The 144,179-nt window shown below is 36.0% G+C and overlaps 1 pseudogene; it reads left to right on the top strand.

Moving 5' to 3' along the window:
• Positions 1-33,957: 33,957 nt before the first annotated feature.
• LOC100454268 (protein ARK2N-like) lies at positions 33,958-119,164 on the top strand (annotated as a pseudogene).
• The last annotated feature ends 25,015 nt before the right edge of the window (positions 119,165-144,179 follow it).

Genomic DNA, 144,179 nt, shown 5'->3' on the forward strand with positions numbered 1-144,179 from the left:
ACATTAATATACCTTTGCAGCAAGAGTAGGGGTTTATACTAATTCTCTTTTTTAAATTACATACAATTTTACTAAAACTACAGAACAAAAATTAAAATTCATTTCTGCATAATAGGACCTGGATGGAGCATTTGTTAGTATTTTGTTGGCATTGACTCTAACTCTTTCCCAAAGGTTCCAGGTTTCTACTGGAGAAGGGAAACTGAATCTTCTCAGCTCCATTTTTGGAGCAAGTTACTTGGGTTAATCCAATCAAGACTTCTTTTTCCTGTTTCCTTCTACCCTGAGTATAACTAGACAAAATTGTAGCCCTAGAAGCATTGGTCTCCACCTAAAATGAAGCCAGTATCTTTTAAGGTAAATCACAGAGCTAGAAATGAGGCTTTTAGTGACATCATTGAGCCACTAGATCAGGCTTTGCATGATCTGCTTCTGTTACAAGAGCCAGTAAATTAGGCAAGTTCAAGCTGGCTTTTTAGTTATTGCCAATTGTAAACATTCTAATTGTTGATGAATTTATCAGTTCTAAGCTGAAAGTACTTCCAGTCTCCTCAGTGTTTAAAAGAAATCACTGTCAGAGATATGACTCAAATCCTCCATACTGCTGTCAGTGAACTTACTTTGCTCACTGAACTTTTTTTGTGTACAGATCCCTGTTCAAGGCCTGATTTCTTGTTGAATCCTCAGTGAAGTCAACGACTGGCTATCATCTCTGTTGAAGGAATCTTTGCTTACTTTTTAATTCATACTATAGTATCAGTTCTTCCAACTCAATAATCTCAATCTTTTGGCTTTTCTCATAGGACTTATTTTTAAGACTTTTAACTTACCTCTATGGGTGACTTTGATTTCTCCTTAATGAATCCACATCATTATTAAGTGACCCCTAGAAACTGACAAAATACAAATCTTGAAATCTATGAAATATTTTGCATAACATAAATCGGAAAAATCTATACATTTTTAAGAATATACCCTTCTTGTTTTAAAACTTGTTTTTCTGATATTACATTATCTGAAAGAAAGTTTCTCTGCATTTATTTTATAGAACAATTCTCACTAGTAGCTTTTGTTTAAAATAATAATGATTGGCTCTTAAATTGCAAGAAATAATGTCTTTGAGCATTGTTTCTTATTTATTCATTTTTTTAAATCTTCCTTCCACATTTTTCATAATGTATTTATTAATAGATACTCAATAAATACTTTTTAAATGAATCACCAAATTTTCTTAATGGTGATCACTTTCATCATTACAGAGTAAGCAAAACAATATTTTTTGTAAATAATACAGGACTGGTAAACATTTTTAATATTAATTCATGATGTGTCAATGAGTACCTATCCTTTAGTGGAGCTATTAATAGCAATAATAAATATTAATGATAGCCACCACTTATTGGAAACTTATGATGAGCCAGGCACTATTCTAAATTATTTACCTGATTAATTATTCACTTGACACCTATAATTACTCTATGAGGGGCACATTATCATTTTACCATTTCACAGAGAAGGAAACAAAGTACCTTAAGTTTCTATATAAAACTATTTAAGACTCTTGAATAGGGGTTATACAACTAATAATTTGCCATGCCAAGATTCAAATCCTGGCAGTCTAGCAAAATGAGATATCCCATAGAATCTGGGAGCATACACAATTGGCATCCTATAGGAAGTACAGAAGACTGCAGAAAAAATAAAAAGAATGTAAAATACAGGCAAATAAGTACCTGCAAAATCTATGCTGTACTGTTCTGCCTCCTTTTCATATCTCCAACAATTTCCTGACTCTAACAACATGTAGTTTTTTGCTACCACTCTCTGAGAAGTTGTCGATATCATCTGTGGTTTTACATGTTCCTGGCTTATAAACTATCTTTTCTATCCCCTCACATGTGGATTTTTTTCCTCTTTATGGCTCAACTTATATGGTAATCTGGCAGACTTGAACGTCCTGGTAGCCTGACATTCCCATCTTCCTGATTCATGACTGGCTGCTTGAGAGGGAGTTTTATAAAAGTAACACCATCAGTTATCTTAGTGGCCTCCACAGTCCAAACTACAGGACTTTGGGTTAGCTCCAGTTTTCAGGATTCTTGATGTATGGCATTTGAAATTTACCATGTAGTTATTAACTGTCCAGAAAAGTCGCCAAGAGTGGTAATTTAAGATGGCTCTTCCTTCTCTTTCCAGAGCTAAATTGAAGTAAAGAAATAAGTCCTCAGAATAAGGAAAAGTGGAAATGAATATAGAACCAATAGTTATCAAGTGATTATTAATCGATAGAAACTAGGTATTTTTCTCATTGAAGGGCAGAATATTCTGACCATCTTTGGGTAACCTGGTTATCAGAAGTAAGTATGGATCAGAGTTCATCGCTTTGCCCAGTTTTTCACAGGACTTCCCAGAGTTACTCCAATACTTTTAAATGAGGCTTGGAGAGGAGGGAGTTTACAACCAGGGCAAAACTCAAGTCCAGGCTTAACTGGCAAACAGGTCCTAACTATAAACCAGAACTTCGAGTTGCCTCTCCTATTTGTTATCACATCAGTTTGAAAGAGAATAGAAAACTTTAAGTTTATATTCTACCTATCCTAAAATTCAGTATAATTATGCTTTGTTACAACTTACCACAAATAGATTTTCACCTAATTATCTTAAGAACGTTATTACTGACTATAATTGCGTGGCTCTGTTGCAATGTTATTCAGATACTTGGCTCCAAATTCTGGAATGAATGAACAGGAAAACAAATGACCTAACCGAGAACATAATTTAGTTTATTTGGCTGTTGATAAGGGGCTTATATTTTTATAGCCGTTGGAATTTCATTGTCAGTACATTTATCCAATAGCTGTGCTTTTAATATCTAGGTGGTATATGATCACAAGTGTGTCTTCAAAAGAACACTCTATTAAGAATACCACTAATGCAACTATCAACTTTTTAAATGATTGATGCTTAGCCGACCTTTCAATGCTTTATCTCAGAACTTCTAAGAATATAAAATGACTAGATTCTTAATACAAGGCTACAATCACACAGTTATTGCCATGTGGAATAACAGTCAGAGTCAATCAAATAGTGATCTATGATTGTGCTAACAATAACATGGATACTAAGATATACCCATGTAGCCAACTGGCAGGCTAGAAAGCAAAAGGAAAAAAAATTAAACAAAACAAAGTTTGGGGTTAAAAACGTCAGAGAAAAAAATTCTGTTTGCTCAAATGTTTCCCTTGCATATAAATTGCCATTATTAACACAATTTTCTCTTTAAAGTCAAGAAATTTTTTCTTCCTACGTAATTTTACCCACAGCTCTTTGATTATATGCTCTAAGATAAAGAGCATAGTTGCCAGTAGAGGCTTAGGGATTTTATAAACATCAATCAATGTCACAGCTAGAAGTAGATAAATCAAAAGATATAGCAATAAAACCTAAAGTGTCTTCATTCTGACACTAGTCAGTTATTTCATTAAGGAACATTTTAGATTAAAAGTAAAATGCACTTATCAGAGTAGTAAATCTTTATCAGAGCAGAAAGGTTTATGTTAACTATCTGGGGTAAAATAAGAGAATAAAGAGAAAAGATGACACTCCTTTAATATCTTATATAAAAAGGGATTTTAATCATAACCCTAATTCCTGCTTTTTCTCCTTCAGTCTAAACGAGTACAGCTCTTGGGCTCCTGAAATTCTGGTGAGCTGAGAGACACAACCCATAAGGAGTTAGGAGTCTCACGTGCTTGTTGATTGGAAGCAGGTGCAGCAGTGTGCTCTCTATTAACCTACTCTTAGGCCTCAGCTTCATTCCATGTGTTCTAATGCAAGGGGTGAGGTGAGGGATAGGGAGTTCTGGGTTCTTTTCTTCTGAGAGAAGGATTATTAATGCAGGAGCCACAGGATATGGAAGAGTAGCTGTATTAGTTCATTCTCACATAGCTATGAATAACTACCTGAGACTGGGTAATTCATAAAGAAAAGATGTTTAATTGACTCAAAGTCTGCATGGCTGGGGAGGCCTCAGGAAACTTACATGTATGGCAGAAGGTGAAGGGGAAGTGAGCACATCTTCACATGTGGGAGCAGGAGAGAGCGCAAGCGAGTGAAGGGGGAAGCGCCACACTTTTAAACCACCAAATATCGTGAGAACTCACTATCACGAGAACAACATGGGCGAAATCTGCCGGCAGGATCCAATCACCTCCCACCAGGCCCCTCCACTGACACGTGGGGATTACAATTCAACATGAGATTTGGGCGGGGACACAGAACCAAACAATATTAGTAGCTGTATAAATCAGGGGAAGCTGAAAAAAAGAGGCTCTAAAGAGGATACCCCATGAGAACAATAGTGCTTTTTAGTTATTTGTCTCCCCTACTCCAAGTTCAAAACCCCAGAACCTGGCTCAGTTGTATTCTTTTTGGTTTTTTTTTTTTTTTTTTTTTTTTTTTTTGAGACAGAGTCTCGCTGTCGCCCAGGCTGGAGTGCAGTGGCGCAATCTCGGCTAACTGCAAGCTCCACCTCCCGGGTTCACGCCATTCTCCTGCCTCAGCCTCCCGAGTAGCTGGGACTACAGGCACCCACCACCACGCCCGGCTAATTTTTTTGTATTTTTAGTAGAGACGGGCTTTCACCGTGTTAGCCGGGATGGTCTTGATCTCCTGGCCTCGTGATCTGCCCGCCTTGGCCTCCCGAAGTGCTGGGATTACAGGCATGAGCCACCGCGCCCGGCCGGGTAAGCATAACATTTATATGCACTGGAAAACCAAAAAATTTGTGTGGATTTCTTTATTGCAATGTTCACTTTGTTGCAGTGGTCTAGAACTGAATCTGCAATATTTCTGAGGTCTGTTTGTAGCCCAGATCACTGTCTATGAACTCTTCGCTCAGTGTGAGCTTTCTGATTCCTCAGGACATTATGTGAAATATTTTAAATATAATCTTTGCCTAAAACAGAAGTTACTATGGAGACCCCACCATTTTCTTAGCTGAACTATGCTAACACCTTTATAAAACTAACAAATTCTCACATATCCTCTCTCCCCAAAAGGTGAAAAAAATTTGTTAATCCTCCAAAAGTAGCTAACTCAGAGGCATATCTGGATAACGTAGCATATTTCTGTTGCCTGGACATTGGTTTTTCATTTACCTTAGAGGAGTACACATACTTTGGCAAATGAACTGAAGATCCCAAATTTACCTAAGTTAATGCTGAATTAGATAATTCCTTATGTCATACTTAATTCCCAAAGTGTATCCATGTTTTCATAAGCTCCTTAAACTATCATAAAGCTTAAATATCAAGAAGAAAACATTATGAAACTGAATGAAATGATTTTAAAGTAATTTTTAAGCAATTCAAAATAATTAAAACAAATTCCAGCATAATAGATTTGAAAGGGAATCTTTGGATTCTGTCTCCAGAGCAAATGTTCCATTTGGAAATTCTAACAATGAAAACTGCTGTATTAGTGAAGTATTCCCCTCAAATTTATGGTTTTTGGAAGATCTCCCTGAATTTCTTATATTTTTAGATTCCAACAACTTTATCTACTGTAAAATGCATAATCTCCTTAATCTGAAATGGCCAAATCAAGGAACTCTTACCATTATAATTTTTTCTATCTTCCTCTGAAAGACGAATTCCAGTCATCCTTAAAGTAGTCTAGCAGTTTTAAGATAGTCTCAAAATATAGTCTAATTTATTTTCATGAAAATAAACCCTCATCTCCCTAGATTATACTTTTGTGGGTTATCTCACCTTCATATTTATATTTAAGCTTCTTTCTTTATAGCTTATTAGAATAAATCACTCAATTTAAAATCTTTCATGAGAAGCAAGTAGATTTTAGACACAATTATGCCACCACTGTGTCTAACCTCTCTCTCATCTTATCAAGAAAATGACTAATAATAGAGTAAGCTCTTTGCTGAGCTCATTGATCCTGCCTTGATTCCACAAATAGATTCTGACTGTGTTCCAGCATGTACAATCTTGCTACAGATCATATGCTATTATTGTATCAACAAAGCCTGTACCATAATATTCCTCTAAGCCACAGACAAAGGAGAAGTTTCTGGCAGATAAAATGTTTTTATTATATGGTATAGTGAATGAATTAGCTCTACCACTGGTTTTAACATATCTAAAAAATTCACAATCTATTTTAGACTAATATCCTATAATACGTAGACAACACAAGTATTACATATTGCTGGTTTTATTTATTATCAAAACCCAATAATAAATATAAAAACAAATAAAACTATCGGCTAATTATTGCCAGAAAGGACAAGTTAATATGAAAACTTAATAGGAAAATTAAATTACTTTTGACATAATTTATCAAAGTTTAAGTTAATACTAAATTCTACTTTTCAACAGATTAATTCTATCATTTTTAGATGTTTTGCTGTAATTCATCCTAAAATGTCCATCAGGTAGACCTTTCCCCAAAAGGGTTTCAGGGTAGATATTTATGAATATTAATGAATAACAAGGTGATTGACTAGCAATGGCATATATTAAAAAGAATATATCAAAATCAGCTCTTTCATGCAATATCATTGCAATACATTGAAAACTTGTCCAAGGAACTTAGCAATGACAAAGCTCCCTTCTGAAAATAAAAATGGTACTGCCCAGAGGTTCTGCTGTAACTCAGTTCTCTTTGGAAATAAATGGCCCTTTACCACTTAGTTATAATTGTTTATAATTTATTTTACCTACTCAGTGTTACCAATATAATAATTATTTCAAGAATGTTTATCTTGCTTATTTTAAATATTAGTAACCTTTCAGCCCTCATAGTTCAGGATTATCACTTTTTGAGTTGTGTTTATTTTATTTTTATGTATTTATATATGTATGCATGAAATATATGTATTTATTTCTTTTGTCTCATGGTATTTAATGAAATACTATAACTTGCCCAGGACTACACTGTGGAGAGAAAAGAGCATATTGAAAGAGCCTTCTGCAACCTGTTCATGAGCTGTGACACCCAGGACCTCTTTACCCTGAGGTCCCTTTCAATACCACACGAGGCCAGAACACCTTCTGTATCCCTGGGGTTTCCTGCAGTTTTGCGTTCCTGAGATGCACGTGCTTTTCTCTAATTCTGGGATAGCTCTAGGTTTGGTCAGAGGAGAAAGGCCACAGGCTTGCAAGTTTGTAATCTTGTCAGCTCTTTGTCATTTATATAATTTAATATTATGAGTCACTTTAAGTCGATTTTGAAACTTGGTCTGATTGTCTTTTCTTACACATAACAAAAAATACATTGAATGGCTTTTTCCAGTCACTTAACATTACACCACTCTTGGGACCCTGTGGGTAATGTCAGCCACTGTCTCCTCTTGTGGCATCCATCAGTGCCTAAATGAGAGCACCATCTCTGACTCTTCATCACATAAGTTGGCTCTTTTCTAAAAGCAACTATGTTCCCTTTATCTGTCTGCTTTGCTCAGAGTAAAATTCCTAGTTCAGATTTGGATCACCTGTAAGTCAGAAGACCATGATGACAAAATTAAATTATGGCTTAAATAAAATAGATTTGTCTCCAGGCTAGTATGAGAGGAGTATGAAAAAAGACTTTATTATATACAAATTACAACAATAATTGGAATTTATGTTATTTAGATGTTTTCCCAGGTACTTTCATAATGTGAACATGCCTTAATTTTAGTAATATTTTAAAATTCAAAATTTATTTATATTGCATAATGATTTAAATGATCATTTCTATTGAATTATATTCTTATAAGTTGTCTATTGGATTTCTATATAAATACAGCAGCTGTTCAGACTACATTAATTCCTAATGAGCTCATTTAGTAGGTAGAATTAAACTGTTTCTTATTTGTTTACAGCTTATCAGAAATCATTCACAGTTTATTGATATAACCTTTAGGAAAAAGTATGTGCTCATATTACTCATGAACATTTTTTCAAAAATTAATTATATTTATATCAATTATCTTAAATTCAATGTAAAATAACTTGTTACACTTGTTTTGAAATATGTGAAAATCTATTTCCAAGAATATTTATAGTATACCGTTTCTAAGAAAAGCACCAAAAAAGTAAAATCATTTTCTGTACTGTGTCTTAATGACACATTCTGGAATTTCTGTATTTGTTTCTTTATATCTACTACAGCCTTCTTCTGGTTATTTGTACACACAGTGTATAGAGGAATTTTAATTCAGTCAGTCATCCCTTTACTCACAAACATTCATTGAACTCCAATCATATGCTAGGTATTTTGTTAATCACCAAGAATACTGAGCCAATTGGAAAGGAGAAAACGTATTGGAAACACATACAATGTTTCATGAAAATATTAATTACATTATAAATCTATTTACTATATTGAGTATATTAAACATATATTATATTAATTATATATTATAAAATACTTATATAATATTAATATATAATTATATATTATAAAATACTTTAAATGAGCTATATATGAAGAATGATCTAACAAGTATCTAAGTAGCCATTGCTTAGTTTTAACATAATTTAAAATTTTCATGCATTTGCTTTTTTTAAATAAAGCATTACAGATAAAATTAAGCTTTCTGTACAACCCTCTTTATTCTCTTCCCATTTTTCTTTCTCCAGAAGTAACCACTCTCCTGAATTTGTTTTATTTTTGAAATTCATCATTTTATTCTTTTAATACGTGAGTCTTGAGATAATACATAACATTGATTTGCATGCTTTCATACTTTTGCAAACAGCATTCTACTTTATGTATCTTTACTTCTTTATTCTTATCAATATCATGTAATTGAGATTTATATACATTGAATTAATTCCAACAATTTCCTAATAAAAACATCCCTTTTGTAAGACATCTTCTATATATTTTCCTGTTATCACGAGCAAGCATTACTTCTAGTATCCCTAGAAATGAAATTGCTTGGTAGAATGTAAGGTAAATTTATTCTGTACCTTCTCTAGAGTGGTTGTGCCAATCTACTCTTCTACCAACATTGTATGATATTTCGTTTCTTTGTATGCTTTTCAACTGTTGAATTTTATGTTTTTCTCCAACCTGAGAATGAAGCAGAAACTTATTTTGATTAGTAGATAAATGAGTCCCTTTTCACATATTTATGAGCCTCTTTATTTTCCTCTTGTGTGTATATTTCCTGTTCATATTCATAGACTAGTTTTCTATTGGGCTGTCAGTTTTGTTTTTTAAAGGGATTCTCTTCATCACTGCAGGTCTGAATGCATGTGTTCCCATTGGCATCAAATGAAGTGCCCATACAGGAGTTAAGAAGAAATTACTTAGCCAGATAGTGGGGGTATGGAAGTCTTTCCTAAGGCTTTTCTTTTAATGAAAAGCAGCCCCAAATTATTTTCCTTTCTAACAAAGAGTGCCTGTAAAATCGAGCTGCAGACATAGATGCCAGCAGTTGTGCCAATCATGTTCAAGATGGTGGCTCCATCTTCCCTTCAGTTTGTCAGCCACGTGTATAGTAAGGAGCAGACAAGATGGTGCTGGCCAAGGGGAAAGTTCATTTGCATAATAAGATTAGAGTGGGGCTCCAGCTTTCCTGCGCACTATGTAAACGTCATACCTGATGGAGCCAATCTGTGAGCCCTATATAAATCAGACATTGCCTCCTTAAGTCTGACTATAAAATCTGGTGCATCAGCTGCCATCCAGCCTTTTCTTCTCAGAAGTCCCCTCTCTCTCACTAGAGAGCGAGCTGTTTTCCTTCCTCTTTCTTTCTCTTTCTCTTGCCTATTAAACCTCCACTCCTTAACTTCTTGTATGTATCCATGTCTTGAATTTGCCTGGCACGGGATGACAAACCCCGGGTATTTACACCAAATAACCTCTTCAGCACCACAGTAGAACAATTTACAATATGGCTTTTTAAATCTTTGTGGTTGTCGTAAGAACTAAATTGGCTAAAGCATACATGCATTTATTAAGCCTGGTACATTATGTACACGATAACAGTAGCCACTATCGCCATAATCATCATCTTATCCTCGTCTTTATTAGTATATATCAATTTGTCATACCTGTGTACATTGCTTTCCAGACTCCATACTTAATCACCAGGTATTTGTTTGTTGCTATTAGATAACTAATATATAGCTTCCAACTCTTTAATTTTACATTCTCTGAATGATCTTGTTTTACATGTGGGTCTTTTAGGCAGCATAAGTTTTTATTTTTTAAATTCATTTAGTATCTCTCATTTAATAGGTAAGTGAAATACATTTAGACTCATGTGATTACTAATATACATGAGCTTAAATATTTCACCTTATTTTATGATTTATTTGTTACTTATCCTCTTCCTTTGATTATTTTTTCTACTTTCTTGTCTCCTATCAAACTGGTAAATGTATTCCATAGTTTTCTTTCCCCCTTGTGATGTTTGGAAACCATTCTTTCAGTGGTCACTTTTAGATATTTGACATAAATTCTTAACTATATATTTTTCTGTCAGTGTCTGAAGTTAATTATTATTTTTATTCCCTTCTTGAACAATACAAAGAACTCAGCATGCTTTAATCTTGACATTTTTTCTGTAGTTTTATTTATATTTTGATTTACATGAAAATTTAATTCTATTTTTCAGTCAAAAGTTAATTGAATTTACTAAGAGATATTTAAATTCCTATGCCCATCATTTTTTATTATTCCACACATTTCTGTCTTCATTTATCTTTTTTCTTTTTCAGTGCGTCTTTTAATAGCCTTCTTAATTGAGGTTTTTGTGTGGTAGACATTCTTGTAACCTTATTCCTGAAAATGTTTTTATTTTGTCCTTATATTTGAATAACCACTTCATTAATTATACCATTCTAGATTAACAAGTGTATTTGCTCAACAACTTGAAGACACATTTCTACTTTCTCCTGAAGGCTATTATTGTGTAGGAAGTCATCTCTCAGTTTATTGTTATGCCTTTGTAGGTAATCTGTATTTTCTCTGTTATTGCTTTAAAATTTTTTTTTAATTCAAGTTCTGTAGGTTTACTATGTGCTTAAGTGTGGAGTTTTATTTACAGTTTTCAGGTACTCAAACCACACTTGTTATCTGAATATTGTCTTCCCTCAATTTGAAAAAATTACAGCTGTTATTCCTTCAAATATTGCTTCTCCATTATAATTATTTTATTTCCTTGGACCTCCTATGAGATACACCTTGGAGTTATTTAATCCAACTTCTATGTCACTCAATTACTCTTTGTTTTCTGAAAAACATTCTGGATGAATCTATCAGTATTGTGTTCCACTTCATTAATTATTCCTTCCTATAAGTGCAACACAGAGTTTATAACGTCTATTGAGTTTATTTTTTTAATTTCAGGGATTTTTTTATTTTGAAGATTTCTACTTTACTTTCTTCTCCATAGCCAAAATTTTTGTTTTATTTCTGCCTGTTGTTGTCATATAACATTTTGTTCCTAAGAGATTACTCCTTAAACTCTTTGAGTCAAAACCCTCTGGATATACTCATACGAAATTTTGTGTCATATTATTTTATAAGACTGATTTCCTTTGGAATTATCTCATGCCTTACTTGCCAATTTTGTTGGCTATCTTCATTCATATTGATTTTCTTTTTGTGTTTCAAAATTTAATCTCTTCATATCATTTATCATTTTTAGTGGGAGATGTGGGATTTGAATTTGGTTTTATTTCCCATCCTCACTCTACATTACTTTTTGTATAGTAGGAAGTTTCTCAATTGTCTGTAATTATCTCTGGGACGCTTGAGTTCACAAGCAAAGTTAATGATTATGTTTCATGGTTACTGCCCCCTGGTGATATTGGGAATATTGCAGATTCAGTCTTCAGGGTGGTACTTGGCTCAATTTATGGACTCAAAGGTGAATCCATCTTCCCACTGGCCATTCTAACACTTCCTCTCAAGGAGCAGCTTCCCAGGCAGAAGTGGCTAGTGTGTTTTGCAGTCTTATTTTACAAGAGAAATATCAGAAGTTACCTGTACCTAAGTTGTAGGCAATGAGTCTCTCTGATTATCAATCCCCTTGTCTTGTTAGAATGTTAATATTCATTATCCCAAAAGGGTCAAAACCATAGATGCTTCTGCCAGCATCTCAGAAAAGTTTCTCAGAAAAACTAAACATAGAACTATTGTATGATACAGTGATTCCATTGCTAGTTATATAGGCAAAATAAAGGAAATCAGTGTATCAAAGAGATATCTGCACTCTCATGTTTATTGCAGTGCTATTCACAGTAGCTAAGATTTGGAACCAACCTAAGTGTCCCTCAACAAATGAAAGCATAAAGAAAATGTGGGGCATATGGAATGTTACACGATGGAATATTATTCATTTATAAACAATGAAATGTCATTTTCGACAACATGGTCGGAACTGGAAGATACTATGTTAAGTGAAATAAACCAGGCACAGAAAGATTCTGCTTGTTCTCACTCATATGTGGGAGCTAAAAATTAAATCAGTTGATCTCGTGGAGATAGAGAGTAGAATGCTGATAAACAGAGGCTGGAAAGGATAGCAAGTAGTGGGGGATAAAATGAAGATGGTAAATGTGTGCAAAATACGATTAGATAGAATAAGACATTTTATAGCAAAACGAGATGACAATAGTAAACAATAATTTGTTATATATTTTAAGATAACTGAAAGAGTGGAATTGGAATTTTCCTAACACAAAGAAATGATAAATGCTTGTAGGCAATGGATACCCAATTACCCTAATTAGACTATTACACACTGTATACCTGTATCAAACATCACACGTATCCCCAAAATATATACACCTATTATGTACCCATAATAATTAAAAATTAAAAATAAAAAGAGACATAGCAATAATTAGATAAGAAAGGATAGAAGAGTCTATGCAGTTATACCTACTTTAAGTATAATGGCTATTAGAGTGGCTAGTAGCCATTTTCATCTAAAAGATTAAAGATAACAAGTGTTGGCAAGGATGTGGAGAAAAAGGAATCTTTGCACACCGTTCATGGGAACATAAGTTAGTACGGCCATTATGGAAAAAAGTATGGATCTTCCTCAAAATATTAAAAATACAACTACTGTATGATCCAACAATCTCATTACTGGGTATATATCCAAAGGAATTGAAATCAATATGTCAAAGAGATATCTGCACTCCCATATTCATTGCAACATTAATGGCAATATTCAAGAAACGGAATCCACCTAACTATCTACCAACAGATGACTGAATAAAAAAAAATGACTCAATAAAAAAATGACTGAAAAAAAACCATTCAGCCATAAAAAGGAAGGAAATCCTGTCATCTGCAACAACATGAATGAACCTGGAAAATATTATGTTAAATAAAATAAGCTGGACAATGAAAGAAAAATATCATCATGATCTCACTTACATGTGGAATCTAAAAAAGTGGAATTCATAAGAAATAGAGTGGTGGTTACCAGTGGCTTGGTTGGGGTCTAGGGGGATGGTTAGGGAGATTTTGGTCAAAGAATACAAAATTCTAGTTAGGTAAGAGAAATCAGTTTAAAAGATTTATTGTACCACATGGTAAACAAATTAATTTAATATTATAGCTACTTAGACAATGTGACAACATTCAGTTTTAGTCAGGCCACATATTTATGTTTATTTTCCTATTTCTAAAATTAGATATAAGCATTTTTCTAAACTATTCCCATCCTATAATCACCAATTTAAATATACTCAATTGGCCAGGCCCCCTGTAATCCTAGCACTTTGGGAGGCTGAGGCAGGCGGGTTGCCTGAGCTCAGGAGTTCTAGAACAGCCTATGCAACATGGCGAAACCACATCTCTACTAAAATACAAAAAAATTAGCCAGGCATGGCAGCGTGCACCTGTAGTCCCAGCTACGCGGGAGGCTGAGGCAGGAGAATCGCTTGAACCCAGGAGGTGGAGGTTGCAGTAAGCCGAGATTGCACCACTGTACTACAGCCTGGGGATAGAGCGAGACTCTGTCTCAAAATAAATAAATAAGTAAATAAATTAAATAAAAATAAATAAATAAATATACTTAATTGCCTTTAAAATATACACCTACCTTAATAACTTTTTGAGACAACAAGTCTGCTACTTGTTAATAATGGGCTTTTTACCACTTTTTAGTATTTTTTCATAAAACTTGTATGGTTTATTTTTATTAATATTGTCCATTTTTTCCACTGTTCCCTCATATACTTGGAAGCAATTGTCTTGATTAGTTAAGTACATATAGTCACTGCTGATTCAGAAGTTATTAAATTAAGACTTTATATGCTTCACACCTTGATCAAAACATTTAAGCCTACGTTCGTTACCTCACTAACTTCTCAAAGCAACATTATGACAGAGACAAAGTCTGAGCATGCCCCTTCCCACAGCATATAAATCAAGTGCAGTGCCCTCAGATGCTTATCTGTCTACCCACCCACAGCATTGATAGAAAGCAACACCCAGATAATTTTGTTAAAACATGATTTATTTCTAAAGTTACAAAAATAATGAAGTGGAAATGGATATACCTTTGAAATCTATGATGACTACATGGGTATGTGTATTTATGAGATATATGTCATACATATTTTTTCAGTGACACTTGAAAGAGACAAATACGGGAAGTCAAAGCAAGTAGTCCTGCCCAAGTTAGACAACTGTGTAAGAATGGCAAGCAGCAGGCATTTGAAAAGTTACCATGTAAGAAAAATATTTTCAGTGTATCTTTCATAATATTAATTAGTTTAAACCACTTTGTACAATATAGATTTTAATAATTAGCATTCCCCATATTTTCAGGCAACATAAAATGAGTGAAGTGTCTTAGATATATGTGAATAATTTTGGCCATAATCTTACAACCTTTATTTCCTTTATGAATTCGTACTTAATCTTGAAGGACATGTTTGTTCTTCATACTTTATTGTTCTATATTTGCATCATTATGAAAATTAAATGAAAAAAGCTTCAGATAATAAAATATATTCTATACAGTACACCTGAAGATGTAATATTGAACACAACCTCTGCTATTACTATCAAAATGAATATTGGAATAACAAGGCTACTCTAAGAGGTACATAGAGGAAATTTTCTAATAGGCTTACTACAAAATGATGGTTAATTATACTGACCTCATAAGGTTTCTGTGTGGGATGACTAATAAACTATTGGAAATTCAATTCAGATTTAAAGTTCTTCAATTCAGTTTCCTATTGAGGTTTGCTGTAAAACACATACTAGATTTTGCATCTGAGAATGAAGGATTGTAGCATGTATCTTATTCATCATTGTGACATAAATTGTATTGGTGTTGATTCTATCTGTATTCCTTGGGTTAAATAAAAACGTTAAAATGAAAAAAAAAATAAAAAAATAAAAAAAATAAAGTTCTTCAATTCTATATTATAATCAGGAATATTGTCAAAAACTATCAAAAATGAATATGTTTTCTTGATGAAATTAAATCTAGCAGTGAGAAAAACACATCAGCTAACTACACATTATTTGCCTTTTCAAATACTGACCCTGCTCACTTGATAATGAAGTCTCAGACCACATTCCATCTAAAAGGCTCTGGCATAAATAGACTGAATGTCAGAGTCTGAATCAACAAAAACAACTGCAGCAATTATTGTTATTTTCCCATCATCATTACAGTTGAAACAATCTGAAGAATTAAGCATTAACAATACCATACATTAAAAATACCAGAAAGTTCTATGACTGAAAATGTTCATTGGCCTTCAAAAAAAGTAATTAGCATGTCTCATTCCAAACTGAAGAGCATTGTCAAGCATTCTATTCTATCCATTAAACTGTAGGAGTAAGAAAGAAAAGATCATTAATCAAATTGGTATCATGAATATGTATGTATAAACAAGCATATGTGCAAGGAAATTCCAAATCAATATGCAGTAAAATGTAGATGATAAATGTGTAGGAAATTCTAACACATTATTGAAAATTTTAGACCTTAAAAAATGCAATGAATGACCTTTAAAAAGAAACTACACATATGGCTTTTAGAAGATATAAATCAAACATTACATTTTAGTAATATTGTTACCCGTGAAACAAATTATAGGTGTTAGATGATTGATCAAAGATATAGGTGGAAAACTCATGTAGTCTGTTAAAAAATATTATAACGCCTTAAATTTCTGAAATTTTCATTTTCTTCAAATTTTTTGTTTTGGCTAATCATCATCCTGAAGTTAAAATATTTTTGTGTCAATTACTTAAAAATATCTGGATCTCATTAAAACTATTTTTTTAAGACTTTTTGTCATCTTTCACAGGCTGGAACAACAATTATGTTCCTTTGTCAACTGTATCCAGGCACACAATTAATGAAATAGAAGCAGTTAGTCATTCACCAGCTCTAGAATTTTTTGCCTGCCCTGCTCACTTGCAAAAATCCACCACCTATAACACTCTGTTTTATTTTTTGTTTGTTTGCTTTTTACACTACCCATCTGAATATGGCTTTGGTTTGGGAAGCCTACTTTATTTGGAAAAGCTAAACTAACATCACAGCTATAGTAAAATATCCTCTAACACTTTTATCATCATTCCCCATATTAACTCCAGAATGGGTATTCTTCATTATCAACATTTTCAAAGAATAGATTTTACATTTAGTACTCAAAATGGTAACTATCATCTATAGTGATAGGTGTAAAACTATCTTTAGTCTATTTTGAAGTTAGAGAGAGAGTATGCTTAAACAGATGTGCACATAAACAGTGGTGAGTGCATGTATGTGTGTGTGCTGGGAAGGGGAAGGGTGTTACAGAATTCTGCAGATGAGAATGCTTTGGTGCTAAGGCCATTACCACCATCCAACAACCCAGCAATTCTGCATGCATAAATTATGACATGCTGTTGAAAGGTGATGACAGAGCAGTCTTTGATGCTTGGTTCTCAAATTTGGGAATGTTCACTGGGAAAATAAGTCCTCTCTACCAAGGTCAAAAAGCATTCCCCTGCTCTGGAAGCATAGGAGTGCTGTGGCAGGTAATGTAGCAACATGGACATGCAGCAATAGCAGCCATGGTAGCAGAAGTAAAGCAGCCACAGCAGAAGCAGCAAGCAAACTCAGAGGAGCCTCAAAGGAGGCTTCTCAGAGTCTGAGGTGAAAAAGCACAGCACAGACCACAGTCTTCAAGAGGAACCATGGTGTTTGCCATTGGTCAAATGGCTGTCTCTCTGCTAGCAGGACACAAAACTTTTAAGCCACCGGAATCCATTGCTGAGACAGTGAGAAGTGAGGGAATTTGGTGAATACCAACAGTGAAGAAGGGGGTGATTCTCAATCATGACTGACCATCAGAATCTTGTTCAAAATAAAGTCCTGGGCTGTGGAGAGTCAGCTACATTAGGCCTTAGGAAAGTAGGAGCAAACCATAAAGGAACTTGAAGGCCGAAGTAACTTGGGTTTTACTCAGAAAGCAAGAAGAAGCGTTTTAAGAGCTTGAAGCAAGAAAGAAACATAACATATCTTTAGAAAATGACATTCTTGCTATTTTGTGGAGAAGAATTTGTGATAGAAACAGAGAACAATATAAAGGCTACTGCTGAAGTCCAGGAGAGAGATGATTATAACTGGAATTGGGGTGATGTCAGCAAGATGAAAATTAGTTGATGGATTTCAAAAATATTTAAATAGGAAATATCTGTGTTTTCTGAAAAATTGAACTGTGGCAATTAGGAAAAGAAACAATCAGGGAAAACTTCTAGGTATAAAGGAATTCACATACATGTAAATATAGCAAATAACACAAATGATATTTTTTTCCTATTGAAATTATGAGTAAAGCAGTCAAGCTCCAGTGTCACAGCTTTACTGGTTATCTTGGCCCTGACAACAGTAGGGGATGCTCTCAAATTCTGAGAGCTGACTTTATTTTCAGATATACAGATCAGACACTTATGGAGTATAATTTGGGAGATACGATATGATTATCCCACTGACTACCATAACATTATAGAAAATGTTCATCACAGAGAAAATATTTATTCACCCAAAATTTATTGAGCACCAAATATACAGTCATACACCACAAAACCAACCTTTCAGTCAGCAAGGGACCACACATACAATGGTAGTCCCATAAGGTTATAGTGGAGCTGAAATTTTCTATTTCCTAGTGATGTTATAGCCTGGTTAACATTGTGGCACAACACATTACCTTTTCTATGTTTAGATAGATTTAGATACACAAATACTTACTACTGTGTTACAATTGCCCACAAGTATTCTGTAGAGGAACATGCTGTACAGGTTTGTAACCTAGGAGCAATAGGCTATACCATCCAGGTTTGTGTAACTGTACTTTATGATGTTTGCACAATGACAAAATCACCTAATGACACATTTTCCAGAAAATTTCCCCATTATTAAGTGACACATGACTGTATCTGGGAAAAAAAAAATGTGATTTTTAGAAGTATGCAATGTCATTTTAGGATAGGGAAAGTGATAGAAAACTTATATGATGTCCTCCTTTACTGCCGTATCTCCCAAAGGGTTTTCTCTAATATTTGATAATGTTATTTATATGTAAGCTATTAACATAAGTTTATGAAAATAAGTTAATACATTTCTTTAGTATGGGCATTTCTAGTGTTTTTCTATGTTAATATGCATGGGGATCTTGAAGGTGTGTGTAAGATTTTCCAAATTTCCTTAGAAATTATTGCTTTTGAGATGCATGTTATTACTTGATGCCAGAAAGAACAGGCACTTTAAAGAGGTAAGAAAGGTGAAGGGGAGATGGGCAATTGCTTTCTGCTGAGGCATGTTCCAGTCTCTGTCAGTTTCTTTTATTTCTACTGAAGGACGGTCTTGCCTCCATGAGCTAAAAACAGAATCTCATATCTCTCTTTGGTTCCCACTTTTATTTCCTTTCAGTTGTCTCTCCCACAGAAATGATGAGATGAGACAGCCAGGGTTGTAGTCCTGCCTGGGAGATACTCTAAGACTGAGAAGATCTGGCATGAAAAGCTCTTGGTTTTAGAGCAAATGATCTGGCTTCTTGTGCTAGTCTTCATGCTAATTTGCTTGTGTTTTGTAAACTAAATTGGCTTTTCCCATCAGAGGACAGGATCAGTAGATCTGAGGCCAAAACAGTCATTTACCTGCTTGAATTTAGGCCTGCCTTTAGCAAGACCAGGGAGTACTTCATTTGATCCTGTCTAGCCAATGTAAGCTTGGAGGAGGTGTTTTGTTTCTTGGCCTAATAATGGTGTTTATTTACTAGGCTTCCAAACTCATACATACATTTTCTTCAGGTAGCTCATAGGGCAATAGAAAAGACATTAAAGATGCAATATATTATCTTCTGGAAATTGCAAAGAGAGTAGATTTTAAGTGGTCTTACCACAAATAAAAGTGAGGTAATGTACATGTTAATTAGCTTTATTGAGTCATTCCACAATGAATAAATATTTCAAAACATTATGCTGTTCATAATAATTTTTTTTGAGACTAGATCTTGCTATATTGACCAAGCTGGTCTCAAATCCTGGTCTCAAGCAATTCTCCTGCCTCAGCTTCCCAAAGGGCTGGGATTATAGACATGAGCCACCATGCCCAGCCTATACAATTTTTGTTTGCCAATTATTTTTTTTAAAAGAATAGTTTATTGGTGTTCCACGTCATCTATCTCCCCCATCTCAACAAATTTTCACATAGATTCCTAGAAAGAAATTCTTGATAAACTATTCTCCTGCTGTTTTTCTCATTATAAGCACTATCCTCGAAGTCAACAAATTTCAAAATGTTACACAACTCATCTTCCAGCTTCTAATTCAGTATCATCTCCTTTTAAAAGTTTTCCACATTTTGTTAGTTTGGGAATGTTGCCCCTTCTATGAATAATCTGTTCCTGTTTGTTAATAGTCTATACATCTTCACTAGACAGTGTATGTACTCATTGAGGGTAAGAACTTAGATGTTTATCTTAGTGTTCCCAGAAACTAGCATAGTAGTAAATGTATGTTGACAAAAAAAATTGAAATTTGTAGACTTTAAGGATAGTGCTTATAATGAGAAAGACAAGAGGAGAATAGTTGATCAAGAACTTATTTCTAGGAATCTATGAGCAAATGAGTGAATGAATAAGTTGGCATGAGAATGAAGTCAGATAAGTCTTCATAATCATTTTCTGATCCATTTTTAATGAAATTACTCTTTTATCTGAACTATAGCCATAACCTTCTATAATGAACATCTTGTTCTTAGTTTTTCCCATTCCAATCTACATCCTCTGCTGTCTTTTTGTACTGTATCATCTGCCAGATCACTTTATCCTTCTGTTTGAAAACTCCCAGTTGCTCCCAACGATATAACTAATGATAAGAGTTACACAGAAACATATATATTCTCAAATTCTCTCTTGTATTAATTATAAAGACACATGCTGCCTGGAATGGGATGAGCTGCTCTGCCTACTTCTCTCTCATGGTGTCTCTGGCTCCCCATTGCTCTACTGTGTTCTCTCAATTCTTTCTCTGCCAGCCAGATTCCTGAGCCTATTTTTATTTTCTGCCCATGGCCACCAGGGCCTCTTCAGATTCTTCTCTATACCATGACAGTTGAGCTGCAACCTCTGCTGCTCACTGGCCTACTCTCTGTGCATTCTTTAATTCACACTCGTAAGAGGGAATCCCACTGGCTCAACTTGAATATTTGCACAAAGCTCCAAATTACTATTCTTTGTTCACCTTCCTACCTCCTTCTCAAGGCATGAAACAGAAGCAGAGTTTAATAATTCAGAAACACTACCTGTAAAGTCCACCCCTCTAGCAGAGCTGTGGGTAGAGCAATTGATCTGAGAATGGGCTGTAGAATGAAGGGTACTGGTGCTGAAGCCAGTCTATATGACTAGCTGTTGGAGCTGTATGTTCTTGTGCAAGTTTCTTAATGTCTTGTTACCTTAATTTCTTCATTTGTATATTAAGAATACTAATAGGACCAAACTCATAGAATTGTTGTGAGCATTAAGTGACAGGATATATATATATATATATATATATATATATACACACACACACACACACACACACATATGGATGTGTATATATATATATATATATACATGTATGTGTGTATATCTATCTGTCATCCAGCTATATCATAGAATAATACCTAGCCCATAATAAGCACTGCAAAGTGTTAAAGTGTTAATTACTATTACCTATTTCCATCAGGGTCCGGGTCAAATGAAATCTCCAATCCAAAGTCACCTACAGACCCCACTAACCACTGTCCCCTGAGCAAGTAAAACATAGCTATTATTTCTTTCCCTCTGGGATTGTCCTCCTTCTATTTTACTGCAGAATCCAGGCTTTTCTCTCATCCGTGTTCTTATTTGCTCCTTCTACCTGGGGATAATATCCTTAACTCTATTTAATGAACATTCCCAGCTTTGAATTATACATTTTTAGCAAATATGGTCTTTTCTCTCAATGTTCTCAGGAGATGTGTTTAATACCAAAGAATATGGTTAGATTGCACAATCTTTTTTTCCTACCTTAGAAACTGCTCATTTGAAAATGGAAATTCGACATTTCATCCAGTCATCAAGCTCTCTCTGTTAAGAGAATAAGTCCACTCCCTTACTTATTAGACAAAAATAGAGTTAATGTCTACAACTAATAATGGCACATTCTGATATTCCAGCTCATCAGGTTCCTATTACAAATAATTATTTTATTAAAGACTTGCAGCTGTTTAAACTAAACAAATAATTGGAAGAAAATGCCTAATTTACTAGTTAAAAGGATTGATTATTTGAATCTGAACATAGTCAAACAGGAGTATTAGCTTGAATATAGTTGACAATTTGCAAATGCTCACTAAACTTTTATGTAATAGTAGTAAAGTCTCTTTTGTCTCAGGAAACATTTGTTTATCACAAATGGTTAGTTTTCAATGTCATTAATATTTAGAACAGTGGACATGAAATAGTTATATGATGAGGATATTATAAATTTTTTAAAAGGTGAGCTGTACTAAAGAATAGACTTTAATGCAGAACTAACTCCTTTTATGCCTAGTTGTCAATCAAAATGTTGATTCTAAATATTCTCTTTTTTAGAGAACAACATATGTTTTTGGTACAGCTTGGAAAATAATATTGCCCCTTCCTTTGGATAACCATATATGGCAAAGGTGTTTCATTGTCCAGAGACTCACTATGCTTTTATAACTCACAGATATAGAATCCCAATTAATCTCCATATTCAGTTCAAGACCCCATTGGTTAATTTAAAATTAATTTTTATATGACAGAAAGGAGAATGAATAGGAATCTTGAGAGGCAGAATAGTAGTGGCCAAGATAAGAGAAAACTTTCATCTGGCATGGGATGTTAGTTGCCCTAAATGTGAAAATATAGCAATTAATCAAATCAATGTTTTTTGATATTAAATGAAAAAAGTAAACCAAATTCTGACTTTAGTTAACCTACACATAAACGTGGGAATGTCATAGGAAAACGAGAGAACCAGTAGGAAGGCTGGAGTACAAAGCGGTGTCCAGAGCCAAACACAGATTGCATAGCACCTGGCCATTGTCCAGATGGACGCTCACAGTTATCACCACTGGGGCTGCGAATATTTGAACTTTGCCAACACAGCTGTATACTCATTGCCTGCCACCAGACTCTCCTCTCTGCCACCACCATAAAATAAAATCCCCACTGGCCCTGCTCCAAATTATCCTCAGTTGAAACATGTTCACTACAGATTTCTACATTTCAAAGCTTGTGTTTCACCTGTTGAAAGTTAAATACAATTTTAATACACCAAATGAATTATAAATCATTCCTATGGACTATTGTGAATTTTTAAATAAATATCACAGTTACAAATACTGTTCAGTGTGAATGTGTGTGTGTTTGCTTTTTTGGTTCTTTAAGGAATTTCCCAACTCTAGCCTGAAGATGATCTGGGAGAAAAGCGATAATATGTACTTGGAGTGTATGTTTCAGTAGAGAACCCAACCAAGATAATACAGTAAAGAAAGCAGTCAATAATTATGTAAGTAAAAACTTAAAAATCTTAATAATGGTCAGTGGAACTGGGAAAAAGATGGCTCTTTAAATGTGTGAATTGTCTTTAAATGTGTAAGTACATATATAATTACATGTAAATATAAAAGTAGATCAAATACAAAGAGCAGTTGATATACATAAAGACTTAAAAAGGAAACAAGTTTTATTTTAAAGCAGTAATTTTGGAGTAATAAGTTATTCATATCAATAAAACATGTATTCTGTGTTATTTTTTTCAGTAATGATGAACAGCTTGGGCTAATATTTTTCTGTGTTTGTCAGTAATGTGAATGACTACTTTGCTTAATTGGGCAATAGTTTTGAATACTGGAAAAATATCCCTTCCATTTTAAATATTCTATTTACATTGTAAAATCTATAGAACTTACACATTTTTAAGTTTAGACTGCATTATTAACATTTTAACCCCATATATCTGTATACATATATATAATCTTGATGAACTTACAAACAATATATATGTAAACTATAAATGTACAGTTTACACATGCATTTTTACCTCATCTTCCACCAAATAAATTTTAAGAAAATAAATATGGTGACAGTATACAGGTATTATTTTATACATTTGTATACAAATGCAAAATATTGTTTTTTAATAACTAGGTGACTTACCACTTTATTAAAATTATTAAGTAGTAAAAAAGGAAAACAAGTGACTAAAATATATTATTGTGAATTTTTTCTGATCAGACCCTCTTTGAGAATCTAATGAACATATAAATATAGATGCATTTTTAATTAAATATCTGGGGAATTCAATAATTTTAAAAATACACATACATGCACATATGCAGTCAATTTCTACATGATGCAAACATTCATATATTTTGCTTAAAGGCAAAGACATGCTAAGTTTCTTTTTTATATCCATAATAAATTTTCCCTTCACATAAATGAAAAACACAATGTAAATAACTAATTCAATTTAAAACTTTCTATCTTTTCCCAGAAAATTAAACCAAAGTATCTAATCAGTCCGATGTGTTTAAATGTAGGAAACCTGATTTAATTACTTGCTTTCTTTCTGTTTCAAAGTGTGGACTGGTGCAAGATGTGGCTCATTAAAAGTTGTGATATACCCTGCCAATAAAATCCAGCAGATTGTCATTAGAAACATGTAATTAAGTTAATATATAAGATACGTAAATTTACAAGTCCTATTTTGACCTTCTAATCAATAAGACACCAAAGATAAGACAAAGATTTGAAACCAAATGACATTTTCATAGTATACACATCTTATTTTAAAATGTTTAAGAAGCTTAAATCGTTGTATTCATATCACCATTAAATGATAACTCACAAAGGAAAATTTCCTCTTACACTGTGAATGGATGCATTCACAATGAAGCAATGATAATAGCATGTCCAAAAACGCAAAATCATGCCTAAACTTGGCAAGTTATCATACAAGAGTAATAAAAATATGTTTCCTATTTCCTAGGCCACAATTTAAAACAATGACAAAAGGGTAGAAAGCTACTGTAACGTACAAATGTGTGGATTTTTGAACACCAATATTTAAACATCCTTCCAATTCAGGAGGACCCCTCCATCCATCAATCTAGAAAGATTTTGTAATCAATCTAGAAAGGTTTTCTGAAATAGGTGAAATGTTAGACACTATTTCAGGAAGGAGAAAGAGACTGGGAGAGGGAAAAAGAGACTGAGAGAGAGAGAAAGATAAAGATTCAGGGACTTTGGTAGTGTTTAAAGGAACATAACCCCAGGCATACGACACTGTTTTGGTATGTGAAAAGTTCAAAATGAGAGTACAGAAAAAGTGACAATAGGCTTCCTGGAAATAGGTTCAGAAAATTGTTTGGAAATAGAAAGCCAAGGGGAAGAAATACATATCATTTGGTAGTAGGACTTTGATCTTAAAATAAGAAGCTGGACCTGAATGTATAGTGAAATGGGAAGCTAGAGATAAACTTCCAGGTGTTAGGGGTGGGTGTAATATGTTAAAAATAACTCATGCTAGAATACTTTTGACAGTAGAAATGAGGGTATATTGAAGGGGCATGGATAAAAAGAACAGTATTGAAAAACTATCTGGTGAAGTGATAGTAACAGAAATAGTTCTAGAATAAATGATATCTAAGACAGTGCTGAGGGTGACATGGGAAGAGAATCTAGGGGGAACTATAAAAAAAGCAACAAGATTTTACCACCAAATGTATATGCCAATCAAAGTGAGAAGCATTGAAAATCACTTTCTGTCCTTCCTTGAGTTGTCAGCAAAGTAACACTTTTTCATCTAGTTAGTGGGATGTTCTACAAGTAGGAAAAAGATAGGAAAAATCTTGAGAGGAATCTATCTTCATCATATGTAGCTGAAGTTAACATCAGACTACATATGATGACTACATCAGACTAACATCACATTTGAAGGAGAGATGCTATACAAAACTGGACACAAAATGTGACTATGAAATGGAAGGGGTGAGATAAACTTTATCACTACATCAGCAGACTTGAATTTTATGGATGTGATTTTATCACTCAGATTCAGGATATTCCCTCCTCTTGCTGCTGCATTAGATGTAGTCTTTCTTCTCATAAAAAAGTAAGGGAAAAATCTCAAAGTTAAAATCAGAAGAATAAGATTCATAAGTATTACTAAAACCTATTAGCTTGATCTAAAAGCCAAAGAAAGAAAGTAATTTCTTCCCTTTTATTTGTAGTGATGTAATTCTGTCAAGTGCCAACGTTTTATTTTTAAACCATTAAACTTAGTACATAAAATCTCTTAAAAAAGGTCACTGGATCTCTTGACTGAATATTTTGTCTTGACTTTTTTGTATACAAAGGTATCCTTGGATAGTATTCCCAGAAGCATCTACTGGTCTTGGTGATCAAAATTTCAAAAAGATTTAACAAATAGAGACATAATTGGATTTTGTAACACTGAGAAGCCCTCACTCTGAGTTAAAATAGATAAGCAGATAATAAGGTTGGGCAACATTTTCAAAGTTTAAAGTGAATATTTAAAAGAAAATGTATAGCTTTTCATTTGTATTTTTGTGTATAATTGGAATGGAAATTTTCATTTAGGAGTGTATAGAAGAAAAAAATATCTAGAAAAATGCCAGGAATATATGGAAGGACCTAAAAAAAGAAGTATTTTATAGTGATGTGTCAAGGAAACCCTTTTCTAAAATACTGAAATAAGTGTGACCTGAAGAATGAATAGGATCTTGCTAAGTAAACAGTGAGAGGGAAAAAACCACTCTGGATAAATAGAACTATATATATAACAACTTAAAGAAAAGAAAAAAACCTGCAGGCTACCTGAGAAGTTAGAATCTTAATGTATGCAAATTTTAGAAAATATTTAGGAGGTCAAAGTATTGTAGGATGGAATGTAGGCTGTGACAAAACAATCTGACTGTATTACAAATACATGAAAGAACTCCACTGAAAGGGGTGGAGGAAAAAGTCCTGAACTGAAAAACTTTGCATATAACTGGAATCTGCATGGCTAAAGGCAAAATAAATTGTATATATGGATAATATGTGAGCTGACAGATTTATCTTCACAGGGGTATGTGTTAAACAATGACAGAACTATACATATACACTAAAATTGAACAATTAGTAAATAAATGGTAGATGATAGAAGCCAGGTGTTTCACTTTTGGAGAGGAAGATTACAAGTAAGCAAAGAGAAGAGGGTAGAACAATTTATGTGGTAATGGACTGGAATTAAAGACATTACTACAGACTTATTAATATGTTTAGCTTAACACACAGATGGTTTTTATATATATCTATAGCTAGATGTATATACACATGTATTCCTTTGTTCTGTCAGCTGAGAAAGCCTGGAAGCAACAACACTCTAGTAGCCATGAGCACCTGTCGTGCCTAGAGTTTGGTTTCTAATACCATTCTCCAATAAAAGCAAAAGCAACCAGGCTCTTTGGAGAAATGGCTGATTCTACAACAGGGGCAGAAAACTTAAAAATGAGATTATAGTACCTTATATTGCCATAAAGTAAAGAAGTGATCAAAAATTTACAAAGAAAAAATTTAAACATGATGATGGGATTATGCCAAAGGAACACAAGAGCCAACTGAAAGAGCTGCCAATGGCTAAAGCAATTTGAGCAAGAAAATAAATGAAGTAGTATTGGATAATAACCCATAGTAGTAAATAAACACCTGAGTCCCTACTGATACAAATAAATGATTGAATAATTTTTTATTTGGGATGAATAGAAATCTCCCATACAGAAGAATTCCAAATAATTTATTTAGACATTCTGCCCTCAAGAAAATAAAGTGTAATTTCACTTAAGTATGGGCTGTGTGTAGTGACATCTTTCCAAAATGAACAGAATGGAAAGAGAGAAACAAAGAAGAGCTTAACAATGGACAAACTTGACAAACACTACCTCAACCAAGTGATCAAGCTAAGTCACATTGATAGTATATACCTTTGCTATGCTATGACAAAAATGATATTTTAGCTGTGTGGTCTTCATCCCCCAAATCCACAAGCCCCAATCTAATCATAAGGAAAACATCAGAGAAATCCAAATTGAAAGACATTCTACAAAATACCTGACTTATACTCTTCAAAACTGTTAAAGCCATCAACAACAAGGAAAGTATAAGAAATTGTCACAGTTGGCCAGGTGCTGTGGCTCACACCTGTAATCCCAGGCCGAGGCGGCAGATCGCCTGAGGTCAGGAGTTTGAGACCAACATGGTGAAACCCCATCTTTACTAAAAATATTTTTTAAATTAGCTGGGCATGGTGGTGGGTGCCTGTAACCCCAGCTACTTGGGAGGCTGAGGCAGGAGAATTGCTTGAACCTGGGGGGCGGAGGTTGCAGTGAGCCAAAATTGTGCCACTGCACTCCACTCCAGCCTGGGCAACAGAGCAAGACTCCATCTCAAAAAACAAAAAAACAATAGAAAAAGAAAATAAATTGCCACAGTCAAGCAGCACCTAAGGAGACAAGAAGGCATGACAACTAAATGTATTGTGGTATCCTGGATATCATTCTGAAAAAGAAAAAGGACATTAGGTTTGAAACTAAGGGAATCTCAATAAAGAGTATGGACTTTAGTCAATAACAATGTATCAATGTCATTTCATCAATTGCAACAAAATTAAGATGCTAATATAAAATTTTAACAAGTGGGGAAACAGTGTGGGTATATGAGAATCCTACACTGTGGACTAATAGCACAACTTTTCTGTAAATCAAAAAGTTTTATAAAATACGAAGTTTATTTGAAAAATACATAAAAGAGAAAATTATACTCAAAGTATAAAATTGTATTCTCAAAAATTGGGAAAAAAAATATGTACTTCAGAAAAGATACTGCAATTGTACACATGGCATTGAGACTGGTGTGTGAGATTTAAATACAGCCTAAAGCTAATTCCCTTTGCTGCAAATTCTTTCATCCTCCAAATATATGAGCTATGATCCTCTTGAAGAGATGTGTCAGCAATTTCTCCTTCTTAAATAGGTTAGTCTCAAGCACAATGAATTTCTTTACAGTTTTCCTCTGCTGCTAGTTCCCCTTGCCTTTTTAATGAAGATTTTGTTATTGCTTTCACCTGTGCAATTATTTTTCAAAACAGTATGTTTCTCTATTACAGATTCCAAATAATTAATCAGAAAAATATTCCCATTTCACTAAGAAAACACCACACATAATTTATTTGCTTTGTTTAATTACTAGTGTGAAGTATTTTCACTTAAAATCAAAATAATTTATTTCTTGCTTAAAAAATAATGCTACAGGCCTCACCTGTCTTAACAGATACATGTGAATGATAGATTCTCTTATTCATGAACAGATAGAAAAACAAATTTGTTTTGAGCTCTTGGTTTTAAAAGTATGCCCATCATGAAGGCCAAAAGATGGGGCAAAGAATAAAAAGCTGTCCTTATGACTAAATCCTGCTATGTATTTTTATATACATAATTAAAAACCAAATATAATTTTTGACAGTGAGTTCTTTGATAAAGGTAAGAATTCCTGAGTAATTGCTGATTATTTGAATTGCGCTGATCTTTTTCTCTCTTTTTCACCATGTGAAGTTCTATACTAAAGAAAATACGATGGTAAGTGAAACTTGGTGAAAACCAACCCTCTAACATTTCGCTAAGAAAATGCAGATAAAAACATTTGGTAAACTTTGAAGTGGTATGCAAAAAGTAATGTATGATTGCATTTTTGTCCATCTGAAAATATGAGTTAGGAAGGTGGAAAACCAACAGAAGGGTAAAACTGCTAGGGATAGCAGCTTTTATAACACCAGAAATGAAACGGTCAGCTTTCATAACACCAGAAATGAAATAAAATGAAAGTCCTCAAAAAAAGGATCAGAACACTTTTCCATCTTGTAGTTTCCACTTCTGGATTTAAAGAAAAGCTCATCTTTTTCTTTTACAGTGACCTAGAAAGAATAGGCAGAGCCTTTGTAAATAACTCCTGCCTTAAACTTTTCATTCTACTACCTGAATCCTGCAGCACCTACTTCTATTTTTGACTTCCACCTCCATTGATAAGATATAATCAGATTAGATTAGATTATCATACTTACCATTTTTCATTGTTGGATGCTCTTGTGGAGGCTGTGGTTGGGGAAAGGTTTCACAGTGAAGTATTATTTGTCCAATAAAGCATTATGGGCAGCTCCAGTTTTCTTTAAAAATAGACGTAACTGCATAAAATACAAAAGTAGAAGAGAAATAGACAAAGTAAAATGACACAACATTATTTAAGGATGACTGAACATTTCATTGTAAATAAATCTCATTAAGAATTTTTATATTATTTTCAATTTTCTTGTCCTCTCCCCAATCTTTTTTCAAAGACTAGTAATGACATTAGCAGTAAGAACAAAAATAACAGTAATACCTTACATATGTTATTTTATAATAACTGCTTAAAATTGTATAATGCCATTAGAATTATATGATTCTAATCACGTAAAAAGTCCAAACTTCTTATCATTCCAAATCTTTCATTTTTTAGGATTCTGTTGTATTCTGTACGTGACCTATCCCAAATTGCTTACAATTCTAGGAATATGGAAAGACTTTTTGCCTCTAATCCTTTCTGTATAGTCTTTCTCTAGTTCCCCTTTTGGTTAACTTTTATTTATCCTGCAAATCTTGGCTTTAAAACTCAACCCTTGGTGATCCCCAAGTTTGAATTCGATAATCTTCTTTTGTGCTGGCCTCAGAAAACCCATTATCAGTGTACATACAATGTTGTGAAATTGCCTCTTACTTGTCTGTATTTATTATTATATAGAAGAACTTTGAGTGTAAGACATATACACACACACACAAACACACAAATATATATAGTCTCCAATGTATACCTATTGCCTCATCCCATGCCTGGCCTGCGTCACACATGGGAAGTGATCAACATGTACATATGAATCAATGGATGGATTGATGGAGGGATAAAATAAGCATGGTATGCTATTTTTTTCAGAGGACTCAGTTGACCTGCTTAGGCTTCATTGTTCAATTACACAAGTGTTCTTGAGTATCTATTATGTGGCAGAAATAGTTCTGAGCGCTAGCCATATATCCATGAACATAGTGCTTGTTCCCTGAGTTTACACCAAAATTTATCAGTCTTGTCACTACTGATATTTTGGGCGGGATAATTATTTGTAATGGGGAGGCTCTGTCCTGTGCATTAAAGAACATTTAGCAGCATCCCTGGTTTCTACTCATTAGATGACAATAGAATCTCAGTTATGACTACAAAACACGTCTCCAGGCTTTACCAAATGTCCCCCAGGGCTCAAAAACATCCTTGGTTGAGAAGCATTGTGTTACAATGTATTGTGTGAAAGAGATGTTAAAGTTGTATTTATAATAAGTGTTGTGGTGGAAGACGAAGAAGATGATGAAGGTATATAGAGGAAAGCATACATGAATCATTGCAAGGACATAAGAAAAGCAACTCATTAAAGTGACAGGGAACACATAAGACATTTCTCCTGTCCACAAAAAGCACACAATCTAGCAGATATAGGAAGTGGACAAATAAACCATTACAATATAGTGTAATGAAAATACCCTTAGAAGTATGCAAGAATGAGACAAACACAGAAGTATCCCTAAGGAAGATTTTAGGACTCCAAGAAAAGTTACATGAATAAGTACGATGCATTACAAAAGGGTATGGATTATATTTATTAGCATTAAGTATTTATGGAGTTTGGAAGTTCAAGGAAGATGTGGAAGACATAACTTGAAAATACACAACTTGATTTCTGCCGTCAAAAAATATAAAACAAAGTATGAAGGGCCCAATATTTATAAAACTATTAGAAAATAATAAAGCTCTAATTCTTGTGATGTAGTATACAAAATTAGTACCTCCAAAAAGGAAGCAGTCAGTGTGGGCTGCAATAATAGCAGCTTCATAGAGAAGATAGGAATTGAGAGGGGTTTTAGAAAGAGAAAGGCAAATGAGGACGATAGGCCCATCAAGGCAAGAGGGAAGGAAGCACGAAAGGAAATCCTCCGTGATAAGAATGAGCAGGAAGACTGGAGCTGAGTCTGTGACACTGGGGCAATAGTGACAGTATAAAATATATAAGGAGAGGTTTTGAAAGCAGAGAAGCAATTGCAGTAGACAAATTTAAACCATGCTGTTTTTTTTTTTTATCAGGACACTGGCAGTTAAAAGTCTACTTGAATATAACTGCATAGTGCATATATAATATTAATGACAGAAATAAACTGGAAGAAAGTTTCAGTAATCCAGGGTGAGATGGCAAGTCTAGTGACAATAGGTTGAACAACAAAAAAAGGTGAAATCCAAATATGTACAGTAAATATTTGCATTTTTGTATATTAGTTATACTTTAATAAAGCTTTTGAAAAAGAATTGTAAATAATAGCACTCAGTATCCAATGAATTGTTCTCTCTCCTTTGTTTCTTTGTCCAAAACTTCTGTAAGGTTTAGCTTTAAAGGAAATAATGACTACAGGAAATAAAACAATTGGAAAAGTGAGGTGATGAAGGTAGAGGAAGATTGAACTAAAATAAAGAATCCTTGTCTGAACTAGGGATTCTCAAATCTAACTGCATTTTTGGAAGTATGAGGAGATTCTTAAAGATAGTGATTCTCTCAGTCAAACCCAGAGAAGCTTATATATTGACCATACCCACTGCTGGTATGTTATAAAACTTCCTGATGACTGTAATGTGCATCCAGGGCTGAGAATTACTTGTCTGGGCTTACCTGAAACTGTCTTCACCTGGAGTCCCTTGACACTCAAGCTTTTGTTAGGTACACAGCTTTTCGGTAGATGCTCGTAAGTGGTGAGCACTGGCCCTACAACCTTTCCTCTTTTGAATTATGCACTGATTAATGATTTTCAAACCTCCTTTTTTTCTTACATAAAATTAATATAACCATAAACTTCACAGTGAATTAATTCATCAGACTGGCAAAATCTACCAAGTATTTATTGCTACTGGTGATAGTTTTCACAATTTTAGATGATATGAAATATTTTGGAATAAAATTACAGTTTCTTCTAAGGAACCATGTTTGTCCTTTTCTTTCTGAATAAGAAAAACAAGAGTATAAGGAGAAAGAGAAAGAGGAAGAGCTATTCTTTTTTCATCTCACCCTGTTGATACATTTTCAATATTAAACAAGGGTTTCTTGAAAGAAAGAAAAATTAATGATTGCATCAGGATGTATTCATGTCTATCTTTGTCCCTCTGCCTTTTCAAATAGTGCAACGTATTTTCCTGATGAGTAAAACTTTCAGTGATGGTATATGACTGGAAAACAATATGAGAACAAGATCTCAACCAAGGCTCTGAAATTCATTATGGGAAATGCGCAAAAAACATCCTACTCAGAAATGCAGTACCAAACATAGATGGCACTGTACTTAAATTAGAAATTCTCTCATGATACTTGGAATATACTTGTAATTATGCAAATTTACAAGGACATGTTTATTCACATTTTTCTGGAATGTTAAAAATTGAAATTCATTTTGAACCAAGCAATGGTAGGAGTGATTAATACTCGTTAACCAATACTCTCCTTTGCCTTAAAGTGATTGGGTTGTGTTCGAATCAAACGTTTTTGGTCAAATTCTCTTTTTATCTACTCGGCAAAAACAAAACAAAACAAAACACATTTTCAAAGATAAGGAAATGGTGGTTTTATAAAAATGCAAATATGATTAGGTCATTACCCTGCGTAAAACCATTCTGTGGCTTTGTATTGTTCTTGCTCTCAATTGCAGTTATCTTAAACTAGCCTATAAGGCCCTTCTGACCTCTCTTATCTCATCTTATGCCACTTTCCCCTTTGCTTTCTGTATTTTAGCTATGCTGCTCTTTTTTCACTTTCTCAGATGTCAAAGTCCACTCCAACCTCAGAACTTGAGCCTGCCAGTCCCTCTCCTGGATTTCCCCGCACCCTCAGTTAACTTACCCTACTTATGGAAGACTTAGCCGACCTGACAGATTAGGGTAGGTACCTACATTGTCTACTGTCTGAGATCGTTCCTTAATGGTACATAAGTATGTACAATTGTATATTTTGTGTCATATTTGATTTGAGACTCTGACCCACATTTGTGTTTAAGCATCCTGATAACAGGGATCTCATGTGCTGGTTATTATATTCCTAATATTTAGCCCAGGGTCTGATACATGGCAAGCACAGAAATAATAACTTGAGGGTTGGACAGGGTTGTAACAGTCGGGTGGGAGGTTTTTTTCTCTTAGACTCCAAATCCATAGCATAAAAGCAACATTTATTAAATTTAGCATTCGTGATAGTTTGGGTATTACATGCCTCAGGTTTCTACACATCAAGGGGGCCATGAAAGTAGTGGGGACTCTCAGGCTCCATTATTTGGAAGAGCCCAAGGGAAGGTATACTTATCCTAAAAAACACTGCACAGAATGATTACAATATCAAATCTTTTGGATTGTAACCAATGATAACATATCAGCACCCTTGAAGTCATGCTCATCGGAGGCCTTGATTGGCTCTGGTTTATATCTGATTAATACCAAATGGGAAAAATGTAATATAAGAAAAGCAGTTTAGAAGACAAAGTCCATTATAACAAGATCAACTAAGGAGAAAAACAATAGAAGGGGTCTGTGGAAATAATCAGGAGGTTCTGACAGTAACCTCCTGTGAGTGGTAAGGACAGTAGCTCTTAAATCTCAGCTCTACCACTCCCAGCTATATAAATTTGGACACATTTTTAAAACTAAATAAGCTCTAGTTTCTGATCTGTAAAATGGGGACTAAAAATATTCACTTTATATATGTAAAGTGCCTAACACAGTGTCATGTCAGAGAGAAGGCACTATAATGTGTGGCTAATGTGGGTAACAATAGTAGAATTAATAACTCTATTGGATATATATAGCCAAGAGTCTTTTTACTAAGATATCTTCCGTGATAGCTGTAAACTGCATTTTGTGTATGCATTGGTATCTCTTCTCATATGTTTAAATAGATAGCAAATATCATTCAGTGAGGGAATTGTGACTCTTTTAATTGACTTTAGTAAGAATTAAATAATAACTGTGGATAAATTAATTTTTACCATTTTTCTTACATTCAAATTACTGTTGTCCTATGAATTTTTGTCTGTAAGGAAGCAAATCTAAGCAAATTTACATATTTCACAGACTTTTTAATTGAGCTTTTAAAATTTGATAAAGTTGTAGGTGCCATTGGTCTATCTGTTGTCTGATATGTGGCAAAAATTTTAATTACTGCTGGAAGTTACAAAATATTTTTTAATTTTATTTCATAATTAGACAGTAATGACATTTTCAAGTGAGTATATTTTCTATAACATTTTATGCATTTCAGTTTATTTAGTAAGTGAAAAAAGTACAGAGATAAATGTTACTTTATAAAAAGAAAGCTTTATTAAACTACCATTAGGAAAAGAAAAACTATCAAAATGGTTTTAGCATTCATATAAGGCAAAAATGATTCTCTTATTTCCTTGGTCAATGCACACATATATTTCTTTATGTTTGTGAAAAGAGGACTCTCCATGTCTCACAGATCTATTAATATTCATTTAACCCTGTGTTCACTTATCAGTTGTAATAAGGATTTTATTTTCAAGTTCTCAAAAGTGATGCCACACAATTACAATGTTCACTATGGTAGGAATTATATGTTTCTAATCGATACACCAGTATAGACCTTAAGAATGGGCTTCAGCATGTCCATGAATTATCTGAAAACTATATTCCAATGGTTGTGCATGTTTGTATTTTTATAAAGAGAATATTATGATTTTAAAGAGTCTCTTCCTCTGGTATTTTAAAGTAATTCTCATTTGAGACACTTGTAGCTGAGAAGACGACAAATTATTATGCACTTATGAATCTAACACCCCAGAAGAGACTGACAAAAACTATAAGTAAATGAGTATATAAGTATGGCTTGTCTCATGAAAAAGCAGCTACATCTACTTCACACTCATTTATTCATTAAACATCGTTTAAGAATACAACGTAGTAGACTCATGTCTACATGCTGGAGATAAAGTTGTGAAGAAAAAAAGGGATGAAAATGCTACTTTCATGGAGCTACCTTCTAGAAGTGGAGACAGGCAGTAAACAAAATTAATGAAGTAAATCCATCATATATTAGAAATAGATTAGTGCTAAAGAGACAAATAAAACAGAATATCAGCCTAGAAACTGTTTGGGGTGGATGTGAAGGGAGTTACCACTTTAGACACAATGGCTAGGGAGGATCTCACTGAGGCAAGGCTACGTGAAAAATGAATTGAAGGAAGTGTTTTAAAGCAAATTATTAGATATCTGAAGAATAAATCAGACAGAGGTAAAGAAGTCAAAGGTGTATACATGAATATATTCAATTTCTATTGCTGCCATGACAAATTACCAGAAATTTATCGGGTTTAAAAATGACAGATGTGTTATCTTTCAGTTCTGCATTTCAGAAGTCTATCAGCAGTCTCACTTGGCTACAATGAAGATGTCAGCAGGGCCACATTCTTTCGTGAAGGCCCTACAGGAAAATCCATTTCTTTGCATTCTTCCCCTGATTCTCAGAGGCAGTATACATTACTTGGCTCATGGTCCTCTTCCTCCATCTTCAAATTCAGCAATGAGTTTGCGTATCTTCATGTCTTTCTTCTACTGTCACATTTCTTTGACCAGAGCCCAGAAAGGTTCTCTACTTTTAGAGACTCGTGATTATGTTGCATAATCTAGGATAATCTCTTCATTTTAAGGTACTTACCTTAATCACATCTACAAAGAGTTCTGATTCGGACAATTTTGCCAGTATTTTTGTTTCTTTTTGAAATAGATTTATGGAGGGTTTCACTCTTCCACTCAAGGAGTCTCACCCTTGCTGCTGTCTGGAGTATGGAGTAGAAGGAGTCGTTGATGGAGGGAGCCTACAATCAGGTGGCAAATGCAGTGCTCTAATGGAGAACAGTGATGCCTTGGATCAGGTAGTTGCTAAGTTGTAAAAGGGAGAATTGAAGGGACTTGTGCTACCCTTCTCATAGACTTACTCTATACATCTTATAACACTTATTTTCTATCTCATTCAATCAAAGATATAAGGGAAACCATAAAATGTTTATGCTTTCACTTTACCAATATGACTAATTCGAGGGATAACAAGGTCTAAATCTTATGAATGTATCCAAATGTTAATAGCTACTTTTAACTCTCAGTTGATAAACAATAGAAACTTACTTATATTAGCAGCATGTCTGTATGTAAACCGATCCAGATTTTTATTTGGATTTCTCTTTACCTGGACATAGGTTTTCAGTTATTGTATAATACCCAGGCACTTGTTATATTCACACCTTTCTCTCCTCAGTGCAGGTACACACACAGTGTAGACAATTATCAGCCTCTCTGCAATCCTTAGGCTTTCTGGACTAGGGAAACCCTGCTTTACGTAATCAGCTACATTTATTTTGTTCTTCATGTCCTCTAAAAAATGAAATGAATTTTGACTCAGCTTGAGTCAAAGCATTACTGACAAAAACACTGTCAAATATATTTCTAAATATAGAGTGACCAACTGAGGGATTTTCCACTCTAGAAACACATTTTGGTACACATTGACTTGGAAACATATTCTCAAACACTAATATATTATTTTTTTAAACCAATGCCTATTCAAGTATCATGTCATCTGTTCCATTCTCTATATTGTAAACCTCAAACACTGATGACCTCACTCAATATTAGAGACTAACACAATCTAGAGAGCAGAAATAATATTAGAATTATTGTATATTTCACTACTTTTCTTCTAATTAGGGATAAAGTTGACCAATACAAGTTTTAGTGGAATTGTACATTTTTTGAATGTATGGAGAAGTCTGTTCTAAGTCAAATCTATAAATGTTCTGTATACAAATTACTGTAATAAAACCTATAAGATAATTTGAACAAAAGCTGAGTAAACAATTGTTTTCTCTTGTATGGCTTTACATTTATCTCTGATCATGACTAGATTTCTTTGCATTAAACAAAATGATTTTGATCTTACAATTGAAGACTTTTCTTCAGACAATAGATGTCTTAAATGAGTTATTTGTTGTAGTATAATTTTTAAAACATGTTATAAATTTAATAACCTAATGCCAGTGTTTAGTAGTATATTCATTCCATTTTGTAACTTGGATAAAATATTTATCCAAATGTAACAGTACGTTGCTTCTGGAATGTTCACTGAGTAAGCAGTAGAAAGGTGAAAGCAGAGAGAACAGCTGACATAGGGCCTAAAGTTCAACCAGAGCTGTGGTGGTAGAAGCCCTACCCAAGAAACTACCCCAAAGAGCCAAAATACCAAGAAGTTTTTCTTCATTTTTATACCTTGTATGTATCTATGCTCGGCCTGACCTTTGCATTTTCCCCGTCACTCACATCTTTGGTTAAGTTGGGAGTCCCATAGCTGTTGTCTCTCCAGGAAATCCATGAATGCTTCTACCTAATACTTCTAGAACTCAACAGAATCCAAGAGCAAAAAAAAAAAAATCTTCCCAGTTCTCTCTACTATAAATTATGTCTAAATCTATCACTTATGATATCTAGTCACTTAAAATGAAAGGCAATTTATTTTTAAAGCAGCGGCATATAGTGTGCTTGTCCATTCACTTCTTTTCGCCTCAGAACAAAGAAAGAGTATTTCATAAATTTTTACCATAGTTTTGTGGATTAGCCAATGGAGAAATCATTATTAGTATGTTGGCAGGTAACCTTTTGGGGATAAACTTGTGTGACTAAACATTACCAGGCCCTTAATCATCTTCTCAGAGAAGGCACGAAGAGCAGTAGTATGTTCTAAGCTGCTATATCCCACATGAGTAGAAGAAAATGTTCCAATCATTTCTCATTTGCTCAATATTATGTAGTAATCATCATTGGCCTGTTCTTCATTTATTCTTTGTTAGAAGATCATTACTTATGGACAGCTTGTCTCTCTTACTCTCTGTCTCTCTCTCTCTGTGTGTATTTGTGTGTGTGTGTGTATGTGTGTGAGCTTTCTGCAAATTTCCTTGTCCTTCCTGTTTATCTCAGTGGAGCTTTGGTACTTAGTTACTCTTAACACTCATAAACTGGTTAACAGGGGGATTTTTACTTGGCTTTGTTCTTCCCTATGCATTACCCCTGCCCCCTTGAATTTTTATAATCTTTATATAGAATAAATATTTCAAATATTTCTCCCACCGCAGGACATTTTTATACATTATTACTGCTCTAAATGATCTCTGAGATACTAGAAGGTAGCTATCCAGAGGTAGCTTGGAGACAAGTTAGGCTCTTTTACAGACAAAAATACTTAAACGTGGACAATTGCAGGAACTTGCCCAAGTTTTGACAGTGTGTTAAGGGCAGAAGCAGGCATTGCCCTTACATCTACTTTAAAGCAATTCAGAGTTTATTAGATGCCATGTCACTCAAATAACACTTACTCCAATGCCTACTCTTTAGTTAATGTACCAATTTAAATTTTGCCAACGAACAGCAGGAAAGCATGCAAAATGTCCTCCAACTAAAGCCAGTTCCACTATGGTATGCATACGCACACTGCATGCATAAAGTGTAAATGAAATGAGAGCAGTGTCAATATAACAGACATGATTGTCATAAAACCTATTTAACAAAGTAAGGTATTCCTAGAACTTTGACAACCTGAAAAATGAAATCAAGAATAATTGCTACCAAATGTAATAAGCCACTTACGGAAATGATTCACCCTAAAAGAACAGAGAGAAAATAGATAAAGAGAAAACTTCCATCAGAGTGACTAAAGCAGTCTCAGTTATCACCAGCTTTAGCCTAATCATAACAAAAGAACAATGCTGTAGCTTAATCAATTCTAGAAATGGATAACGTTTATAATCAGTAGCAGTTATATTGCAACCTGTCTGAAGAAAAAAATATGTCATGATAAGAAGGTTCATCAGAACAGTACTATTATTTGTTTGTACTAAACTTTCTCATTAAAATTCATTACTTTGGCCTCATTCTTTTCCATATAGACTCTTTATGAACATACCTGCTATGTTCTTTAACAGCATAAGATACTGGGAAGAAGGATCCAGTATTAATTAGAAAAAAGAAGCCAGAGATTGTATGATCTGTTATTTTAACCTGTGTCCATAAGAAATATAAATCTGTTCATGTCCTTCGCCCACTTTTTGATGGGGTTGTTTGTTTTTTTTCTTGTAAATTTGTTGGAGTTCATTGTAGATTCTGGATATTAGCCCTTTGTCAGATGAGTAGGTTGCGAAAATTTTCTCCCATTTTGTAGGTTGCCTGTTCACTCTGATGGTAGTTTCCTTTGCTGTGCAGAAGCTCTTTAGTTTAATTAGATCCCATTTGTCAGTTTTGGCTTTTGTTGCCATTGCTTTTGGTGTTTTAGACATGAAGTCCTTGCCCATGGGCGAAGGACATGAACAGACACTTCTCAAAAGAAGACATTTATGCAGCCAAAAGACACATGAAAAAATGCTCACCATCACTGGCCATCAGAGAAATGCACATCAAAACCACAATGAGATACCATCTCACACCAGTTAGAATGGCGATCATTAAAAAGTCAGGAAACAACAGGTGCTGGAGAGGATGTGGAGAAATAGGAACACTTTTACACTGTTGGTGGGACTGTAAACTAGTTCAACCCTTGTGGAAGTCAGTGTGGCGATTCCTCAGGGATCTAGAACTAGAAATTCCATTCGACCCAGCCATCCCATTACTGGGTATATACCCAAAGGACTATAAATCATGCTGCTATAAAGACACATGCACACGTATGTTTATTGCCGCATTATTCACAATAGCAAAGACTTGGAACCAACCCAAATGTCCAACAATGATAGACTGGATTAAGAAAATGTGGCACATCTACACCATGGAATACTATGCAGCCATAAAAAATGATGAGTTCATGTCCTTTGTAGGGACATGGATGAAATTGGAAATCATCATTCTCAGTAAACTATCGCAAGAACAAAAAACCAAACACTGCATATTCTCACTCATAGGTGGGAATTGAACAATGAGAACACATGGACACAGGAAGGGGAACATCACACTTCAGGGACTGTTGTGGGTTGAGGGGAGGGGGGAGGGATAACATTGGGAAATATACCTAATGCTAGATGACGAGTTGGTGGGTGCAGTGCACCAGCATGGCACATGTATACATATGTAACTTACCTGCACATTGGGCACATGTACCATAAAACCTAAAGTATAATAATAATAATAATAATAATTACAATAAAAGAAAAAAAAAAAAAAACTATAAAATTGTTAATAAAATACATGTCCAGTAATAATGGAATGGCTAAGTTAAAAAAAAAAAAAAAAAAAAAAAAAAGAAATATAAATCTGTATATGATGAACAGAAATTTATTCTTCTAACAAAGAATAAATGAAGAACATTAAAGAAGAATCTTCTATTCTGAGGCATAAACAATACATAAAGTTTATTTGTTGCCTGGATAAAATATACCTAATGACTGCTCACCTCTCCCTGATATTTCCATATTCACTGTACCTGTTCACCTCATTGCCAAGTTGGCCTCTCAGATGCTCTATTATTGGGAGCATAGTGATTTGAGGGGTAGGAGGGAGCATCTAGTATTCTGGTGGCTACAAAAAAAAAGGTCCTATTGTAAGTTAATAGGTATTTTGTTTAATATATTTTGAATTTTTCTAGCATTAATAAATTTACATTAGTTTTCTTGCAACTCTGAGGTATAGCCCATGAAATATATTTATTCCACTCTGTGTATCCCCACATGTGAAGTCCTACACTGTACCCTTTCAGCTCCTCATAAATGCTTTCATAAAACTGCTGCAGAGTTTTCTCAAGTCAAGAAGTTGTGAAATGGATGTGAGAATTTTTTTTTTAAGTGTGGGGGAAAAAACAGCATAAAAAAGAAAGCTGACTCTATTTATTTGTGTCTCTTAAATGCTGTCAAAACTCTTAAACTCTTTCCTTTGGCTTCTTTCTCCCTCATACAGACTTTATTAACATGCTTGCCACCTTATTTGAGATGGTAAGCTCCTGGGAGATAAGAATTCAGTATTAATCTTCCTTGTTTTTCTATCATCTGAGATAATGCCTGACATATAATAGCTACAAAATAAATACTTAATGATGAGAAAATAAATGAATGAATTTAAGTTCCTGAGAGAATAAAACAATCCACCCTTACATACAGAGTTCATTATGCTTACAGGATCTCTGAGTAATTGTTATCAATAACAAAGAATATTATTGCCTATTAAATATAATCCTATTTATATAATGAGCAGTTACACTCTCTGAACTAAAACACTCTTTTTTATTAGCAAGTGTTGAAAATTGAAATAACATTTGTGGTAATTTATTAATGAAGACACTAAAGGAGGAAGATAATTATAATTATGCATAAATTTAAAAGATATGAGGAGAAGGGAGAAAATCCAGATAGTTTTCTTCTTGCATTGGATTGCTCCAGAGTTCTGATTCAAAATGCAGGAGTAATAAGTTGGAAGTTTACCTTATGTGGTTGATCAGAAATGTCCTGAAATTTTAAACAGCTTGCTTCATAATTAAGGAGTATCGATTGTCTTTACTTCTATTACTCTTGGACATTAGACACAGTATAGTCCAATGTTGATCATTTATTGCAACATCTGTGTAACTGCATAAGAGGAAACAGTCATTGTTGGACATAATAGTACTACATTATGGTACATTAAAATTGCAGACTATTGAAATTTAGCAGGTGTTTTCCCAGTAGATGTTTGTGATAAGAAAAAGATAATTTCTCTCACATTCAAGTAGGCTAATTCAATAATTAAGAAGATAGTAGTTTAAAAATTTATAAAGCTCCCATTCAGTCAAACTGCGCCCTTGACTATGACTCCATAATCATGTCTTAATGGGTTCTGCTGAATGGCTGGGTATCAGCTATCTGTGGTTTTCGTAATTTATATTGTCTGACCATTAAGGACTTCCCAGTATTTTCATACTTCCTATCAGCCTGCTTCTTGTCTTTTTTCTTGTAAAGTGACCAGACTATTCTGAGTATTATGTGTCCATCCTCCCTTTACATTCTACGGAAGGTATAAATGTTCTTTAAAAGTAAACATTCAGGAAAAGTCCTGGAGGAACTGATTGCTGGATCATTTCACTTACATTGAAAAAGTTTTACTACCTCTAACAAAATAGCCATTTGGAGCTACCACAATATCAGCTCTCCTAGCTGTCTTTATGATGTACTTTTAAAGAATTTCACCTCCAGATTTTAGATCATTGAGGGAAAATAACACAAGTTACAATTATTATTTTCTACTCCTTCTAGTCCAGGATCAATATTTTTACCATGACATTCTTGTATCCACCTCTCAGGTATTTTTGAAAATGTAATACAATATTTCAGTGACTTTTGTCTTTAGTAATAATGATGATGATGGTGATGATGATGATAATAATAATAACATAATGTCTCCAAAGCAGACATCCAAGAAAGCTCATGTTGGTATGACAGAAACTGGTTTGATTTTTAAAGCAAGTTTCCATCTGGCCTAAATCTCTACAGTATCAAATAGTTGGCAATCGTTTCCCCTACCTGTTTGGCTCAGCTTAAAAATCCAACATTAAAGCCTCAGCTGGAACAGCAGGCGGGAGAGTACACTCTGGCATTAGCCAACTCCAAATGCCAATGTGAACCCAAGGCCACAGTGCTCTGTTCAGAGACATGTCACCTACCAAACTTTAAAATTCACTACACATTTTAAATTTAGTAAACCACTATACTGAGAAAGAAAATGTTAGCCCTTATTCCGACACAAACTGAAATAGTTCAATTTAACTATTTCTGGTGGCGCTATTCAATTTGTCAAACACTTACTCTACATATACTTTGTGCAATATAATATGGTAGTTATAAGAGCAGTGGAGGTGGCAGGAACACAAAGCAGGAAAACAAAACAAAGCAAAGCACAAACCCTGACTTCAAGGTGCTTACAATACAGTGGTTTCCTTGATAGATACAGTAATAAAATACTTTATACAAAGTATAATTTGTATAATTTTCTTATTATTTGACTTTGTTGTTTGTTAGTTGAGGGCAAAATATACTAAACTATAATGAAGATTCACGAAAACAATAAGTAATCATAAATGGTAGCTAGCTGATGGTAAGCTTTACGAATGAGGTGGAATTTTAAGAAAAGGTAGAAATCAAGAAATCGAAAGAAGGTAAAAATAACACAGAATAAGAAGTATAAAGCAGGACCATGCAAAATATGTGAAGGGAACATCAAGGTGTCCAGATTGGCAGAAGTGCAGCACCCATGGAACAGAATAACGAGAAATGAATCTGGAGAAGCAGGTGGAGGAATCCAGATCATTGAGTGCTTTAAATTCAGCCTGACAAGTTTGAACTGTAGGCAATGAAGAGTTATTAGCTGTTTCTGTTTTGTTTGTTTTTAGCAGGTGGGTTAAATTATCAGGGTTCTATTTTAGAAAGAATAACTTCACAGTCTTGCACAGGGTGGAATAAATGGGAACGGAAGGAAAACAGGAGGCCATTACTCTATCCTGTGCAGAAACAAGCCCTGAATTGAAATGATGGTAGTAAAAACAGGAAGGGAACTAATGTGAATAAAATTATTTCCCTTTTTCAGACCTTGAAAGAAAATCTTTTCATATTTACATGTGCAACTATTACCTTGTCATATTTTAACAATGAAACTGAGTCACTAACATTTACTGCAGTAATTTATCTTGCAATGCCCTGAAATAGTTTGCTTGCAATGTGAAATTTTATTTTCTATGTAGTCTTTTGATATGTAAAAATGTTCTGAATTTTAAAATATTGGAACTTAAGAATGTATTTGGTGGCCAAACATATTCTCAAGGTTTTATGTTTGTTATCTTTCAAATATATTTTTAAGGATCACCTTTTTATCCAAAACTAGTAGCTGAAAGGACACAATAACAGAAGCCATATACAAGTGGGGTAGAAAACCACTAGTAAAGAAGAAACTAAATACTAGAAGCAAAGCTGACTTAAATGATGGACTGGAGAGCTGGTGTAAACTTGTTAGGAAATTGAGGCCTAAAGATAAGGGCTAGCCATCTGAAAGTATAGAACTCAATGAGGTAGAGAGGAGTGCTTCATTCATTCATTTATTCATTTATTCACTATCATCTCATGACTGTGCCATGGCCTGCTCAAGCTATTTGGCACAAAGAAAAGTGACTTTAATATATTTATAATCAGATGTATTAATTCTCTAACATAAAGATTTTGAAATGTTTTAATATTAGAGTATTTGGGGGGTTTTGTTTGTTTGTTTTCTGTTTTTGGAGATGGAGTCTCACTCTGTTACCCAGGCTGGAGTGCAGTGGTGCAATCTTGGTTCACTGCAACCTCCATCTCCCAGGTTCAAGCGATTCTCCTACTTCAGCCTTCCATGTAGCTGGGATTATAAGCATGCACCACCACGCCCAGCTAATTTTTGTATTTTTAATAGAGACGGGGTTTCACCATGTTGGCCAGGCTGGTCTCAAACTCCTGACCTCAAATGACCCACCTCCCCCTCAGCCTCCCAAATTGCTGGGATTAGAGGCGCAAGCCACCATGCCCAGCCTAATATTAGAGTATTTATAAAGCATAAGAAAATGCATCAATTCAAAACAATCTTCCAAATAAATATTTTCACTTATAAATCTATATAATGAATATATAAACAATGGTATGCCTTAGAATAGTCTTTAAAGTAGCAAACACTTGGGCATTATGTAAATTTCTAATTATTTTAGTTATATACACGCTATTTTCATATTAATTACAACCTTAAAAATCATTTTATACTGATCTATTTATCAAAATCATAAAATATTTAATAATATACTATTGTTTATATTATAAACAGAACATATTGTTTATGTTATAAACAATAGTATATTATTAATTATTTAAGGCAGGCCTAAATTTTCAAGTATAATGTCTGTACACTTTGTCTCTACTGTATGTATATATTTATATTTTTAAAATCTCATACATAGATATATGTATGTATATATATAAAGTGTATATATAAAACACATGTATACATGTGTATATATAAAACACATCTGCATAAAACACATACATGGTGTGTATATATATATAAATACATACACTATGTATGTATTATAAAATATATTAAGGTAACCTTTAGAATCTTAACAGCAATTTTTCTCTGAATGAGTGGCTTAAGAGTGAATTTCTTCACTCTGTATCTATTTTCTAAATATAATTTAGTAACTGGAAAAATAAATACCTATTTTAACCTTGTAAGCTTAAATAACTTTCTATTTTAAAGGATATTTGAACATGTAAAAATTTTCAAATTAAATAATGTGGGCATTCCTTTAGACCAATTTAAATTTCACCAAAGAGTAAAAAGAAAGTACACAATACCTATTCTTACTCTGTCCTGTTTTACAGTGGGGGAAATCTGTATCACATGTATAGAACAAATACAAATGAAATGAGAACATAACCACAATACATATATGACTGTCATGAAATCCATTTCTATCAAAGTACCTGGGGGAAAGTGAGGTACCCAGAACTTTAACATGATAAAGAATGAAATCTATTATAATAACAATCAAATATAATAAACTACCTGTGGAGATCACCCACTTTAAGGAGCAATGGATAAAATACTTAGGTTTGGTCAGATTTATCAGAGAGGCTACAGCATACTCATGAAAACATAGTTAAGTGGTCTCCAGATATAATCTAATCTTAATAACAAATGAGGATATCGCATAGTTCATTCTAGAAATAGATGGAGTTTAACATTGCTGTAATAGAATTTGCCCTATTAAAAATACTTTTCCAATATCATCTGCTCTTAGAGGACTTTTTTTTTTTTTTTGAGATGGAGTCTCGCTCTTTCGTCCAGGCCGGAGTGCAGTGGCGTCATCTCGGCTCACTGCAAGCTCCACCTCCTGGGTTCACGCCATTCTCCTGACTCAGCCTCCCGAGTAGCTGGGACTACAGGTGAGTGCCACCACGCCCAGCTAATTTTTTATATTTTTAGTAAAGACGGGGTTTCACCATGTTAGCCAGGATGGTCTGGATCTCCTGACCTCGTGATCCACCTGCCTCCACCTCCCAAAGTGCTGGGATTACAGGCGTGAGCCACCGCGCCTGGCCCAGGACCTTTTAACTAAAATATTAAAGGCAAAAAATAGCATCCATGCTAGACCTCATATTTTACAAAATACATTTCATTAACAATGTTTTATTACTTTTTCTTACTTTTTTTTTTTTTGAGACGGAGTCTTGCTCTGTCGCCCAGGCTGGAGCGCAATGGCGTGATCTCGGCCCACTGCAACCTCCACCTCCTGGGTTCAAGGGATTCTCCTGCCTCAGCCTCCTGAGTAGCTGGGATTACAGGTGTGTGCCACCACGCCTGGCTAATTTTTGTATTTTTAGTAGAGACGGGGTTTCACCATGTTGGTCAGCTGGTCTCAAACTCCTGACCTCATGATCCACCCGCCCCAGCCTCCCAAAGTGCTGAAATTACAGGTGTGAGCCACCGCACCTGGTCTCTTTTTAAAAACTTTTTCTTTTCAGAGAATTGTAGGTTTATATGTAGTTATAAGAAATAATACAGAGCATGAGCATACTCTATAGCCTTCATGCAGTGTTCCCCAGTGGCAACATCTTGCATAACTATATTACCATATCGCAAGCAGGAAATTAACATTACTAAAACCCACTGAATAGATTCCACTTGTTTTACATACAATCATTTCTGGACACATATATATTTAGTTCTATGTAATTTTTTGCATGTGTATATTTGTGTCCAACACCATCACAGTCAAGATACAGGACAGTTCCATCAGAGGGCTCCCTAAGGTTACACTGTTATAGCCACAGCCACCTTCTTCCTCTCCCGATCCTGACCTCTGTCAAGCACTGGTCTATTTTCCATTTCTATAACATTGGCATTTCAGGAATACTATGTAAATGTAATTTTACAGCGTGTTACTTTTGAGATTGGCTCTTTTCACTCAGCATAATTCCTTCGAGATCCATCAATGGTGTCATGGTGATCAATAGCTTGTTCTTTTGCTGAGTAATATTCAATCGTAGCAGATACAATGATTCCTCCCACTTTATTAGCCTTTTTCAAAACTGTTTTTAACTACTCTAGTTTCTTTGCTTTTCCATATAAATTTTGTAATGCTTTTGTCTATGTTTATGTCTAAATAAAACTCACTAGGATTTTAATAAGGAATGCATTAAGCCTACAGACCAATTTTGGGTGAAGTGACATGTTTAATATGTTCCAATCCATGAATACAGGATGTCTCTTATTATATCATTTATTTAGATTTTTAAAAATATCTATCGTTATCATTTTTAAATTTTACCATGAGGATTCTTTACATATCTTATTAGATTTGTATCTAAGTTTTCATTTTCAGTGGAGCAATCGTAAATGTTTCACACATACTCACAACCAGTATATAGGAGTGGATTGACTTTGTATGTTGATCTGGTAACATGCACCCTTGCTTAACTGACTTATTAGTTCAAGGAGGTTGGTATTTGTTTGTGTTTTCTTTTTGTAGATTTATTAGGATTCTTTGCATAGACAATTATTCATCTATACATAAAGATGGCTGTATTTCTCTCTTTTCAATGTGTATGCCTTTTTTGTGCTTGGTTTTATTATTTTTTAATGTTTGATATTGTGGATAGGTAAGTAACGATACCAACATTTCTAACAATATTATCTGCACAATTTAATTTCTTGTTAGAAAGGACAATTATCAATTTGAATAAGATAAATTATGTAAAGGAAATAATAGTGTAAACATTCCCTAATCACCTAAAATCAGTACCCAAAATAACATTAGTAACATTGGTAATGGAGTTCAGTTAGCAGGTTCTGCTCAACTGTGGCAAGTATGCAAAAAAAAAAAAACAACAACAACAACAACAACAAAAAACCTTTCTTCTCTCAGTGACATTTAATTCCTTAGAAACAAATCCAAATAAACATATCTAGTACTTGAATCTATTAAGGTTTATAATCTTAATAAAGAGGCTTTTATTTTAATCACTTCAAATGGAAGTGAATCTTATTACTGAAAATTAATTATAATCAAGAATTTGGATCTATTACAAAATTAACTCTATAAATTCTTATTTTTAAATGACTAAATGAGAAAAATAAATATTACAAAAAGTTTCATTCTGTCTTATAACAATAACTTCAAAAACAAAATTTAATATAATCCCAGCTTTGCCTTTATATTAGGGAACTCATATATTGCCAAACACTTGGAATCAGGGCTTCATACAGTGGATTTATTATTAATGTGTACAGGAGAGCAAGTTCCAAAGTGTAGTAGATAAAATATTGGTCAATAGAGATATTCTAAAGGAAAGATTTTCATTAATTAATTTAGTTTGTAATAAATACATAAATCATTTTTCTTAAGATTATTTCTACTACTTTATTAAATTATCTACACAAACCTGCACTACTGAAAACTGTTTAACTGTCTTATAAACTTCCAAGCTATAAGAGGTCTTTACAGTGAATTAATGTCATAATTTTATGTTATCAAGAACTGTTTATTTTGTTTCTAAAGCTGTATACCCAATATATTTTTCTAAAGTAAACTGCCATAATGAAGGGATTATTTTGAACTACTTTATCAGTTGTTCCTTCATTCTAATCATTACTCTGCTATTTAATTAATATTCCAAAAATCAAATTCCTCTTACCAGAACATTTGCTGCATTTTGTTTTTCTCTTTATACTAATGAAAAGTTAGTTAATGCATCTCTATTCCAAACAGTATCACACTAATCTTCATGTGAAACTGTCCATGTTGTTGTCTTAGCAATAACTAGTTGAGTCATCTTTCAATAAAATCATGTCGAAAAGGTTGACTCAGTTGAACGCAACCCCTGGCTTATATCTCTTTTGGAATGTCTTTGTATTTACATAGTCATTCCCAGATTTGCTAACTCTGGAACACACTTTTTCTGACTTTTTTTTTTTGAGATGGAGTCTCATCCTGTTGCCCAGGCTGGAGTGCAATGGCGAGATCTCAGCTCACTGTAACCTCCACCTCCCGGGTTCAAATGATTCTCCTACCTCAGCCTCCCAAGTAGCTGGGATCACAGACACCTGCCACTATGCCCAGCTAATTTTGTATGTTTTTAGTAGAGACGGGGTTTCACCATGTTGGCCAGGCTGCTATCAGACTCCTGACCTTGTGATCCACCCCACTCAGCCTCCCTAAGGGCTGGGATTACAGGCGTGAGCCACCGTGCCCAGCTTTGTGGCTTTTAATGACTAACCAAATCAGCATTTGGCATTCTAAAATACAACAAATATTAAAAGCAAAATAAATTTTCCTTTCATACATATGTTTGATTTTGGAATTTTTCTTCTAGGGTTTACAAAATTTCACTTTCTGCTTACATACCTCTCAAAAAAGAATTAATAGTTTAAAGCATTGATAAGACATATTAATGAGATAACAAGGTATAAAATATTACTAACATTGTTATGAGGCAAAATGCACTTTACTTAAACTTACGTTCTTCAGTTACTTAAAGAAAACTCCTTTAATCATTCTAATACATTTTGAATTTTATTTACAGATCACATAGATGCCTTCCCAAAAAGTCAAGGAAGTAGCTGTGTTTGCATCTGAGAAATATCTAGACCTCTTAGTACATAGAGACCTAGAGCAGATCATTCCATTAAATACTCCAGAGCAAGCCTGGTAAGATTTTCGAAAATGCAGGTATTGAGACCAACTAAATAGAATGGGGATTTTGCATGAATTTGCTCAAGGAATTAAGGGTTAGGAATTAAATGATGATTAAAGCTATAAGGAAATGTGTAGATAATTCTTTCATTCTGTCATTCTAAGGAAAAAGCTATGATTTTTGCTTGGTTATTTATAAATAAAATTAGCTTAACAAAGTTCATAGAAAAATTATCTAAACATACCAGCCTAGCATTCAGCTACCTCACTTGGGATCAGATATTCAGCCACTCATAACGTGCTCTGGAATTCTTGGAATCTTCAAGTTGGAAATGTGATTGGGCAGTTGAACTATAGGTTGGAGAGGCTCTGGATTTCATAGTTCCTTGAAAAATATGAAGATGTATTGTTGCCACCATGTGTAAATGCCTCAAATTTAATGCTGAGGGTAGTTTGACTCCTTTATTTGCAAAGAATAGAAACTTGTCAACTTATCTCAAATAATTTAGAAGTTGTAAGAATCAACGTTGTGGTGCATACATAAATTCTCTTTCCAGCCCATCTACTCCAAAAACTACCCTCTTTTAACATGGGTGTCACTCCCCAAATCTTTGTTCTTCCCAAGGAATCATCAATGGTACACCTAAAAAAGGTAGACTAATCAAATATTTTTTCCTATGAATAAATAATTTTAAACTAAATGATAGACTGGTTTTGCAGGACCTGTGTTGTATTAATGTTAGCATACTAAGGAAAGTTTTATAAAATTTTGCTTTTCCCCTGTCTGGTGGCCCAACTCTTTGATGGAATGGAATATATAATAGGCCTAAGTGTACCACCATAAATTCATATTTTTACATAAGTCATTTGTAACCAAAGAAATCTTAAATTACACATATGGACATGCAAATTTATAAAATACTGAACAATCAAAGCTGAACAACATGAACTGAGAAAAATATGAAACCTGAATAAAACTGGAATCTATGGAAATGCTGACTCTAAAATTTTCACTCCATGCTCCACCATTGATGAGGCTCAGCTAAATTTGTAGTCCTTCTTTGGGTCAATTTATGATAGGATATCTCAAACTCTACTATTTATTTTTCCACTGAAGCAGAATTTCAGCTTTTTAGAAATTATGGTTTGTTGTAATCCCTTATAGTCCTGACTTTCTACCTATGACTTCTTAGCTTACATTCTCATTGCTAACTTGTTTTCATTTTCATCAAACTAGTTAAATGCCTAAGAAGGAAAATTGCCATTTCTTGTCTCGGTTGCCATAGATAGGTGGCCAACCAGTGGACTGACTGCCCTTAAGTTAATGGATGGTCCCTTGTAGATTCAACTGTGAGAACTCAGTGTTTGTAGAGTTCACCCATTTCACCATAGTCTAGGATATAACTGGCCTTTTTGAGGCCTGTCTAGTAAAATGGCAAAGAGTTACTAACCACAGAAGCCTTAGGATTAAAAAGGGTTGAACTTAAAGGAAAATTATTCCAAAGCTAAAATTCATTTTGTTTTAAAATAGAATGGCAGCATAGTTCCTTCCTTGATATTAGGGTTATAATAATTTTTGCCCTTACCAGATGTTAAGGTTTTGACTTAGCCACTAAATATTGAATATCATCATGGGGATCCAAGATTAGATAATTTCACAGATAAATTATTCTTGTTGTTGGTTTACAGTTGACTAGCCACAATTTTTAGCCTGTTGTCATCAAAACATTTAGGTCACCAGACAACTTCTGCTCCTCTAGGTGTATTTCTATTGTTGGCCAAAACTAGGAAGGAAAGTACAAGAGACCTTATCCTTGTGGTACTTTGTCTTTTTATTTGAGAATACAAGCCTTTTTTAGAGTTTGTATCTACACAGTATTGGCCAAAACTATGTCATATGGCCATCTGTAGCTATGATGGACACTGAGAGGTCAAATAATTTTCCTTCTCAGTCAGAAGTATAAAGGAAGATAAGAGAAAGGAGTTATAAATGGCTTTGGGAAACCTAACCACAGTATCTGCCTCAACAACATCAAGTTCCTCAGAAAATTGAAGATTCTAGTAGGAAGGTTAATGTCAGTAGACAAATGGAGTGGAATATGAGGAATGTGGTCTAGATATGTCCAATATTTCTCATGTAAAAAATACCTGATTTCAGAAAAAATTATTTGGTTGCTTTTCAGCTGCATTTTACATCTTGTAAGCTGAAGATGCATGTATCCAGGTGTCTTAAAATCACAATAAATGTACTTTGTAATGCATATGAAAAGATAAAGTCTCTCATGAATCTTAAATTTATTGTTAGATGTTTGTTTTGTCTTGCTTGAAAAACACATTTATTTATTAAAATGGGTAAATATCAGAGTCCCATAGAACAATGAAACAATAAGCTATAATCCAAATGTGGATTAATCAAACTAAATGTGGATGGTTTGTATACATTACTTAGTCCAAAGTTGCATAAAGTGGAACTCTACATCTAAACACTTCTTACAATAAATATATTGTTGACTAAAATATAGTACTATTTTTAAAAATTGTTTTATAGCACAAATGAACAACTCAACAGCATGTTCCCTATCTTAAACATTAGTAAACTGTGTAATGTATTGATAATTTTGTGTGAAATAGAATATTCCAACAGCCCAAAGCAGGCTCCAAATCCTTTTAAAAATTTTTTTCTCCAAATTTCTTTGTAGCTATGCTGCCACCAAGGATTCTAGCTTCCTTCAAATTACTCAAGTAGCATGTGGCCTTGCTTTCTCCAGTCTCCTTTTTATATTGGATTTTGTTGGAAGGACTTTGAATTTCTCTCCACTTATTACAAAGGGTTGTTCCCCAGCTCCTATCTAATACTTACATCCCCACACCAATCATATTGCTCTGGAAACTCTCTCCAATTAACAGTATCTACTCTTCTTAGAAAGCAGAGAGAAGTTATAAATAGGATTTCATTTGTTAAACTACAAAATCAATCTTATTATTTCCCTTTAATAATTTTCTCTTCCACTAACTCGCTATCTCATCTGCATGTATCTTGATCATTTTTCGCTGGAGGAGTAACCAATGAAATAAAAAATAGGAAATAAATAGATGAAACAGAAAGCCAACTCTTTGAAAAGGCCAACAAAATTGATAAATCTCTCGGCAAAATAACAAACAAAAAAGAGAAATAATATAAATTATGAATATTAGAAACAAAAGAAGAGTATCATAATTAATCCCATGGACATTAAAATAATAAACGAATATTATAAACAATAGTATTCCCACATAGATAAAATGGACCAATTCCTTGAAGACACAATCTATAAAACTTACACAAGAAGAAATAGACTATTTGAATATCTATTAAAGAAATTGAATCAATAATTAACCATCTTCCAAAATGGAAAGCACCAGTCTCAGATGACTTAATTGTTAAATTCTATCAGACATTTAAAGAAGAAATGACATTGAGCACCTTTTCATGTACCTGTTGGCCATGTAAATGTTTTCTTTGGAAAAATGTCTGTTCTGATCTTTTGATCATGTTTTTAATTGGGTTATTTGGTTTTTGCTATTGAGTCGTAAGTATTCCTTTTATATTTTGGTTATTAACCACTTATCAGATACACCGTTTGTAAATATTTTCTCTCATTCCATAGGTGGCTTTTTCAATTTTACTGTTTTCTTTGCTGTGCAAAATTTTTTAGTTTGAGTTGTTCCACTTCCTTATTTTTGCTTTTTTTGCCTGTGCTTTTGGTCTCATGTCCAAAAAAATAATTGCTGAGACAGTAAGATATCATCTCACACCTATGTAGGATCGTTATTATTAGAAAGACAAGAGGTAAGAAAAGATGTGGAGAAAAGAACACGCTTATACAATGTTGGTAAAAATGTAAACTGGTATAGCCTTTGTAAAAAGCAGTGCAGCGGCTCCTCAAAAAGATTTAAAAATTACCACGTAATCCCAATTGAGTATATAGGCAAAATTAAATAAACCAGTGTCTCATATATCTGCATATATTTCCACTCCCATGGTCATTGGTAGCATTTATCACAATCACCCAGATATGGAAACAACCTAAGCGTCCATCGATGGCAGAAAGGATAAATAAAATGAGGACATATAATGCACATTATTTATCCACAAAAAGAAAAAACAATCCTCCATTTGCGGCAATATGTATGATCCAGGAAAGCAATATGCTAAATGACATGAACCAGACATAGACAGACAAATACTGTTTGATCTCATATATATGTAGAATCTAAAAAATTTGAAATCATAGGAATAGAAAGAACAGCGGTTGTCAGGGGTTAGGGGATGGGGAAAATAGAGAGGTGTTTGTCAAAAGGTACAAACGTTCAGATATAAGACGAATAAATTCTGGGGAAGCTAATGTACAGCATGAGTTGATGTGTTAACTAATGTGGTTGTGGCAATCATTTCACAATGTCTATGTATATCAAATCTTCACATTATATGCCTTGAATATATACAATTTATATTTTTCAATAAAAGATTTCAAAATAAAAATATGAATTATGCCAGTTCTCTATGATTCACTTTTATGTATGTTTAACATAGAATATTGTTTCAAAAAATTAAAAGAAAATTGAAATTTTGTTAGTAATTTCTTCTTAATTTTATTAATTTCTTAAGGCTTTTTGGGAATATGTATAGTCTCCCTATTAAAGAAACCTATACCAATAAAAATTTGGATATATAAAAGAGAGAAAATGAATTATATATGTATATATTAGGAAAGACATATTTCTTCAGAATACCTCTCTTTTCAAGGTTTTGAGAGACCAATACATATAATGCCTGAAAACAGAGTAAGGAGAGAAATTATTCCTGAAGCAAACATTTCTGACTTTAAAAATAAGTTTTAAAAGAGTTAGATGTTACAAAGAAAACTAAATACACTAATGTTTTGGTAAGTCACATAGAGACTGAAAAATGTCTTGATGGGCATTTTTTTTTTAGTTCTGTTACAGTAAAGTGTTATCATTTTGTGTTTCTGCTTTTCTCAAGTTGATTATAGTGTGAATAAATCAACATACAACATTTCTTAACAATGACAATTGATGGAATTGCATATATTACTGCATACCATGAAAGTTCTACAATATTCAAAGCTATTAACGTTTACATAAATTATTAAATAGTATAGATAATATTTTTAGAAAAATATTGTAAAAATATTGCATCTCTCAAACTATTTTTTCTCTGCTGTGTGACACACAAACTCTCAGGTTCAAGGCCCTCTCATACAAATTTCAGTTTTGCTAAATATAACAAAACACTTTCTCTACTCACAAAGAATATTTGAGTGTCACTGAAGATGACATTATTGAAGAAATAACTTGAATAAAGAAAAAGGAGTATTAACCTTGACTATGCCTTTAGCTCCAGCCACCTTTTTAAGAGGAAATTGTTGAGCAAGTGGGGGAGGGCTAATGGCGGAAGGAAACTGTAAGCCAGACCGGGTGTGAGGAGGGGAGGTGATGGGGAAGTGGAGGCTGAGAAAGAATTGGGACCTGGCTCAGCCTGGCGAGGAGCAGCCTGGGGAGGAGGGGAGAAGTCAGACGGGTCCATAGAAAAGGAGGAGTCAAAAGACTCAGAGCTTGGGGTGGAGACTGAAGGAACAGACAGGAGAGAAAGAAGAAAGATTTGGGATGAGTCACATTGGGAGCAGAGACTAGGGAGGGACCAACGTGTAAAAGAATGCCTGGACGTCAGGCACCTCAGACCATTTGCCCATTTTACAACAAGAATTATCAGATCTTATAGGATGGAGAAATTGAAAGTGCCGTTTTCTGGCTTTTTGGAACCATTGTCAAGTTTGTACTGGGGTCAAGCAGTATTGCAGAAGAAAATAAGGTGTTTAGGTTTTAGGTCAGGTGTGAGTTGAGAGGTTTTAAGTTCTTGAGAACACAGGCTAAGGGAGAAGAGGGAGGAATGGAGGGTGGAAGTTTGCCCATAGTGGAGGAGGCAAGCCCAGAGAAAAGAGAGGGTGGAGACACAGAGAAGGGGAGTGGTGAGCAGCCCTGGGCTGCAATGTGGGTGAGCAGCCAAAGCAGGCATCCCCACAATTGAATTGCCACCAAGGGAATGTGGGTGAATGACCAAGGCAGGTGTCCCCACAGTGATCAGACACCAGTGAAGTGTGGGTGAATAATCAGGCAGGCATCCTTGCAGTGATTAAACACCAAGGGAAGACTGTCTTCCTGAGTCCGTGACTGGTGCCAGAGTTTTGGGTCCACGGATACAAAGTGTCTCCTTTGTCTCTATGAGAGAGGAAAAAGAACTGGAATTGGAAGGACAGGGAGACTGAAGGGTAGCAAGAGAGGCTGGAGAAGAGAGTGAAAAGACTGCTTACCCGATATGAAATTGGTGAGATGTTCCTTGGGCTGGTTGGTCTGAGGACCCAAGGTCATAGGTGGATCTCCTCACGCAGTGATGACAAGGACAGGGGACCAGTCTCCCGAAGCAGTCTTCCTGCCCAGGTTTTGGCACCAAATGTCATGCATGTCCCTGTGAAGAGACAACCAAACAGGCTTTGTGTGAGCAATAAAACTTTTTTTTTTTTTCTTTTTTTTGAGATGGAGTCTCACTCTGTTGCCCAGGCTGGAGTGCAGTGGTGAGATCTCAGCTCACTAGCAATGAAATTTTTAATCACCTGGGTGCAGCAGGCAGAGTCTGAAAAAAGAGTCAGCAAAGGGAGATAGAGGTGGGGCCATTTTACAGGATTTGGGTAGGTTGTGGGAAATTACAGTCAAAGGGGGTTTTTCTCTGGCAAGCAGGGGCAGGGGAGGGGCGTCACAAGGTGCTCAGTGGGGGAGCTTCTGAGCCAGGAGAAGGAATTTCACAAGGTAATGTCATCAGTTAAGGCAGGAACCAGCCATTTTCACTTCTTTTGTGATTCTTCAGTTGCTTCAGGCCATCTGGATGTATATGTGCAGGCTTGGGCTCAGAGGCCTGACATCGATGGGCATTATTTTTTTTTTAGTTCTGTTACAATAAAGTGTTATCACCTTACATTTCTGCTTTTCTCAAAGTTAATTATAGTGTGAATAAATCAATATACAACATTTCTTAACAATGACAGTTGATGGAATTGCATATATTACTACATACCATGAAAGTTCTACAATATTCAAAGTTATTAACATTTACATAAAATATTATTTAAATAGTATAGATAATATTTTTAGAAAAATATTGTAAAAATATTGCATCTCTCAAACTATTTTTTCTCTGCTGTGTGACACACAAACTCTCAGGTTCAAGGCTCTCCCATACAAATTTCAGTTTTGCTAAATATAACAAAACACTTTCTTTACTCACAAAGAATATCTGAGTATCACTGAAGATGACATTATTGAAGAAATAACTTGAATCCACTTAAATATGTTTAAAATACAAATTACTCACTATATTATTTATTTTTTGAGAAAGAAGAAAATCGCTTTCAACACAATTCACAACTGATTGAGCAAAAACCTGTAATACTTAATACAAAGATTAATTGTAATGACACTGTCTAAAGTATTACATTTTTAAAGAAAAGTGAGTTCTAATAAGACATACCTATTTTTAAAACACATATTAATTATACATATAGAATATATGAAAAACTACATTAATGCCAACTCATATTCCTTTCATCACTTTTAATTTTAATTTCAATGACTCAAGTTCCTATATTTTATTATTTCATAGCCTTTCTAGAATTATTTCTATTATTCTCCTTATAAATTTGAAATCCCTACCAACTATGAGAAGTTGATATTTGATTATTACATTCCTGGAGACAAGATAACGAAAACATTCTTCATCCAAATATAAAGGAAATGAAAAGAATTGTAGTGAATTTTACATAAAATTCAAGGGAGAAAGGTAGAAAAACAAATGTTAGTGACTAAAGATATTCGGACACTGAAACGTGCTATCGTCTATGACAAAATTGCTTTTTTTTGTTTGTTTGTTTTTTTATCATTGAATATTGCATTAGTTTGCTCGGGCTGCCATAATGAAGTACTACAAACTGAGTGGCTGAAAACAAATGTATTGGCTCATAGTTCTGGAGGATAGGAGTCCAAAATCAAGGTACGAGCAGGGCCATGTGCCCTCCAAAGTCTCTAGAGAAGAATCTTTCCTTATCTCTTTCTGCCTCTGGTAACCCCAGGGATTCCTTACATTGTGGCAGCACAATTCCCATCTTTGCTCCCATCTTCATACAGCTGCCCTCCCTCTGTGTCTGTGTCTCTGCCTCTTCCCATGGGAGTCTCTCTGTTTTCTCTTCCCTTAAGGACACCAGTCATATTACATTAGGGCTCACCCTAATCAACTATGACCTTATATTAATTTGAATATATCTACAAAGACCTTATTTTCAAAGAAAGCCACATTCACAGGTACCAGTGGTTAGGATTTTACCATATCCTTTTGGCAGGGGCACAATTCAATCCATAAAATATACTATTTACTGTTTTGTTCTGTAAGATATGGATTACATTAAAATAAAACTATGTCATGATAAATCATATATATTGTCATAAAAAAACAACTAGTATGACTTAGTATTATTTTTCAAAGCTTCTAAGGTCAAACAACAAAAGCACTAACATTGGAATTTTTGAGCTTTTTAAAATTAACTCAGATAGGCATGTGCACAAAAAAGAATTAAGCTATTAAAACATGGTAAGAAGTCAACATATTTTAGAGGCCTAAGTCATGTGTTGGTCTTTCTCTGACAGATTCACTCTTTTTCTGTAATGCTTACTGTACTCATTTATGTATGCCATAGGAGAGAAAGTAAAGAAAACTGGACTATCTAAATTAGTGGTTCTCAAACTTTAGAAAATATGTAAATCACATGAAGAGCTTGTTAAAACACAGATACGAGGTTTCTATCTACATATTTTCTGATTCCATAGTCTAGGGTAGAATCTAGGAATTTGTACTAGTCTAGATTTAGTGTAGGACATAGAAACCACTCTAGCCATTTTAAACAGAGAGACATTTTAATAAAATTATATTTCCAAAATACTTAGAATTAATTGAGGAGTGATAATCAGGGGACTGCCACTGGACATGTGATTTCAAGAATATACTATTGCAGTAGCTGACAGTCCAGTGGTTCAAATGCTGCTACTCCACACCACAGGTACCATCATTGAAAGGGGTTATGAACTAGCAGAATGTAGGGCCCAACCACTACCAAAATGTTTGATCTTCACAGCATGTGTGTCAACTGGCATCAACACAAGCCAACAGAAATATTACTTGTCCCTCTGTTATATAGGTACACTTTTTCACTCGTGTCCATGTGAAGAGACCACCAAACAGGCTTTGTGTGAGCAACAAGGCTGTTTATTTCACCTGGGTGCCGGCGGGCTGAGTCTGAAAAGACAGTCAGCCAAGGGAGATAAGGGTAGGGCCGTTTTATAAGATTTGGGTAGGTAAAGGAAAATCACAAAGGGGGGTTGTTCTCTGGTGGGCAGGAGTGGGGGTCACAAGGTGCTCAGTGGGGGAGCTTTTGAGCCAGGATGAGCCAGGAGAAGGAATTTCACAAGACAATGTCATCAGTTAAGGCAGGAACAGGCCCTTTTCACTTCTTTTATGGTGGAATGTCATCAGTTAAGACAGGAACTGGCCATCTGGATGTGTACGTGCAGGTCACAGGGGATATGACGGCTTAGCTTGGGCTCAGAGGCCTGACATTCCTGTCTTCTTATATTAATAAGAAAAATAAAGTGAAAAAGTGGTAAAGTGTTGGGACGGCGAAAATTTTTAGGGGTGGTATGGAGAGATAATAGACGATGTTTCTCAGGGCTGCTTCAAGCAGGATTAGGGGTGGCGTGGGAGCCTAGAGTGGGAGAGATTAAGCTGGAGGAAGATTTTGTGGTAAGGGGTGATATTGTGGGGTTGTTAGAAGAAACATCTGTCATTTAGAATTATTGGTGATGGCCTGGATACAGTTTTGTTTGAATTGAAAAACTAAACGGAATAAGAGAAGGAGAAAAACAGGTATTAGAGGTTTAAGAATTGGGAGGACCCAGGACATCTAATTAGAGAGTGCCTAAGGAAATTCAGCATAGTCCTGCCAGCAAAGATTATTTATTTACTTTAAGAGTTAAGAGTGGCAGTTTGGAGAGAGCACCAGGAGATATCAGCTGTGATGGCTTGGAGAAACAGTGTAAACCGGCAGTGTAAACAAGAGCAAGGCATGTATGAGTAGTTGAGAATGGTGAATAGGAGGATGACTAGACAGAAGATAGTAGAGATGACAAGTTTTTTGGGGCACAGTCCAAGTTAGTCTGGTGTCTGGAATGAGACTGGGGCCTAATAAAAAGGAGTGGCCATACAGGAGCTCAAATGGGCTGTACCCTGTAGCATTCCGAGGACAGGCCTGAATTCTGAGAAGGGCAAGTGGTAAAAGTATTGTACGGTCCTTTTTAAGTTGGTGGCTGAGCTTGGTGAGGTGTGTTTTTAAAAGACCATTAGTCCATTCTACCTTTCCTGAAGACTGAGGACCATAAGGTATATAAAGGGTTCACTGAATACCGAGAGCCTGAAAAAATGCTTGGCTGATTTGGCTAATAAAGGCCAGTCTGCTATCAGACTGTATAGAGGTGGGAAGTCCAAACCGAGGAATTATGTGTGACAAAAGGGAAGAAATGACCGTGGTGGCCTTCTCAGACCTTGTAGGAAAGGCCTCTACCCATCCAGTGAAAGTGTCTACCCAGACTAAGACGTATTTTAGTTTTCTGACTCGGGACATGTGAGTAAAGTCAATTTGCCAGTCCTGGGCAGGGGCAAATCCCCGAACTTGATGTGTAGGAAAGGGAGGAGGCCTGAACAATCCCTGAGGGGTAGTAGAATAGCAGATGGAACACTGAGAAGCAATTTCCTTGAGGATAGATTTCCATAATGTAAAGGAAATGAGAGGTTCTAAAAGACAGGCTAGTGGCTTGTAACCTACATGGAAGAGGTTATGAAATGACGACAGAATAGAATGGGCCTGTAAGGCTAGAAGGAGATACTTTCCTTGGTCTAAGAACCATTTGCCTTGTGTGGGAAGAGATTGATAGGTGGAAGTTTCAGCGGGAGAGTAGGTGGGAGTGACTGATATGAAGGAGAAAAACTGGCCATGAGGGACAGAAGTTGGAATGCTAGATTCTTGTCTAGCCACCTTATCAGTGTAAGCGTTGCCTAGAGCAATGGAATCTGATGCCTTTTGATGGCCCTTGCAGTGAATGACTCCAGCTTCCTCTGGAAGTAAAGCAGCTTTGAGAAGCATTTTTATTAAAGAGGGATTAATGATAGAGGACCCTTGTTTAGTGAGGAAACCTCTTGCGTGGTGGTGCAGGATATGAAAGGCATATTTAGAGTCAGTATAAATATTGACGCGTAGTCCTTTTGCAAGAGTGAGGGCTTGAGTTAAGGCAACTAGTTCAGCTTGCTGAGAGGTAGTGGAGGGGGGCAGAGCAGTAGCCTCAGTGATAGATGTGGAAGATACTATAGCATAGCCTGCCTTCGCTGGTGAGTGGCGGTTAGGCCTGGTGGAACTGCCATCAATAAACCAAATATGATAAGGGTGAGGAACAGGAAAGAAGGAAATATGGGGAAATGGGGTGAATATCAGGTGGATCAGAGAGATACAGTCATGAGGGTCAGGTGTGGTATCTAGAATAATGTGGGAGGCCGGATTGAAGTCCGGCCCAGGAAAAAATGGTAACTGTGGGAGACTCAACAAAGAGTGAGTACAGCTGAAGCAGCTGGGGATCAGAAAGTATATGCATCAGGTATGAGGAAGAAAATAGATTTTCGAAGTTATGAGAACTGTAGAGAGTGAGTTGAGCATACTTTGTGATCTTTAGGGCCTTTAAAAGTATTAAGGCAGCGGCAGCTGCTGCATGCAGACATGAGGGCTAGGCTAAAACAGTAAGGCCCAGTTGTTTGGACAGAAAGGCTACAGGACGCGGTCCCGGCTCTTGTGTAAGAATTCTGACCTTACTAACCATGCCTAGGAAGGAAAGGAGTTGTTGTTTTGTAGAAGGGATTGGGGTTTGGGAGATTAGCTGGACACGATCAGCAGGGAGAGCATGTGTGTTTTTATGAGAATTATGCCGAGATAGGTAACAGATGAGGATGAAATTTGGGCTTGATTGAAGTAATGGGGGCTGTCTGTGAAGGCTTGCGGCAGTACAGCCCAGGTAATTTGCTGAGCCTGATGGGTGTCAGGGTCAGTCCAAGTGAAAGCGAAGATAGGCTGGGATGAAGGGTGCAAAGGAATAGTAAAGAAAGCATGTTTGAGATCTAGAACAGAATAATGCGTTGTGGAGGGAGGTATTGAGGATAGGAGAGTATATGGGTTTGGCACAACAGAGTAGATAGGCAAAACAATTTGGTCGATAAGGCGCAGATCCTGGACTAACCTGTAAGCCTTGTCTGGTTTTAGGACAGGTGAAATGGGGGAATTGTAACGGGAGTTTATAGGCTTTAAAAGGCCATGCTGTAACAGGTGAGTGATAGCAGATTTTAATCCTTTTAAAGCATGCTGTGGGATGGGATATTAGCATTGAGCGGGGTAAGAGTGATTAGGTTTTAATGGGATGGTAAGGGGTGCATGATAGGTTGCTAAGGAGGGAGTAGAGGTGTCTTATACTTGTGGGTTAAGGTGGGGAGATACAAGGGGAGGATGTGAAGGAGGCTTTAAACTGGGGCAAAAGGTGGCAATGAGGTGTGACTGTAGCCCAGGAATAGTCAGGGAGGCAGATAATTTAGTTAAAGTGTCTCAGCCTAATAAGGGAACTGGGCAGGTGGGGATAACTAAAAAAAGAGTGCTTAAAAGAGTATTGTCTAAGTTGGCTCCAGAGTTGGGGAGTTTTCAGAGGTTTAGAAGCCTGGCCATCAAAACCCACAACAGTTATGAAGGCAAGGGAAACAGGCCCTTGAAAAGAAGGTAATGTGGAGTGGGTAGCCTCTGTATTGATTAAGAAGGGGACAGACTTACCTTCCACTGTGAGAGTTACCCGAAGCTCGGTGTCCATGATGGTCTAGGGGGCTTCCGAGGCAATCAGGCAGTGTCAGTCTTCATCCACTAAGCCGAGAAGATCTGGGAAGGAGTCAGAGAGCCTTGGGCCAGAGTTCCAGGGGCTCTGGGAATGACTGCCAGGTGAGTTGAACAGTCCGATTTTCAGTGGGGTCCCGCACAGATGGGACGCGGCTTATGAGGAATCCTGGGCTGTGGGCATTCCTTGGCCTGGTGGCCAGATTTCTGGCACTTGTAGCAAGCTCCTGGGAGAGGCGGGCCTGGAGGAACACCTGGCCACTGCGGTTTAGGCATTTGGAAGTTCTTGTGTGTGGAGATGTGGCTGGGGTTTGTCTCACAGTGGAGGCAAGGAATTGCAAATCAGAAATATGTTGCTACTTGACTGCCTCTACTCTATTATTGTACACCTTGAAGGCAAGGTTAATTAAGTCCTGTTGTGGGGTTTGAGGGCTGGAATTTAATTTTTGGAGTTTTATTTAATGTTGGGAGCAGATTTGGTAATAAAATGTATATTGAGAATAAGACGGCCTTTTGACCTTTTAGGGTCTAGGGCTATAAAGCATCTCAGGGTTGCTGCCAAATGAGTCATAAACTGGGCTGGGTTTTTATATTTGATGAAAAAGAGCCTAAACGCTATCTGATTTGGGATAAAGAAAAAGGAGCATTAACCTTGACTATGCCTTTAGCTCCAGCCACCTTTTTAAGAGGAAATTGCTGGGCAGGTGGGAAAGGGCTAGTCACGGAATGAAACTGTAAGCCGGACCAGGTGTGAGGAGGGGTGGTGATAAAAGGATTATAGGGTGGAGGAGCGGAGGCTGAGGAAGAATTGGGACCTAGCTCAGCCTGGCGAGGAGGGGAGAGGTCAGATTGGTCTGTAGAAAAGGAAGATTAGAAAGACTCAGTGACACTTGGGGTTGGGACTGAGGGGACAGGTGGGAGGGAAAGAAGGAAGATTTAGGACAAGTTGCATTGGGAACAGAGACTAGGGAGGGACCGATGTGTAAAAGAATGCCTGGACATCAGGCACCTCAGACTGTTTGCCCATTTTATGACAAGAATTATTTAGATCTTGTAAGATGGAAAAATTGAAAGTGCAATTTTATGGCTATTTGGAACAACTCTTGAGTTTGTATTGGGGTCAAGTGGCATTGCAGAAGAAAATAAGGCATTTAGGTTTTAGGTCAGGTGTGAGCTGAAGAGGTCTTAGGTTTTTAAGAACACAGGCTAAGGGAGAAGAAGGGGGAATGGAGGGCGGAAGCTTGCCCATAGTGAAGGAGGCAAGCCCAGAGAAAAGAGAGAGTAGAGACCCGGAGATAAGGGGTGGGGGCTTCTTGCCCCCCAGAAAAGCAGAGAAGGGGTAAAGACACGGAGAGAAGAGTTGGGGGGTTCATGCCCCCCAGAAAAGCGGTACTTGCCGCTAAGGGTGAAGGACCAAGGCAGGCGTCCCCACGTGGTCAGACACCTCTGAAACATAGGTGAATAATCAGGCAGGCATCCCCGCATGATTAAACACCAAGGGAAGACTGTCCTCCCGAGTCCGTGACCAGCGCCGGAGTTTTGGGTCCACAGACAAAACACGACTCCTTCATCTCTACCAGAAAAGGAAAGGAACTGAAATTAAGAGAAGGGAGAGACTGATTGAAATGCGGCGCCAAGATTGAAAGGAGAAAGAGGTTGAGGGATAGTGAGAGAGGTTGGAGAAGAGAGTAAAAAGAGGCCACTTACTGGATTTAAAATTGATGCGACGTTCCTTGGGCTGGTTGGTCTAAGGACCAGAGATCGTAGGTGGATCTTTCTCATGGAACGAAGAGCAGGAGGACAGGGGATTGATCTCCCAAGGGAGGTCCCCCAATTTGAGTCACGGCACCAAATTTCACTTGCGTCCATGTGAAGAGACCACCAAACAGGCTTTGTGTGAGCAACAAGGCTGTTTATTTCACCTGGGTGCAGGCGGGCTGAGTCCAAAAAGAGAGTCAGCCAAGGGAGATAAGAGTAGGGCCGTTTTATAAGATTTGGGTAGGTAAAGGAAAATTACAGTCAAAGTGGGGTTGTTCTCTGGCGGGCAGGAGTGGGGGTCACAAGGTGCTCAGTAGGGGAGCTTTTGAGCCAGGATGAGCCAGGAGAAGGACTTTCACAAGACAATGTCATCAGTTAAGGCAGGAACAGGCCCTTTTCACTTCTTTTGTGGTGGAATGTCATCAGTTAAGGAACCAGCCATCTGGATGTGTACGTGCAGGTCACAGGGGATATGATGGCTTAGCTTGGGATCAGAGGCCTGACACACTTTATTAGCAGAACCCAAATCATATTCAGGCCTTAGACCTTAGCTACAAGGGAGAGAGGGAGATGGAGTTAGACTTAGAGCCATAAGCTGCCACAGAAAAGGAGAGGGATCGCCTAGATTCTGCACAGCACTTTAACTGGTTCTAAAATAGCTGACCCTGAAGACTACACTTTGAAAAGATCTCAATATTCACTCATTTAAAATAAGGCTAAACCAAAGTTTGAGTTTACTAGTAACAACTGTTTCTTTTTTATATTAGAATTAATAAAGTAACATCTATGGCCAGGTGCAGTGGTTCACGCATATAATCCCAGCACTTTGGGAGGCTGAGACAGGCAGATCACTTGAGGTCAGCAGTTCGAAACCAGCCTGGCCAGCATGGTGAAACCCTGTCTCTACTAAAAATACAAAAATTAGCCGGGTGTGGTGGGGTGTGCCTGTAATCCCAGCTGCTTGGGAGGCTGAAGCAAGAGATTAATTTGAACCGGTGAGGTGGATGTTGCAGTGAGCTGATATCATACCACTGCACTCCAGCCTGGGTGACAGAGTGAGACTCCATCTCAAAAAAAAAAGTAACATCTAAGCTAAGTCTAAATTTCAAAAAATTTAAATGAAAAAAGAGACGTTGTAACCAGAAGCACTATCATGAATAAATAGTTTGGGCCCACTATAAAAATATATGCTATTGTTATTCAATAGAAGTAGTTCTAAATGATACTTGGTGCCCATACTGTAAAGAACTTTGCATTTCCAGACTAAAGAATTTAAATTTCATACCTTTATCTATTGGGGTTGTGCTACCTGGTAAAACAAATAGAATCGAAATATACAACAGCTCAAACAAAATAGTTTATTTCTCATTCTCATAACCATCTAAGATGGAAGTCACTGGTTGGCAGGCAGCTCTCCTCCACATAGTGACTCAGAGACTGTTGCCTCTTATTTTGTAGCGTAATTGTCCTCTAGGGCCCCACCCTTATCCATATACTACCAACCAAGGGGAAAAACACTGTGGAGATTTCACCATTCTTAAAAATCGTGGCTCAAAAATGGCACATATACCTCCTTCACATTCTATTGGCTAGAACTCAGTCACATGACTTTATATAAATACAAGGGATGCTGGGAAATATAGTTTAGCTGTGCCCTCTGGAAAAAATATTGTCATCAAAAATCTGCTACAATTCTGTAGGCACACATCCTCTCATGGGTTCTCCAAGAAACATTAGTATTACCAGTTACTCTACAATAATTAAAACAAAACAAAATGACAACCAGTACCCAGTGAATAAAAGGTTCTGAGAAGTTTTCTAGTAAAGAAACCTTGTAATTGTATTTATACAAAGATTTTATACTTGTTTAACTATTGAAACCCATTTTGAAAGAATGCTTCAGAAAATAATATTATAAGTAAAGAGCAATTAGTGATAATTTCTGAATAGGAGAGTATTGCTGTATGATCAGAGCTGTTCCTTTGAATTATTAAGCTGGATAGTATTTCCGGGGCACATAGAAGAGAATTAGTTTGAGGAAGGCATATCATGAGGGATGACATTTAATCATAAGTGATGACATAATAAAAGTAAAACATTTTATAGCCTGATTTAGGCCGATGACAGAATGGAAATAAGAGAATTTATAAAAAACATTGATACCGAAATAAACAGACCTGACAACTAATTAGATGTAAGGCTACAGAAAAGAGTCACATATGTATCTACTTTAATGTGAACTAAGGATGAGGGAGAAATTATAGATGTCTCCAAGGTTTTATTTTCAAGGAACTAGAAACATGGTAATCAAAAAGAGTTGTTGTGGCAATTATTAACAGAAATAAATCAGAGAAATATAGGTAACAGTTGGTTTTGTTGTGAGGCATTAAAAAGCCTTAAATTAGTGTAACTCTTGGAAATTTGAAGTTGCCAAAGATAAAGTACGCAACAAGAAATAGAGTTAAAGCCTAGTTATTAAGGGTTACTGCATTTAGATGGGAAGAAAAAAAATGACAAAAAAAAAAAAAGGGAGACACAATATCTAATACTATGTGTCGAAACCAAGGGAGGAAGAATTTGCAACAAGTTAGTAGTCACCTACCACAAATAGCATAGAGGTAACCAGTATTACTACATCACCAAGGGTGTGATACAAATAAGGTCACATTCCATTTAACACTCAAATGCTCCAGGCAAAATTAGCAGGACAAGCAATTTTCTTTAGAACTCTTTTCTTCACTTCAAAGACTAAAAGAACCCTGGGTCAATACTCAAACAAAAATTACAGGCCAGCTTTTTAAAATACCAGGTGAAATGAAAATTAGAAATCCATCTCAGTACCCTGGGCACTCCAGTTTTAGGTTACCGTTCTTCTTTTGCTGAAATAGAATGCTGCCACCGAAAACAAACTTTAACCAATATTGCAATGATCACTTTGCTGGTGCAGGTCTCCACATAGGCCACGATTTTTCTCTGAGCTAGAAAATGATTTTGCATTGCAATGATCACTTTGCTGGTGCAGGTCTCCACATAGGCCACGATTTTTCTCTGAGCTAGAAAATGATTTCTTCACACTCTAATGCCAAATTATATTTTTGAAAATACATCATAATATATCAGCTAAAATTCACACAGAAGCAGACTAAGGAAAAGACTAAAACCTTACACCCTAAAATGTGAAAATTAGTAACTCAGAAAAGAAAGGGAAGAATCTGATATAATATTTCTGGGCTGTTAATGCTGAAACTATCATTTTGGAATTAGTGTTCAGACAAGGAGTTGATGTAATAAAATGCTAAGACTTCTCAATAACATCCTTAAATTGGAGAGTGGTGGACTGAAGAATGCATTAATAGTCCATAGCACATAAAGGAAAGCAAAACAAAAACACTGAACTTTTGAATCTAAAAGTCCTACTTGGCCAGGACAGGATCTCACCAGAAATAGAAAGATCAATCAGGGGTGGCTTGCTCTTTTCCAAGGTTTTATGTGATCTGACAGAATAGGCAAATTTAAGATTCCACATAATTGATTTGGCCTTGGTACAGGACTTTTATTAGGATCTCAGAGCACAGAACAGCTCCTGGATTTTCCAGAAGAGACTCAGTGCTCTTAACTAGAAAAAGTATATAGACATTAACACCTAACCTACTCTCTGTATCTCTGAAGGGAAGGTAAAATCCTAAATGAGGCAGATAAACATAAAACAGAATTTAAGCAAGGATATGGCCTTGAAAGTATCCAAACATGCTAAAGAAAAGGCAGAAAAATATCACCTGAATATTGAGGTGTTGAAAGTGCAAAGAAGGAAATGTAATCAACATGAAACTAGGTTATATGAAGATCCATATAAATGTATATTAATGTTAGTAATGTGGTTAATAGATTCCTCAACTTTTAGAATTTACCTAAATGCAATTATTGAACAGTTAATTATCTTACAGAACACAGTATAGATGTTACCAATGTGGTATATTGCCCATATTAGCAAGAAGAAAAATGGGAAGAGACATGGAGGAAGCAGAAGGTCTCTAAAACCTCAAAAACAAGAAATACAAAAACAAAACCAAGATGTAAAGTCAAAAGTTGATGGGAAAAGAAATAGAAGCATGAACATATTATTTAAATTTTCAAATGTAACATATTGTTAAAAAACTGATATATCTATCAAATTTGAGAAGGAGGAGAGGAGGTAAAGATGTAAGTGGATCAAACTTGACATACTTTAGTAGGGAATTACTGTATTGTATATTGTTAATAAAGTATGGGAAAGAGGCATAAGAATTCTATTGAGAGCTCAGGCAGGAACTAGGAAAAGAACTGAAATAAAAATTGTTTTAAAGTGATGCCTCTGAAATACAGTGCTGATGTGGGAAAAAATAAAATGCAAGCCAATTGATTTCTATTTTAACCATTTAATCAGATTTCATCATTTACACATTTTATCATGATAATTTTGAAAGCCAATATATCCACTTGTTGACCAGGTATTAATTGTCTGCCAAGGAATTTAAGGTAGGCAAAAAATTTCAGCAAACTTTTCCCTGAGCAATAGGCACAGTAATAATGCTAATACTAATACTAATATTAAAACAGGAACTCCTTAAGTTCCTCTTTGAATAACAAACAATCTGATAAAAAGGGAGTTTCTGCTCCACTTTTATAGGAAGAGATCTAGGAGACTTGTATAGCTGGGTTTTTTTGTTGTTTGTTTCTGGGTTTTTTTGTTTTTTGTGTGTGTTTTTTTTCTTTTTCTTTTTCTTTTTTTTTTTTTTTTTGAGACATAGTCTCATTAAAGGAATAAGCTTGGGAGAAAATACTATTGAATTTCAGTATTTTGTGGGCACAGATAACTTTTGTGTTTAAGTAGAGTGTTTGTACTAGAAGGTAGACTGAAAGAATTTATGGAATAAGTGAAACATAAAAAATTGTTACAATATAGAGTTTGTTTACAAGAATAAGGACGGAATAAATGTATAATGGAATATGCTTATTCAGCTACTCAGGCATGTCATTGTACCCTCAATCCTACTCTGCTCTTTATTCCTCAAATCTTCCTTTCACACAACCTTTACTCCCAACTTCATTTACTTTCATTTACTCATCCTGCATGACCCATTTTAAATGTCACTTCTATTCAGAAGTTTTCTTGAACTAATGGATATGATCGCATTGCATATGCATATGTGTACTATATGTTTCCTCTCTTAGAGGAATAATCAGACTTGAGATTAATTATTTACTTAATTGTCTGTCTCCTATGGTTTATTCAAAAATCTTTCAAGGAAGAGCCCATGTCTTCTCTGCTCTCCACTGCATTTCCAGTGCACAGAGAATGTCTGACACAGTCAATACTTACTAGAGAATAAATTTTTTAATAAATAAATGAGTAAATGAATGTATGACTGTATTATTGAGAACTCTGTTTGTTCATCATTGTTTGTTTATCTGTTTGAGGGGAGGGAAGGAAGGTATTGAAGATGGTATTTCAGGATAATCATTTTTATTTATTATTTTTTAGTGAAACAGTCAGTCAAGGGAGAGAATAGAGATGCAACTAATAACTATTTAGTAGAGTAATGCCTTCAAGAAATGCTTCTCAAACCTTAAGTGCATACAAATGGCTCGAATAACCTGTTAAAAACACAGATCAGATTTTGGGAGTTCTATATGGTGCAGGCAACTCTACATTTTTTAAAAGCTCCCAGGTGATACAGATGCTGTGAACCAAATTCTAGGTAACATTGTGTTCAAAACAGTAGGGAAAGGTGAGTCTAATTCCAAACAACAATAAGTGTGTTTACTCTGGCAAGGAAGAGAATTCCAATTTCCATAGATGGGTATATAGACAGATGAAGACAGAGAAACCTAAAGGCAAAAAAGAAGACAAACAAAAGTACTCTCATTGAAAATCCTCTCTTCCCCCAATAACTAGATGGCATATTACTTAAGTATTAAAAATTTGAGAGTGGACTGGGCACAGTGGCTCACACCTGTTATCCCAGCACTTTGAGAGGCCAAGGCAAGTGGATTACTTGAGGTCAGGAATTGGAGACCAGCTTGGCCAACATGGCAAAACCCCATCTCTACCAAAAGTACAAAAAATTAGCCAGGTGTTGTGGGTGCCTATAATCCCAGCTACTTGGGAGGCTGAGGCAGGAGAATCCCTTGAACCTGGGAGGCGGAGGTTGCAGTGAGCCGAGATTGTGCCACTGCAGTCAGCGACAGAGAAAGACTCCGTTTCAAAAAAAAAAAAAAAAGTGAAAGAGTGACCTGGGCTTGCACAAATAGGAAAATGTTTTCAATCAGGTGATATGGGAAAGGTCATAGGACAGCAGTTCTTAACTTTTACCACTAAAATTACCAGGGGAGTTTTTAAAAGTTCAATGCTCAGACCACACACCAGGCCAACTAACCAGAATTCCTTCGGGTCTTTCAGCATCAATATATTTTAGAGCTTCTTAGGTGAATCCACTGGACATCCAAGGATGAGAACTGTACCCATAACAATTTGACAACAGCTAACAATTTGAAGCCAGTGGGAGCTGTAGTTCTCCTAGAACCTCACTACTGGGAGGTATGCTAACATCACAGTAAGACTCAGGCTGAATTATTACATGTTTAGAAGGTTCAAAAATAGTTAAAGTCATGTTAATGTAAACTAGATGAAGTCTTAGCTATTTAGCCTTTTAGGCAGTCCAACTGTTCTTGGTAGGCCAACTCAAGTTCTTGACTTCACCACACAGAAGAATTTGAGAGCAAGCCCAAAGTAAGAGTAGGCAAGGTTTATTGCAAAGTGAAAGTACACTCTGAGAGGCAGAGTGGGCTGCTCAGAGGGAGAGACAGCAGCTAGTTCCTTAAGAGGAATTCCTTTTATAGCCATTGTTTTATGGGAGTTGTTTATACATATTCATTCATAAAATACTAGTGAAGTCAAGTTATGCAAAGGTGGACCTGTGATTGGTGGGGGGCTTAGCATCTGTATATCCCAATACACATCTCATGCATCATTAGCTTATAAAATCTCACCTAGGGGTGTGTTTTCTACTATCAAAATGAGGAAAAGTTCACTGTAAGCTAAACCTTGAGCATAGCTGCATGTGTGGACAAAGTCCTAGCTTCCCCTCACCTCCAGGCAGGAACCTGTGGTTTCTTGGGCTTTGGGTGTTGATTGGCTGGGGAATGGGGAATCTACATCAGGAATAAGAGGCTTTTGTTCTCTTTCTGGGGCTGTACTAGGTATCAGGAACTTGTAACCATCTGGCGGTCCTGTACGATTGCTTGTCTTGCAGAAAAGTTGCTGAAGCAGGTGGATACAAGAGAAAGGAGCCTGCTGTGAAAGGGGCTTTACAAGAGGACAAGTTAGGATGACCTAACTTTATAGTTGGATCAAGAGACAAAATCTTCTAGCAAGTGAAAGGGACAAGTCTTAATGGGTCACTGGAACTAGTGTGCTTGCTGAGCTCCTCAGATTTTTAGATCTCATTAATGATAACTGTACTTTTTATTTTTAACCAATCATGTATCTTGTACAACTCTCATTTAGATAATGAAAATTTATTTTTACCATTCCTTATGTTAATTAACAAATTCTGTAGTGTAGATTAAGATAACACTGACTGAATGGCTTGCTATACTTGTGGCTGAAGTGTGAGCCTTTGATTAAAGTCTTTCAAATGCTAATTAAACACCCTTGAATTGTAAACAACTCATTCTGTTACTTAAAATTTAAACACCTCCTAAAGTGTTGATTGAAGTCAATCGCAGCAAATATCATTGTTGAGTGCTCAATGATTGAGGGCCAGAGTTGCATGATTTAGGACAGTATCTTACAAAGCAGAATCGGATTGAATCCCACACAATTCCAAATGATCTACCCGATAGACAATTCTAGTAAGAGATTATCTTATTTATACATATCTGAACCCAGGCTTCATCCCTGCCTTACATAAAAATATAAAGTGTTTCTGCATTGTGTTTTTGAACTGTTAATTTTTCAATATTGCAAGTAACATGTGAGTCAAGGGACAATACTTTGTATTGTTCAAATATTTATCAAGAATTGCTTGTAATTTCAGAAAACAATGTCACCAATAGCAATGTTATTTTTACTAATTGACACCAATAGCAATGTTATTTGTACTAATGGAATCATTAATACAGCATCCCTGTATCAGTGTGCATTTGAGACTGTCGCCATCATGGTAATATTAAACATCGGTGAAACATTTAGCTATTTCATTGTGCTTTCTAGCACAAGTCGTACATGACCTTTTTTCAAAAAAAAATGCACTTAGCTGTATTATAACTTTTCATTTATCTCTTTTTTATGTCACAGCTATGTTTCATTCTATGTTGCAGTAATTCAATTTTTTAAAAAATTCTTTGTGTAAGTAGGTCATACATTTATGAATTCTTTTTCATGATAGTAAAGGGAGAGTTAAAAATATTGTGCTGTTGGTCCATACTGAGCTATTTTAAGGTAAATATAGATAATATAAAAGTTTTAAACAAAGCCACTGGATAGAGGTGTGCACACTGTGAGAACTCGATAAAAAAAAATAGAGAGCATCCTTTCAAAGTGGAACTAATTACATTGTTTTGTGATGTTTTTCATCAATGCTCATTACTTGCTCCGTAAGCATATGACAGAAAAATAAAAGATGAGAATCATTTTGAATAAGTTCCCAAACTTATCTAACAAGTTTAAGAAGTATGTTAGAAATAATAGATGTGTAGGTAAGTATGGAGAGAATGAATTTAAAAATTTGTCCTCTGAGAAAGCAACACCAAAGTTAAGCAGGCAAGAAAGATTTCATTCAACGCTATTGCAATAAAATAGAGAGAGACCAGAATAGAGTACAGAAGCCTTCTCCCCACCTTATCCACAGAGGATAGGTTCCAAGACCCACAGTGGATGCTGAAACCTCAGACAGGATCAAGCCCTTTAGGTAAATACAGTCATGTATTGCTTAATGAGGAGGATATACTCTGAGAAATGTGTCAATAGGCAATTTTGTTGTAGGAACATCATAGAGAGTACTTACATAAACCTAGATGGAATAGCCAACTACCACTCAGCCTATATGGTATAGTCCATTGCTTCTAGGCTACAAATCTGTATAACATGTTAATACTGTAGGCAACTGTTAACACGATGGTATTTGTGTACCTAAACATAGGAAAGGTAATGTGTTGCGCTACAGCATTACACTAGGCAATAGGAATTTTTCAGCTCCATAATAATTTTTTTTAAGAGACAGGTCTTACTCTGTCACTCAGGCTAAAGTGCAGTGGTGTGATCATAGCTCACTGTAACCTGGAACTCCTAGGCTCTCCCACCTCACCATCCCAAATAGCTGGGGCCACAGGCATGCGCTACCATGCCCAGCTAATTTTTAATTTTTTTTTTGGTAGAAACAGGGTTTCACTATGTTTCCCAGGCTGGTCTCAAACTGCTGGCCTCAAGCGACCTTCCCACCTTGGTCTCCAAACTGTTGGGATTACAGGTGTGAGCTATCTCACCAGGCCTCCATTACAATCTTATGGGACCACCATTGTGCATGTGCATTTTGCATTTTCATTAACTAAAACTTCATTCTGTGGTACATGACCACTGTTTTCCCTTATACATACATACCAATAATAAAATTTAATTTATAAATTGGGCACTGTAAGAGATTAACATCAATAGCTAATAATTATACAACAATTATAACAATATGCCAGCATCACCACTCTTGTGCTTTGGGGCCATTATTAAGTAAAATAGGGTTATCTCAACACAAGCATTGGGGTACCTCAACAGTCGATCAGATAACTGAGATGGTTTCTAGGGGCCTAATGGGTGAGTAGCACATACAAGGTGCATATACCGGACAAAGGAATGATTCACATGGTGGGTGGGATGAAGCTGGGTGACACTGTTACAAGTGGGTTTTGTTCTTAGAGCTCCCAAGATGGTGGTGGGCAGCTCCCAAGATGGCGGTGGCCACGCCCAAGATGGCAGCAAGCCTTTTCTTCTCTAACATGGGGTTCTTGGCCTCATAGATTCCAAGGAATGGAACCTTGGGCCATGCGGTGAGTGTTATAGCTCTGTTAGAAGCTGTGGGTCACGGAAGAGAACCCAGGAACCCAGCGACTAGTGTTCAGCTTGATTAGGATGAACCCAGGCACTTAGCCAAGCAGGAACAATGGCGAGCCTCTAGCCCAAACCACAGCGGCAATGGGCGCCTCGCTGCATCAGAAATGCAGCGGACCCCCTGCCAGATCCTGAGGCGTGGAAGTTAATGGTGGTCTGGGACTACGGCAATCAGCAGTGGTGGACAGCAAGCGAAAGCTGAGCTTGAGCCGGAACAAACACGGACCAGAAGAGTGTGCAGTTGCAAGATTTAATAGAGTGAAAACAGAGCTCCCATACAATGGGAGGGGACCCAAAGAGGGTTGCCCCCTCCGGGCTCGAATGCCTGGGGTTTATATCCCAATCATGGTTCCTCCCCCTGTGCTCTCAGATGATAGATGATTTGACTATTTCTTTAGCTCCTGTTTTTAACCTAATTGGTGTTTTAGTGAGCCCTCTTTATTACCTGCCACAAGCCCCGTGTTTAAAGGTGGGTGTGGTCACCTTCCCCAGCTAGGCTTAGGAATTCTTAGTCGGCCTGGGAAATCCAGCTAGTCTTGTCTCTCAACACGAGTTTTATCATACCACCCAGAACACTATGTAATTTAAAACTTACAAATTCTTTATTTCTGGAATTTTCATTTAATATTTTTGAACTGCTGTTGACTGTGCGTGGGTAACTGAAACTACGGAAAGTCAAACTAGGGATAAAGGATACCTATGGTATGAACTCAACTGCATTGAAACAGAGGGCAGGAGAGTTTTTGAAAAGCCAGGGATGAAGATCATAGGCAATTTGTGTTGCCAACTGATCTTACCCAAAAGAAAACTTTCTCATATTTTCATAAAAAGAGGTAATTTTATAACTTTGAGCAAGGCAGTCACCCACCCAAGTTGGGCCACTACCCTCCCATAGAAAGTAGGAGATGGGGTGCTATCTCTCTTAATGTTTACATTTTAAAGACATGGCAAACAGATCCTTCAGAAATTTGTGAGTTGTAAAACTGACGAGAGGCTTTTAAAAGGATTTACTTCTCAAAGAGGCAGAGAAAAAATTTACAATTACAGGTTTTCTAAATAAAATGCTCTAAGGAAAGGGAGGTAGGACCTAGAGTCAGAAGGAAGGCTGCCTAAAGTTTAGTCAGGCAGAGGGAAACTACAAGGTCACCTGTAAATTAACCACCCTGGAAACCATAAACTTATTCCAATCTTCTGCAATATCTTATTCTCAGCCCAAAGGTATTGAGAATTCTTTTTTGGATGAGGACAAAACTGTGTTTTGAATCATTGATCCATTTTTTGTTCTTAATCTTGTATTTATTAAAATTTAGAAAAAATAAAATAAAATAAAACAGAAGATAAGACAAAGCGTTTCCCATATAAGTTTCATCGACTGTGAAGAAAACACAATGACTAATGAAAATGCATGCATGGATAAGTTTGGATATGTCTGTTAAAAATTGTTATTGTACTATATGTATATGTTAACATACAGGATAAATGTCACATTTTATTGATATGTAAGTATTGTCCTAAGTGCTACAATTTTATCATAATTTGCCATTATCATAAAGAATATAAATAATCATTTAAATGACTGAGCAATAAAATTAATTTTCCATTATAAAATTTATATTCAACAGGCAGCACGAACATTTTATATACTCCCTTGAGCTAATATATTTCTGCTATGCTTTCATTTAAAGTAGATTTTCATTTATACAATACTCTATTGCTAAAGCACTGAGGGCTTACTTCAGAAATATGCATTTCATCTTTTAAGTACATAATATATTAAAAAGCTCCCATTATTATCTCTACTTGAGAATATCTGTTTATACAAGACTTGAAATTGAACAAAATGATTTTTTATGAAACCATTAAGCAAAGATTCATTTATCCCTAAGGATATAAATAACTGTATCTGTGTAGATCTGGCTTTATAATAGATTTAATATTTCTAAATTTGCAAATAAGTTCTATTAGAGTTTTCCCCAAGCATATCACCAGACACTAATAATAAATATTTGAAAAAGACACTGCTATTTTTTTCTCTGTGCCTTTCTTATTACTTATGTGTATCATCTACCCTTCATATTTTCCCATAAGTGATTGGTTTAAACACCATTCTTACACTATAGCATTTGTGACACAGAGTGCAGTTTATGAATAAAGGAACAAAAATGTGTTTTCCCTTTCAAATTTTTTTGCTAATCTTTCCTTCTTAGTCTTTTGAGTCAACATCATTCTATAGGTTGCAATAATCTTTAACGAATCACAATGTATAAATTTAAAAATTGTAATGCATATAAATAAGTTGATATTATTTATGTCATATAAGAATCTGTTGTTATGAAAAGCAAGATCACCTTGTGCATTTGATCATTCTTAAAAATTCAATTTATTCATTCTGAAACTTTCAGAAATAATAAAACAAAAAAAAATTGTTTGAAGTGAAGCAAATCACCTGTTCTTGAAGTGGAGGTCTGAGCAAACATGAGAGAATAAGAGTGACTTCAGCAACTCTGAGGCAACCTGTGCAGTGGCAAAAGCAATAGATTTAGAGGCAGGAAGATATGGATAGGAATTTCAGCTATATCATTTTTTGGCACATATTGGAAACAAAGAATAACCTATTCTCTTTCTTGCCTATATTAAAATATCTAAATATGATTATTAAATTGCTCTTTGTATTTCTCTTAGTATTATATCAGAAATTTTCATGGTGTAACCTTATTTATTGTTTTGCAGTCATTTTATTATTTACATCTGTCAATTTTTCATTTCTTAATGTTCCCTTTCAACTTTGTAGTTCACATCAGAAAGAGAGCAATGTGCAAAAAACTTTTAAATCAGAAATGAATGATCTCACAGATCACCTTTAAAAATATAGTAGCAACTACATGGTTCTGATGTTTCCCTTGATCCAAATCTATTTTCTCCATTAAATGTCCAAAGATTCTAACTATGTAATAGCAGACAGCTTTCTGTGGCTTTACTTCTATTTTTTTTTATTTTCCAATTTTTCTATATGTAATTATATCAAGTCAGTAGCTTCATTGTGTTTAATCAGATGACACCAACCTGGGCATAATAATAGAATTATAATAACATTTTTAAACAAACAAAGATGATTTCTCTTGCTTTGATTCTCTCATTTCTGCAGGAATGCCAGCTCCCCCAAATTCCACCCTCACAGTATTTTTTTTTTTTAATCTTTAGGACAGTGTCTCCTACCTACTCACCAAATATTTATCAGAGTTATCACCTTCTGTGTCTGTGGTTTTTCACATTCCTGCTCTATTTCTATGTGGTATCTACTGCCAAATCATCAAGACCTGCACCAAAGGCAGCACCACTCATGCTAAAAGTGCCAAGACCCAGTGCCTGTTTTCTATTCTAAAAGTAAACTGGTCTGAATAGACACTATGTGCTGCACGTGTACTACAAAAATTGCTCTCATTTATGAAAGCCACAAGTAGTGCTTTCATTGTCTCATGTAAAATTTAAAGTAACTGCCACTGAAGCTTTTCTTTTGATTTCATTGCAGCTTTCTCTTTCTGGAGTTTAAACATAAGTTCAGAGATGTGGGGCACAGGATAATCTAATGAGAGCCAACAACTTTACAGAAGAAGCAATATGTCTTTTTCCAATACAGATGCCGTGTTTTTAAATCAATTTACTCTTATTTTAGGTTACTTTTCCCCCGAGGAATGTATTTATCCTTGAGTATACAGATATCCAAGGAGATTAATTTTTCCTATGTGACTTCGCCTCTCACAGCCCCTTCCATAAGAGGTTAGACAAAGAGACAGGTCCAAGTTCTATTCTGAGCTGCTTTAGGACATGTACAGCACCCTTCAATAAAAGGACAAAGTAAACCCCATATAGCAGTTTATTGTCGGTTGGTTGGTTTTGTTTTTCCCCCAGGTAGATATAGCAGCAGTCAGCAGGGAAAGAAAATAATATCTACTTTTTGATTCCTGGGAATTCTCCATCTGCGATGGACTAGAGGCAAGATCAGATCACCTCTAGTGCACTACAGATAGAAAGGATTAAAGAGCTCCATTCTCAAGGAGGTAAGGGACATCTCTCCTGAGGTGATAGTAAATTAAACCTAGTAAATTAAACAAATTAACCTCAAAATTGCAAAGAAAAAACTGAGTTTATACCGGTGTATTTTATTTCATATTCTAATTATTACTATAGCTACGATAAATTCTATACTTATGTAATTACCATTTTCATGATTTTCATATTTAAAGATATGAACATGAAGTCTAAAATTACCCCAAAATAATGAAAGATCAATTGGATTAGTGGGTTACTAAAATTATTTTAATTTAATAATATGCAAAAACCTTTGCTTCATGGGTAAAGACACCATGGATCCAATCAAACTACTTATCTAGAATTAATATGTAACATTTTTGTCTAGTAGATGAGGGCTATAATGTGGCCATACATTATCAAAACTACCCTACCAATGCTAAAGGAATAAATTAACCTAATGGATGATTTTGTGGAAGGATGACTTACTTTGGGGTGAGTATATTCTACTTTGGCTATCTCATTTCACCTTTTTAAAGCAACTATTCCTGAAAGGAAATAAAATAAAACTTTTAATTTGTATACATACTGACATATACCTAAAATAGCCCACTAGAAACCATCTCTGATGGTTTTACCTTTCCCGTCTTTGATCAATATCCTGGAGAGAACCTACAGCAGCTATCTAGTCACCTGTGGGTATTGCAACTGTCCTTTGTCAGGTATTAAAAACTATAGTCCAGTTTACTATTAGTTAATATATCTGGCTTCTTCTGTTGCAGTACACTTTCTTAGGATCTTTGAAGCATCTCCTTGTGTCAATTAGTTGTTGTCGTATTATAGGACAGCCTAAAACTCAATGGTTTAAAACAGCAACCAATTATGATCTCTTAGAAGTCTGTGGTTTGACTGGTATAGTTGACTAATCTAGACTGGTTTACCTAGGAGTGGCTCAGCTCCACCTCTCTTTCATCCTCATCCTGTCTCTGGGATGAGTGGGCTTTCTGAGTCACATTCTTCTCTTGATAACAGAAAAGGCATAAGGGAGGATGGGTTAAAGGGAGTGTACAAGCATATTTAAAATCTATGTTGTAGCACATCTACTGCCATTTCAAAGGTCAAAGCAAATCGCATGGGTAAGCCCAACATCAATGGAGAACATATTCCTTCCTTGAAAGTGAGGACAAGAAAGTGTGAATATTTCTGGATAATAATTTAATCTACCACACTCTCTTTAATTCCTATATCCTGTCCTAACACCCCCAACCACCACCCCTCCATAACACTATTCCTTGAACTAGTGATGAAAACACTGGATCTTACTACTTTTTCCTTCGTCTTTTTGTGAAGAAGTGTCACACTCTCAAGGCAGTCCTTTCAGAATGATTCAAACCTGTTACCTTCTATAGGGAAACTCAGCATCTTTGGGCCACCAAACTTTAAGGGTTGTGGTCATTTCTACAATAACCCTGTTTCTTTGCCTCACACTAAAATGTGCTTCTAGGGATTATTGTGTCATTAGGATTTCCAGGTAACATGTGGTCATCAATTTCTGTATCTTTTCCAAACCCCAGGGCATGTGGATCAAGATACATTAACATAGTCTCACCATGTTCCCACCTGGGAACCCCGGGCTCTTTTATGTAGCTTGATCACTGAGGTAGAGAAGAAAAAGCCCAAGTATCACAACTTACCCTAAAGGTTTAAATATCCTTAGTTTCTACTATCCCGATGGTCATCAAGCAGCAATGTACCATCTTCAGAGCTCCATTGCCCTTATGTGCTGTATTGTGAGTTTTCAATTTAGGGTGTCAAGCTATGGTTGAATAAATAAAAATGGGAAAGTTTCCATGTTCATGATTATGCTAGTATTTTCTCCTTTGACCCATCATCCAGTACTGGTTATATAGGTAGAAGCCTACTTGTAACTTAAACAGTTCATAGAATGCCTCAGTGCCTAAGCATATTTTTCCTATCTGGATGCTGTAATAAATAAAACTACACTATTAAACATGATTTCTTTAGGTCAGCATCTTATCTGTAGGAAGCCCACATTTTGGACTTACGTACTTTGGGAAGACTACTGGACATTGATTAGGAGTATAGATAAAGTAGGAGTAGATGTGTTGTGAAAGGAAATCAGGGATCAGAAAAAGACTTCCCTTTTTTGTTTAAAGCTACTCCCAATTAATAGAATTGTTCATATTGTCAGTACTGCTATATTGGTGCATAGATTCTTAAAATTAGACACTTTTAAATGTGAACATATTTGCAAAAAACGAGATGAAAATCCTTGTGTTTAGCTTTTCCCCTAAGAAACTATGATACTCGGAGCAAAGTTTAGTACCCTCATTGTTTTATTTATGCTTGTTTTACATCTATAGGTATTATAAGCTGGAAATTACAGAGGGCATGCAAAATTGCTTTTAAACTACAAAGTACTATGTGATGAATTGATTATATCACTGTAATTATTTCTGATGTATATATTTAATCAAAGTGTATATTTCTAACTTCAAAGGTTAAACAATTATAAGGCATTTTGGAATGTAGTACTTTGAACTTATTACTAATAAAGTACTATTAAGTGGATAATATATTGTAACTTCCATTATTTTATACCTATTTTGAATATTAATTTCATATAAGGGACCTTTAGGACATGTTTTAGGTCTTATGAGAATAATGTAATAATTTCTAAGTCACTCTGAGAATCTTGGAAACATGATGACAAAATTATTCTTTTTTTTATTGAAAAATATTATACTTGGAGGTTTTGGGGGTATAATTCCTTGTTAAAGATCCCCAAACATTACATATGAAATCTCCAAACATTACATATTTATAATATCCAAAGTATTATTACATATGTTTTAGTCAATATATTTACAGTAAACCCTTTTATGAGGATCACATGTTAAAAGAATAATTATAATGCTGAATTTGACAAGAAGAGTAAGTTTCTTTTTACCTCCTTCAGTAACAGCTCAGAGAATATCAGAACAAAACTGTTGGCCTTTATGTTTATTTCAAATTATTCTGATATCATTTTTTAAATAATATTAATATGTACATGTATAGAAGACCTAAATATAGTATATTTGTAATTTTGTAGTATATGCATGAATATAATAAATTTTATAATGTACTATTTTAGTTTCATAGGGCTGACAAAGTCTATACACTGGGTGTTTTAAAACAATAGAACTTCATTATCTCACAGTCCTGGAGACTAAAAGTCAAAAATCAAGGAGTAGACAAAGCCATTCCCACTCTGAAACCTGTAGAGAATCTTTCCTTGCCTCCTTGTAGCTGCTGGTGGTTTGCTGGTAATTTTTTGTGCTTCTTGGCTTGCAGATGCATTCCCTCAATCTTATCGTCACATCATGTTCTTCCTGCCTTCAAAGCGTCTTTCCTGTGTGTATCTGTCTCTGTATCCAGATTTCTCCTTTCTATAAAGACATTAGTCATATTGAATTAGGGCTTATTCTAATGACTTCATTTTAACTTGATTAGCTCTGTAGAGTCTTTGTAAAGACTCTACTTCCAAATGTTATGAACTACTTGGGATAGGACTTCATTATATTGTTTTTTGTTTTTGTTTTTGTAGGGAGAGCATAATTCAACCAATAACATGCACATTAGTCTTCTTCAAATTATACATGACAAAAAAATGGTAACAAAGGTGGTAAATCTGTCTATAGATGTGCATTACAAAATTAAATGCTCATTGATATGATTTGGCTGCATCCCCACCCAAATCTCATCTTGAATTATAGCTCTCATAATTCCCATGTGTCATGGAATGGATCTGGTAGTAGATAATTGAATCATAGGAGTGGGTCTTTCTTGTGCTGTTCTCGTGATAGTGAATAAGTCTCATGAGATCTGATGATTTTATAAAGGGGAGTTCCCCTGCACAAGCTCTCTCTTACCTGCTGTGATCTAAGACATGGCTTTGCTCCTCCCTTGCCTTCTGCCATGATTGTGAGGCCACCCCAGCCACGTGAAACTCTGGGTCCCTTAAACCTCCTTTTCTTTATAAATTACCCAGTCTCGGGTATGTCTTTTTCGCAGAGTGAGAACAGACTAATACACTAATGAATATGTTTATAATTCATGATTTCTCATAAGGAATTTGTTATATTAACACAGTCATGATTTATTTGAAAACTATGACTCATCTTGAAGAAAATAACCACAGATGTACAAGACAATTCATACAATGAGTAAATTTGAATTGCTAGATAATATACAAAGCTTACACACCAAAGTAAAAATGATAGTCTTGCACATTTACCTTTCATATTTAGTTATTTAATTCATTTGGAATTTTCTAGTACTTACAGTTTCAATTTCTCTTTTCTTTATATACCAAAGTGGCTTCCCCAACACCATCTATTAAATAATCCATCTTTCTACTGCTTGTTTGTGATGTTATGTATATCATACACCAAGTTCCTAAATATGCATGCTTCTGTTCTGATTTCTTTATTATATTCCATCATGATATATTGTTATATTACAGTCTCAGGACTATTGTTAATGTTACATGACTTTTATTGATGTTATTATTATTATGGTTTGGTAGACTGTTTTAACATCTTCTCACTCTATTCCCCTTTCTCTTCTTTTTAAAAGGTGTCTTTCGTGGTTATATCATGTTTCAACTTGGTTAGGCTGAACTGTTTCCCAAAATTTGCTTCCCTGTATTTTTCCAGTAAGGTTGGGCCACAAGAGAAATTCTTGTTTAAGATTTGGTGGGTGGAACTGAAAGGGCTTCCATTGTACAGTTTATGCTTAATATAGCTTACCTGCTGACTCACCTCATTGTTGTGGGGCAGCCATGCAACTGATTCACCTTCCCCTCTATCCTCCTGCTTCTGCATGTATTAGGAATGATGTGTGTTTTTAGCTCCATGACAAAAGGCATGAGCTTCCCCTGCAGGCTATCCATACAACCCAAGTCAAGGGCAAGAAGAGCTGACACAGGCTTCAGACCATCTTCATGGATCCAGCTTATGTTGTGGGTTGCAGTTTATCCTTGTTCTCCGTTACTTTATTCATCTTCCCATCCTGACAGCATATCCTGTGGAATTCAAGACCCACCACTTAGAAAAACTACCTAAATAGGGCCTACAATTGCTTAAGGTCAGCTCACTCTAACAAATATATTCACCCTAGGCCCTGGCAGCAATCTAAGTCCTGTCTCTATGAATTTGCCTGTTCTATATAGTTCATATAGATGGAGTCATATAATATATGGCATTTTGTTATTGATTCTTTGACTTTATATTGTGTTTTCAAGGTTTATTCATGCTATATATTGGTACTTCATTCTTTTTTTATTGCTGAATAGCCTTCCATTGTATGGATATGATACATTTTGTTCAGCCATCCATTCATCAATTTATTGATTTCCAACACAATTTATTGAAAAGGCTGTTTTCTCTCATAGAATGAAAATGAAATGATCACAAATGTGAGGGTTGCTTTCTTGATTTAAAATTTTATTGTACTGATCTACATGCTTATTTTTATGCCATTACTACATTGTCTTAATTACTGTCACTTTGTAGGAAGATTTGAAATTAGGTGTGGGAATCCTCTAATTTTGTTATCCTTTCTCAAAGTTGCTTTGTCTATGAAGAGTTTCTTGCAGTTGGATGCTGTGGATCACTCCTGTAATCCCAGCACTTTGGGAGGCCAAGGCAAGTGGATCACCTGAGGTCAGGAGTTCAAGACCAGCCTGGCCAACATGGTGAAACCCCGTCTCTACTAAAAATGCAAAAATTAGCTAGGCATGGTGGTGGGTGCCTGTAATCCCAGCTGCTCAAGAGGCTGAGGCAGGAGAATTGCTTGAACCTAGGAGACGGAGGTTGCAGTGAGCTGAGATTACACCACTGTACTCCAGCCTGGGTGACAGAGCGAGACTCCAACTCTAAAAAAAAAAAAGAAAAGAGTCTCTTGCCTGTTTTTATTTTTTGAATTTTAAGGTCAGTTTGTCAATATCTGGAAAAAAACCAGCTTGGATATAGATACAGATTAAATATGGATAGCACTGAACTATATATAAGTTTAGAGAGTATTGATGTCTTAAACAATATTGTCTTCTATTCATTTATTTAAGTTATATTTTATAGTTTTCAGTATAAAAGTCTTGCACTTCTTATTTATTTATTTATTTATTTATTTACTGGGACAGGATCTCACTCTTTCACCCAGGCTGGAGTACAGTGGCATGATCATGGCTCACTATGGTCTCCATTTCTGGGACTCCACTAATTCTTCTGTCTTAGCTTCTCAAGTTGCTGGGACAACAGGTGCTCTCCATAATGCTGGGCTAATTAAAAAAAAATTTTTTTTGTAGAGATGGGGTCTCATCATGCTACCCAGGTTGGTCTCAAATTCCTGGGCTCAAGTGATCCTTCCATGTTGGACTCCCAAAGTGCTGGGATTACCTGCATGAGCCACTGTGCCTGGTCTATTGAACTTTTCTAAAAAAAAATTATAAATATTTTATTTATTGATGATACTATAAATGGAATTATTTATTTAAGTTTTTTTTTAGATTGTCCATTGCTAGTGTATAGAAATACAATTGATTTTTGTGTATGGATCTTGTATCCTACAATGTTCTTAAACTTCTATATTTCTTGAATTTAGTAATTTGAGTCTTTTTGTTTGTTTCTTGGTATCTAGATAAAGGTCTGTCAATTGTGTTGATCTTTTCAAATAACCAACTTTTGATTTTATTTCCTTTTATTGTTTTTCTGTACTCTATGTCATTTATTTCTGCTCTAATATTTATTATTTTCTTTCTTCTGCTTCCTTTAGGTTTAATTTGCTCCTTTTTTCGGTGTTTTAAAGTGGAAGTTTGAGTTATTGATTTGAGTTTTTTCTTCTTTTTAAATATAGATGTTTACAGCTATAAATTTTCTTCTAAGCGCTGCTTTAGTTAAATCTTATAAATTTTGATTTTTTTTTTAAAGACAGAATCTTGCTTTGTTGCCCAGGCTGCAGTGCAGTGGCGCAATCTCAGCTCACTGCAACCTCCACCTCCTGGGTTCAAGCAGTTCTCCTGCCTCAGCCTCCTGAGTAGCTGGGATTACAGGTGCACACCACCACGCCTGGTTAATTTTTGTGTGTGTGTATTTTTAGTAGAGATGGGGTCTCACCATGTTGACCAGGCTGGTCTCAATTTCCTGACCTTGTGATCCACCCGCCTCAGCCTCCCGAAGTGCTGGGATTACAGGTGTGAGCTACCACCCCTGACCTTGGATCACATTGTTAAAAAATAAGCAACCTTATCCAAAACTTTTATATATATAAAGTATATAAGATATATATCTTTCTCTTTCTCTCTTTTCACATATGCACATGCACACATACATGCATACATGTATTTTTAAGACATTACAGAGGTATTATGGTTAGGTTTGGAATTAGAGAGGGAATAAGGATTAAGAAACAAATAATAAAATAAAATAATGGCTTTTCATGACCTTTTATGTTAGTATGTCAGAAAGTGAAAAATGTGATTAATTGAAACTTATGCACTAAAGTCAAATAATTTAATTGCTAGATCTTTTTTTATGGTTTTGACAACTTTTAGATGCTAACAAATTTTCATTATACCCAATCTGGTAACAAATACAGAGAAAGAATTAGTTTCCTCTGACTAATTTGACATGTTAACCCCTTTAAAGGATCAATTGATACAAACAATAGCAGCTTTAAAACTAAAAAGAAAATGTTCCTTAGTGAAGGAGCAGTAGGAGAAGCGTAGAAAAAAAATATTTTCCTACTTTGGTTCTGCAATGCTCAGTAGCAAGATTTCTTAATTTTAACTAACATTCAGACACTTATATCACACTTTCATAGCAGTCTAGTAAGAAGAGTTTAGGTCAGGAACCACACTTCCAGAAAGAAAGCACATCCTTTCCCATGGGAGTTTTTGTTCACAACGTCTCTGCAGCAATTCATTCATAAGCTATTTCTTTTTCTTTCGAGGTGATATAGTTCAGGTAAAAAGGAACGCGATTCACATAAAGTAGGTGTGGGAGTTGTTCTGGCTTCAACACCTCAGGAGAACATACCTCTAGTAATATCTTCCATTGCATAGTTTCCAGATTCTTTACAAGTGATATACCCACTTCCAGAAATCACTGTTACTGGAGCAATGTCAAATGACACAATCCCTTAGATTACCAAGGGAACAAAGACAGAGAATAAATTTGGTAACTGTTCAACAGAACAGAGTACAAAATAAGCCACAAATGATGCAATGTTGCATTCAAGCTGAAGACAATATTTTTTATTCCCTGTGTTCTGCTTCTTGCCTTCTTATTAGGTTTTTTCTTACCAAGGCTTCACCTTTTGTTCCTAGGCTATAGTTACCCAAATCAGACCAAAGTGCTCATGCATGCTTCACCCAGTTTAGAAGCAATTACATTTATGCTAACTATGAAAACTGATACAGCTAAGTCTCACTACAAAAAAAATCAAATAATTCATTAAAGACATAAAAAGATTGACCACTAAACATTTATTTGAATAACTCTTAATTCTTAAAAAAATTATTTTAAGTTTAACTTAGCTTTGCTTTGTTCTTCCTTGAATTAGAGCATTGCTGTAATATTCTCTTGTTCCCTAAGTAGCTTTTTCCTCAATTTTCAGTTTATTGTCACCTACACTTTCTAAGCCACCTATATGTGGCATCATTGCTAATTTCCCTCTTCCCTGGATCTTTCATTTTTAATCAATCAACAAATATTGCCAATTTGTACCTCATATTTTCATCCACTATATTAGTTTGTTTTCACACTGCTATGAAGAACTGCCCAAGACTGGGTAATTTACAAAGGAAATAGTTTTAACTGACTCATAGTTCAGCATGGCTGGGGAGACCTCAGGAAACTTAAAATCATTTTGGAAGGTGAAGAGGAAGCAAGGCACCTTCTTCACAAGGCGGCAAGAAGGAGAAGAGCTGAGCAAAGGGGGAAGAGCCCCTTATAAAACCATCACATCTCATGAGAACTCATTCACTATCAGGAGAACAGCATGCAGGAAACCACCCCCATGATTCAATTACTCCTACCTGGTCTCTCCCTTGACACGTGGGGATCATGCGGATTACAATTCAAGATGAAATTTGAGTAGGGACACAAAGGCTAATCACATCATCCACATATTCCCTTTATTTTCCGTTCACTTATTTCTTATTAGCAAAAGCTAATGTATATATTAATTTTTTAGTTTCAAGAAGCTGTATTATGTAAAGAAGGGTTTCTAGATAGTGATGTGAACCCAGAAAATCTGAGACAGGTCTCAGTTAATTTAGAAAGTTTGTTTTGTCGAGGTTGAGGACATGCCTGTGACACAGCTTTAGGAAGTCCTAACAAAATTTGCCTGAGGTGGTTGGGGCACAGATTGGTTTTATGCATTTTAGGGAGACATGAGACATCAATCAATTTATGTAAGCAGTACATTGGTTTGGTCCGGAAAGGTGGGACAACTTGAAGCAAAGGCAGGAAGACTTAAAGATTCCAGTGAGGGAGCTTCCAGGTCACTTAGATAGGTGAGATAAAATGGTTGCATTCTTTTGAGTTTCTGATTAGCCTTTCCAAAGGAGACAATCAAATATGATCTGTCTCAGCGAGCAGAGGGATAACTTTGAATAGAATGGGAAGCAGGTTTGCCCTAAGCAGTTTCCAGCTTGAGTTTTCCTTAGTGATTTTGGTGGCCCAAGATATTTTCCTTTCACAGTGGTATAGAAATTTTTAAAGGGGAAGGAAAGAATAACTCTAGTATTATCTGGTGGAAAAACCAACCTGCCAACACTGACTCTTCAATGAGGTGCTGAAGTTATAGTCAGTATGTTCACTCTTCACCCTTCTAGATGCTTCTTCAATGCTGTCCTTCACCCTCAGGGTCAGCAAGAGGTATGCTCTGGGATTCTTTTGCTATGAAGATGGTGAGTTTCAATAAGTAATTGATATTGTGTTTTCTGCCTTACATTGTGGCCCCTTTAAAAGGATGTCATTGTAGCTTAGGTATTTAACTCACTGGTTGAATCTCAGGCACTGGAACCTATGACCACAATGGCATCAATGAGGCCTTGAGAATAATCCAGTTTTCATAGGTCAAAAAGGATAACTAACTAAAATTAGAGCAGTATCTTCTATCTTATGAGTCATCTACATAATATAATATTTTTACTTCAGGACTTAGATTATTCAGTGATAAATTATGCATAAAATTGTAGTTGAAAATAAGAAAGAAAAAAGTCCTTCTTGAACTTAATGTTGAAAACCCAGACCAAGTTATACATTAACTCATATGTGAACATGGTTTCTAAATTTCTGAAATGTATTCAAGAGTGGAAACACACTCCTGTAGGCCAGCTACTTGGGAAGCAGAAGTGGGAGGATCACTTGAGCGCAGGAGTTCAGGCTGCAGTGAGCTATGATTGTGCCTATGAAGAGCCACTGCACTCAAGCCTGGGCAACATAGCAAGATCCTATCTAAAAAAAGAAAATATTCTGAAATGTAGATCATAAACCATTTTAATATGTTAAAATGGAGAAATTAAATAACTATTTATTGGTTTTCTATTTAAAAAGTTAAGCTTTTGCCCGCAGAAATTATGTGCATATGTCCTTTACAGAGGATGATGAACCGTTGTGTGCTAAGATCTCAGAGAATGCCTCCAGATTCACTGTTCTGTCTTCTACATTGTTGAGCTCAGAAGTCAAGCTGGAAAACTAGCCAGAGGAATAGGCCTTCTCTCAGAAACAAAGAAATGAACAGAGAAAACTGTTATTTTATAAGATTCCCCAAAAGTTTAAAAAATAAGAATAAACCTGGCTTTCTGGGCCCTCTAAAAATAGTAAGTATTTGTAGCACTAGGTTGGACTCACCACTTAGCCTTGAATTGAATATTTAAAGCTTACATAACATCTAGAAAACATCTTTTCATTTCAAAGGAGAAACAAAAAGGAAACCCAGAGATTTAAAATTTATTAGCCCTAGATAGCTAGTTAGGGGCAGAGCAGAAACAAGAAACAAACTTCTCGACTCCAAATTCAAGTCCTTTCTGCCCATTTTACTTTCTAAAAATAGGAAAATCAGATTAAACATTCCCTAGACTGAATTCCTGTCCTTGGAAAGGGTGAATTCCTGGTCTGCTACCTAAATTTGCATGTGGATCTTCAGTGTGTTGATCAAGAGTTAATGACTCATTCCCTATTAACCATAGTTATTCTCTCTCCCTACTCTTTGAACAGCCCACAGTCATGTCTGTTATTACAAGATTTGACTCTCTGCTATCTCTGTAAATCTCATTTTTAAAATTCTCTTTTCCTTGATCACTGTACCCTGGAATACCTCCTTGTTGTCTCTTGTACCTCAGGGGCATTGTACTTCTCAGTTGAGATGTTCTTCCTCCAGATACTCTCACAGCTCACTCCCTTGCCACGGTCAAGTTTCTGTGCAAACATCACCCTGTAAGTGAGGACTTTCTTAACTATTCTATGTAAAGTAGGTCTACTCTAACCCTAAAAATCCTCCTCTCTTTTCTGTGAGATATAAAAATATTTTTAAAATCTTTTATATATTTGTATAGCCCTCATCATTTGGCATACTATACTTTTTGCATATTTATTTCTTAATTATCCTTTTCACTAGGAATACAACTTCCATTAGGGTAGATTTTGGTTTGCTTTGTGTACTGCTGTATGTGCAAAACCTAGAACAGTGCTTGGCATATAGTTTGTGTTCAATACATTTGTTTGACTAAATTAATCAACACTTAATGCTTCTTCCCCAGGTGCCCATTTCTCCAAGTTCCTTCACTCCTCAACATATATCACCACTGCCTTTCATCTAGGACTGCTAGGCCTTCCAACTATAAAGAAATATAAAAAATGAAAACTTTAGTTAAATTTCTCAGGGGAAATTACACCAGTAAAACGACAATAAGGCAATGGGTCTCTTTGGGATGTGCACACATCAGAGGAAATGAACCATTTATGTCAAATGTAGTAATAAGCCTTCCTCTTTCTCTACCTTGTTCTCAATGGTATAAAATCAGATCTTTTCTCAAAACTCCCATAACAAGTTAAAAAAACATTTATCTCAACATTTAATACACTTTCCTATGTTTGTAAATATTGCTCTCTATAATCTGATTATGAATTTCTTAAGATCAGAGACAGTTCTCCATCTTTCTTTTCCTCGGGATGATTAAAACATAGGAAATGCTAGTAAATTTTTACCTAATTGACTTGAATTAAATATTACGGTGAAATTAAGACAAGAAGATCTCCATGAAGCCAGTGACTGCTTTGTAGCTCTAGAATTCCAATGCTTGGAGCAAAGCTTACAGATAGCAGGAAGTCTGTAAAGGTGAAATTAATGAATAAAATAATGAGGCAGAGTTGGAAAAAGGCAAAAGTTCAGAGTAACAGGAAGACTGATTAAGCGATTCATGCCAAAAAGCAAAGTAAAAGTATTTTTAAGCCTGAGACAAGGAGACAGAAAGAGACTACCTGAAAGTCATCCAGGAGACTACTTCACCAAAAAAAGGTGTGACTCACTTTATTACTCCACTTGTTTTATTGTGATGCTTTTGAACCAAACACACAATATCTCTGAGGTATGTCTCTACTTACGTATCTATGATAAAGTTTAATTCATAAATTAGGCACAGTAAGAGATTAAAACAATCACTAACAATAAAATAGAACATTATAATATACTGTAATAAAAGTTGTATAAATATGATGTCACAAATTACTGTAATATTTTTGGACTGTGGAAAGATAAACCATGGATAAGGGGAGACTATTGTATTCTGAATCTTATTTCACTTATTTTATTTTCCTAAACACTCTCACTGAAACTTTACTTCACAAATAGATTCAAAGGGCCTAACTTCTCTACGTGATTATTAATATTTTAAGAACGCATATTTATATACTATTGCTTCAAATAATATTCACCTAAAGGAAGCTCTCCGTAAGTTTTTAAACACTTATAATTTATTAGGCATGTTATACTAATGAATTACTATCAATTTACCTATATAACAGAAGCTTCAAGTTCCAAATATTTTTTTTTTGTTAAGAAATCCAAATATTTTTATAGGGTGACTCCTGGAAATCTGTCATTCTATTAGGGGCCTGTTAACCACTGTGAAAGAAGATAAATGTGCATAGGCACTGAAATAGCTACTTATCCTGAGAAGCCCAATCCCATTAACCCAGCTAAATTGACTCTACTCACACTGATTTGATCAGAGAATCACTTAGCAGAAATCAGAGGCATTTGCCACTGTGGGCGAAAATAGTATCCTAAACTGCTTTCAAGTTTGAATCAAGGACAGCAATATGATATAAACGAAAGTATCAACAATGGATAATTCTGGGTCATTCCTACCCACTGCTTCTGAAGGAATGTAGGCTGACTTTATTTGAGCTATTGTACATATAATTGTTAAATAGCATTGCTCAGTAAAAAATCAATGGTAAACCCCAAATAATTTAATGAGTGCACATGCAACTTGAGTGTTAGAAATTTTTAGAGTTGCATTATTATATGCATATATATCATAAAAATTACATATTAACAATTCCCCAAAGTTTAGATGATTATTATATAATTTTAAAAGTTTGTTTGTTTCATTATATTGTTTTCATTATCACTAGTAACATTTGTTAGTCTTTCTTGGTGAGAGTCACTATGGTAAATGCTTTACACAGATCATCACATTCAATCCTTATAAGAATCTTTAGAGGCAAATTTCCAAATTATCATTATTTCCCTATAAAATTAAATAAAAAGGCACAACACAAGTAAGAAAAGGTTTCCATCCACAACACATTTACAGTTTTAAAAGAGGTTGATAGGTTGGTAGGTTTCAGTTATACAAATATTAAGCAGGTGCTGGGCACAGTGGCTCATGCCTATACTCCCAACACTTTGGGTGGCCAGAGCAGCCAGATTGCCTGAGCCCAGGATATTGAGACGAGCCTGGGCAACATGGTGAAGCTGCATCTCTACAAAAATACAAAAAATTAGCCAGGCATGGTGGCATACTCCTTTAGTCCCAGCTATTCAGGAGGCTGAGGTGGGAGGATCGCTTGAACCAGGGAGGTTGAGGCTGCAATAGGCCATGATTTTGCCATTGCACTCAGCCTAGCAACAGAGAGAGACCCTGTCTAAAAATAAATAAATAATAAAAATATTAAGCAAAACAAGTCGTAATTTAGTGCAACTTGATTGATGCAGAACCTCTAGGAGATGTGAAGCCACTAAGAACAGAAATGATTTCAGATAATCCCATAGAGAAAATAAAATTAAGCTGTGAGAAATTGGTATATATTTGATAGATTCACAGGGAAAGGGAAGATATTTGAGCCAATGATAACAACATAATTATAATTAAAAACAGAAGCTGGAATATAATGAAATAAAAGCTTTCCAGAAATACCTTTATTATAGAAAGTTTTTTCTTTATTCTGTCACTTATCTGGTTTGTTTAGAAAATAATTCTGTAAAATGTAGGTGAAGTATTTAGTATCCCCAAGTCTTGTATCATTATCCAAAATATTTGTTTATGTAATTCCCTTTATAAAATGTGCTTCTTTGGATTGTAGCAGTTTGTATTCTTCCTTAGTTGTATTAATGAAATGCATTCTTTTCACTCAATAAGCTAATTTTGAATCATGACTTTTTTTATATGACCTTGCAGTTTCATAATCTTTGTAAAGAAAAAAAAGCAAGTTTTTAAAGCACTTTTAAAGTGCACATTTTTTAACAGAGAAAAAGAATATTTTTTTTACAATGTGTACTCTTAGTTCATACACTAAGAGCCTCTGTCTACTGAACAAATAGGTAACATAACCAAGAAAGGAAAACAAGTTTTTGTCTAAGGATTGCTAATTATTTGAAAAGCTTATTTTCGTTCTTCGGTTATCTTACCTGTTTTAAAAGAACATAGTCTGCCCATAAAAACAATATTGTATGCTCCGTTTAGAGAACAAAGCCACAAATCTTTCTGTGTGGCTGAAGACTCTTTCTGGGATCTATAACAATAAGTTAGTTTTTGGAGCATAACCATTTTGAGTTCACTCAACCATGCTCCTACACTTTTTTTTTTTTCCACTAGGAGAGGGTTCTAGAAACTAATCCCATCCTCTGCACAGCTGACCAAGGATGAACAAGGATTTCTTCAGATTTTTCATAACAATCTCCTCATGTATTTCTGTATAGAAGAAACAAAACAAAACTGTTTGCTAGTATCTTTATGCCCCTGAGCACAACAAAACCCTCGGCTTACACTGAAACGACAATGTTACATAATATTCCAAAGTCAGCTATTCTCTTCACGCCTCATATCCCTTTAGTGTCTGCTAGTGTTCCCCACTGACTATCTGTTCTTCATTAAATATATGGACATTTAGAATACATAGAGGAAGAGAGAGCGAGAGATTTGGATGGGGTTTTCCCCTCTTTTTCTCTTTTTCTTTGACTTATCTAAGCCCTACCTTTCCTGAAAACATTTTTCACTCTGCTCTCTGGAAATCAAATTTAATGTTTCCTAAGCTTCCCTATGAACTCAAACTTCTCACAAAAATTCTCTGTCTCCAATTTTTTTCTCAACTTAAATAAATCTTTAATAGGAATAATCATTTTACTTAAACTTTTTCCAGAACAAGTTATTTTTGTTCTGTGTCTCATAAGCCATTTGGCAATATCACTCACTCACTCTTTGCCCAGCTCTGCCAGTAACCTACATCCTTATCAGGCTCCCAAGGTCACTTGAAAATTTTCAACTAGGCAACAAAATTTCTCTATACCTAAAATGCCAGCATTGTCTTGACACCTTGACCACCTTAATTCCATTAAACTGGGCTTCCATCTCCTTTAGCCATTTATATTTGCAATCATAGCCTTTCTTTTTAGTGCCCAGAACCACTTAACTCCTGCTTTACTTTTTTACAACTCGATGGTAGCATCCTTGCTGTTCCAATATGACAAGCTTATTCTCAACACTGTGCCTTTGTACAAGCTCTCTTTTCTCTGGAATATATGTGTCAGGATGATTTTAGTTGCAAGTAATGGAAAAAATGCAAATTGTCTTAAACAATAGGACACATAATATAATGTAAATGAAATTTCAGGGAGATCAGGCTTTATGGCTTATTGACCCAGAGCTCAACAATGTAATAAAGTTCTTAAGTTCTTTCCATTGTTTAGTTCAATCATCCTTTATGCTGGCTGCATTCTAAATTCAGTCTTCATGTTCTGAGAACGTCTGCCAGTTGGAATTATGATGAGATGCTTTCTTGTTGACATCTAGAGTTGGATTCTTTCACCCTCCAGAAGAGTGATTGACTTCCCTTCCAAGAAACCTTCATAAAGCTGCCTTTTTATCTTATTCTCCAAGTGGTGGCAGGGGGAGACATATCACCATCCCTAAATCAGTAACTGTGGAAAGGCAGAAGGGATTACTTTACTTGGTTAACAGTAATTAGAATCTAACTGTAAATCTAGGGATGGGGGTTGGTAAGACATTTATGTGTATGGCTAAATGAGTGTTCCCTATTCATCTAACATGATACAGGGACTGAGTTCAAAGAATCTACAGAAAAGAATATTTCCTAAGATCCTTATAGCAGTGATTTTTAAACCTCATTTTTCTTTGAGAAATATGTTCTCCAAATAAATGCTATGCAGGAGAAAGTAGTCAAAAGATATTAAAGCAGGGCTCTCTTTCTTGCAGAAGATAGGAGTTAGTGATGTTTCCACACCCACCTAGGAAGCTTTTAAATGTAAACTTGCATCTCTGGAGAAATCCTGGACTTCTCCAGGGGCATAATTTGAAAACTGCTATCTTAGATTGTTTCTTGAGTGATGCTCAATTATCTCAGCCAGGTTAGTAAATGTAGCTAATTGCTAATATGAAAATTATGGGCCAGATATGGTGGCTCATGCCTATAATCCCAGCACACTGGGAGGCTGAAGTAGAAGGATTGCTTGTGGCCAGGAGTTCAAGAACAGCCTGAACAACAAAGCAAGACATTGTCTCTACAGAAATTGTTTTAAAAATCAGTCAGGCATGGTGGTGTGCACCTGTAGTCCTAGCTACTCTGGAGGCTAAGGAGGGAAGATTGCTTGAGCCCAAGAGTCCAAGGCTATAGTAAGTTACTACTGCACCATTGCACTCCAGTCTGGGCAGCAAAGTGAGATTTTGTCTCTAAAAAAAAAAAAAAAAAAAAAAAAAAGAAACAAAGAAAAGAAAATTATGTCTAAAGTTCCTTGTTTCCTTGTTATCAATTGAATAAAATCTATTATTCTAAATATCAGGAATGCTTCATCATCATTGATATTTAATTATGAAAATGAAGAAGCTAATTGTGATTCTACTTCACATACAGCACTTTTTAACTCTACAAAAAGACAAATATCAAGACAGCATATAAAGTCCATATATTTTTCATGAAGATGTATTCATCTACATAAAAATCAAACCTAGAGTTAGTTTGCTTATGCTAGGAAATGGCTTAACACAAAAAAAAAGTCTCCATTAGACTATTTCATTTAGAACCACTATCTAGACCTTGTTGGAGTATGTTTATTACTACTAGTTTTTTTTTTTTTCATAACCAAATCCATTACTATATTGAGCCTGAAAGACTCATTTACATGTTGAGTTATTTACATTTTGGATTCTTGACATTTTGATTAAAAGTTTAAAGACCAAATCTGTGAGCACCTACATTTATCTGAACCATGCATTTCCACTGTTCCCTTATTCACTGAGTTATGGGAAAGAGGGATAATAAATGTCAGTATTTTTAGTAATCAGGTCATACTCCCTAAAAGGACATTGCTTTTCTAGAAGAATAGTCAGAGGTCAGCCACATGGAGGATTTCATAAAGTGCATTAAACTCAGATATCTGAATTGACTTTTTGTGAGCTAGCAAGTCATGGTACTGCCTGCTGACCTCTTATCAGGGACAACCACTGTAATGTAAGAATAAAGTAAGCAGTAGAATTATTACACTTTTGAAAACAACTGGTTTCCATTTCTTGGACTTCAAAAGCTGTGCAGAACTTCTGCTCTACTGAAGTTACTGCAGAGTCCCTGGATAGAAGTAAAACCAGGATTATATTTCAGAGGCCCAAACTCTCAATTTGGTTGTTGTTAGTGGTGCACATTTTTTATTGTTGTTTATCATAAACAAAGTCAATAAGAAAAAGAATAAAATTCTGGGCATGTGTGCCACATTTCTCATCTTTTTGTTCATAGCACCCATCATTAATCAGAGCTGGCCCCTTTTGTTGCATCTATTTTCCTGATTTAATACATTAAACATAAATTTAAAAGTGAGATGATTTTGAAAGATATAATGTGTAAGACAGACAAAACAATAACTGTATAAACCAAATAGCATAAAAGAGGATGGATTGCCATTAAAATAAATGAGCATTTAAAAACTGAAGAAAGATACTTAAGGAAAGCATGAGACAAGAACAAAAGTTCATAAGATTAAGATATTGCTTCCCTTAAGAAACTAAGGTTTAGTTTGGGTGCAACGGCTCATGCCTGTAATCCCTTCACTTTAGGAGGCTGAGGTGGGAGGATTGCTTGAGGCCAGGAGTTAGAGACCAGCCTAGGCATCATAGCTAAACTCCCATCTCTCCATAAAAACAGGAACTAAGGTTTAAATGAATGTATAATACAAAAATAAATAAAAGTGAAGAAAAAGTAGAATCTTCTTGAACAAGTTTATCAAATGACATAGAATAAGCAAAATAAACAGCTGAAAATAAATTAAATGATGATAAAGTTTTAGAAGTCAAATGTAGTTCAGAGAGTGGAGAGTAGGAATGCAATTTAATTACTAATGAATGATAGACTAGCTGATATATCACAAATTCAGGCTGACAACTACAAATGGCCCTTACGTTTCACAGTAACATAAGTCTCTCTCTAGTCAGTTTTCCACTAGTACACTCTGCAAATGTCAACGCCTCCACTGAACCTTGTGATTATTTAGCCTAGAATGCTAGGGAGCACTGTTCTCATGAAAACTTGCTTGAATGGCAACCCCTAGAGGTCAGTGGGCACAGCCTGCTCATCTGTGCGTGGCTGCCCTGCCTTCCATGATGTTTTCAAATTCCCTCCGCTCTCCTCTGCAGTCTGAGCACTGGTGCCATCTCTTCAGTCATTTTCAGCAGCAGATAACTTTATCTTCCTCCTTTTTTTTTTTTTTTTTTTGAGACGAAGTCTTCCTTTATCGGCTAGAGTGCAGTGACGCTATCTCAGTTAACTCCACCTCCCGTGTTCAAGTGATTCTTCTTCCTCAGCCTCCAGAGTAGCTGGAACTGCAGGCACACGCCACCACTCCCAGCTAATTTTTTTGTATTTTTGGTAGAAAAGGGGCTTCACCATCTTGGCCAGGCTGATCTCCAACTCCTGACCTCAAGTGATTCACCCGCCTTGGCCTCCCAAAGTGCTGGGATTACAGGCATGAGCCACCACACCCGGCCTTACCTTCTTTTTATGACAGATAGAAAACAGCAAATGGAACTACATCAAAATTCTGCCACCAAGTCCACAAATACTTTTGCACCTGTCTGCATCCTTTCCTATCATTCTGCAGATGAAAATATTCTCTGAACTCTTGTCTAGAGAGAGTTACTCCACCATCAAGTATCCCCTTTTTCTCAATGTCTTCATAATGTATCCATTTATCATTTATATTATAAGAACTTAATTACATCAAAATCCTCTCTCTTCATCTTTATCATCCTCCAGTTTCTGTCCCACTCTCCACATCTTCATGACAATTTTTCTCAAAAAGGTTTGCCATTTCTACTCACAGTAAATGCCCTTCAATCTGCTGTAACTTAGGTTGCTAGGGAATTCTATGTTACTAAACACAGGGAGTACTTTTCTTGCCTAAGCTAAGTGAGCGTAAGTGACATGTCTAGGTTCCAACATCCTTAAAAAGAAAGAAGCAACCTCTTCATTTCCCTTTCATTTAGGCTGAAATGCATTCATGATGGGACAGGCTGGAGTAGCCACTGTAATAAAACTTTGCCCAGAGATAAAACCTTGAGTTGAAATTAACAGACTTGCCTGGCCAGCCCTGTACCACCTTCTTCTGTATTGCCAAAGAAGATAGAAATGGTTTTCTGTCTTGTTTAAACTATTGTGTTTGGAATTCTTTTCATTGTATCAGCTTAAACTAAACCTTCACTAATATACTATATTGTTGATGAGGACTCTCAAATCTATTACTCCATTTTAATCTACAAATTCTTATATTTAATGACTTAATTGATGTGTCTCAGAGACACAAAAATAAATGAATCCAAACTTTTTAACTTTTGATATCCATCTGCAAACTTGATTTTTCTCTGGTTTCCTGGTCTCTGATACTGACACCATCAACTACTGCTCTTGGAGTCATTTGGACCCCTCCCAATTCCTCATATACTTGCTGTCATCCACATCCAATCCCTTTCCATTGATCTTCCTTACAAATGTATCAGTCGTCTATTTCTCTTTATTTTCACCACCATCAGCATAGTCAATCCTCTCTCACCTGAGTCTTCTGAAGTCCTTACTATGATCTACAAGGGCCTACCTAATGCAGTGCTTCATGTTACTGAGTCTTTTCAGAGGACACTCTATGTTCTTTCCATGACAGCTCTCCTGAGCTTTTCTCATTTACTCACTACTATTGGACTGTTTGTCCTCTCAAAGCCTTTGCACACACTTCTGCCCAGAACACTCTTTTCTCCTTGTGTAAGTAAGTGCTACTCCTAGGTAGGTGCTACACTTCATGACTCAACATCACTTTCTAAGGGGAAACACTTCCTGAACTCCCAGGCAAGAGGCTAGGATGGGTTTTCCCATTCTATACTCCTGTGGTCTACTGAAAATCTAGGTGTTTGTTTGTTTGTTTGTTTGAGATGGAGTCTCGCTCTGTCGCCCAGGCTGGAGTGCAGTGGTGTGATCTTGGCTCACTGCAACCTCCACCTCTTGGGTTCAAGCGATTCTCCTGCCTCAGCCTCCTGAGTAGCTGGGATTACAGGTGCATGCCACCACGTCTGGCTAATTTTTTTGTATTTTCACTAGAGACAGGCTTTCACTATGTTGGTCAGGCTGGTCTCGAGCTCCTGACCTAGTGATCTGCCCACCTTGGCCTCCCAAAGTGCTGGGTTTACAGGCATGTACCACTGCACCTGGCCTGAAAAATATAGTTTTAAACATTAAACTTGTCATAATTTAATTATTTATTTACTTGAAGTAATTGCATGTCCCATTTTCCTACCTAGAGAGACAGAACCATGTCTCTAAGCCCGCACTTGAGATCAGACACAGTTCCTTGTACATACTTTAGGTACTCAATGACAAGTTTTGACTTTTGATTTCAAAAATAATAAAGGATAGAAAGTTCTAAAGTATTTTAAATTTTAGGGTTTATTTCAAGTATGTTTCACTGGGGCTTAAGAGACCTTATTAATTATTATATACTGATACAATGAATTGCACTCACTCCCCCACTTGTTTAGTAAAAGGAAATATCCTGGTTTATACATTTGAGATTATGGAACAACAAATTATTTTTAGAATTTCTCTTCTAAGAGTAAAAATGCTGATGCAAACTTTGTCATCAAAAACACAACAAATGAGTTATGAGTAAGAATGAAAAATACCAGATGAGAGAGAATGCAGTAGGGACAAATCTATGTAAGACTAGCATTTGCTCTTTCAGTGTGACCTGACAGTTTTCCTCCAATCACTTAATTTGGCAAGGCAAGTAAGCATAGTGTGATTTTTTAAAAAATCCTATTTCTCTAGTTTGGCTTTTCAAATAAGGATACCAGTTGCTATTTTGTTGTTGTTTTTGTAGTTGTTTATCTCATCTACTTTACACAGCTGGATGTCTGGGCTCAATGCCAAACTCTGAAATCTAAAATGGCTGTTGTGTGACTCTTTTATATTCAGAATTCTCTACCCTACAATTTTTAATATATTTGTGTCAGCCTGGCCATCTAATAAATTAAAAAATCCCATTATACTCTTGGTGGGCCCCTATTTTTTGATCTAATTACTTTGTGTTGAATAGTTAAGGCATATTCTCAATTGAGAATAACCCTTTTCAATTTTTTTGTATTAAAGAAGTATCTGTCTGATTTTTTTTTTTTTTTTTTTTTTTTCGTGGAGACAGAGTCTCTCTCTGTCAACCAAACTGGAGTGCAGTGGCGTGATCTCGGCTCACCACAACCCTGCCTCTCAGGCTCAAGCGATTCTCCTGCCTCAGCCTCCCAAGTAGCTGAGATTACAGGCGTGTGCCACTACCACCCGGATAACTTTTTGTATTTTTAGTAGAGATGGGGTTTCACCATATTGGCCAGGCTGGTCTTGAACTCCTGACCTCAAATGATCCACCTGCCTCAGCCTCCCAAAGTGCTGGAATTACAGGCATGAGACCGGGTGGGTCTGCCTAAATATTTTATAACCATCCTCCGAAAAGAGCTCTACCACCATGGCTCCCACAATTAAGTTGATGTGTATGTATATTGAATATATTTAATTCTATTTATTCATTTAACTTAAAGAAGCAACGACTTCGAAGGTCACTAAAAATTACACAAAAATCTAAAATGTCATAGGAAAATTTCCTTTTAAAGAAGAGTGCTGACTCTGAAAGAATAGTGAAAGTGGTTTAAATTATTTATCTTCCAAGAAGAGGACCTTTGGATATCCCAAGATAAGTTATATTAATAGTTTTTTCATTCGATCAATATCTCAACGTCATTGGCAGTTTGTTCTGTAATGGAAAAAAAAAGCCTATTTCTTAAAGGACAGCAGCACAAAACAACTAAATAGAAGAAATCTGTGATAACTAAACACTTTAGGATTCAGACAAGTGATTGAGAGAACATAAATAAGAAGGCTTGTAAACTATACACATACACACGTGAACACATACAGAGTTTCATCTGTAAAAAGACAGCATCATCCACATTTATCTGACCATGTCATTACACAGATTGAAAACTGAGGTGAGGGTAGTGCAATGGATAATTCTTTAAAAATGTAAATGTTAATTGAGTTTGAAGAATAAATGGTCTTTTATGATACTTCTGCTTCATGGTTCTAACTGTTTCAAGTTTCATCCTGAGAGATACATGGAAAATGAAACAGAAAATCCAATCATTGACATTCAAAGCAAGGTCTTCACTTCAGGGACTTACTCCTCCATAGAGTAGCTTTTTTTATTCCAAACTATTTAAGTTCATTTGAGTTTTCTATATAGTAAATGGTGGATTAAACAAATGCACAGAGAGCAAAGCTTTCTAGAATGTCTATCAACAAAATACAAGCCATAGTTGAGTATCAAAGTAATTGTAGGAAAGATAACAGGTGAAAGTCAATCAAATCTGCATTGCTCTTCTTTGAGGTTTAGTCAGGAGCACTCTAGATCTCAGAAGATGGTACTCTTCAGCCAACCCAACTCCACTAATATAAAAAGAAAAAAAGTCGTATGTATATCTAATGATCCAGGGTAATGCAAGATGGTGGGGGCCATTTAAAAGTATGAAACTCAAGCTCATTTTAAAAAATAACTTCATTTTTCCTCTCATCCATACATCTTCTTAACCGAGATGTCAACAAATATAAATTGACTTACATAAGTTCATATCCTACAGCTTTCTCTAAGCACTCTGGATAGACTGATGTTAAGAAAATTTTTGAGATTAATTACACTTTTGTCTGACCTCAACCAAAGGTAAAAATAGCAAAAAGAAAATTAATTTACTCCATGCCAAAAGAAGAAATTGTGGGTTTCTGCTCTATGTCTATGAAATAGAAATGCTAAAAACTATCTCCTGTTCCCTGTGCTTCAGAATGTAGCTTGATAAATCAGAAGAAAAAAAATGGATGCAAAAATCTTCACAACCATAAAGAACAAAATAAATTCTAAATGTTAGTATTTCTCCTCTTTTCAGAGACTTCATCCAACTTTAAACATTATGATAAATGAAGTATAAAAAATGTGGTGTTATTGTTATTTATATGAACCTTTCACCAGCACAACTTGATTAATCAAAACTTCTTCCAGGAAATGTATTATTTTAATCATTTAATTAGATTTTTAAAATAGATTTTATGTTTTAGAGCAGTTTTAGGTCCACAACAAAATCAAGCAACAGGTACAGAGATTTTTCATATACAGCCCTGGTCCAACACAAGAACAGCCCACCTCACCTCCTATTATCAACATCTCTCACCAAAGTGGTGCAATTGTTACAATTAATCAAATCACATTGACATTTCACTATCATCCAAAGTTCATAGTTTACATCAAGGTTTGCCCTTGGTGTTGTATGGGTTTGGACAAATTTATGACATATATACACTGTTATAGTATCATACAGAGTAATTTAACTTTGCTAAAAATTCTCTGTGTTTCATTTTTTTATTTCTCTCTTCCCCTTAATCCCTAGCAATGATTGATCTTTTTACAGTTTGCATAGCTTTGCCTTTTCTAGAATGTCATATAGTTGGAATCACACATTAAGTTGCCTTTACAGACTGGCTTCTTTCATTTAGTAATATGTATTTAAGTTTCCTCCATTTCTTTTCATGGTTTAATAGTTAATTTATTTTCTTTTTTCTTGTCCTTTTTTTTTTTTTGAGACGGAATCTAGCTCTGTCACCAGGTTGGAGTGCAATGGCACCATCTTGGCTCACGGCAACCTCTGCCTCCTGGGTTCAAGCGATTCTCCTGCTTCAGCCTCCTGAGTAGCTGGGATTACAGGCGCACACCACCATGCCCAGCTAATTTTTGTATTTTTAGTAGAGATGGGGTTTCACTGCGTTGGCCAGGCTGGTCTCGAACTCCTGACCTCGTGATCCACCCACCTCAGCCTCCCAAAGTGCTGGGATTACAAGCATGAGCCACCACGCCTGGCGATAGCTAATTTCTTTTATAGCATTGAATAATATTCCATTATAAACTGGATATATCACAGTTTATCTGCTCACCTACTGAAGGACATCTTGGTTGTTTTAAAGTTTTAGTAACTGCAAATATAGCTGATATAAAGATCCATATGCAAGTTTTTGTGTGGACATACATTTTCAGCTTTTGTGGGTAAATACCAAGGACTGTGATTGCTGAATCATATGGTAAGAGTATGTTTTTTTAATAATAAATTGCCAAGCTGTCAAATCAAAATGTCTGTAGAATTCTGTGTTTGCATCAGCAGTGAATGAGAGTTCTTGTTGCTCCACATCTTTGTCAGCATTTGTTATTGTCATATTTTGGCCATTCTAACCGGTATGTAGTAATATCTCAGTGTTGTTTTAATGTACATTTCCTGATGATATATCATAATGTGGAGCATCTTTTCAAATGTATATACATCTATAAGTATGTTAAAAACTCTGACCTATATTTTAATTGGGTTGTTTTCTTTTTGTTGAGTTTGAAGAGTTCTTTACATATTTTGGATAATAGTCCTTTATCAAAAATGTCTTTTGCAAATATTTTTCTCCCAGTCCCAGGCTTATCTTTTGATTCTCTTGACAGTGCAGAGTTTTTAATTTTAATGAAATCCAGCTTATCCATTTTTTAAAAATGGATAGTGCCATTGGTATTATACCTTAAAAGTCATCAGCAATGCTAAGGTTGAAGAACAGTTGACTATATTTTGGGGAGTCTATTTCTGAGTTTTCATTCTTTTCCATTGATCTATTTGTCTGTTACTTAGCCAGTTCTAGACTGTGTTTATTACTATAACCTTAAAGTAAGGCATAAGGTATTTTGAGTAGCATCTGTCCTCCAACTTTGTTTTCCAATATTGTGTTGGCCATTCTTGATCTTTTTCCTCTCCATATAAATTTCAGAATTAGTTCTCAATTTCCACAATATAACCTGCTAGAATTTTGGTTGGGATGACATTAAACCTATAGATTGAGTTGGGAAGAGCTAATATCTTGACAATATTGAGTCTGTAGCCATAAACATAGAATATCTCTCCCTTTACTTAGTTCTTTGATTTCTTTCATCAAGTTTTATAATTTCCATGTATAGATTATGTACATATTTTGTTAGATTTATACCTAAGTACAGTTGGCTCTCTGTATCTGAAATTCTGCATCCACAGATTCAAACAACTAAGGAAACTAGTCAGAAAAAATAAATACATAAAAAGAGTAATTAAACACTAAAAATGTAAATAATATGACAACCATTTTAGTAGCATTTACATCATATTATGTATTATAAATAATCTAGAGATGTTTTAAAGTATATGGTAAAATATATGTAGATTATATAAGGGACTTGAGCATCCATGAATTTTGGTACCCACAGAGGGACCCGAAACCAATCTCCCATGGACAGATACCAAGAGATGACTGTATTTCTTTTTGGGGGTAAGAGGTGCTAATATAATTGATATTGTGTTTTTAATTTCAAATTTTACTTGTTCATTAGTGATGTATATGAAAGCAATGGACTTTTGTATATTAACTTTGTATTCTGCAATTTTGCTATAATCACTTATTAGTTCCAGAAATTTCTTGGTTGATTCTTTTGGATGTTCTACATACTCATGACATCTGTGAACAAAGGCAGTTTTACTTTTCTTTCCAATCTGTATATCTTTTATTTATATTTATCTTATTGCATAAGTTAGAGCTGCCATAATGAAGCTAAAAAGCAATTGTGAGAGGGGACATCCTTGACTTGTTCCTGATCTTAGTGGGAAAGTATTGACTTTCTCACCATGAACTATGATGATAACCATTAAGTATAATATTTTTGGTAAATATTCTTTATTGAATTAAGAAAGTTCACCTCTGTTACTAGTTTACTGAGAGCTTTTATATGAATTAGTTTGATTTTGTCAAATCCTTTTTCCGCATCTATTGATATGATCATGTAATTTTTCTTCATTAGCCTATTAATGTAATGGATTACATTAATTGATTTTCAAATGTTGAATCAGTCTTGAACACCTGAGATAAATCCCACCTGGTTGTGGTTTATTACTCTTTTTATGCATGGTTGGATTTGATTTGCTAATACTGTGTTAAGGATTATTACATCTATGTTCATGTGAGATATTTATCTGTTTTTTTCTTTTCTTGTAATGTGTGTCTGGTTTTTTGCATTAGGGTATGCTGGCTTCATAGGCTGAGTTAGGAAGTTTTCCTCTGCTTCAACTGTCAGAACAAGACTATACAAAATTGGTATAATTTCCATTTGAATAAGATTTTAATTTAATAGCTATGGTATTCATAATGTTATCGTGCATAATTAATAATCAATATTTCCTTGTAACTAATTTGGTACAAATATTCTGATTCTGATAGTTTCTCCTAAAAAAGTAAATTGTAGAGATGGATTATTTAAATTGAAATATTCCTCCATCCATGGCAGTCATCAATTTCTCTAAATCTTATTTTAAGCATAATTTAAAACCTTGTATAGCTCATTTTAAAACTTATTGTTTGTAGTGGGCACTAGTCAATTTTTGGCTACCCAACATTTGAATTATTTTTGCTGCATTTAGAAAATGCACCATCATATGAGTCTTGCTGGAGAGCAGAGCCTACCCCAAACTATTGGATCTGAAATAATACACAATTGCTCTTCTGGCCTCTAAAGTCTCAGCCAATAAGATGCATATTACACAGAAGCTAGAAACTCAAACATAATTTGAAGAGATTTCATTCAAGTGGAATGTGACCAACATGTAATTCCTATGGGTGTTTGTGGCAACAATGGCAAATATAATGTCACTATTCTGTGCCAGCAACATCAGAGGTAAAAGCTGTACAAGTCTTCAAAAGTGTTATCATCAAAGTCCTTCTTGCCCATTTCTGCCATACATGATTTTAACTGTGACTGTGTTTCTGTGATTCCCATATCACTCTTCCTTTTTTAACAGTCACTCATTTTGTTAGCAATAAAATATCATTTTAACAAATTTCAGGCAGTCAAAGTTGATTGGTATTGCTGATACACTGTTAATGCATAAACAAAGTAAAAAGAAATACACATTTTTTATTTCAGAAAAATAAGATGCTAACTCTGAAGTAGGATACATGAAAAGGAAAAATATAATACTGAAAGAAAATGTACAATGGCATAAAAAATCTGCTGTAACTAGTTGGCTACAGAATAACATAGAAACAATAATCATTTTTATTTATGAAGAACTATGTTCCAGATGCTGTGCCAAGTACTGTACTAACATCTCATCTCATTGTAAAAGCAAGCTATGAAGTAGTATTATGGGAGTTATTAAGAAATTATTTAACCAGGCGCAGTGGCTCACGCCTGTAATCCCAGTACTTTGAGAGGCCAACATGGGCAGATCACCTGAGGTCAGGAGTTCGACACCAGCCTGGCCAACATGGCAAAACCCCGTCTCTACTAAAAAAAATGCAAAAATTAGCTGGGGATGGTGGCATGCACCTGTAATCCCAGCTACTCAGGAGACTGAGGCAGGAGAATTGCTTGAACCCAGGAGGTGGAGGTTGCAGTGAGCCGAGATCCAATGCACTGCAGCCTAGGTGACAGAGCAAGACCCTGTCTCAAAAAAAAAAAAAAAAAAATTATTTCAGGCAGCTAGAAAGGATAAAAGAGTCAAAGAGTCCTCAGTAAGGCTTTTTCTTTTAATAAAAACATTTCTAACAGAAAGTGGCTGGAAAAAAAAACAGACTTGCAAGCATTGATTTGCAAGCCACAGGCTTGCATATGTAAATACAGGCTGTCAAGAGTCAGGTCCACCCAATATGGTGATTCCTGCTCCCTCCCCTCCCCTCCCCTCCCCTTCCCTCTGCTTTCCTCTCCTCCTTTCTTTCTTCTTTTTTTTTTCTTTCAGAGTTTCGCTGTTGTCACCCAGGCTGGAATGCAGTGGTGCGATCTTGGCTCACTGCAACCTCTGCCTCCTGGGTTCAAGCGATTCTCCTGCCTCAGCCTCCTGAGTAGCTGGAATTGTAGGTGCACACCACCACGCCCGGCTAATTTTTGTATTTTTAGTAGAGATGGGGTTTCGCCATGTTGGCCAGGCTGGTCTCTAACTCCTGACCTCAGGTGATCTGCCCACCTCGGCCTACCAAAGTGCTGGGATTACAGGCATAAGCTACCGTGCTCAGCCTCCTGCTCCCTTTTCTTTGTCCCCACGTGTGCAGGTGTCATGGCACAGCCAGGTAGAAGCCTCATTTGCATAATAAAAGGTTAAGGTTGGAGGGCCAGTCTTTTCGCCAGCTATGTGAATGACACACGTGGTCAAATCAATCCCCTGTTTGCTCTGTTTGGGCCCTATGCAATCAGACACCACCTCCTCAAGCCTCCCAATATAACCACCTGCTTCCCCCCACCCCCCACTTCCCCCCACCGCGCACCTGTCCTCCTGCGCAAGGGGTGTTATTCTGTTTGGAGCCCTCCTCCCTCTGTGCCAGGGAGCTGTTCTCTTCCTTCTTGCATATTAAACTTTCTGCTTCTTAATCCACGCCATGTGTGTGTCCGTGTCACTAATTTTCTTGGTGCGAGACAAAGGACCCTGGGTGTTTCCCCAGACAATGGAGTCATTTCAGTAGGTTTTAATGTTGCAGATATAGGTGAGAAAACGAAGGCTTATGAAGGTCAAATAATTGTGTTTTGTCATACGGTGAGTATAAAGAACATATGTGAACATGAGTCTACCTAATTCTAAAATCCAAGCTCTTAACCTTTATAATAATACCACTGTGCACTTATAGTTAAATTTTTTTTTGTTTTTTGTTTTTTCTTTTTTTTTTTTTTGAGATGGAGTCTCACTCTGTCACCCAGGCTGGAGCACAGTGGTGTGATCTCGGCTTACTGCAAGCTCCACCTTCCGAGTTCACACCTTTCTCCTGCCTCAGCCTCCCAAGTAGCTGGGACTACAGGCACCCGCCACCATGCCTAGCTAATTTTTTTGTATTTTTAGTAGAGACGGGGTTTCACCGTGTTAGCCAGGATGGTCTTGATCTCCTGACCTCGTGATCCGCCCGCCTCAGCCTCCCAAAGTGCTGGGGTTACACGTGTGAGCCATGCGCCTGGCCTTTATAGTTAAATTGTTAATCACTATGATTGTACATAGACAGGTTATTGTTACACTTATCAACAATAGTTATAACAACAAATCAAATATTATAAATAAGACATTTAATTCAAGTTTTGCTTGAGGGTCCAGAATTTAAGTTATGTTCTCACAAAAAAATTCCTTTCAATTCTCCAAACAGTCATTTTTGTATGTTCATTGGTAATTCTTGATAAAATGATACAGTACAGTGTATTAAAAAACAGTAAGGGGATAAACACTCTGTGGTTCCCTCTGTGTATGTGTTAATAAAATCTATATGCCTTTTCTCCAAAAGAACTGAAAACAAAACAGTACGTTGTAAGTTTTCATCCAATAGATTTATGATGCAATAAGAAAGCAACTGAGTAAATTATTTCCATTCTCCAGCTTAATACATATGTTGGTTTTACAGAAATACATAAATTCTCAATCAATCAAAAGTTAGAAAATTTAAACATCACTCATTTTTCTTGGTCCCTATGAAATGTCTTTCATCTTTTTTTTTTTTTTTTTTGAGACAGGATCTCACTCTGTTGCCCAGGCTGAAGTGCAGTGGTGCAATCATAGATCACTGCAGCCTCAACCTCCTGAGCTCAAATGATCCTGCCACTCCAGCCTCCCCAGTAGCTGGGACTACAGGCATGTGCTACTATGCCCAGCTAATTTTTTTATTTTTATTTTTTGTAGAGACAGGGTCTGACTAGGTTGCCCTGGCTAGCCTCAAACTCCTGGCCTCAAGTGATGCTCTCATCTTAGCCTTCTAAAAAGCTGGGATTATAGACATGAGCCACTGTGTCTGGCCCTCTTGCATCTTGGTGTTATCTCCACACCCAGGCTCAGCATAGTGAAACACACAGAGTTGTTTTGCCTGTGGTTTCTGCCATCACTCAGCTTGATCCTGGAAAGTAGTCAGAAATGTCATATTTAAGACAAAACCAAAGTTAGAACTGTAGGTTTTGCCTCTGTTCTCCAGAATGCATAACTCTCTTGTCAACTGTTTCCTATATTTAAAATCAGCCAACCAAAATAGGCAGAATCATTCTTGGTAATACTGTTAGCAATCACGACTAGGGAACAAAGCCCTGCTACCTTAGAAAATCCAGCCCTTGCTGTGTGAGAAAGACCCTTCCCTTACAAGAGAGCACAAGTGCAAATATTCAAGGAATCGATTCCAATTAATCTTTATTACTGTAATGGTTTTAGGCTCATTATGTTGGAAAGAAGCCATGAAGAATGGAGTGGGGCATGGTCCTCACAGGGCCACAACAATAACTGAGAGTGAAGGCTCAGGTTCCCTGGAGAGGTCAGACTGGAGGGGTTCAAAGCCAACTGTGACAAATGGACTGTGACAAATGGACTGTAACCATTGACCCTTGTAATTTATATTTAGCATTCCTAGTGCATACAAATGTGATAATCAGGTACAGAAGCTAAAAACACATTTTCCCTTTTTCTAAAAGAAAAAGATGAATGCTATCATATACAAATTATGGTAGGTTTCCCAAATATCAATTTTTTTAAACATCTTTTTCTAAGGAAAATTTATCACAATTTCCAAAACATTATTTTTCTTTGTTCATATGCTTTGAATGTAATCTATATTTGGATGTGCAAAATGTATTACCTTAATGCTGCCTCCTGAGTGATAAATCTTCAGAATCAGCCACATGAATATGAGAAATAAATGAGTTTGGGTTTTTTGGTTTTCGTGTTTTTGCTCTATAATCAAATCTTGTTTAATTCTGGTACTTAACCATTAAACTTATTCAACAGACATGAATCTTGTTGACACAGATGTTTAAAAAGTCAAATTCATCTTTAAAGAACAAAGTTTGGTTGCCACGAACACCATCCAATAAAAAGAATCCTAGATGTGAAGAGAAATCCACAGGTGGCACCAGGAAAACAATTGTTGCATATACAGTTTTTGTTCAGCTACATTTGAAGACTATTTACTAAACTGGAATGGTTGGAGTTGAAAATACATGTACCTAGAAATTATGCTACTTGTATTCATAAGGACTGTATCATGAACATGAAAATCAACAGAATGGCCATTAACATCTCTGACTCCAAAAGATAACCAGTGTCATCTATCATATTGTAATGATGTTTATATCACCTGAGAGTTTTTCCAATAAGCCTTGGAATGAGAGGAGTCCTTTAGGAGAGGACTTTCTTCTCTGTGTTCTTAGAAATCTGTCCTCTCCAATTGGTAAACTTCACATTCATCGTTTAGTTATTACAAATTAATTTCGCTACTTGTCATTTCAGAGTTTTCTTTTCTTACAGGTGTTTGAAGCGTCTAGTGTTTAATTTTCTTATCAAACAGTCACACATATAAACCTATTTATTCTGTCTCAAATCTTTGTTTTCTGTATTTAATATATGAATGTGTATGAGTGTGTATGCATGTGTGTTTGGGCAGGTGAGTAGGTGGTTTTGTGTGTGAAGGTACTTTTATGTGATAAATATAAGCTTCTAAAGGAAAATGTTCTGACTCATAAAATTTATCATTACAGGGATTTCAAATTCTATTTCTTATTATGCCTATCCGAGTCTATAAATTTTTAAATTCTATTTAATATTTTTGCAAGAGAATACATTTTCTGCTACTTTTCTTTGTTGCAGAAATAACTTACCACTTCAAGCATAGTTTTCCTGTGTTTCTGTTTGTTTAGGTTTAGGGCTTGGGTGGGAGTTCCTCGTATTGTGTGGTTTTCTAAGAGCAGAGGATAATGTTTTTGTATAGTTCTATTAAACTGAAATCAAGAACTCTATGGTATGAGTAAAATTTGAAGGTGATTCTAAGTCAATTCTTTACGTAGTCAAATTCCAATGTCACCACATTTGAGTAATCCAACTTACTGTTTTTTTCATAGTGAGTTGAATTAATATTGAATTGATGATACATAATTTTAATTTCTTTTTAGCTATGGAAAAGGACATTCAATTTTTCTGCCATTCTTCATGTGCAATGACCAAGTCTTTTCTTCACCCTGATCAATTTCTCTAGCCACATTTTAGCATAGGCCCTGCTTAGGATATAGTTTCCATAAATCAACCTGCTTCTCTAAGTGAGAGAATAGAAGTTCTTAATTGGAAGAATTAAAACAAAACAAAACACCTGAAATCAGGCCTCTTTTTCATACATTAGAAGGAATGGGTAGGAGTGGCTGGTTTGAAGACTACTGCTGTCTCATCACTACTTCCATTGAGTTGGTCAGTAATGGCAAATTAATTTTAACAAAGAAACACTTTTCTCACTCATTTTCTCATTTGTATCCCCACTATGGCATTCATATAGCTCAGGCCTCTAACATCTCTCATCTTGGCTAATGCAAAAACTGCCTCATTGGTATCTCTTCTTCCAGCCACGCTCCAGCCACCCACACTTTGGCAGTGGCCCACTCCATTTCCATCATCAACACAGCTGTCAGAAGAATCTCCCTAATGTAAATCTAAAAGCACTGCTGACTAGCATGTATCAAATATTTGCTATGAGCTTTATCCACATTTCCCAAATTCTCCAAATAGCCCCTCAAAGTAGTGATTGTTATCTTATTCTATAGACAATAATACCCAATTTAGAGAAGATGGTTAAATTTTCTGAGATCGTACATCTAGTAAATAGAAAAGCTGGCATTTGAACACAGGTCTGTTACATCCAAAAGCCACACTCATTACACTACACTAGGGTCCATCTATTACTTTCCAGCCTCATCAGCTGCCATTTTCCTCCCCATACAGTGACTTTTAGCAATTTATGTTTTTTTTAAATTTATTATTCTCTCTCATATTTCTTTTCTTTTTGACCACAGTGCCCTTTCCTCATTTTTGTCTGAAGATAAGGATATGGAAAACAATAATGAAATGGTATGTTTTTTCCTAGGGCTTCTGTAACAAGCTGGGTGACATAAAACAACAGAAATTTTATTATCTCTCAGTTCTGGAGGTTAAAATTCCAAAATCAAACTATTGGCAGAGGCATGCTATCTCTGCCTGCTTCTGGACTTTGCCAGCAATCCTGGGCATTCTTTGATTTGCATTGTATAACTCTTAATTGTTGCCACTGTGATCACAGTGCCATCTTCCTTCTGTGTGTCTTTGTGTTTCCATGCATTTCTTTTTTTTTTTTTTTTAAGTTCTGGGATACGTATACAGGATATGCAGGTTTGTTACATAGGTAAACGTGTGCCATGGTGGTTTGCTGCACCTATCAACCCATCACCTAGGTATTAAGCCCAGCATATATTAGCTGTTTTTCCTGATGCTCTCCCTCCCCTACCGCCACCCCCAATAGGCCCCAGTGTGTGTTATTCCCATCCCTGTGTCCATGTGTTCACACTGTTCAGCTCCCACTTATAAGTGATAATGTGCAGTGTTTGGTTTTCTGCTCCTGCATTAGTTTGCTGAGGATAATGGCTTCCAGCTCCATTCGTGTCCAGGCAAAGGACATGATCTTGTTCCTTTTTATGGCTACATAGTATCCCATGGTGTATATGTGCCACATTTTCTTTATCTAGTCTATCATTGATGGGCATTTGGGTTGATTCCATGTCTTTGCTACTGTGAATAGTACTGCAATGAACATATCCATGCATGTATCTTTATAATTGTCCCTCCTCTTCTTATAAACCCATCAGTCACATTGGATTAAGGGCCCACCCTATTTCAGCATAAGCTTATCTTAAATTACATTTTAGGTACATCTGCAAAGACCTTATTTCCAAATAGGGTCACCTTCATAGGTACCAAGAATTGGGACTTCAACATGTTTCTGGGGACACAACTCAACCTACCATAAATGGTAACAGACACCAATAATTTTAAAACAACAGATTATAGTTGACATGTGACTAACAAATTCACACTAACTGTCAGCTGCTAAAACTTAGTTGAAGTATTACTTCCCCTTAAGCAACTTCCCTCAAAACTCCTCTCCATCTCACATTTTAGGCAGAGATAGATGTCTCCTCCTTAATGCTGTAGGTCCTTGTAATATTTCTACCATAATATTAAGACATGTTCTAATTATTTATGGGCCAATATCTCCCCCTCCAGAATATGAAATCAGAGAATCTGTCTTATTCAGCTTTTTAGCCTTAGCACCTCACATCATGACTAGCATGTAGCGGACATGCACTGTATAGTTGCTTTATTAAATTTATTATCTGACACATTGTCAAATTGATAGATATCATAATGCCAACAGGTTTCCATTTATTGTATACTTTTTATATAGCCAGGCATTATCTAAGTATCAAGAATTATGAAAAGTCTGAGATTATTTTTTTTAAACCAGTTCGCCTACCATTGTTTTATAGATGCTGGCAGAAAAGAATAGACTTCAGGGTCACAGATGAAGGACTTTATTATTTATAGCAGAGCAGGAAGCATAAGCCTCAAGTCTGCATCTATTCTTTACCTACCGGGATCTCCAGGGGCATTATAGCGGTAGACTCACATGAGTGCTGCTCATAGAGTGGGTTTGTATCACAGCTAAGGAACCCCAAGTTAGGAAACTCCAATGTTTTAAAGAGGGTTGCTAGCAAACTTGCCTAATCTTTGTCCTAGAGGGCAATACCATCTTAATAAACACAATAATCCTGACCTCTGCCCTGATGGGAGACATTATCTCTGTCTTCCAAGGCTGTTTCCTATACAAACATCATTAAAAAGATAGTCCAGAACAAAAGTTAATACAAGACATGCAGAAAGGCCCTGAATTGTCTCCCAACAGTAAGTGTTTTGTATCCATCGATTCACTTTCTCTTTACTTATCATATTTCATGCCCCTTTCTAGATAAGCAAACTAATGCAATTATCTCATGACATAGATAGTAAGTTGCGTGACACTGAGTAATTTCATGAGTTTCCTTTGATTTTTTGTTCAGGACGTCAGAAAATCGTTACATCTCACTGTTTTGATTTCATGAATGTGTAGTGCCGGGAACTTTTTCTTGTTATTTTATCCTCTTCAAAACAACTCTAAAATACAAGTATGCTAGGAATAAAATCTGTGCCTACCTCATTAAAGTGGTGCCAATATTAAATGAGTTAATAAAAGGAAAGCACTTTCTGTAGTGCCTGGCATTTGTTAAGTGCTCAATAAATCATAGATACTATTTTATAGATTGTTAAATGGGGCATAGAATGATTAGATGCTCATACAAAGTGACAAATTTGTAAGTATCAAAGGTGAGATTTGAGTACAACATGTCTAACTTCAGGGTCAACTCTCCTAAACACAACAATATGATAGTGTTACTCCTTATACTTGTTATCCTCCTCTTCATGCTGTCTAACACCAGCTCTTCTGTACAATGCTTCATTCCCCTGATAACCTTTCTATCCTGGTTCTAGTTCCCTTTCATTTTCGACCCTTCGCACTGCTTTGTGGATCTCAGTGTAATGATGCCTCTCTGGAAGTCAGATTCTTAGCCTCCACTGACTCTCTCATATACATTGGGCATCTCCAGGGAGGCAGATATGGCACACCATATGCTGGACACTTATACACCTTTCCAAGTCTTCATACCCTTTGTTAGAAAAGGTTTTCAAATGCAGTGATTCTCAAGCTCCTGGGTGCAGCCTCGGTGTCGTATGAAATACATAGAATGTATCAGAAACAGTAATGAAATAGACTGCAATGAGGCAAAACTGAATAAAATGGAGAATGTTAGAGTGCATCACACATGAGAAAGGTAAATAGTGTCCTTGTGTGTGTCTGTGTGTGTACATGCGCTACCTGGTCCCAACAGAAATTGTCAAAGGTTTGAAAGCCACTTCTTCAGTAAAATTACATATGCAGAAATCTGCCTACTGGTAAAACCTCTTCACTCTAGAATCTAAATATCTGATCTAAATATTTTATTATTATTATTTATTATTATATTTCCTTTTCAAACTCTTTTTAGGCTATGGTAGACAACTTGCCATCAAATTACTATCAACTACATTACTCTAACCTGTTTTTCCCCCAGTATTGTTGCCCACTGGCAATTTTTCCAGTAGGCAGTCTACCTGATAGCATTTTAGAGTCATGCACATATCTCCAACATCCTACGTGATCAAGGAATATCGATTGAGGTTCTAACACAATTAATCTGGCTCAACCATTATAATAGGGTCTTATTTAGTCTGAGAAATATCTTAGTATTAATAAGAATAAGTCCATTTACTTTTTTTCCTAGGTATAAACACATACAATGTTCATGCTAATAAAAAACTCTTCTCCAAGGATGACCATATCTCTATGTTGTTCACACGCAGTCTGCCTCTTATTGAATTTTCTTGTAATGTACTCATATATTGGGATCTATCTTTCAAATACATTTCCTTAACTTTAATCAAGAATCAGTTAGAAATTATTAATTAATCTGTCATTTATCTGATTTTTTCAATGCAAATGTCTCCTTTGGTGGAAGACCCATATCTTCCAAACCGGTATCTACCCCCCGAAAATGGGAGACTCAAAATAATGCAAGGCATGGTGCCCACTCAAGAGCTCACAAAGCATCCTAGAAATGGAAACTTTATTAAAATGAAAAAAAAAGAGAGTTCACAAAACATAATACATGAGACTCCATAATGGATAAAACTATACACTTTGGTGGTGTTAGGAGCTGGATTATGTCTTCCCTCCAAATTCATGTGTTGAAATCTAACCCACAGTGCCTCAGTATGTGACTATATTTGGAGATAGTCTTTAAAGATGTTTCTAAGGTAAAATGGGGGTGTTTCATGTAGGCCCTAATCCAATATGGCTGGTGTATTTATAAGAAGTGATTAGGACACAGATATACACAGCAAAAAGACAACGTGAAGACACAGAATGAAAATGGCCATCTATAAGCTAAGGAGACAGACTTCAGAAGAAACGAACCCTGATGACGCCTTGATCTCAGACTTACAGCCTCCAGAATTGTGATAAATAGATAGATAGATAATCATAATCAATATGTAGATACACAGATTCTTTTTAACAATTCACTACTGAATGTCATTAGGAGATATGGCAAATTGCAGACTGAAGCAATAAATTATGATGTATTCTCTTACAGAAGCCAAAAACAGAAATAAGGAGAATACTAATTTAAAATTCAAATTAAGTTTGGGGGATGATGTGTGCCCTGATGGGGCGCGCTGAGCGAGCAAGGAGGCACAGAGTCACCTCAGAGCGCAGGGTTTCTTGACCATGTGGACAATGTAAATTTGAATTCCAGATCCAAGTAAGAATAAGGAAGTGGCACCCAATCCTCTGAGTTCTGATCTCCCAGCCTTGGCCTACCAGTTTTTTTGTTTGCTTTCCTGTTGCATCTTTGATACCATTTCCTAGAGGCTGCTCCATGATTTAACTTGAAATTCTGAAACAAAGATAGAGGAGGCAGTGGGAAAACTCGAAGAACTCATTGAGTCTGAAGTCCCACCAAAAACATCTGAACAAGAGACAGCAAAGGAGGAAGATGAATCTGTAGAACTGGAATCTCAAGTTCAGAAAGATAGTGTAGCGGATTCTACAGTTCTTTCTTCAATGCCCTGCTTGTTGATGGAGCTGAGAAGAGACTCTTCTGAGTCTCAGCATCCACAGAGAGTGACAAGCCTACAACTGGCCGAGTTTATGAGAGTGACTCCTCTAATCACTGCATGCTTTCCCCTTCCTCTAGTGATCACCTGGCTGATTCAGACACGTTGTCTTCCGCAGAAGAGAATGAACCCTGTCAGGCAGAAACAGTGGTAGAAGGAGACCCTTCAGGAGTGTCTGGTGCCACAGTTGGGCGCAAGTCTAGGAGGTCCCGAACTGAAAGTGAAACATCCACTATGGCTGCCAAGAAAAACTGGCAATCCAGTGATAAACAGAATGGGTTAAAGGTCATCAGAGCCAAAAGCACAAGGAGAGGATCAGACTACTGAGGCACAAACGGGAGGTTGCTGCAAGCAGTACAACCTGCTGCAGGACAGTAAGTAGTACCAGTGATAGTGACCTGACTTGTGACTCAAGCACGAGCTCATCAGATGATGATGAAGAGGTTTCAGGGAGCAGCAAGACAATCACTGCAGAGATACCAGATGGACCTCCAGTTGTAGCTCATTATGATATGCCTGACACCAGCTCTGACCCAGAAGTGGTAAATGTGTATAATTTATCGGCGGCTGCAGTAGTTCAAGAGCACAATAATTCTATAGGTGGCCAGGACACAGGAGCTACCTGGAGGACCAGCCGGCTTCTAGAGGAGCTGAATGCAGAGCCAGGTCATTTGCATCCAGGATTCCTAGCAAGTGACAAAATATCTGCCGGCAATGCACCACTCAATGAAGAAATTAATATTGTCCCTTCAGACAGTGAAGTAGAGATTGTGGGAGTTCAGGAACATGCAAGGTGTGTTCATCCTCAAGGTGGTGTGATTCGGAGTACTTCTTCATGGAAGCATGGCTCGGGCACACAGTATCTTAGCAACAGGCAGACACAGTCATGGAACTGCTGTGAGCTGCCAGCAGACTTGGGCTTCACCAGCAGAAGTTGTTGACCTTATCTTGGATGAGGATAGCAGGCATAAATACCTACTGTGATACAATGTCACTGTGTTTCTCCTGCACTGTTCCCTTCCAATTCCTCATCTTTGTGACATGGAAGTTCATTGTCATGGCTTCAGCTTCAGAAGCTGTTTGTGGCATTTGTAGGATTCAAACTCATGGAAAATTCCCTCCTTTCCTCCTTTTCTTAATTAAGAGAAGTCACTTAGGAAACAAATGTAAATTAAATTTAAATAACCTGAAAAACAATGATGGGAGAAACTCCTAAATTTTTACATTCTGGCATTCAATATAACATTTTTATCCATTTCAGCATCATATAGGCATTTAAAGGGAATCAAATATCTCTGGAACACAAGCAACAAAATTGAAAAAGTTAAACAATTTAATTAATAATGTGTGAAATATACAAGGTTCAAAAAAAATTATTGAGGCCAGGCACTGTGGCTACTGCCTGTAATCCCTGCAGTTTGTGAGGCTAAGGCATGAGGATCGCTGGAGGCCAGGAGTTTGAGACCAGCCTGGGCAACCTAGTGAGACCTTGTCTCTACAAAAAATAAAAATACATAAAAAATAAAATAGTTCTTGCAAAAAAAACAAAGTATGGAAAAAAGAAAAAAAACACAGTTTACATATTCTTCTAATTGTAAACTCATTTATTAAAGAAACAAAGGCCTTTTTTTCTCTTTTCAAAAAGGTTTGCTCCTGTTCATAGCTCCTACCCACTAAGCACTCAGAACACAGAAGAGCCCTATAAGCATGCTATGTGGAGCACAAGAGAACTTTTCTGGATGGAAGAATTGCTATATTAGTTTCCACTGTCTCTATATTGGATGTAAGGAAAAGAAAGCCACCCCAGTCCTTGCACAGCGAGCCGTGCAGAATATGCACTAGATGCCTGCAAGTCATAAACTGGAATATGAGACCCTCCATCATCAAGTATAGCCAGTGTTTCTGGGTTTACTTCTCTCTATTCCTCACTTTCTCTCTAGCTGTGCATCACCGTTTCATTTTCTAGTTCTTTGCTTTTTTCAACGTTGGCTTTCCCTCCTCTTCCTACTTATACCTTTTTCTTCATCCAACACCCTATCATCAAAGTCACCACTCTCTACAACTCACCACTCCTCCAAGATTTTGCTTTCAAACCCCTCTGTGAAAACTTTTTGATTTTCTCAAGCCATATATAAATCATTGCAAGTTCATTGCACTAGGCTTACACATTTTTTATTTAATCTTTTCTATATCTTAACGGAGCAGGCAGTAAATATTAAATGAAATATCACATGTAAAAATGCATGGCAATGGCTGAAGCTTAGTGGGCATTCAGTAAACATCATTAGTATGATGATGATGTCTTAATCCATCCCTTATTCTCTGCTTACCATAGGGTTCTGTACATGGCTGATCCTCAATAGATATTTATAGGCTATGTTATAGAAACACATATCTTGTTCAGAGACTCAAAGGTGAAAAAGTAATCTTTTTAAAATTTTATTATTTCAAAGTTTCTTTTCCCCCCAGGTGGTTGATATGTACTTTCAGTCAAATTGACTTTTTCTGTCCTTTTCTGAAGCAATGAAAGCAGAATACTTAGCTGTTGAGAGAAAGGTAGGGTAACTGGTAAAATATATTAGTTAATACATTATTATCCTACTACAAGTGATTATAACTCATTGATTTATTTTCTAAACACTCCATTTAACATTTAGTTGATTAAATTTAACAATTATAGGAGGCCTTCCCTGAGGAAAGGAAGAAAATTTTTCCTATTTATAAATTCTCCTCATAAACAATTTTTCTTGTGTATACCTTTAGAGATACCTTAAGAATTTCACAACCAGATATAAAATATGGTTTACTTTTTTTGGAGAGTTATTAGGAAAAGATAGTTATGGCCTGTGAAAAGAAAAAGTAGTAGAATAATGCATAATAAGTACTGATTTTGCCACAAAGGCTTGATACAGATTAATAAAAGTGAAAAAAAGCAAACCTTGGCCTCAAAATTACATTATTGTAGTGTCTATAAGTGCCAAAACCAGCTCGGTCGGTGTCTCACGCGTCTGTGTGAAGAGACCACCAAACAGGCTTTGTGTGAGCAACAAGGCTGTTTATTTCACTTGGGTGCAGGTGGGCTGAGTCCAAAAAAAGGAGTCAGAAAAGGGTGGTGGGATTATCATTAGTTCTTATAGGTTTTGGGATAGGTGGTGGAGTTAGGAGCAATGTTTTGTGGGCAGGGGGTGGATCTCACAAAGTACATTCTCAAGGGTGGGGAGAACTACAAAGAACCTTCTTAAGAGTAGGGGAGATTACAAAGAACCTTCTTAAGGGTGGGGGAGATTACAAAGTACATTGATCAGTTAGGGTGGGGCAGAAACAAATCACAATGGTGGAATGTCATCAGTTAAGGCTATTTTCACTTCTTTTGTGGATTTTCAGTTGCTTCAGGCCATCTGGATGTATATGTGCAGGTCACAGGGGATATGATGGCTTAGCTTGGGCTCAGAGGCCTGACAGTCAGGGAGACCCTAACCCAGCAGTGCTAGAGGAATTAAAGATACACACACAGAAATATAGAGGTGTGGAGTGGGAAATTAGGGGTCTCACAGCCTTCAGAACAGAGATTTACCTCTGTTCTGAGAGCCTCGAACAGAGATTTACCCACGTATTTACTGACAGAAAGCCAGTGATAAGCACTGTTTCTATAGATTATAGGTTAACTAAAAGCATTTCTTATGGGAAATAAAGGGATGGGCCAAAATAAAGTGATGGGTTTGGCTAGTTATCTGCAGCAGGAGCATGTCCTTAAGGCATAGATCACTCATGCTATTGTTTGTGGTTTAAGAACACCTTTAAGTGGTTTTCTGCCCTGGGTGGGCCAGGTGTTCCTTGCCCTCATTCCGGTAAACCCACAACCTTCCAGCGTGGGCATCGTGGCCATCATGAACATGTCAGTGCTGCAGAGATTCTGTTTATGGCCAGTTTTGGGGGGCCTATTCCCAACATCCAAGGATGGAGGTAAGATGCCTTTTAGAGGAACCAAAACAAATAAGATGAGACTAAGGAAAGCAAGACTCAGCAACTATAAAAGGAAGAAATTAATCAAAACCTATTTGGATATGGAGGCAGAATTCAGCATTTTCTAAGGCAACACTAGAAAACCATGAAACATTTGGGTGGAGGAAAATGAAACAAAATGTATTTTTATTGTTTTCACAAAATACATTTTAGTATGCATATCTGTAGCAAAATCAAACACTATTACAAACATCTCTTTCAAATTAAAGAGTAGGGAGAATCTAAAAATTCTTTTTAAGAAAGTAAGGGATAGTAGTAAATAAATATTCAGATTACTATTTTTGCTATATAAGATATGTAAAATATTGTTGCTATTGTCTGTATTTTATGTGCCAACTATATTGTTTCATTTTAATGGAGGTAAAAATACACAGAATATGTACATACAGGTCACTCCAGATTTTTGTCTCTAGCACATTTTTCAAAAGAATGTGAAGATCCTTAACCAAAATTCTTCTAACCAGAAGGCATTCTGTTTATTTATTTTTTATTTTTTATTTTTATTTTTTGAGACAGAGTCTCACTCTGTCTCCCAGGCTGGAGTGCAGTGGTGTTAGCTCACTGCAACCTCTGCCTCCAGGTTTCAAGCTATTCTCCTGCCTCAGCCTCCCTAGTAGCTGGGATTACAGGTGTGAGCCACTACACTCAGCTAATTTTTGTTTTGTTTTGTTTTTTAGTAGAGACAGTTTCACCATGTCAGCCAGGCCGGTCTCAAACTCCAACCTCAGGTGATCCATCTGCCTCGGCCTCCCAAAGTGCTGAGAATACAGGGATGAGCCACTTCACCCAGCTCACCAGGAGGTGTATTAAAGAGCCTATCCTCAAGTATAGGGAAGAACTATCACCTAGGATTGAACAGAATTGAAAACAAAATTTTTTCCTGAGAAAATGTATTTAATTTTTACAGTTAGTATTTAAATAAAGTAGAAAATGATGCCATTATTGTTGTGACAACTCAAGAAGTCTGCAAATTGTCATATGTATCTACTTACTATTTTATCAGTTTTACCTTCTCCTTTCTTTTCTATTTCTGAGTCTAAAAACAACAGTATCTTTAAGATCATACAATGCCTTCCTCTTAACATTTATGACATCATTTGAAATAATATTATGCAAACTCAACAGCTTTCTCCTAAATGCTATTAGCTTTATCCTAAGTCATTTCTTTGCTATCATATAAATGTAATTTTTCAGCTGCTAAAATAATAATTTGTCATCTTATTTAGGTTAAAAAATGAAGAATGAGCAGACAAAATTGTAGGAGGCATTATACCTTAGTAAGTATAACTAAGTGGCTGGATTTACCTATGTAACTATGGGTTCAAAGATATCCCTAGCATTTGTAATTCAAATTTTCTACTCACGGTTTTAGAGTTTGCTAATTTACTTTGAGTGCCTTTATTAGTTAATAACATCTAAAATTTAGTGAACTCTTGCTGTATGTCAAACATTTTGTCTGCATTATCTCATTTAATCCTCACAATTCCCCAAGAATTACTCTCATTATTTAAAAAATAATAAATCTATGATAAAAAGGAGAGTTACTTTGCCAATGTCGTACAGACAGGAAGCTGGGGAACTAGATTCTGAGCCCAGGTCTGTCTGATGACAGAATTACAGAATTCAGAATCCATGTTCCTCTATACTCTCTAGAATTTCTCTAGAGTCTTTCATTCCCAAGTGACAATAATCTAAACCAGCTTTTAAAAAGGAAGAATGGGAAGAGTGTTACTGGCTCGGGGAACCAAATCAAAGAGATGGTAAAATTTGTCTCAAAGGCAAGTAGATTTTGTGCCTGAAGCAATGCCAGAACTTTCTATCCCTTATCTACGACTATCAGATATTCCATTCTTTCCTACAGATGAAATTTTTCCCTTCAGGGGATCACCAATGGATACACTGGTAGGCAATGGTTGTGGTTTATTTTAAATATCACCAAAGAAATGAACACTTTCTCAGGAAAGTAGAAAATTGGATTAGAGGAGAAACCAGTATTAGGTGGAACCAGTCATTTTGGACATCAAAAGAGGCCCAGAGGGCAGTGGTAGAGGCAACCTAGGTGACAAAAGTCACCTAGTTAATACCTGAGTTAATACACGGGTACTGGAACCTCCTAACTGTGTGATGTTAGCAAACGACTTGGCTTCACTTAAGTATCAATTATTTTGTTATCTGAAAGTGGTACTTTAAGAACTAAAATAATTAATGCATAAAATATAATCTTAGTAACAATCTATGGAGTTTGGATAAACACAAGGATACTGAAGAAAGGCTAACAATTTGATGCATATTTAAACAGATAATTTTTAAATATTTATTTAGCCTTTATTGAATTGTTGAATTGGGATTGGGTAAGCATTGTGGGCCACTTCAAGTTCAAATTCAAAAATTTGGATTTATTGCATGCATTAAAATAACACATTTCTAGCTTATTGAAATTGTCTTTCAATTTTGTTCGCTTCTAGACTAGAACATTAGTATAGAATGTGATCTGAGAGACCAAAGTAGACATCCCTTTGCCAACTAAGACAGACCCTAAAGTTAAGGAAATAGGGTTCTGGGCTCCGCTGGCATGGCAACTTGCTAAATTTATATGGCTACAAGAAAGACCACACTCTTGCTAAACACCTTAACAATAGGAGCTATCAGCCAAATTGTCAGACCCTTCCTAACTAATTTAGAACCCAGGCCACTACAACTCTGACTGGGCAGAAGACCAGTCTTACAAACATTCTCTCCTGATAAGCAACTGCAGACCTCAAGCCAGTTTTGACCAGCTTATAAAATTGCACACAAACTGTCTTTGTGTCCTGTAGTTCACCTTCTGATGTAAATAACCAAATTCTACCTCATTTTAATGCTAAAATCCCACTCCAAAGTAAACACAGGATGTATGTTACCTATACATTTATCCATTTGTGCATGTGCTCAACTCTCCTCATAACATGTGTAGCTTTTCCACTAAACCTGATGAATATATATGACTCTATTTTGTAATACAGACCCCGTGAGGCATAAAAGCCAACCTGCCCTTTCCCTTTTCAAAGAGAGAGCACCTTCAGTTCACACCAGAGACTGTCTCTCCCTAGTTTGCAAATTGATATCACCAATAAAACCCCCATTTCTACTATTTAGCCATCTGGTAGTCTCTTGGATGACAGGAGTTAAATTTTTTTATCCCTAGGGAAAAAGACTACAAAATGCATTGTTTGTTTTCAGAATGTCAGCTGCCTGCAATTGCTAAGTTTCTGTCACTGTCAGCTGGCTGTTTTCAGAATTAGTGGCAAAAAGTAAAGCTGTAATATGTAAATTTTGTATCACTTAAATATTCAATTAATAAAGTTCATCATTGTGAGATGTGTTTTTGTTATTATTTCCAATTAAACAACTTGTCTACAATTTAGAAGGAGCAGGTCGGCGTTACATTTTGCTAGCTACATGAGGATGTGTGTGTCAGAGGCGTGTGAACCAGAGCAACTCCATCTTGAATAGGAGCTGGGTAAAATGAGGCTGAGACCTATTGGGCTGCATTCCCAGAAGGTTAAGGTATTCGAACTTACAGGATGAGATAGGAGGCCAGCACAAGACATAGGTCATAAAGACCTTGCTCATAAGCAGGTTGCAGTAAAGAAGCTGGCATTACACCACCAAAACTAAGATGGCCACAAGAGTGACATCTGGTCTTCCTCACTGCTGCACTCTCACTAGCACCATGACAGTTTACAAATGCCATAGCAATGTCAGGAAGTTGCCCCATATGGTCTAGAAAGAGGAAGCATGAATAATCCACCCCTTGTTTAGCATATCATCAGGAAATAACCATAAAAATGAGCAACCAGCAGCTCTTGGGGCTGCTCTGTCTACGGAGGAGCCATCCTTTTATTCCTTTACTTTCTTAACAAACTTGCTTTCACTCTATGGACTTGCCCCAAATTCTTTCTTGTGTGAGTTCCAAGAACCCTCTCTCGGAACTCAGGATCAGTTCCAAGAGAGGTTCAGCACCCCTTTCCTGTAACATCTTTCTGGTGACCACAGAAGTGACTACAGTGTGGAAATCCCCAGTAAGTGGTGGAGTACTATAACATCTTTCTGGCGACCACAGAAGCAACCATAGTGTGGAAACTCCTGACTCAAAGTCTAACTTTGGGTAAATGGTGGGGTATAGTAACATCTTTCTGGTGAACCACAGAAGAGACGATACTGAAGAGACCCCTGGCCCAAAGGAAAATCATCTGCACGCACCAATTGGCTGACTTTGGGTAAGTGGGGTGCATATACTAGGGTAAAGGATGGGCTTGGGTTAGAGGCCCAATGTAGGGGAGTTAGAGTCTCTCTTAAGACAGGTGGGTTAAAGGCCCCTCTTAAAAAAGACAAGGAAACTTGAGCAACCTTGGGTTAGAGACCCAATTTAGGAGGGTTAGAGTCCCTTCTAAGATTTAGGGGGTTAGAGGCCCCTCTCAGTAAAGTCCCTCTGTGCTAAGAATGGGTTTGGCACTCTGGGACGTTAACTGCTATTCTCTTTGGATCAATCTGCCTTGCAATCTTTGCTGATGGCTATAGGTGACAGGATTAGGCACGTACAGGATCATGGGACATTCTGCTCCCCCAAAAGGAGAAACCTGTGAGTGATGGGACTGCTGAAAAAAATCCCTTCACAACAGCAGCCACCTGAACTTTTCAGTGTCATTGCAATAGGTGGGTCTTTGGACTCCTGGAGCGCCTCGTCTTTTGGACTCCCCACTTTGGACTCCCTGAGTGCTTAGCCTTTTGGACTCGCTGAGTGCCTCACCTTCCCCACCCTGCCTCAGGCGATGCTTTCGCCCACCCCCCTACTCTCTCTCTCTCTTTCTCTGTGCAAACTTGTTGAACGGTAAAATTAACAGTTTATCTCCTACAAAGTTTTAGTTAATTCGAAAAAAGGACTTATGAGGCTAGTCCTAAGCTGCAGCAATTTTGATGTGCCTTGTGTGTCTTTCTGTGTGTTCTATAATGGCGAAGGATATCTTAGGATAGAACACAGGCTTAGGACACCTGTAAGCCCACTTTTCAAGACAGCCCAGCAAACCCGTCAGTTACAAACTCTGCTGCAAGTCACTGAAAAATACTGGATGAGATTTCCCTCTTTTTTGTATGTCCTTGGGAGCTTGACCTTGTAATCAAGTGGCAGTACTTTCTCTTGGTCTCTGCCATCACAAAGGCATCCCAGGTTCAGGGTTCAATTTCCCGCTTAGAGGATGAGTCCTTTTTCTTCTGTCTGTCTGTGTATTTATATGTGTTGTGTGTGTTATATAAAAGAGCTTTAATTGGTTTAAAAATAATAAGAGCTTAAATAAAATATTTTGCCATAAAAGTAAAAAGTATAATGCCTTTTATTTATTATAATGCCTTTAGTAATCTTTAGGAAATAAAAACAGCTTTAAAGATTATTGGTAAAATGTAAACATTTGGTCTAAATTATGCAGGTCAGATAGTAAGTTTCCTAATGCTTTAAGTTCATAAACTGCTTCTTTGACTTTTGAAAATTGTTCAATTTACCTTCTTTAGAGAGATTCTAGATAAGGCCTGGGGACATGTGGAGTTAGCCACACTCCCTATCTGTGCTGGAATCAGCCCTTACCTGCACTTCTGCCTGGTGTGTCCTAGGCTAGGCTCCACACCTAGTACATAATTAGAATCCTGAACTTACCAAGGTTTTCACCAAAGTTAAGTCACTAAGGGTTAACAGTATGCCATGTATTTGAGACTACTGAAGAAACATTTCTACATGCAAGGTGTATAAGGAAAGTAGAATGTACTTTTGGTAAAAGATTATAAGAAGGCATGGGAATGTGAATTTTTCTTGCCTACATTAAAGGGTTAAAGGATTATTTTAACTTAGGATAAAGCTGAAGGCTTAAGCAAATGGTGGAAGGTTTGTGAAAAATTAATTGTAAAAGAGATTCTGTGTGTAAACATATTGACTAAAGTTAAAGGGGTATTATACAGTTTTTCTGTAAATTATACATTGAAATAAAAGCACAACAGGTTTTTCTTGGAGTAAAAACTTGCTTATAATCCACTCTTTAATAAAAATTTGTAAAGGAAAGGGTTATAAAAAGTTTATCAAAATCTTACCTTATGGTCAAACTAATTAAGATTAAATACATTTGTCTTTAAGGTTTTATTAAAAATTTGGTTTGACATCAATAATGCACTAATGCAACAGTGGCATTTGGCTTACTTGGTATAAAAGTTATGCAGGAATCATTGTCAAATATGAAATGGTGTTTGGCTTTTTTTGAGCTGTATTTGTATAAATGTATTATTGGTATATGTTTCAAAATTATGGGAAACTCCTATAATTTTGATATGACTTAGTGTATGTATTAACAATTGTTACATAAAATCATTGTATGATACAGAGATAACCAAATTTTCTTGTCAATTGTGTCTTTGACTGTGGCTGCCCTAAAACATTTTGCCAGCCACAGACAATTGTTGTCTTGTTTTGGTCCTCTTTAGAAGATGGTTTTTAATCAACTGTGGAATTCTATCAGGTGTTCTTAAATGCAGGTTTCTGGTAACTTTGGAGATTATAACATCAGAATAAATGAAAAAAACATTAAGGATTTTCATGGAGAGCTAAAATATTCATGAATATCAAACAGAACAGTAGTTAACTGCATGACATAAACTAAATACGTCTGAAGTAATCTTTGTGATTTTGCTTTAAACATTTCTGCAGCACACCAGCATGGCACATGTATACATATGTAACTAATCTGCACATTGTGCACATGTACCCTAAAACCTAAAGTATAATAATAATAATAATAATAATAAATAAAATTTCTGATCCTGGCTGGGTGCGATGGCTCATGCCTATAATCCTAGGCTGAGACGGGCGGATCATGAGGTCAGGAGATCGAGACCATCCTGGCTAACATGGTGAAACCCTGTCTCTACTAAAACTACAAAAAAAAAATTAGCCAGGCATGGTGGCAGGCACCTGTAGTCCCAGCTACTCAGGAAGCTGAGGCAGGGGAATGGCATGAACCCAGGAGGCAGAGCTTGCAGTGAGCCGAGATCATGCCACTGCACTCCAGCCTGGGTGATAGAGCAAGACTCTGTCTCAAAAAAAAAAAAAACAAAACAAAACTCCATTGCTGATCCTTTGTTTTGCTTTTCAGAGTAATGGAAACTTCTACTTTAAGCTATTTACAGCTTTTAACAACTGAGTAACGTATACTTCTGTGAACAAAATTTGAAGCATATTTGTTTCTCTCTACCTGATTTCTCCAAACTTTGGAAACTATTTGTGAGTATTCTTAATTTATGACAATATAGTTATTTGCATAAGTGCAATAAGCATCTGTTTGCTGTGATAACAGGACACAGTTGAAAAAAACTGGATATTTTACCAAGGCTTTGACTGGAATGGTGTGGTCTCCTTTAAGGAATCAGACTTCACTTGTAAAACCAATGAAAGCCCTTTGGAGAACTGGCCTCATACCTTGCCTACACAATCCCTGTACAGGGTTTCTGACCTGTTATAAGTAAAGAATGTCACTTTCTAACAGGTCTAGGAGCCCCAGGTTATCTTGGTACCCCAAGAGGAGAGGAATTTTCCCAACTCATAGTTATTTGAGGGTACAACCCCATGGCAGGGCTCAGCTCTAAAAAAAGTCTCATCTAAGATTCCTTCTAAGGAACAGAGTTCCATCAAAGCCAATTTCAAAAAAGCTTATGTAAAAAATAATTATTCTTCCTGCACTTTTACAAATAATCAGGCCAAGTATAATAAAACAAATCTGTCCTATCATGATTTGTCTTTAGTAAAAATGGGAAACTGGAGAGAGGAATTATGTTTCAAAAACTATGATACACTTGTTATTAAATTCTAGTCTCATCAGTTGTTTTTAAGTTTGTTTTTGCAATTTAGGCTAACCCTGCTTATTCCTGTGAACCAACCAGTGATTTCTGGCTGCTATTCAGAAGAAACAAGAGGGATAAGTGATGTAAAAATCTGGATCAATATTATAATCTTGGGCATATTGGAATCAGCTAGCAACCTCATATCAGCTTAGTTCCAACAGTTGCTCAGTTCATGGAAAGCCTTCTAATCTAGTTTACTTGGAATAATTTTACCATTTTGTTTACTCTTGTGGAATATACTGCTGTTGTACTCTTTGTGTAGGAATGCAGGACAAGCTTACTGAATGTTTTCTTAAATTGAACATTTATTAATCTTCCGGATGTTACCTTTTGTCTGAACTGGGAGTTATGAATGGCCCTCACCATACCAATGCTTTCTGACTGAGCTCCCCTCTACCCTGAAAATAAGAGACCCTAATAGTTATGCAGGAATATCATTGCCCCTATTCAGCCTGAAGTAGTTACGGAAGATGGAGCTTTGTCCCTCTGCAACCCTTAGGATTAACAGTTCTCTTATAAAAGTGGCAGGGGAACGGGGAGTGGGGGAAGGGGGCATGGTGGCTCATGTCTGTAATCCCAGGAGTTAGGGAGGCTGAGGGGGTAAGATCACCTGAGGTCAGGAGTTCAAAACCAGCCTGATCAACATGATGAAACTCCATCTCTACTAAAAATACAAAAATTATCTGGGTGTGGTGGCAGGTGCTTGTAATCCCAGCTACTTCGGAGGCTGAGGCCTTGAACCTTGAACCTGGGAGGTGGAGGTTGCAGTGGACTGAGATCTTGCCATTATACTCCAGCCTGGGCAACAAGAGCTAAACTCCATCTCAAAAATAAACAAATAAATAAAAGAAAGGGAGGGGGAAAATCTCAGAGGCATGTGAACCAGAGCAACTCCATCTTAAATAGGAGCTGGGTAAAATAAGGCTGAGACCTACTGGGCTACATTCCCAGATGGTTAAGCCATTCTAACTTACAGGATGAGGTAGGAGGCCAGCACAAGACACAGGTCATAAAGACCTTGCTGATAAACAGGTTGCAGTAAAGAGGCCAGCATTATACCACCAAAACTAAGATGGCCACAAGAGTGACCTCTGGTTGTCCTCACTGCTACACTGTCACCAGCGCCATGACAGTTTACAAATGCCACAGCAATGTCAGGAAGCTACACTATGTGGTCTAGAAAGTAGAGGCATACCTTATAACTAAAGGGGAGTTACCCTATATGGTCTAGAAAGGGGATGATATGTTTAGCATATCATCAGGAAATAACCATAAAAATGAGCAACCAGCAACGCTTGGGGCTGCTCTGTCCATGAAGAAGCCATTCTTTTATTACTTTACTTTCTTAGTAAACTTATTTTCACTTTACTCTATGGACTCACCCTGAATTCTTTCTTGTGTGAGTTCCAAGACCCCTCTCTTGGGGTCTGGATCAGGACCCCTTTCCTCTAACATGTGGAGAAAGAGTATGGACATTTGAGTTAACTGAAACCATAATCCCATCTTTTTCCAATCATTGTGAGTGCCCTTCTTAAGATTGATAATTTACGCATTTACCTGGCTGATTCACCTCTAAATCTAGTTCTGTCTACTTTATGGGTGGAAGTAAGTGAAATAATTCATGTAAAGATTTTAACACTGTAACTGTAACAGGTCTGTTGCCCGATGCACAAGGCAAGTAAATACGCAATACAACAGAGAAACAGGTTTAATCATAGGGCCACCAAATGAGGAGACAGGAGGAAACCTTAAATCCATCTTCCTGAGGAGTTTGGGGCTGGGGGGTTTTCAGGGTTTTAGAGGGCAAACGTATAGAGATTGTTGATTGATCCAAGAGTGCAGGGTGAAGTGATGGGACAGGGAGATGAAGAAACTGTAGTATGCTGATTCTGTTTCTTGGTAGGGGTCTTTAAACCAGTTGGCACCAGCTATTTCACTGGAATTTGGAATCTGAAAAATATCTTAAACAATTCTTAAACAAAAGACATATGATTCTAATGTCAGAAGTCCTACCTATGTTAAAGAAAAACCTTATGATTCTAAAGTCAGAAATCCCATCTATAGAAACAAAGGGAATGCAAATGTCAGTATCTAGTGCTACGTGACTTTTGGTTACAGGAAGTGGGTCAAATTGAAGCCTGATAAATGTTTAATTATATTTCTTTCCAGAATTCTCATTTACCCTGCAAGGTGATTTCAACACAGTGTTTGCTCCATCAATAGTAATCATTTTTACCTGTATTTATCCATATTTACCCATAAATATTAACTATGTATAATACGGATGTTTGAGGAGTGAGGAAGAGGCAAGTAAGGAAGAATTCAGGAACAGGCTTGTGAGAGGAATAAGAACAAATTAGACTTCTTTGCAGTTTTGCCTGTTTTGTGGTGGCAGTCAACGTGATCCACAAAACAAGTTGCATCAGACTTCCACTACGACAAGTTTTCTATAAGAGCCATCATTCTGAAATGCATATAAGATCATGATCATCCTGAACTGGTTACCTTTAGCCAACAGAATAAAATCCGAATGGCTTAGAAAGGCATCTATTGAACCTGAATTAATCTACAAATTTAATGCACTCCTAATTAAAATCTCGGCAGAGCTTTTCTGGGAGCTTGATGGGTTGATTTAAAACATATATTGCAGAACAAAAAGGCCAAAAAAAGTGAAAAAAATCAAGAAGAATAGAAAAATAGGAATATTAACCTGCTGTGGCCAAAATGTTGTGTTCCCCCAAATTCATTTGTGGAAATTCTAACCCCAAAGGTGATAGTGTTAAGAAGTGGGGCCTTTGGGAGGTGATTGGATTAGTGCCTTCAGAAAAGAAGCGTGAGGGAGCTTGTTTACCCCTTTCACTGTGTGAGGATACTGCCAAGAAAGCATTATTCTATAAATGAGGAAATGAGCTCTCATCAGAAAAGAAATCTTCTGGTGCCTGTGATCTTGAACTTCCCGGTCTCCAAAATGAGAAATAAATTTCTGTTGCTTGTAAGCCACTCAGTTTATGATGTTTTGTTATAACATCCTGATAAACCAAGACATTACCAAATCACACACAAAAAAATTATTTTAAAGTTCTAGTATTTAAAATGGTTATCATTATAACCATACCATTTTAAATACTACATCGCAGGGATAGACAAGTGATTAATGAAACAGAATACAGACATTTGATAATTGGCATTTTAACAAAAGTAAAATGACGAACTATTTTATAAATAGTGCTAGAAAAATCAGTAATTCATATGAAACAAAATGATCTTATTTTTCTATGTTATTTTATATACAAAAATAAATTCCAAGTGAGTAAATATCTTAATATAAAAATCAACTTTTATCACTTCTGGAAGTAAGGGTAGTAGCCTATATTTAGGACTCCAGGTCAGATGAATTTATTAAACAAACATAAAATGTGTAATCTCCAATAAAAAAGATGGGTAACTTTGACTACATTAGAATTTAAAACTTTACTACTAAAAGTGACCTTATAAAATGTGAAAAGGAAAGTCTAACGATTACTAATATTTGGAAAATATGAAGGTTACCTACAAATCAATAAGATAAAGAGAAAATCTAATTAAAACAAAAACAACCATCAAAAAGGCTAGGAACAGGCAAACTGCAAAAGGAGAAACTCAAGTAGCTAATAAGCAGATGAAAAGCTGCTCAATCTCTCTAGTAATTAGAGAACTAAAAAGTAAAACCACAATAAAATGTGATTTCATATTCGTCAAACTGGGAAACATTTTTTAAAAATGTTTCATATTGGAAAGAAAGTGAAGAAATAATTATCCTCATTCATTGCTGAAGGAAATATACATTTCCTCTGGAAAGAAATTTTGCAATATCTCATAAGTTGGAGGTGTATGTGATCTAAGAGTCAAACTTTCACTCCTAGGAATGTATCCTAGAGAAATTCTCACATTTTTTATATAAGACATATGTATGAGAATGATTTTTTAAATCATTGTATGATATGTACGATATTATTATGTAGCACCCATTCTACAGTGTTTTACCTATAGTAACTCTTTTCAGCTTCACAATAACCCTCTGAAGTAGATCCTAATTTTATCCTCATTTACAGATGAAGAAATTGAGATACAAAAGAGGAAGAAATTTGCCGTGTTCATAGAGCTGATAAGTGGTGAAACAGATTTAAAGCAGATAGTCTGGTCCCAGAGTCCATCCTCCTCACCCATATGTTATAACAGCTCATACGCCTAAAGGGAAAAATTTAGAAACATGTTAAGTGTCCATCAACAAAGAACTAAATAAGTATAGTCATATAACAGAAAATTTTACAGTTTCATCTATTAACAAGGGCAAACTGGGTGTGGTGACTCATGTCTGTAATCCCAGTATTTTGGGTGGATGAAGTGAGAGGATTGCCTGAGGCCAGAAGTTCGAGACCAGCCTGGGCAATATACTCAGACCTTCCTCTTACTATAGACAAAAAAGAAAAATAGCTGGGAGGGATGGCATGCCCCTGTAGTCTCAGCTATTCAGGAGGCTAAAGCAGGAGGATTGATTGGGTTTAGGAGTTCAAGACTGCAGTTATCTATAATATTGCTACTGCACTCCAGCCTGAGTAACAGAGGGAGACTCCAGACTCCATCTCAAAAACAACAATGACAACAAACAAACAAAAACACCAGAAAAATCTTGAAAAAAAAAGTTGAAGATCAGTATGTCAATTTGATATCATTTATATATTTTTATACATTTATACACCATTTAAAAATAAATAAAATACATTATTTTTAGATATATATAATAAAGTGAATATGTTATATATAAGAATAATAAATATCAAATTCTGGTTAACAGAAGATATAACTTGAAGGTACAATTTATACATCAATAAAGCTGGAGGAAAAAATAAAGCAAAGAAATTAGTTTAACACCAGAAAGAAAAAAAAAAAAGAACAATTAATGAAGGAAATGGGGCCAGAGAGGAGTATAGAAGAAATTTCAAATATATCTTAAGGTTAAAAAGGAAGAATTTGAAGAAAGCCTGGCATAACATTAATGTTTGTCAAAATTATGAGATACTCAAATGTTTCTTAAATTATTTTGCATAATTTCCTGTATGTATATTTTATAATGACACTACTACTTGTAAAAATCATAAAAGAAACTCAGCTTGGCACTCACTGTGCAACTTTCTCCTATTTCCTTGTTGCTCTAGATTTGTGAAGCAGGTTGATGTGGTCTTTCCAGGGAGGAAATCTCATCTACTCCTAAATCCTACTATCTTATTCCTAACAGTGTTTTCCATGTGGGCTCCTAAGGTTGTGACTCATCACATTGTGAGTTCTACTCTCCTTGCAATGGCTGCTAGATCCAAAGTGGCATCTAATCTTGGTCACATGTGGTGCCATCCCAGCTCTCCCTACCCCTGTCATTCTTGACTCTGATTCCTACCCCTGTGATAATGATGAGTTTCCTTGGGGAGTGTCTAGTGTCCTTTGTCCTTTTAAGGAAGGTCCAGCTCAAACCATAAGATTGATTATAATAAAACTCAACCATAAAAGACAATTATTCCTATATCCGTTTTCCTTCAAGTCTCCTCAGGTATTATGCTAATTTTTCTCTATTCTTTTCAGAAGACTTTGAACATTTCCTGACAAGAAGATTAAAGAGACAGCTTTTATAAGGAAAAAATAGCAACTACAAAATCATCATCCTAAATTCATATCACTAAGAAAAAGACATGTAAGTGCTTCTTCTCCAAAAAAGTATGGTCCGCTTTAAGATGACCCACTGTCCATTCCAAAACTGAGAAGGTATTGACAGCTTTTTAAAATATATATATTATGTATATATATACATACACACACATATATATATATTTTTTTTTTTTTTTTTTGAGACAGGGTCTCACTTATTGCCCAGGCTAAAGTGCAGCAGCACAATCACAGCTCACTGCAGCCTCAACCTCTGGGGTTCCAGTGATCCTCCCACCTCAGCCTTCCTAGTAGCTCAGACCACAGGTGTGCACCGCTACACCCAGCTAATTTTTGTCTTTTGTACAGACAGGGTCTCCCCATGTTGCCCAGGCTGTTCTCGACCTTTTGTGCTCAAGCAATCCTCCAGCAGTGGCCTCCCGAAGTTCTGGGATTACAGGCATGAGGCACGGCACCTGGCCTGACAGCTTTTAAGTAGTAGTACTGATTGCTTAGTTTCTGACTAATCAGGTTCCCACCAGTATGATTCATCCATATTTTAGAAAACCTGAGTGTGGGTATGATGATATTCTGTCTCTACCTTTCAAGTCATCTGCAATTTTAAAGAGATAATTTTTATTATTTTATAGAGTCATTTTTACACAAATTTACACTTTAAGGGAAAGGAATTATGTTCCCACAGCTCAATTTCAGGCATCATTGAGCAGGTGGGAGATCTGCCCCCTTTTTCTGTTTTTGTTTAATTAAGGCTTTGACTTTACTTATGTCTCCATGTAAGACACTCTTTTACTCATGCATTTTATTTCACATAACCAATTCAAATTCTTTCATTTCAACATAGATCATTTCTACCTAATTAATATTTATATCCATATAGGAAATAAGTATTTAATATTTGTCTGTTGTAATTTTTTTTTAAAAATCAATTCATCTCTTTCTTTATACAATACTATCTAAAATGCAAAACAGTATTGGTTTAATAAGCTCTCACACCATTTCATAGAAAATTACCTTTATCATCCCTGTCTTTCTGTATTGGGATAGAATTTCAAAAGGTAAAATAATACTGTTTTTATGATGATAATGTTATCATAAAATAAATAAACTAACATTTTAAAAGCATTTATTATTTCAGATGTTTTTCCCTGATTACAGACTTATTCTATATAATTAACTCTACAGTAATTAATCATACAAGAAGATAAACTGTGCACATTTATTTTTGAGAAGGCAAAAGGGAGCCTCATCTGTGGTATCCTACACAGTTTAGTGTCTTTTCAGAAACATTTCAAATTCCTTTGGGCCTGTGACACACTTTATTTTACTAACAAAAAAGGGAAGGCAAACAAACTCCCTCCATCCATTTTTTAAAATAAAATTGTAAGACTCGTGCACAGAATGTTTTTGGCAGAAGTCAAAACTTTATTATTCTCCCAACAAACTTCTTGAGAGCTTCTTTAATGATTGTGATATAGGCTCTGCCACATACCTGGCGATAAGATGTGTTTGGCAGATAATATCAGGATATCATCTGAGTGTATGGCTATTTACGTTAGAAGTGCTTGTACCTAAGAATCATATGGTTTTAGAAACATCAATGTTCAGCAAGCTCTAGATATAGCTATGATTTAATAATGTTTATCTTTAATTGATTCAGTAAACAGTTGTCAAATGCCTGCTATATGTCAGGGAATAAGAGCTAAGGAAACAAAACTAATAAAATTACTTTCTTGATTGAAGGAATCTCAGTTTCGTGAAGAAATAAATATGAATAAACAAGAACAAAAAAGAATAATATTACACATAATGAAGTGGATAAAATTTTATTTGCCACAATGCCTCTATGGTAGAGTGTATTATTATGCATAAATACTCACTGTCCTTTCTGTTTGAAGAAGAGAAATCATAGCTTCCTTAACGTATTGATGCCATATGTGCCTGCATAACTTGATTGACTAATGAGACATGAGATTAAGTGATACGTATCACATAGGCCAACATGGAGTTTATCATTCTACTTTCCTTTTCCCAAGGAAAAAGGAAAAAAAGAAATTGACTATTAGCGTTTCTGCTAGAAGCAGCAATATCTTCCTGATCTTCAAGTAAAAAATACTTAGATTCATAGCTGACCTGGATTGAACATGTAAGGTGAGTGAGGACTAAACTTTTGTAACTAAGCCTCTGAGACTTAGGGATTATTTGTTACTTGATATGGTTTGACTGTGTCCCCACTCAACTCTCATCTTGAATTCCCGCATGTTGTGGGAGGGACCCAGCGGGAGGTAATTGAATCTTGGGGCAGGTCTTTCCCATGCTTTCTGTTCTCGTGATAGTGAATACATCTCACGAGATCTGATGGTCTTAAAAAGGGGAGGTTCCATGCACAAGCTCTCTTTTCTTGTCTGCTGCCATATGAGACCTGCCTTTCACCTTCTGCCATGATTGTGAGGCCTCCCTGGCCATGTGGAACTATAAGTCCAATAAAATTCTTTCTTTTGTAAATTGCCCATTCTCAGGTCTGTCTTTATCAGGAGCATGAAAACAGACTAATAAGTTGCTGCAGCATAACCTATCCTATCTGGACTGATACAGTCTCTTGGAGTTGCATAGCATATGTTTTAACAAAATGCTCCAATAAGCCCGTGTGAAGTAAGATTGGAGCCTCTGAAGTCATAGATGGAACTTCACTAAGAGGACTACGCCACTCCAGTTGAGATTCAAGGAATTCATTTGCTGTTAGTAAGATGGACCAATACTATTAGAATTAGGGGTAGAAAGGAGAGGTAGTAGAAGATAAGAAAAAAAAAACCACATAAACAAAAAACTACAGAAAGCAAAAAACTGCCTAAATATGAGACTTCTGTGGGAGCAGGTGGAGAATATCAGGGCTAGTGATTTGCGTTTTTACAGTCCTCGACATTAGCTTAGGTACCACTATATACTACTAAATTGTTAAGCACTAGGCTACTAGCATTAAATTACTCTATGACATATTTCTTTCCTAGAGTGAGACACAAAATAGATATGGAAAACAAACGGAAAAAAATCCAGAGCAAGGTACAAGCTTCCTGTGTCTGACTGGCTCTACTTGCCCACATAATTATCACATCCCTGCCCATTGACTGATTCCTGTGATTTGTGTTGGCAAGCTGCCTTGCTTGAAGTTTATGGATTGGTTTGCATCCATTTAGAGATCAAGGAACATAAAGCATAATCAAATATATGACACCATATAAATATATACATTTTGGTAGAACTACTTTGGCATAAGGCCTAGACATGTTTTTAGGTTCCAACAATTGAACAGTTGGAGTTTCCAAACAATTGTAAAATATAGCCAGAATTTTTTTTTTTTTTTTTTGGGGGGGGGGGGATGGAGTCTCGCTCTGTCATCCAGGCTGGAGTGCAGTGGTGCGATCTCTGCTCACTGCAACCTCCGCCTCCCAGGTTCAAGCAGTTCTCTTGCCTCAGCCTCCTGAGTAATTGGGACTGCAGTTGCACACTGCCACACCTGGCTAATGTTTTGTATTTTAGTAGAGATGGGGTTTCACCATGTTGTCCAGGCTGATCTCGAACTCCTGAGCTCAGGCAATCCACCTGCCTTGGCCTCCCAAAGTAAGTATAGCCAGAAGTTAACGCTATTGCAATAGAGGGATAGAGAACTACCTCCAATATATGTATTTCAATGTAGCTCTTTAGAGATAGTGCTATATGTTTATTTATTTTCTATCTTTTTAGTAACTTTAATAGTTGAAAGTTTGGGATGAAAAATGAAAGGTCAGCAATAATAACAGATGGTGCTGTCTGCAAATAGTGCAGGACAGTAACTAGTCAAATATCACGGACAACATTTCTTCAATCATTCCACAGAATATGTGAATTGTAATCTGTTCTTGGCACTGAGCTGAGCTTAATTTTTGGTCCCTGTGAACCATGTTAGAGCTCCTAGTCTTGTGGAACAGCAAAATATTTAAATTCACAATGCAGAGAAGGCCTTTTTCTTCTCATTGAGAACAAACCAGTCTAGAACCGATGACTCTAATACTTATACCAAACCACCATGCCTTTATAGATTTCATCACTTAGTATGTGGATTGTATAGAAACTCAATAAGATATTTTTTCTATTTATGCTTTCTGTCAGTAAGATAATAATGTGGATAATTTGATATTTGAATTTATCTGATCAAAGAAAAGTTCGTCACAAAATTATCTCAGCATTTTATATTATCTCTCAAGCACACCATTTATTTGCTCTTTGATATTTTTTCTGAAGTGTTGATTTTGATCATATCTGAAACATGTATAATTCCAATCCAAGTAAATTCTAATTTATGTGGTTCATTTCACAATCTTTAGGAACTTAATTACAAACAGTAAAATAGTTCAACGTCTGTAACTTTTTTGATTATATTAATTAACTTTAAATTCTACAGATTTTTAAATTAAAGATTTTTAAGGAAAAAAAATCTAGAAACAGGAGGAAGAAGAACATGAAATCACAAATAAAATCACAAAATATTTTTAGATACAGACAACTCTTGATTGCTCAGAAAATTAACTAGTTTCAGATATTCTGAAAGAGCTGGTTAGAGAGTGGGAGGGTGTTAAGGAATCAAGCAGGTGATATTTCTCAGTTTGAAGTCAGTAATTTGGAGTTTAAGCTTTAATGTCCCCTTTCCTACCTCCTATAAGGGTTGCTAATCAAGGATAATTACCCAGATTATAAAGCTTTTTCCTGGGGAGATAAATGAACAGAAGAAGGACACAGCTGCAAAACCAGGATGAACAATGCTTCTCAGACTTTACTGTGCCCACTAATCACATGGGGATTTTGTTAGAATGCAAATTCTGAGTAAGCAGATCTCTAACAAGCTCCCACCTAATACCTACACAACTGATTCTTGCATCACACTTTTTTGAGTAGCAAGATTGGACTTAGTTCTAATGATGTTTTATCTATGACTTACTCATTATTGCAGTTAATTGAGTATCCACTCTATTTTTTCTTGCATTAGCAGAATTGTTTACTTATAGGTGATAAAATGATAAAAATAATACAAATCTCTTTACTTATGTTTCTAATCTATTATTTTGTTTAAATGGAGTAGAAGTTGGAAGAATGAAATTGAGACAAAGGTATTTTTTCAAATAGCCATTTTAGAAAAATTAGGTAGCAGAAATAAATAAACATCTCTTTATCCAAATGATAGCTTGTTTTTAATTTGGCCATATAACATTTTTATTTAAAATATCTAAAATAATTTATATAATAGTCAGTTTGGTCCTATCTAGCTAGTTGGCTTAGAGCAATTTAAATTTTATGTCTCCACCTGTAAAATAAATAAATTGAATAAAATTAGTTGGATTGCCTTAAAATTCTGAAATTGTATAAGGACGTTTTTATACTTTTACTTAGCACTAACACAAGTTAACACTGATCAGTGAATCTAGTAAAAGTTTGACCTCAAGTCCTAAAAAATCAAGTGTGAAACAATATAGAAATCTGATATCTTACTGAGAAAGAAAAATAGGATAACAGGCTTGAATGCCAGCTCTGCTCCTTCTTGACTGAGGAACTCTGTTTTGCTTCAGTTTCTCATTCAATAAAAAGGGGAAGGAAAACTGAAAATGTGTTGATTAAATTCTTTAAATTGCTGATGACCTTACAAAGCTGAAAATGAGAAGCAACATAGCATGGAAGATTTTTGCTTTTTTTTCCTTTTTGTACACCTCTGATAGAAGCCTCAGATAAAAGTAAAACTCTCAAAATTCAATGTCATTTGTAAATTAATCATGACAACTACAGAGGGTGAATAAGAACTGTCAGGTTTTATACTACTATAGTAGTCAAAGCCAACTACAATGCTCTTCTAAAAGAAAGGAGGTATTCTTAATAGAAACATCAATTTTGAACTTTATTATTATTATTTTTTTTTTCCAGGTAGTCTTTATGCCATTTTTTTTCTTTTATTATTATTATTATTATTATTATTATACTTTAGATTTTATGGTACATGTGCCCAATGTGCAGGTAAGTTACATATGTATACATGTGCCATGCTGGTGCGCTGCACCCACCAACTCGTCATCTAGCATTAGGTATATCTCCCAATGCTATCCCTCCCCCCTCCCCCCACCCCACAACAGTCCCCGAAGTGTGATGTTCCCCTTCCTGTGTCCATGTGTTCTCATTGTTCAATTCCCACCTATGAGTGAGAATATGTGGTGTTTGGTTTTTTGTTCTTGCGATAGTTTACTGAGAATGATGATTTCCAATTTCATCCATGTCCCTACAAAGGACGTGAACTCATCATTTTTTATGGCTGCATAGTATTCCATGGTGTATATGTGCCACATTTTCTTAATCCAGTCTATCATTGTTGGACATTTGGGTTGGTTCCAAGTCTTTGCTATTGTGAATAATGCGGCAATAAACATACGTGTGCATGTGTCTTTATAGCAGCATGATTTATAGTCCTTTGGGTATATACCCAGTAATGGGATGGCTGGGTCGAATGGAATTTCTAGTTCTAGATCCCTGAGGAATCGCCACACTGACTTCCACAAGGGTTGAACTAGTTTACAGTCCCACCAACAGTGTAAAAGTGTTCCTATTTCTCCACATCCTCTCCAGCACCTGTTGTTTCCTGACTTTTTAATGATTGCCATTCTAACTGGTGTGAGATGGTATCTCATTGTGGTTTTGATTTGCATTTCTCTGATGGCCAGTGATGGTGAGAATTTTTTCATGTGTTTTTTGGCTGCATAAATGTCTTCTTTTGAGAAGTGTCTGTTCATGTCCTTCGCCCACTTTTTGATGGGGTTGTTTGTTTTTTTCTTGTAAATTTGTTGGAGTTCATTGTAGATTCTGTATATTAGCCCTTTGTCAGATGAGTAGGTTGCGAAAATTTTCTCCCATTTTGTAGGTTGCCTGTTCACTCTGATGGTAGTTTCCTTTGCTGTGCAGAAGCTCTTTAGTTTAATTAGATCCCATTTGTCAATTTTGGCTTTTGTTGCCATTGCTTTTGGTGTTTTAGACATGAAGTCCTTGCCCATGCCTATGTCCTGAATGGTAATGCCTAGGTTTTCTTCTAGGGTTTTTATGGTTTTAGGTCTAACATTTAAGTCTTTAATCCATCTTGAATTGATTTTTGTATAAGGTGTAAGGAAGGGATCCAGTTTCAGCTTTCTACATATGGCTAGCCAGTTTTCCCAGTGCCATTTATTAAATAGGGAAACCTTTCCCCATTTCTTGTTTTTCTCAGGTTTGTCAAAGATCAGATAGTTGTAGATATGTGGCATTATTTCTGATGGCTCTGTTCTGTTCCATTGATCTATATCTCTGTTTTGGTACCAGTACCATGCTGTTTTGGTTACTGTAGCCTTGTAGTATAGTTTGAAGTCAGGTAGCGTGATGCCTCCAGCTTTGTTCTTTTGGCTTAGGATTGACTTGGCGATGCGGGCTCTTTTTTGGTTCCATATGAACTTTAAAGTAGTTTTTTCCAATTCTGTGAAGAAAGTCATTGGTAGCTTGATGGGGATGGCATTGAATCTGTAAATTACCTTGGGAAGGATGGCCATTTTCATGATATTGATTCTTCCTACCCATGAGCATGGAATGTTCTTCCATTTGTTTGTATCCTCTTTTATTTCCTTGAGCAGTGGTTTGTAGTTCTCCTTGAAGAGGTCTTTCACATCCCTTGTAAGTTGGATTCCTAGGTATTTTATTCTCTTTGAAGCAATTGTGAATGGGAGTTCACTCATGATTTGGCTCTCTGTTTGTCTGTTATTGATGTATAAGAATGCTTGTGATTTTTGCACATTGATTTTGTATCCTGAGACTTTGCTGAAGTTGCTTATCAGCTTAAGGAGATTTTGGGCTGAGACAATGGGGTTTTCTAGATATACAATCATGTCATCTGCAAACAGGGACAATTTGACTTCCTCTTTTCCTAATTGAATACCCTTGATTTCCTTCTCCTGCCTAATTGCCCTGGCCAGAACTTCCAACACTATGTTGAATAGAAGTGGCGAGAGAGGGCATCCCTGTCTTGTGCCAGTTTTCAAAGGGAATGCTTCCAGTTTTTGCCCATTCAGTATGATATTGGCTGTGGGTTTGTCATAGATAGCTCTTATTATTTTGAGATACGTCCCATCCATTCCTAATTTATTGAGAGTTTTTAGCATGAAGGGTTGTTGAATTTTGTCAAAGGCCTTTTCTGCATCTATTGAGATAATCATGTGGTTTTTGTCTTTGGTTCTGTTTATATGCTGGATTACATTTATTGATTTGCGTATATTGAACCAGCCTTGCATCCCAGGGATGAAGCCCACTTGATCATGGTGGATAAGCTTTTTGATGTGCT

Source organism: Pongo abelii, chromosome 11 (assembly GCF_028885655.2).
Source record: "Pongo abelii isolate AG06213 chromosome 11, NHGRI_mPonAbe1-v2.0_pri, whole genome shotgun sequence".
NCBI classification, from domain to species: domain Eukaryota; kingdom Metazoa; phylum Chordata; class Mammalia; order Primates; family Hominidae; genus Pongo; species Pongo abelii.